Consider the following 132,658-nt stretch of genomic DNA (forward strand, 5'->3'; position numbering starts at 1 on the left):
GACTGTGGTCTGCACTATGCAGAAGGTTGAGCTACAACTTCCCACCATGCACCCATCACAGTTTTCTCCATGTTTTGGTATTTTTTGTCTTAAAGTTTCTTAAAGCTGGCCAGGGTATGCTCACTTGCATGGAGCAGCACTCCTGGGTTGTGTTTCTGTGGAGCTTGTCTCCTGGGTCAGTGGGATTAGAGGCGGTCACGAACCGGATGGCTCATGAACCAGTTCTGCAAGTGTCTGGTGGGCCTCATAATGAAGTTCTTTCTTCTCATCTTGACCAGTACATCATGAAGCTGTCGGTGTGCTGCAGCAGATGGCTTTGCAGTCCATCCTGAATCTGGTGAGAAACCCGTTTTCCTTAGAAGGTCAGGCAGGATCTCCCCCTCTTCTCAGAATAATCTCACTGAACATAATCTGGATTGCTGCAGGATTGGCTGGCTTCATCTTCATCCAACAAGATGCACTCCCGTCTGGCCAAGGGAGAGAACTGCCTCTATGGTCAGCCACTAAAGTAAAATTTCTTCCCAGAGGCATAGAAAGAATTGAGGCATCCACATTTGTTACATCACACAGTTGCAGGAGATCTAAACCAAAGTAAACAAGTCGTGATCACCATGTCGTTAAATAACTGTGTTACAGCCAAACAAGCCAAAGCAAAGCTCCAGGCAGGAGCCCCTGGAGGCTGCCCCTCCTTTTCTTCTTGTCTTTCTATCTGAAATGGCCAATTTAGGTCAAGCATGGACCAAATTTGGGAAAAGAGGGAACAGAGCAGAAGTGCTTTGGGCAGGACGCCAGGGCATGACTGCCAACGAGCCAGAGCAGGTGTCTGGTGTCTAAGGAGACGTTAGGCTCACACGAAGCACCTTCTCTGAGGGTTTTCAGCGTAACTCTGATATCTGCACCCATCTGAGCACAGGCACGGACACCCACACAGATACCACACACTTAAGAACAGGCCTTTGCAAGCAAGCGTGTCTTCTCCAGAGCGAGCAGATGGCCTTTCTATGCACACCAAATCCTTTCACCTTTCCCACTTCCTGAGCCTGCACGTGCCTTGGGGACCGTCAGCACGGCTACACCTGCAGAGTGACATCCCTGCACCCAGCTCTTCTGGTGCGACTGAGCAAAGGTTTGCTGTTAGCAGCAGAAGTGCTCGGAGATGCCAGCTGGCTGGCAGCCGGGCCTGCCCAGCCCGTCCATCTGGGATTTATGCAAAGGTGACGGCTTTTAGTCGCACTCTGCCTGGCAGATAGCCCTGGCCCAGCCAGCCTGCTCTGCTCCTCTGTTCCCCACGCAACGGCGGCTCAGATGTCTCCAGAAGAGGGAGTTTGCGCTTCATCCTGTCCTCCCAACATTTGCACAAGTTTAAACATAACGGAAAAATTCAAGAGCTGTTTCCTTTTTCTATTCACCAGAGCGGCCATTCCTTCTATCCCTGGACCCTTAGCACGTTTAAAGCAATGACCATGCTTGTGATTTGTATCAGGAGTCAAAGTGAAAATGGAGTTTTTTTTCCCTAAGCAGCACCTACGGTATTAACCCAGGCCTGAGCACTTCTTTTATGTTTATCTGGCCACCAAGAGGCTGGGACAAAGGCTAGGGGAAGCCGAGCAGAAGATTAGTGGAACTACAAACCACACAACTCAAAGTGCTGCTGACAGGAATAGGTGGTGGTGAACATCTGCATTCATACTGCTTGAGTCCAGGCCGGGATGTGTTTGAACTCATCCAAAACTCAGAGCTGGTCTTCAGAGTTCCTCAGACACATGGTAATTGTAAGAGAGCACAGTGTGCCTTTGTGGATGCTATACAATGCTTGATGAAGTCCTGAGAAGCACCTCAGCCATGCAAGTGGGCACAAAGGTGTGAGGAATTGGTATGAGATGCCTGCCTGGACCACCGAGCACAAAGAGAGTGGTTAATGGCTCAAAGTCTACCTGGAGGTTTGCTCAAACATCTGCTCCTCAGCCTTGGTGCTGAGTACGGAAACCAAGGCAGCCTCAGAGCTCATGGGGTGGCACAGAGGGAGAAGCCAGAGTTGAGCCATAAGGACTTGGTCATGATGCCCATAGGACTCACAGCACCAAGGCTGGAGAAAGCCATCATATGTCACTGAAGCATGGAATGTTGGAATTGTCCAAGGGTTCAAAGAAGCAGCCACAGCTGCACTGTGTAGGTGTGGGTCCTGTCTGGGACACTAGTGGCATCTGGGATATGGGTTTTCTGCGTCACCCTCAGCAGTGACACAATGATGATGGAGGTCCTCAGAGAAGGCAGTGAAGTCCAAATGGGCAAGCAGAAGAGTCCACAGGAGGAAAAACTGATCATGAGTTCAACAAGGGGCAACTGAGAGGAACTGAAATGGCCACAAATACAGTCCCTTCTGCATGCCACAGAGTCACAGGGGAAAAGAGACAAGAGAGAACCTCTCCCTCCTGCAGAGCATGGGAATACTCAGTGCAGGGATGTGCGAGTCGACTCGCATCCAGCCACCAGCTTCTTTCAGCAGCTTCAGCTGTGACAGCTTCCTCGAGAACCAATCTCAGGATGCAAAGGCAGGTTGCGGCGCAAGAGGAACAGAGTCCCAGACCAGCTCTGATCGTGGAGAAAGGAGCTGTAAGGTGAGGAGCTGCGTCCTCGAGTGTCTGCCCAGCAAGGAATGACTCTCTCCGGTGTGCGGTCAGATTTCGTCTTCTACCTGGAGATCATCAAATCAGGGATCTTGGATTCTGGCTGAAGAGTGAGGACAGCAGGGGATTCAAAAATGTCCAAAATATTGTGCTCTCAACAAGAACTGTCCAGAAAAAGGCTTAGTGTGGTGGAAACACTGAATTTATGCAAACTGACAGACTTCAACCACCGCTGAACTTTCACACTGTATGTCTCTATGCAGCAAGATTTCGGCTCCGTTATCCGACGGAGGATCTTGATGGAACTGTCACCCTCCATGTGAAGAGACACTGCAAGAGCCAATGCCAGGTTTCTCCACCTGTTCGTACTTCTGGTCCTGAGCTGTGGCATGACCAATGACCCCAGCCAGCATGCTCTGGCTCTCCCCTCACTGAGCTGGGTGCTCCTGGGGCAATCCCATCAAGGCGACTGGAGCACTACGGGCACTCATGGCCATCCCCTCTCCCCCACCACTGTCTTTTTTCCCAGTGAGGCTGATGGGGTTCAGTTCTGCCCACCTGCATTAACAGTCTCCAGGCCCTCCATGGCTTCCAGGCAGGAGAGACACTTGTCCCAGCATCGGGAGGCTTGGCAGTAGCAACTACTCAGGACTCAGTACTCGTAGGTCATCTGGACGTTGCAGACATTGGCTGCTCTTGCAAAGATAAAGAAGCCTGCAAGGCTGTGAGCATCAGCTGCCCTTTCCCCAGAGCGTGGGCACGGCCACCTGCCCTCCCTGTGCGGCAAACAGGGCTCACCTGAGAGGCAGCCCCTTAGCACAGAGGCCTCTTCCAGAGGAAGAAAATCTATCCAGGTCTCCCTGCACTTATTTTTTTCTTTTTTAATTTAGCATAAGCAATTTTGAAGGCCTCATTTCTCCTGCACAGCTGCTCTACCTGGAGGAAGGACCTGGAAGCCAGGTATTTCAACAGCTTTTAATGAATCTCCCCATTCATGCCTGACCTTACAAATGAACATAACAAGGTCACAGTCGCATCCTAGTTTTATTACAACTGACCTGCAGGCAAAAGGATAGAACTATTACATAAACACTCTGATCCATGTATAATATCTTAAATAGAGGAGGAAGTCAAACCAGGATACTGGATAAAATATTCTGAAGCTCTTTGAAGCAGTTATGTTCCTGAGCTCCATTTTACAGACAATAAGGCAACATCCCCGCACATCAGCTTCCTGATAGTTTTTATACATTTCTCTATGGTACAAGAAAAAGAAAATAACCAGAGTTCACAATGTACAGTTCTTACACTATTTTCACAGCTTCTGAACACTATACACCTTTTTTTTTCTTAATAAAGATACATTGTAATAAATGGTGCACCCTTAATAGTTTATAATAATCTATTAATACACTAAACCTGTCCTTCTGTACAGCCACCCACGCCACAGCACCTCAACCCTGACTTTGTCACTGGCAGCTCAAAGCTTCGTGTTTCCATTTGCCATTCGTCGAAAGCAAACTGGTCGCGCTGCTACAGACGAGCTCCGGACGGGCCGGCAGCGGAGAACGGACCCCAGCCAGGAGAATGGACCCCAGTCATGCCAACCAGCAGAGCAGGGCAGGCATTGTGCTGCGACAGGAACTGATTTTTGGGAGGATCTGTCTCAGTGTTAGCCCTCCGAAAGGCTTGTGGGCTCCCTGACACCGGGGAGATGTGAATCAGACTTAACGTCTGAAGGTGGGGGCAGAGGCAGAGCACCTCTGCGGGCATCTCTTTGTACTGATTTGCGTCTCTCTGGTCCCTCCAGCAGCATCCTGCAGGACCTGGCGTGCCCACGGTCCTGCAGCGTGTGGCTGAAGGCTGTGAGACCCATCACAGCTGGGGGGATTTGCCAAACCTGAGAAAATCCAAGTTTTCTGAGGCTGCAGGGCTGGGGGGAGAACTGCCCCTTTAGGTACGCTACGCAACGCGTTCAACTCATCCTTCCACATGATTCATCAGAGCTGCTGGGAATGACTAGTTACTTCGGAAAGCTCTGCTTTGTCCATCTTGGGAAGACTTTAGTGACCACCTCGCCTGGCGAGCAGCTCTGGAGGCACATAATCCGGGCAGGGCGGGAGAACTGCACCTCCCTGCCCGGCCGGGCACACTGCATCCCAAGGGATCACACCAGCGTCAGCCTCGGTGCCAGAGGGACCAGCTCCGACAGCCGAGCGGGAGATGTGCAGGCAAGGCTGTCACCTCTGCGGCTGGAGAAACACCAGGTATCCACACGAGCGTCCTCGGCTCTCTCCTTCCCCAACCGAGCAGCTGGGGCAGGGATGTGCTGGTCTCCAAGGCTCCCACATCACCCGGGTTGTGCTCGGTAGCACTGGTTTGATGTGGGAAGCCCTTCCTTGGGAATCCTGCCTGTCCCGCCGTGTTTTCACTCTCATTTTGTCTCTAGCCCTCTGCGTCCTGGGTCCGGTTTTGCTGCAGAGGTTTGACAGTAGGTTGCTCTAACACTGATGCAGTCCTACCAAGTGCCTACACTAGACAACTCAAAACAGAAATCAGGGACCCTGCAGTCTTTGTTTTATCCCTGGTATGCTACTAAATGCCTGAAAATGGCAATATTTTGAAAAAAGTAAATTTTCAGGAAAAAATTAATCTTTGAAAAATATGCCAGTTTAAAAAAAAAAAAAAAAAAGACTGATGCGCTTTTCTGCTCAGCAGTGGCCAGACATCTTGCCTGGCCTTGCTGGGTCAGCTAAAAGCCCACCAGGTGTTAGACGCTCCCTCATCTCCACCTCATCTCTCTCCGCACCAAACCATCTCAGTGAGGTTCGCTCTGGGATGCAGCAACAAGAGCTACAGAGGGTCACCAAAGAGGTTAAATATGCCCAGAAAGTGGTGAACAAGGTCTCCAGCAAGCTAAGCAGAGCGTGACACTTGCAGCCGCGGGGTGGCCGCACAGCCCCCGTGCGGGGGGACATCCCACCATCCCGCTTGCAGCGGCGAGAAGGAAGCGCTGAGGTTTGGTCTGGTGAGGGACACGGGGCTGGGAGGTGGCAGCGCGGCCGGGCTGGTCTCAGGGTCGGTGGAAAGGTGCTAGCATCGGGGCTGGAGATGGTGAAGAACACGAGAAACACTGGCCAGAAATCACATTAGAACAGCTGCAGACTTTGTGAACGGCACTCGTCGAAGTCAAAGCAAAGCCAGCTGGTGGTGAGCACCGTGCAGCTATAAATCAGGTCACAAGCAGGTTAAATTCAATCGAGTAGTTTAATAATTCTTCAGGTCAAAGGTCTTATCTTACCAGGTAACAATTTACAGGACACCTAGTGAAGAGTGGCTGGCTTGGTAAAAGGAGAAAGAATACATTATGTCCCATCTCTGAATAGTTTAATGTTAGCCTCTTTCAATGCAACATATTTTTGGTAAAGACATATTCACTATATTTAACATGATCTCTCTTTAACAGGAAGTTCAGCGGAGCACGCTGTCCCCAGAAAGTACACTGCGACTGTAAAGCAACAGAATTTCATAGCAGTAAATCTATTGCACTTTGTGAAGAATAAAATTCTCCTCTGCCTTTCTAGCTCCAGAAGGCAAAGTATCTCGTTGGTTAAGCAAGTTCTTCTTCCTCCAGGCAAAGTCTCTTAATGTTCAGACAGACAACGCCTAACTTTTGTTTGTTTCTTTTTATTATTACTTGAAACAACAATTGGAAGAGTTTGAGAGAAAAATCTTTCCAGTAGCTGCTGAGAAGTCTCCAAGTTTTGAGTCTAGAAATGAATTTTAGGTGCTATCCAATCACGGTCAACAAATAAATGTACTTATTTCCACATTTCATGAATATGTCCACAAAAGAGCAAGATGAGGTCTCTCTTTGACCAACACTAACACTGTGTGATCAGGTATTACAAGGATGCACTTTATATGTGACAACAGTATACAGACAGGATGGAAATAACACCAATATTATTGCACATGGTGTCTGGGCGAGCATTAAAAACACTGCAATATGTGATGAAAACTCTTTACAGCTTGTTTTCTCTCAGCCCTTTTTCTAGAGTTTGATGTAGCAGCAATATCAATCAACGTACATTGGAGAGCTGGGAGTTGCTGGCATTTGATCCAGGATTTTACAAACATAGCATGCAACATCCACTGTGCGTTCCTCATACATCAGGATGAAGGGATGTTTCTGGAAGCAGACAGAGAGACAACAAGGTTACGTTCACCCTTCTAACACATGCTGGCTACCCCAGGTAAAAGCTTAGTGTATGGAACACAGGGCTTGGTGGTGGCTGTAGGACAACAGAACATAGCCTGGTCCATGGCTTTGACATACGGGGAATCCATAACGTGCAGTAGGGAGGCGGGATGGGACTCCAGGGGCAGGAGGCAGTGAAGGTGCAGTATTAGCAGCACCTGGCTCCTTTGTAGCATGGACACGCACTGAAATATTTTCAAGAGAGGTTTCATCATCAGCTTTGTCAGCAATGGGGAGACAGGAGTGACAGGGCGATACGGCTTGCAGAGGTCAAACAGGAGATCAGGACCCAAGCCCAGTTATCCTAAATCCTGACCCTCTGCTCCGCCTAGGAGGCTGCAGGGGCTGGACCCAACTCAGAGCAGCTGGGAAGTAACGACATGGTGCCTCTCTGGGCCAGGACACCAGGCAAACTCCCTTCGTATCACACCACCACCAGGGACCCAGGACATGGTTTCACACAGCCCCCAAAAAAGGTGGCTCCCAGATGCCGAGAGCTCCTTGAAAGTGTGTGGTTGCCAAGTTTGACTTATCCAACCCGAAAGCCTCACTGCATCCCCTCCTTTAGGACCCGCCATCACAGACAGGCTCTGCTGGTGTCTTACTCCAGAGCCGTCCGCGCTCCTTCAGGTCCCACTTTTGCCCGAGCACTCCCAGCTTGTGCATTGGAGGCATCTCCACCGCGTGTCCATCAGCGACTCGACAGTGCTCCTGCACCGTACCAGCACCTCGGGCAAAGGCAGCATTTACATGACACCACCCAGCACGCTTCTCCTGAGCCTGCCCACTCGAGGGATGGCTGATCCACTGCCACGGGGCGCTTCCCTCCACGCTCATCTCCTGCATTTATGTGCGGGCACCAATCATCTCGGCCGCTGCCATGACCACGGGGCAGAGCCGGTGGCATGGAGGAGGTGCTCCTCCTCAGGCTGTGGAGCTAACGCCCTGCCTTGATGGCCTGAGAACTGAGAAGACAAGGAGCAACCTCGGATGTGCAACCCAGATCCACTGTGACCGGCACAGCGCGACGGCCGGCGTGGCAGCCATGCTTTGCACTCACCAGAAGCTCTTTATACTTTGGCCTTTTGGACTCGTCCTTTGTAAGGCTAAAGAAAGCAGAAAGAGAATTAGGAGAAGGTGGGATTGGGGAAGTTGTTACGGACATCAAATGCAAATTTTTACAGGACGCGACACTGAATCTACTGCTGTTGTGGTGGGATTCACCACCTCCCAAACCAGTCAAGTCCAGGAACTTGTTTTCTGGAAAAACCATCCTTGTCATGCCGTGAGTGACCACGGGGACTCCATCTCTCCCTCCCTACACGGCAGAACAGCAAGTGTGGCCACCAACAAATCCCGCTGGGGACGGAGCCCAGGGGAGCCGCAAGCGGAACACCACCCTGACTGCCACCGCCTTCATACGGAAACGGGTTTCACTGAGGCATAACCACAAGTTTCAGGCAGCAGCAACTGGAGTGTCCTTCATCCAGGAGCGCAGCAGGACTCAGAGGCAGAGGAGAACCAGCGCTGCCTGCCAGGACACCGACCAGGGACGCAGGCACCGTGCCATTGCCTGCACGCGTGGGCAGGAGCCGGGGCTGCAGCAGCCCGCAGACGGCTGAACCGCTCTGCAGGGCCAGGTCTGGGCTCCCGGGCCCTCCTGGCTCATCCCTGGCACTGCTGGCACACCCAGTGAGCACGACACAGCCGCTGGGAAGGGACAGGAGAGGTGACAAGGCTACCCACGGGGACAGGGGAGGCCCGCCAGAAAGTGTCCCCTCCTGAGGGCTCCTCTGGCACCTTGACTACCCACCGGCTGCCCGGTCCTGGCACAGCGCTGGGGGATGGCAGGCAGCAGCAAAGGCCACCAAAGTCCCTGCAGCAGGGGACATGGCGGGGACAGGAGAGGTGACAGGGACTGGAGGCAGAGGGACTGCGGGATGGGGCTCAGTGATGGGCAGCACCAGCAGCCCCTGCCCTGGGTGCCAGAGCTGCACCACTGGGAAGAGAAAGGGCTGATATAGCACCTTTCCCAAACGAGTTAAGTCTAATTCCCAACAGCTGCATTTCCATCCCCACGGGCTCTGGATGGACCTTTCTCAAGCTCCAGCACTACTACAGCGTGGCCTCAAACTATTCGGAGGAGCAGGGGGTAATTAACGCTCGCACCGCTGCTCTGCCCTGCGACCTGCCTGCGGGGCTGCGCTGGGGCAGAGAGGGCAGGAAATCCGACGGCTGCTGCACAAGCAGCCCCGCTGCAGGCTTTTGCTACCCAGCAGCAATTCATTTTCTGACCTCAGCAAGGCTGGGGGTTCAGAGACGCTCCCTGCCAACGCCTTTCAGGCAACTAGTCAGAACTTCAGCTCACAGACCAAGTTTCACTCCAAAATTTCCATGCACGCTTTCGTAAAGCAGTTCTAGGAAACTTTCACTTCTTTTCCAGCTCGACGTGAAGGGGCCACTGCAGCACCAGGTGTGCACAGCTCCTCGGCAGGAACACCTGGTGCCCTCCCCGGGCACGCCGGACCGCAGGAGCTGGTGGCTCTGCCGCTGCCAGCACGAGGCTCCCGCAGCCAGACACAGAGCTTGGATACTTTGCCAACTCTGGAGCAGAAAGCTGAATCACTGCAAGCAGTTCCAGGAGGAGTGTGACTTCAGATAAGCATCTACCACAGGGAGGTGGGCTGAAGGGGAAAAAATGTTCCACCCAGGAATTCACAGCGTTGTTGGAATCCAAAGCAAATTGAAAAAAAATAAATAAAAAACCAACGGAAACTTTTTAACATTATCAAAAATATCTTTTCCTCACTGATCTATCACAGCAAGAAGGCAGCAACACTGCAGGACTCCCAACGTTTCTTCCAACTCTTGAATGCACAGAAATAGAAGATGATTAGATTCACATTTTTAGGGCAAATCTCTCTTCACCCAGGAGATTTCTGCCATCACGTAAAGCAGAGCCTTTTGGAGCCTCACCTGCCCGCTCAGTAACACCCAACGTCACTGTCTGCAATTAACTAAAGGTTATTAAGGGAAGTATTTATTACAGTGTTGCCATGAAGACATCATTAATATTCCAGGTGAAGTCAGATTATTTACAAAATCAAATTAAACAAAAGCCAGAATTGGACTGAAAACTGCCCCACGCTCTGTGCATTGTGGCTGTCCCAGAGCAGCAGGTCCTGCGAGGGGTAAACGGGCTGGAAACAGGAGTTGACCCAATCAGACCCGTGGGCCAAAGCAGCTGCTGTTTAGCCAAGATGCCACCAGACAGGGTCCTGTGTTGGGTGAGCTGGAGCCCAACTCACCAGCGCACACGGGGCAGGAGAGCGAGCTCCTGGCTTTGTAACTCTGTCATGACACGGCTTCTCCACGGAGAACTACGTGGGAACTGCACACGGGGAAAGCAACTTTGACTTTCTAATGAAATACTCTGCTGCTTCTGACTGAAAAACGGAAACTTCTCTTGAGCAGCAGATTGTTTTGATGCTCTGTTTCCTGCACCCAAAGACAATAACCAGGCCGTGCTCACAGCCAGCTGGGAAGTGGAACCTGGCCTCCATAAAGGTGCAGTTCTGAAAGAGAGTAAAATCCAAACCCAACAAACATCTCCAGCAGATGCAAAACCCTGAAACAAAACCTCTTGAAAGTTAAAATTGTCTAGAGCCAAGTCTTCCTGTGTCACAGAGCCTTGAGATGGACACCTCTGTGCCAGGTTGTCCATCACCTGGGTCTGCCCAGGGCAGAAGGTCCCAGAAGACAAATGCAGGTCACGCTGACGGATCTCCTGTGTGCTTCAGTATTAGGTTAAGGAAATGATGTTGACCACCTTTCACATTTGGATAGGAAAATACTTCATCAGAAAATTCACAATCAGCCCTTAACCTAAACAGGACCGCACACACGCGGCGGGCAGACGGACTGCTCCAGGTCCATCTTGTGCAAACACCGCACACTCCCCATCCAAGACTGACCACGCTGCAGAGGCCCTGCCCTTCAGAAAACCATCTCTAATCTTGATCTTGGCATACGATTGACACAGACATGAAGCCAACAACCAAGAAAGCCACCTGCTACAGGTCCTGACAGTCACTGTGCTGAGCAGAACCGGGCCTGAAGTTCTCCCAACCTTGCCTGGCAAAAGGCAGGAGAGTACAGGTGCTCTGCCCAACCACAAGACAATACTGGCAGGTGTCTCAGGCTTCTGCCTGCAGAAGAAAGGGCAAACAGCAGGTCTGTCCCAAGGCTGTGCCATACCAAGGAACAGGATGCACAGGTCAGGCCCTCGCCTGGTCATGCAAACCTCCTGACATGGGTCTTATCGTGCCTCTCCGGAGCACAGACTCTCCGAAGTTTTCTCCTTATCCCTTCCCTGAAGAGCAGTTTCCCAAGGACTGCCCTTCAGCTCCCACCCAGGCAAGTCTCCTATCACCTCCACACCAGTGACATGGGAAAGGTCCTCACCCTCACGTTGGTGCAGGAAGGTGAGACTAAGCTAGAAGTGCTTGGCATGTGACCCTGGCCAAATACCCGGCAAGGACAAAACCAGACAACTCCACACGGTTTCAGCAGGAAATACTTACCACAAGTTGACGAAGTTGATGAAACTTGGGGAGAACTCCCTTTCCTCTGAGTTACTCAGCTGTGGTGGGTCTCCTTTTACTACTTGTGTCAACTGGTCAAACACGCTGTTCCACTTGGGGTAGGGGAATCGCCCTGTGGCCAGCTCATACTGCAGAGAGACAGCAACAGCACCAGGGAAGTTCAATCAGGGTAAGAAAACGTCTGCACGAACCCTGAACCCCCCAAAAAGAAGACTTAAGATGAGATTCTTCATCCCATTCCCTATACAAAGCTCAGCTTAGAAAAGAGGAGGGAAAGTTTTGCCCCAAAAAAAGTTCTGCTGCCTACGTAGGAGCAACTCCAGATTTAACCTGGCTATGCCACGCTTTTGTGTTGCCAGTGTCTTCTCCACTGACTGTAAATGAACCAGTGCTCTTACTAAGGTGTTCAAAAGTAGCGGAGTAAAATCCTCCATTCCCTTGCCAAGCATCCCAACAACCACTTGAGAAAACGGATGAGAATCACACAAACATAGAGTATCTCAAGTTGGAAGGGACCCGTAACGACCATCGAGTCCAACTCCCTGCTCCTTGCAGGACAATGAAAATGAGCATTTTAAAACACCAGTGGGGAAGGCAGAAGCTACTGGTTCATGCTTACTGCTTCTGCTTTCTCTTCCACTGCACCACCTCAAGAAGGAAAGATCTTTTCAGTCTATCAGTGTGCACACCCAGCAGTGCTGTGGCTAAGCCAGAGAGGAACTGGCAACCAGGATCCAGGATTAACTGAAGTCTTCTGCACAGCTGAAGTACACCAGATGCCAGGGCTGTGAGAGGCTTATTTACACAGGCTGGATGCTCTGCTCTGCACCACCACATTCACCATCCCTTCTCATCCAAGATTTTGAAGACAAAATTCATTTATGATCCAACACCTCTTCCCTGCTCCCATCTCTTTCTCTGCAAAACGTAGCTGCAGCTAAATGTGTCCTCAGGGGCTCAGGAGAGCCATCTGCCTTGAAGGGATTTATATTGGTTCTGAGCCAGGAGGTGCCCACTTCAGTCACAACATGCAAACGCTTCACGGCAGCAGCGCTGGGCTTTGCTTCGGGCACGTGTTTGAGACCGACCGACTCCACCACGCTGGCACACCGAGGCCACCCACCAGCAACGTACCGCACGGCCGAGGGTTCAAACCCCACTCACTTACCAATGTAATTCCCAAGCTCCAGACGTCTGAGCGGACATCATAGCCTTGCCTGGACGCGCTGGGATCTATCCTTTCAGGCTGAAACAGGAAGAAGGACCAGTCAAACACTGTGCCATGCAGGAAGGAATGAGAAGCATCTGTCCTAGGTTCGTCCTGCCGGGCAGAGCCCGACACAGCTCTAGAGGCAAACTTGCTGCTATGGCAGATGTTCAGCCCCAGCAGAGAAACACCTTAGGGAATCCGACACTGATTTTATAGAGGTATAATGTAAAAAGTGATCTGAAACAGCAATTCAGCACAGCTCAATCCTTTTTTTTTTTCCCCCTTTTGCACAAGCAGCTTGAATAATTGTTACTGTCTATTTATTTAGTTTTGTTTAACTTTGGGATCTCTTTAACACAAATTCTTGTTTCCTCCATTTCTACAGCAAAGTTGTCCCTAGGGAATCGTAAGAACTGGAATAAACATCATCTCATCCACCAGCCCAGGGAACTGAGGTTTAGCAGTGTCTATCAGAACTCTTCTCAACCGCCTGCTGGGTGCTGAACCTCAGGAGGTATGAGGAACAATGCATTTTAACAACAGCTTCTCTTTCCAAGGTCTTGGGCTACAAGCTGAGCAAGTGAAGGGCTGATGGCAGGTTTAAGAGAGTAGAATTTTAGTAATTTTATTATTCTGCATGCCCACCCACTAGAGTTACTGAAAAGTCCATCCAAGTCATGAGAGGAATAACTAATACTTGAGCTTAAGATGAATGGAAACCATAACCGAAGGATAAGTGATAGGACAAGGGGCAACAGCTTTAAACTGAAAGAGGGGAGATTTAGATTAGATATAAGAAAGAAATTTTTCCCTCTGAGGGTGGTGAGGCACTGGAACAGGTTGCCCAGAGAAGCTGTGGCTGCCCCATCCCTGGAAGTGTTCAAGGCCAGATTGGATGAGGCTTTGGGCAACCTGGTGTAGTGGAGGGTGTCCCTGCCCATGGCAGAGTGGTTGGAACTAGATGATCTTTGAGGTCCCTTCCAACCCAAACCATTCTGTGATTTTATGATAAGAAAGCAAAGTGAAAGGCAGACCTAGGAGGGTGGGAAGGGCAGTGTGCTCAGGGTATGGCCTTTGAAGACAGCCTGTTTCAAAGCAGATACTGTAACTGGAAGTAAGAATGATAAAACACACCAGTGGCACTGGGAAAGCAATATACCATGTGGTGAGGAGCACTGGACACAAGAAAGTTGTAGAAGCCACATGTAGAACCACTGAAGCTTGGTAGAAGCTTTTTCTCCCTTCTCTATGTGGGCAGCAGACCGAGGGAGGGGACTGTCTCCCCCTACTCTGCTCTCGTGAAACCCCACCAGGAGCACTGCATCCAGCTCTGTAGTCCCCAGGACAGGAAAGATATGGACCTGGTAGAGCATGTCCAGAGGAGGGCCACCAAAAGAATCCGAGGGCTGGAACACTTCTCCTATGAAGACAGGCTGAGAGAGTTGAGGTTGTTCAGCCTGGAGAAGAGAAGGCTCTGGAGAGACTTTGCTGCAGCCTTTCAATGTATAATGGAGTGCGGAGAAGGGATTTGGAGAAGTACTGAGACGACTCAATATGAGTTAGCTGCAGGAAGTCTCGTTTATTGCGCAGTTCTTATTGCTTATATAGACAGTATTTGCCAATAATCCTGAGACCACACCTTTTCTACACCATTATTGGATGATACATATGCTTGTCATATTTAACAGCTTATTTCAAACAGGTACCCGCCTAGCGAAGCTCTGCTCTAAGCAAACACTACTCCCTTATCATGCTGCATAGTTTTCTTATCCTTAACTTCAAGGGCATTCTGCCCCTGAGGCCTAACTTTAGAGCTCCAGTCCTTATTTACACAGGGTTTTTCTTCGTGCAGTCTCTTCAAGGATCTGCACTCCGACAAATCCCCCTTTCTTTTCTTGCACGAAGAAAACCCCGTGCATGAGACTGTCACCCCAGTTACTAGCATATTGTTTTGGTACAGCCTTGCAAAGCAGTTTCTAGCATACTACTTCCCTTTCTGAGGGCTTTACTATTTCCGCTATATCCAAGATTCCGCTGAGCAGGAGGGTGTCACTCAGCAGGGTCATCGCAGAGAAGAGAGGCAGGCACGGCACCTTCAGGGCGTCCCCTGTTTATCCACACAGTGTGCTCTGCAGCCTCTTTCCGCTCCGCTCTGAGCCATCCCTTTTACACCCTCAGCAGAGTCTATGAAATAGGCACTGACACGGCGTTGCTGCACGCGTGGCCAGTGCGTGCAACAAGGCCGCCAGGTATGTGCTCTGCTGGCCAACAGCGGATTTTTTAAGTTGTAACATATTTCTCCTAGCTTCCCTTTTCAAAGTTACGTGCTCACAACTAAGTCTAGTTAGTAATTCTTTGTCATTAATTTGGTACCAGTCAATTCTTTTCTTTCCAGTAGCTACGGGTGGAATCCATACACCTTCCGATCGGAAAAAAGACACAAAGCATATATACAAGCAACTTTCACACACGTAATATACTAAATCATAAGAAACATAAAGACAGTTTACATATCAATATACAATCCTCCACCACAATTCTCCCCAAGTGCTCTCCAAGCCATTGCAATTGTTTGTGGATGGACTCACCATGGTCACTTAGATTAAAAAAAAAACACATGTTTGTGTAACGTGGTTGTTGCTGGCACTACCTACAAATTTTGATCCTAATAAATTTAACTCTTGTGGGGAAATATACGGAAGACTGCCCTTTTTTTTTTTTTTTTTTTTTTTTTTTTTTTTTTTTTTAGCTATTTGCTTTAATGTTAAATGAATTCATTCAATAACCACTTGTCCCATAGGTGAATGAGGGATACTGGTAGTGTGCGTCACTCCCCAATCCTGTAAAAAGGCACCATACTGGATCACTGTCTGTCCCGATTTTCTTTGGTACTCCCATGGTTTTCTTCAGTGTGAGCAGTAGCAACAACAAAGGCAGAGAACATCTCAACAGTTACATGCACATATTTAGATCGATTAAACGATGGAATATAAGTAATATCAGATTGCCATAATTCATTGGCACATAAACCTGTTGGATTTACTCCTGCTGGAGTATTTGAAGGCACAATATGTTGACGGTCAGGGCAGGCACCTGCAATCTGCTGAGCTTGATCTGCTGTCTGACCTGACAGAGAGCATCATCTACCACCAATTGACAAACTGTAGGACTATTCATCATTCCTTGAAGCAGTACAATCCAATGATATTGTTGCGTGGGTCGTTCATTGTTAAGCACTGGAACGGAAAAGGCAAATCTAGGACAATCGTTAGGGTGTAAATAAATAAAAAAAGTAAAAAGGTGAAATAACCCAATCTTTTAAATCAATCACCATCAAATGCTAACATTCTAGAATCATAGTAGGATTTGGTACACCCGGTTGTAATGCACCCATTGGTGAAATGATTGCATTAATAGCTCTTAAATCTTTTAACATAAATCTCCATTTTCCTGATTTCTTTGGAATAGCAAATATCGGAGTATTCTATGGGCTAGTGGAGAGAATTTTATGTCCTAATTTGAGCTGTTCGTCGACTAATTTTTGAGCTCACTCCAGTCGCTCACCTTTAATGGCCACTGATCGACCCAGACCGGCTTGCCAGCTTGAGTCAGGGCTGGACATCAGTGACGTGTGCTAAAAATTTGAGGTTAGCCTCACATTCCAGTGATTCAACAAATCCCGACCTCATAATGTATATGGGACATCAAAAACATATGGTTTCAAAATAGCTTGTTTGTTACCTGGGCCTACTACTAACGAGGTCTGTGCACTCTGCTGTGGGATCTGTGTTCCACCTACTCCGACCACAGCTGCCAGGGCTTGTATCAGAGGCCGAGAGGGCGGCCAGTCAGGATTTTTCACTATAGATACATCAGCCCCTGTGTAAGCTAGGCCAGAAAAGCCTTCCCATTAATGATTACTGTTAAAGGAGGCTGTGCAGCTGTGACTGTCTGTGTCCAAAATTCTTTTGTGATAGCAGAGTGACCTTTATTGTTATATAGGCAGCTTTTATAGATTATTACTCTGGCCACGATGTGTCCACGCGGCCCTCACCCAGCTGTGATTGGGTACAAACAATAGTGCACGCACCTATTTTAACTTTACTATTGGCTATGCCTAAAAAGGAGCTATTTTTTACTTGCTAAACTAAACATCATTTTCTCACACACTCTATATCAACTTCCCAAACTCCCCATGTCAACTTCTCACACTCCCTGTGCCAGCTGTTCACACTCCCTTCTCTTTCTCACCCTCTTTATCGGTGTTTCCCAACTTCAGAAAGGAGCACAGGCTTAAATCATCAAGGTCAAACCCCAACTGTAGCTGTGTGTATGATGCCACAATTCCCCTTTTTTTGTTTTTCTATGACCATTACTTGATGAACCGTACTCTGTACCGTTCGCTGGGAGCGTGACAATAGGCAGGGGATGATTATTACTATGCATAAAAGAACTACTAGCAATATAATGTCTGCTTTACTAAAGATTTTAACCATCCTGTCAATTAAGAACATTGATAAAGCAAAAGCTGTAGCATTAGTTTGTTTTGTAAGCCAACAACCCAACTTACTCAGTATAGTTAACGCCTGTGCCACTCCAACTCCTGGTGCAAATATTGAAGCTGCAATGATTTTAGCTGGTTCCCAAAATTCTGCTCTGGAATCGCACTAGCTATCATAAGCGTGCGTGCTGCAGCTATTCTGGGTGTGTCTATGACTTAAGTTCATGGCGGTGTTAGGGAAATACATTCTTGAAGTCCCTATAGTACATGGATATCCCCTTATATGCGAAGGAATACCCTGCTAAGCTCTATTATAGCCCTGCAGAAGCAGTTACTAGCATTTTGGTGTTTTGTTTGTTTGTTTGCCTTTTTTTTTTTTTTTTTTTTTTTTTTTTTTTTTTTTTTTTTTTTTTTTTTCCAGAATCAATTACCCTTGGGAGTACAAACAATCCTAATTTTGTGGTGGATGATCGTCCCAGCAATAGTGCACATAATCCTTGTGATATAAGACCAAAGACACCAGTAGGAATTAAATGCACCAACGTGTCGGTGATTACTGTTGACCAAAACATTTAGCTGCCAATATCTCTGCTTTATAGTGTTCCGAGCCCACATTGTGACACGCCTTTACTAAATCTGCAATCGTTTTTTGCCCGATTTCTGATAAGATCAAGAGCTTGTTGGCAGTCTGTGTTAGCATTTTCAATGGCTAACTGGAATACCAACACATCTGCAGTAGCCGGATTTTCTGTTTATCTCTGAACTGCCATTTGTAGTTGATCAAGGAAATGCTCATAAGGTTCCTGTGCTCCCTGCCGAATGGAAGCAGAGGAAGCCTCCCCTGTCCCCAAAATCAGGGACACGTCTTAATGCTCTCTTAGCCAATTCAGTCAGTTGTTGGAAAGCTACTTGCTGTAACCCTGCCTGTGCCTGATTTTGACATGAGTGACATTTTATTCATCCCAAAATATTTAGCTCTCGATTTTAGAGATTTAACACCTATAACACTTTAGCTATTGTTTCATTGGGAGATTTCCCCATCATTCCTGTTTTAAAAGCATATTCTCCAAAGTACCATGTACGTATTCTATGATCAGTTGCCCAGTAGGATTGTAAGAAATACCAGCAACATGCTCAATACCTTATGATGACAAAAATACGTCTGATAAGAAGTGTATGCCAAAGTTCCTGCGAGCGTAAACCACGAGGATTAACACCATTCACTGGTGGCATGATCGTATTTTGACAGGTACTACACAATTGTACAATTGAGCGGGCTTACTCTCTTGTTATACCAAATTGTCACCTAATGGCGTTAGCATTCTGATGGTAGAAGTCATGCAAGATGTTTGCCTGCATGAGCGAGTTTGGTACCAGAGCTGCACTCGTGAGAGGCTCAGCTCACCTGCTCCCTTCTGCTATAGGCCCTGGAAGCGTGGTGTGCGCTCGCAGATGTACCATGGAATGTGCATGTTTACGGTTTTGCAACACTGATATTAACTGTTCAAATTGCTGGAACAGAAGAGGATTAGTTATTTCCCGCGATGCCGATCGAGACGATCCAAGTTACGATGTGCTCTCTCGGTACAACCCGGGCCGCGGGCCTCAGCCGGGCGGGGGGGTGGGGCCAATCGGCCGCTCTCCAGGCGCGGCCGACGGGTGGGGGGGGCAGCAGCGACGGGGGGGGGGGGGGGGGGGGGGGGGCGCGTCAGCCCTCCCTCGCCTCAGCCGGGCGGGGGGGCGGGGTGGCGATGACGACCCAGCGGCCCTGTGCCGGCCCCCCCTTGCTGTTGTTGTTGTTGTTGTCGCAGCTCCGGCCGCTCGCGCTCCGTAACCGCCGCCGCCCCCTCCCGCCGAGGGACCATCAGCTGCGAACGAACCGGCGCAGCGGGGCCCGCCGCGCGTCTCCGTCCCGTCCAGCCGCGGCTCGCTCCGCGCACGGGCGGCAGCGCCGAGGCAAACGCCGCCCGCGGCCCCGGCCGGCAGCAGCAGCGGCGTCCCCGGGGCGCCGCCGGGCGCAGTGGGCGGCGCGGCGCGGGGGTGCCGGTGTACCGACTTCGTTGGAAGAGGGGGAAAGCAATAAGTCTGTCTTTCGTTCGGGGCCCTGGATCAAAAGATTCGATGATGACTTTTCCAGGCCAGCAGCATCCCCACAGGTGGCTGCACGCCAAAGTTTAACATCTATAGTGTCCCAAGTCCTTGTCATGTATATATTTGAAGAGCTTGCCTCCGGTACATGGGCTGATACCCAAACCAGGAGTACCGGGAGTTTTATCAAGTCAGAACTGTTAATAGTGCTGGTTTCTCTAGCACTTTGTCAGCACTTTAACTACAGACTTATGTTCTGTTAAAGCCATGCTTCCCATTGTTCCCAGTCGCTTACCTCCTCCTGTTGAGGCAGTTGTCGCTTGTTTTTTTTTTTTCTTCAGTCGCTTACTTCTTCTTTCCTTTGGTTCCTAATTCTTCGTGTTTCACGATAATATCTTTTGCATACCCCCCTGCAATCAGGGGGGGCCAATATCTTTTTCCAAGTTTTAATCCACGCTTCTCTAAGAAGCTTCCCAACAACGACAATGCAACGTCCCGTTCCATCGTCTTACCGCGACAGTGGATCCTACAGATCTTCCGGCTTTCCCCTATAGGCCGCCTGTATGTAGATCTGCACGGCTTTCCCCGATGGGCCGCCTTAATGGATCCTGCGGATCGTCGGCTTTCCTGTATAGGCCGCCTGGGTAGATCCGCCCGGCTTTCCCCGATGGGCCGCCTGAGGTCGCCGTCCCTTCTCCGCTAAAATAACACTCGTTCAAAACAAGTAATAAATGTCCCGAGTGAAACGATGAGTCCAGCTCATTTTTTCCCGTCCCTGTTCGGGCGCCATAATGCGGAGAAGGGATTTGGAGAAGTACTGAGACGACTCAATATGAGTTAGCTGCAGGAAGTCTCGTTTATTGCGCAGTTCTTATTGCTTATATAGACAGTATTTGCCAATAATCCTGAGACCACACCTTTTCTACACCATTATTGGATGATACATATGCTTGTCATATTTAACAGCTTATTTCAAACAGGTACCCGCCTAGCGAAGCTCTGCTCTAAGCAAACACTACTCCCTTATCATGCTGCATAGTTTTCTTATCCTTAACTTCAAGGGCATTCTGCCCCTGAGGCCTAACTTTAGAGCTCCAGTCCTTATTTACACAGGGTTTTTCTTCGTGCAGTCTCTTCAAGGATCTGCACTCCGACAATGGAGGCTTATTAGAAAGAAAGAGAAAGACTTTTTAGCAGCGCCTGTAGTGACAAGAGAAGGGGTTAAGGTTTTAAACCAAAAGAGGTGAGATTTAGATTGAACATAAGGAAGATATTGTTTACAATGAGGGTGGTGAGGCAGTGGAACAGGTTGCCCAGAGAAGTTATGGATGCTCCATCCCTGGAAGTGTTCAAGGTCAGGTTGGATGAGGCTTTGAGCAACCTGATCTAATGAGTAGCAGGGTGGGCTAGACTCAATGGTCTCCAAAAGTCCCTTCCAAACAAAACCATTCTGAGGTGCTGTGGCTCTATGATTCTATCAATGCTGCCCATGCTGCAGGCCACTATGGACCACTGCCCCACAGCGAGGCAGCTCTCGGGGGGCACGGCCGCTAACCATGCCAGGCCATAACCATTTTGGCAATAGAAGACAGACTCCACAGCTGGCACGTATCTTCCCACCATGAAAATCAGAGTCACTTCGCAGGAACAAGGAGCACTCTGTGGCAAGGGACCATCTCTTTAGTCCCACGCACACCCCGGTGGGCATGCCACCCATGCGATGGACACCGATGTGTGGGAACGGTGGCGGGTGGCCTGGCCCTACGCACTGCTGGGGATACATCACGACATCTGGAGGCTGCCACCCGGGACCAGCCAGCACAGGGCCACACAGAATTACGGGAACGCCGTCCTCACCAATGCCGGGACTCCCACACTACAGATCCACAGGGATGTGCCGCAGCACAGCGGAGCAGTTCATGGACTCCAGAAGAAGGACTTGCTTTCCAGGCAGCACGGTGAATTAGGGACTGCATGGAGAGCACATGTTTTGGGCAGGGCACAGAGGACCAAAAGGCTCCGTGTTGCAGGGAGCACCAAGGCAGGTGGCACTGGCCGGATGGAGCCACTCGTCTGAAGCACCACGCAGGGGCAGTGGGCAACTGCCACCGAGCAGCACGTAGGCTGAGCACCAGGGACCTGGCCCTGGATGGCGGTGGCACAGCTAAAAGGAAAGCAGGATGGATCAAAATAAATCCCCTCTAAATACAGAGCAGAAAGAATCCTGGGAATTTTCCATGTAGACAACATGGGAGCAATTAACACCAATGAAGGAAGAGTCAGCATGTCACACTCCAGGGACCTGGAATGAGGGCTGTGGACAACGCCTGGCACGTGCCAGGTGTCCTTCTACCGCCGAGCACAAGCGAGGAAAGGGAACGGCTGAGATGGAGGCCCACCACTGGCTGTGCTGACGGTGCGAAGAGGTGGGCTATGAATGCATCACAGAAGGGTGCAGGCTGCCGTGGGGCTTCTCACAATTCCAGTGCCCACCTAAGCACCAGCACCTTGATTGAAAAACGAGCAGCAGTGGGCAGCACTGATCATCCCTCTCCTCGGAACCCCCCGCGACGCAAACACACGCCACTCGGGGTGTGACACGACTCCCTGCAGCCTTCAGCTGTTTCATGTTGCTAAAGAGCAAAGAAGCATTTCTGGGAAAATCTCAGCTCTAGGTTTTCACTGGTTATGTAACCAGGGAATTCTATCCCACATGCACTGCAAATCCAAAACTGCCTACACGGCATTAAAATGTACATAACAAACTCTTATTTGCTGCTTAGGTGAATGCAACCCTAAACGAAAAGAAAACAAAAGGTTACCAGGAGCACAGAATGACCAGAAAGAGCTAAATTTTTGCAATACGAAAAGCAGAACAAAATCTACACGATACAAACTCTCCCTCTGCTCCAACCACGGGAACAGATGGATGCAAGACGGAAGCTGCCAGCCCCCGCTGAAGACTATCTTCTTGCACCCAAAAACGTGTGAAACGAAATCCAGGGACCCCCCGGCTTTGGCTGGTGGTGGGAGCAAGGTAGGGCACCGCACATCTGGAAGCAGGGCTGGCGCAGGCTGCAGCTGCGGCGTCACCTGCGCCAAATTCGGCCGCAAACCACACGGTGAGCCACGAGCCGGGGCGGCCAGAGCTCACAGACCCTCGTTGCTCCGACACAAACTGGATCCCAGCCCTGCACGCAAGCGCCGCGGCTCCCTCGCACGCTGCTCCGCGGCTGCCTTACCCCAAACACCCCGTGTGTGTTTGTTCAGGGACGCTCAAGGCAAAACCGCTGTCTGCCCCGCGGTGGTGACCCCGTTCCCGTGGCTTTCCCGTTTGGACGGCGGTGCCCTGCGAGGGGCTCGGCAGGTGCTCGTGGAGAGAAGCGTCTGCCACTGCCCGGGCGACTCCGCGCTCGGGGCCAACTCCAAAGTGAAGCCCCAGCAAGGAGGGGAGCCATGTCTCTGAACAGCTGCCCACAGGGTTGTGCAACAGCAATGGAAACCATCCTTGGGACCATAAATAACTGGTTTGGGGAATCCTTGTGCTGTTCAGTAAAGGAAAATGTCGTCGCTCGCTTTTCCCGTTGCTGTATTTCTCAAGAACATCCCCTGGTGAAGCGCAAGTTGTTCTTCCGTCAGGGTGCTCCGCTGCACCGGCCCCTCGCAGTCCGCCGGAGCACGGCGCGGTGGCCAGCGCTGCTGACCCCGCACGGCCCCGGCTGGGACACACGTGATGGACACACAGCAGGGCAGGTGAGCAGGCGCGGACTCGCTGGACCTGCCTCCCCCGTCTCCCGCAGAGCGCGAGGATGCTGCGTTCGGCTCCCTCTCACCTGCTCGCCGAGACTCCAAACGCTTTACTCCTGCCAGCTCCTTCCCTGACTTCTCCACCGGGCTGGGCTGGCGGTTCAGACCCTGTAAGGCTGAGAAAGAGCCTGAGCGCTCACCTCCCCAGGAGATGCTCACCACCAGCCCTGGGGACATGACCACCACCTCCCAGAAAAGAGCCAGTCCTGCTTTGTAGGTGACTGCCCACAGGGGGACTCGCCGTGCCGGTTATCTCATCGCCCTCGGTGCCCTACAACAGGTGCTGGAGCTCCAAGCAGATGTGAACACCCATCCACTCCTCCTGGCCCGCATTACTGCTCTGCTCTACGGGAAGTTTTGGAGGCTCTCCCTTAGGTGACACCGATCTCCCTTAGATGACAATGATCTCCTTTTGGTGACGCTAAATTCTTCTACTGGCTGCTAAAGAGGTGAGGTGTCTAATTTCACGTGGATCTCGACTTTTATGTGCAGTGAAGTCTAATAAGCTTTCTGGATCTCCTCCTGGGCACACAGGAGCTCAGAGAAGGTGACCTCAGTGCTGCAAAAGCCTCAGTCTAAGAGCATAGATGTGAGTCATTCACACGAGCAGTCACACCATGCTGGGTGAAGTCTTAGAAGGTTACACCCTCCTCTCCAGAACTGGGTGACTGATGAAAAAGCTGTTAACGCTTTGCTTCCTCTGGGCCTGTACGGCAGTGCCAGTCGCTGCAGGGCTGGTGCAGCAGCCCACCCAGCAGCCTGCCCCGAGAGCAGGAGACACGGCCTCGGCCAGGGTGGGACGCAGCAGAGCCAAGGACAAGCAGCGTGATGGGTGGAAGAGCTGACGGGGAAGTGGAGAACAGGAGTTGTTCCCTCTCTGCTGCCGAGGTGGACCTGCTGCTCCTCAGCTGACCACCTCTGGGACAGCAGCAGTAACACTGTCTCTGTGCACCACTTCTGCGCCTACATGGGAGGCTGGACTAGTGTTGTCCAAAAATACTTCAGCCGAAATATTCATCCCTTCTTGAACTTTTGAATTCAGACATTCCTTCCAAAATCTCCTCTGTTCTTTGATTTCCTGTCCCTCCCCCTTGCCCAGGTCAGCCACGAAGCCCAGAGATTATCAGCAGAGATCCCATTTCTAGAGAATGGCCTTTCCTCCCCTCCTATTTCCTTTACATATTTACTCTGAGAGAACATTTCATTTAAAAACTTCTCCAGCAGCATTTTCCAGGTGGAGACGCTGGTTTTTGTTCCCATGGGATTACCATCCCCTCCCAGCTGGCTTTCCTAACTGCATCTGAATTCCTCCATCTCAACAGCAGGAAGATCGCAGGGAAGTGATGGACTGGTCGACAGGGGACACTTGCCAGGCACAGAAAGACTGGTAGGAACATTAACGAAGGCAACGAGGTCCCGTTGGGTTTGGCACAGTATATTCTCGATGACCTTATCCGTCTCGTTAAAAAGGTAAAGTGTGGCTGTAATAAACTTGGAGCAGTGCAGGACATTGTCTGGACTGCAACTAAATTGAGCAGCAATAATCTGCATTAATGAATGGCTTCACTGATAAGAGTTCAGTGTGTAACTCTTGTTCAAAGGGCTCCACTGGGTGGCAAAGACAGGATTTATAATGGGACCTCAAAGGTGACCTCAAAGGAAGGCCAAGGAGGCCTACCGCTAACAACAGCCAAGAAAATATAAAATCAGTGGTGCTAAATTCTGCATGTTATAAAAATACTGCTAGTGAGATAAATAAGGGTTCCTGGAGAACCAGTGTGATTTGCATGTTTGGTAAGCTGGGCTCTGGCTGGTGGCTGACTCGCTCAACCAGACACAGCACTCTGGGGTGACAGACAGGCTCCTGGAAAAGGACAGGAGAACATGAAATTTCCGAGGAGCATCACGATCAAAGGCGTGGAGCTGGGGCGACGTGCTGGGAACCGCTGCTCTTATTATATACTCTGCAGGTGAGACAAACACTGGAAGTTTGCTCCACTTCAGGGTCTATGTAAAAGGATGCTAAAAAATCAGAGGGGTTATAGCACAGCCATAAAACACAATCCAATCTGCCTTAAGGGCATAAGCTGCTCAGTCACTAATCTCTTCAAAGAACAGCTTAAGAGGTGACTACATCAGGGTCAGAAAGTACCTCCTGGGGAAAGAGGCTGTGGCAAGTAAAGGACTCCTTAAATCTGCAAACAAAGTAGAAACCAAAGCCCACAGCCATCCATTAAAACAAGACTTACTCCTATTAAAAATATGGTATTAGGACCATAATTAATGACCAGGACAACTTCATGGGCACTACAGTAGATTCTCCAGCACTGGAAGAGGCATCTTTAAAACTGGACTTTGGAGACCTTCTCTATCTAGCGTTGTTTTGGAAGACCACCCTCCAGTACCCCAGAGCTTGACATCCCTTCAACGCCAACCCCACCGCTGCTTCCAAGAGCTGTACTAGATTAACAGGGCCAAGCTCTGGAGACACAGCAGTTTGGGAGGGCTGTACGGTTATCGTTTCGGCCCCACTCAGTAACATTGCCACAGAGCCTCACTGAGGGCCTGCAAGTTTGGTGGAGATGCTCTAGAAGTCCTTGAAGTAGACAGAAAAGACTGAATTGCAGGGAGCCCAGCTATTTTTCCGCAGCCTTAACGCCAAGCCAACAGGCAAGCTCTGAAACACATGCTGAAAAGAAGAGGAGTCCAGCAGGAAGCACGGCAACGGGATGACTCCTGATCTTACAGACTCTGTGATGCAGCAGAGAAAGGGAACCACGAGAGGCTGTCTATGGATGAGGTTACACACATCCTCACCAGAAACAAAGAATGACAAAATGCAGATGGCCATCAGAAACGTGAGTCATTGCATGGCAGGGCCATGTCTCCAGCTCAGACAGGGCCATGCTGGAGTCACCAGCAGTTCCAGCCTTAAAATCTGGTTTCTCTTTCATAAAGATCTCTTCCACTCGACCTGAAGCTGTTGGTCTGGGCACAGGATCAGGAGGCTTCCCCAGCTGTGTTCCACTGGCTGTCCTCCTGGCCTCACCATCAGTGAAAGTCCGCACCTGCAAAGCACAGCCCTCACCCCCCCGTCCAGTCCTGACCCGGATCTTTCCCATATCATGGGAAAACGGAGCTTTCCCACTCCACGAACGCTTGAGTACCCAGTCCCGAAGGAGGTGGTGTGCCCTGCTCCTGCCGGGCCGTCGTGCCCTGCCCGCCCCGCTGCCGAGGGGGCGGATGGCGGAGGCCGGAGCCGGCTGCACGCAGACCACGGTGCCGGGGCCAAGCGCGTGGCAGGCATGCAGGGCGCTCCTGTGCCCGGGCGGAAAGGGCTCAGCACCGGTGGGGAGAGCCCCCTGAAGCAGATCCAGCCCGGCCCCACCTGCAGGAGCGGCGAGGAGCAGAGAGGCTCCGGGAGGACGGGAGGCTCCCGCTGCAGGCCGGGGACTGGCACAACCCTTCGCCCCCTCTCCCCATGCCTGCCCCTGCCCATCCCTCTCTGCATCTCCACCGCCCTGGTGATCCCCTCCTGCTCTTTCTGGTTTTCCATCAGCCTTCTCGTAGCTCAGCACGGCAGTGGGGTTACCCTGGGCCACCCCGGCACTGCCGGCCATGCCCCACGCAGAGCAAACACCCAGGAGGCAACTGGCTCCCAAACCTGACTTTTAGGCACTTCCCACGTCAATCCTTGTGGCCAAACGACTTTTTTCTGCCTTTTAATATTCTCCTCCACAAAACTCACACCCTGTCCACAACACTTCTAGCCAAGCAGTCCGCTTCCACGGGCGGCTGCTGACACTTTTTCCCAAGTTTTTATAAACTGCCTGTGCAGACGAGTGTCTAAAGGGGCGAGGAGGAAAATCCCTTCCCACGGCGTGCCCGGCGGGACGGGGTGGAAGTGCGGGGGCACAGCGGGAGCTCAGCCCCGCTCGGCACCAGCTCTGCGCCGCACGAGGCACGGAGCTGAGCTTGGACAGCACAAGTCTCACGCTGGGCAAACCTCACGGAGGATTTTAGCTGGTGAAGGAGGAAGCAGAGGCTACGTTCTCAGCCGAAAGCCCCGGAGCACGCGGGTGATGGCAGCGCGCGGGCGGGAGGGCTGCGCTCGGAGCCCGGGCATCTCCCACGGCATTTGCTACGCCGCGGGCGGCAGAGCCCACGTCCAGCCTGCACTGCTCGCAGAGGGATGGTGCCACACGTCTCCCGGTCTCCTCCCAAACCCATTATGGCTGGGTGCCAAGCTTCAGAGGGGAAAAAGAAAAAAAAAAAAATAAAAAAAACAGTCCAACACACAGCAATATTCAGGAGCGTCAAGAGGATTTTAGCTGCAGGAATTCAAACCAACCACCTGCCTGTTCAGGTAACCGAACAGCCGAGCCCGATGAGAACCTGGGCATCGGGTCAGGAAGGTGAAGCTGAAACAGGCTCTGGCTGCAGCTCTTCTCAGGCAAAGGTGTCAGAGAGCTCCTGCACCCCTGCAGCCCCTCGCCCTGCGCGCGGGCAGCCGGGCTCAGAGTGGTCACCGCCACCTGCCTTGGGAACCCTTCCTTCGCCGTGCGTGAACCATCGGGGCACAGGGACGCAGCCCCCGCTGCTCACCTTCGCCGGGGAGCGCGGAGGAGCAGGAACACCCCCCGCGCTGCTCTGCCGCAGCGGGGCTCCGTGCCGGCTCGCCGCTCGCACACGGGCAGGGACACAGGGTGGCATTAGCACCGAGAAGGCTGCTCTGCACCTCCTGGCACCATGCATCCCCCTTCCCACACTCTCATCTCAACAACTCTTCCTGGAGAGCGGAGCGGGCAGTCCAAGGGAGGGGGGTGAGGCAGCGCGGGGCGCTAACGCTCGGACACAGCCACAGCAGGCAGCTCCCAGATGATGTGGAAAAAGGGCCTGAGGGACCAAGGACACATGTGCCCTGGTTTTGACTAGGACAGAGTTAAGCTTTTCTTTTTAGCAGCTAGAAGAGCTCTGGGTTTTGGATTTAGTCTGGGATTTGCTAATGAGAAGAATGTTGATAGTGCACTGATGTTGATGGTGCTGAGACATCCAGGACCTTTCAGCTTCCCGTGTTCTGCCAGCGTGCAGGAGCACAACAGGCTGGGGAGGAGCATGGCTCCCTTAAGAGTTGAACTTAGATTCAGGATTGAGGGCCAAATTGTCCAACGGAATATTCCATATCCATGGAAGACTCCATATCATGCAATGTCACGCCCAGTGACAAGAGCTGGCCAGGAAGGTGGTCTCATTCTCTCTTCTGTGGGATTCTCTCTCGGTTTCTCAGAGCTCTCCCTCTCACTCATTCCCTTTTTGGGCCTCTCACTCATCCAGGATTGTGGTGTCGAGACTTACTGGTTTCAGGATCGTTTGCTGGGACAGGACAGGCATTGGTCACCAGGTGGTGAGCAATTACACTGTGTGTCACTTGTTTGTGTACAGTATTATATATACATTCATTTATCAATTATTATTTTAATCATCAGTATTTTAAATTTTATATTATTATCATTATTAAATTGTTATAATCTCAAACCATGAGTAATTGTAACTACCATTGTAATATCTCAACCCATGAGTCTCCTCCTCTTTTCTCCTTTAATTCTCTTCCCCATTCCCGGAGGTGGGAGAAGGTGAGCATGTGGCTGTGTGGTGTTTAGCTGCTGGCCAGGTTAAACCACGACAGTGTGACACCATCAAACTGCGCCTGGAGAGGTCCCAAAAGGAGCAGGGCAGGGCAAGACATCTGTCCTCACGCTGGCTGGGTCCACCCCTACCTAAATCAGGCGCTTCCAGTCTCATCCCACAGAAACTGGGTTCACTTGAGCATTAAGAAGGCAAAAAGCAGTAATCCCACAAAGATCATAGAATCATGGAATGATTTGGGTTGGAAGAGACCTCAATGATCATCTAGTTCCAACCCACCTGCCATGGGCAGGGACACCCTCCACTACACCAGGTTGCCCAAAGCCTCGTCCAACCTGGCCTTGAACGCTTCCAGGGATGGGGCAGCCACAGCTTCTCTGGGCAACCTGTGCCAGTGCCTCACCACCCTCAGAGTGAAAAATTTTTTCCTTAGATCTAATCTAAATCTCCCCTCTTTCAGTTTAAATCCATTGCCACTTGTCCTGTCACTACACGCCCTTGTAAAAAGCCCCTCTCCAGCTTTCCTGTAGCCCCTTTAGGTACTGGAAGGCTGCTATAAGATCACCCCAGAGCCTTCTCTTCTCCAGGCTGAACAGCCCCAGCTCTCTCAGCCTGTCTCCATAGCAGAGGTGCTCCAGCCCTTGGATTATCTTGGTGGCCTCCTCTGGACCCGCTCCAACAGCTCCATGACCAGCAGCTTCAGGGTGGCACACAGAGCCTCCCCTCCCACCCAGACCAGCAGCACCCGCCGCAGGGGGAGGCGGCGCAGGGACTGCCGGGAGCTGCCGGCGGGGAGCACCGGGGGGTGGCCGGGAGCAGTGTCACCCCCACTGCGGGTCTGAGGCTGCTGTGAGCACGTTGCCAAGTCTCACCTAGAGCAAGCTCGCAGCGCTGGCACGGGCACAGGTCTCCGGAGGGCTGGTTTGGGCTGGGGGAGCAGTGCAGGGGCTCTGTCTCTCCTTCCCTTCTTTCAGGCAACACAAGACACCACCGGGCACACCCTCGCCGCAACAGAACGGTCGCAGGGGAATTCAAAGCCAAAAGCAAAACAACTTCTTCAGCACCGGCAGCTCCCAGGCTGATGCGCTGCTTTCTGTGACAGCCCTGACAGTTTTGGTCACCAGTTTTGGTGGCACCAGGTCCCTTGGGTGAGCGAGCGCTCACGCTGCGAGAACCACTGCAAGTGCCACGTGCCAAGAGGGCCTCGCGGAGCAACACGCTCTCACCACCAGCAAGCATCATCCATCAGCCCTTATCAGACCCGCCCTGGCTGGACATGGTCACGTTACTGTGCATCAAAAATAGTCACTTATTTTGCACTAAAAAAACCCAAATATTTCCTTTCAAAAGGCATATGACTGGCCTGACTCCCTCCCAGGTTTATTTGGGTTTGATCACAGCATCACCATAGCCACCAGCCTCTGCTGGGCTGGAGAAAGAGCTGGTGGATGTGCCTGCACGCTGAGGACATCTCCCCATTTCCCAGGCTTCTCAGTACAGGGAAATGCTCATGTACTTGGAGAGGAGTTGCTGAGTCCAGAGAGCAGAAGGGAAGAGGCCAGGCATCTCCCACACCGCCTGCCAGCTGCTGGCTCGTCCCACAAACCGTGTGCCGTGCCAAGGCTCTTAAAATCACAAACTGAATCGAAACGCTTTTGCTCGCTTAAAAATTGACTGGAGTCTGGAGCTGGTGATGGAGATGCACAAAGAGCAGAGTGGATACGCACAGACAGGCAGGAAAGACAAGGGGTGTTGGAAGTACTCACCACCCGAGTCCCAGGGGAAATGACGCAGCGCAGCTATTTACAGAGACACCAGGAACTGTCACGCCGTAACTAAACCAACAGCCTTGCAAAGCCAACCATCTACCCACGGCTTTAAGAAAAGTGGGAACGTTAATTCCTGTAATTACAGCCCACTGAACTTGGGAGGGGGAAAGGGGTGAGCAATTTTTCAAAAGCCCTATTTACAGACCCGATACCTCAGAGAATAAGGAAAAGTCACCAACAGTCACAAGTCCCCCAGGCGATGCTACCAGGAGTACCTGTGGTCCGAGACGCAAACACTCAGCCTTGGGTCAGGCCAGCTCTGCACTGGCTCCTGCGTCCTCCTGGGCACCTCCTGCTGCTGCTGCCCTCAGCATCCCCTGCCCGGCCAGCACAACAAACCAGGCAGCTCTGACTGAGCCTGTTCCCTGCATGGAGCTCCACACACCTGCCAGAAGTGCTCGGAGCAGGGGCATGTCTCTGCCCCAGCCTCACAAGGTCTTTTACACAAACTGCCCCGTTCTGCCCCGTTTTACTACATTATGTAGGTCGGGGTCTTGCACGCACTTTGTTGCACCACAGCACTGGTCTCCCATAACAGATCTCATTCGGACTCTTCTTTCCAGGTGGCTGAGTAACTAGTTCTGCTATGAGGACGGTGAACAGAAAAGGCCAAATGCTCTGAAACTCAGAGTCTCTGCTTGCACCGATCAGGATCGGGGCAGACAGGTTTTGCCTTGGACACCACAGTCAGATAAAAGCCATGAGAGCCATGACCTGGACCAGATGGGCACTGCACCTTAAAAGAGATTTTTCTTTCTTGTTTCCTTCCTTCCTTTCATAGATAAGACAGTTCAGAAAACACTATTTTTCAGCATGTAGAGCCATAAGATAAGTAACAAGAGTTCAACACAGTCCCTGAAATTCAAGTTACAAGGCACGCTCAGCTCATTTGAAACCAAGAGACACATTTCAAAGCAGCCTGATACGCAGAAGTGTTTAAAACCCTCAGACAGCTTCGAAAATCCCCACCGCAGCTTTTCTCCCTGGAAGGAGGCGGGAGGCAAACACGCAGGACAGACTCCCAGGAGCCACGGCTCAGCCCAAGCGATTTCCACGCAGCTGCTCTGCGACCGCTGCTCTCCAGAATCACATTCTCCTGGAATTAAGTTACAGCACACTTTGGAATTAGAGTGGTTTGCAAACATCACTAGAATTCTGCTCCGCAGTAACTCCTGCGACATAATGCTACCGTAGCAAATGGATTCCTTGCAGACCGAGCAAACCCCGCGCCCGGACGGCACTGCCCCCCCGGCGCCGTTTGGTTGGCAGCGTGACGGGTGCTGCTGCAAGGCACAGAGCAGCTCTCTGCACTGGCAGCACCAGAGGAACTGAATTGGTGAATTTGGTCACTTTGCCACAGCCTGGATGTCTTTGCTGACGCTGCCAGCAGCAGCGCTTAATCCAGAGTTTGGTTCCATCTGGGAAGGGGGTGCTCATCCCATGGGAAACAGGACGACACCTCAGATGTGACAGGCAGCCCAGGCCGAGATCCTGCCCAGCCCACGGGCACACCAGCTCATCCCACTCACCGCCATGTACGGCCGGCACCCCGCGTCCCGCGTCTTGGCGATGGAGTCCACGAGCTGTCCGCTGATGCCAAAGTCACAGAGTTTAATATTTCCGTTTCTGTCCAGAAGAATATTGGAAGGTTTGATGTCTGCAAAGGAAATAAATTTAAACCGGTAAGTCACGGCTGGAGGTTTCGGTTTCAAGAAGAGCAGCTGCAGAGAACCGACACTGGCAGTGCCGCGCGATCGCCGCGGGGCGGGCGGTGACCAGAGGCACCCACTGCCGCTGAGGATCCTGACCGGGAGCAAGAGGAGATGGAGCCAGTCCCAAAGATGCCACGTGCCCAGAGGCAGGCACCCAACCACCTCGAGATCATGCTTTTATGGAAAACCACAGACCAACGGAGCGACAAAACAGCCACTGGGGATAAACTCATGCAAAATTGTACTCACGCTCGTGGTAGTACACACGTTAAGCACACTTTGACCTGAAGGAAAGGCTGCTTAAAATCCTTGCAATTATTTTTGTAGGCGAGAAGAAAAGACATGAGCTCACCTCTGTGAATGATTTTCAAGTTTTCTTTTAAGTGGTTTAGTGCTTTCACAGTCTAGGAAAGAAAACCAGATAAAAAATAAGCAAATGTCGTAAGATTCTTGTGATTATTAAACTTCTGGAGCTCCAAGAAGGGGGAAAAAACATTCAATATGTGAAGATATCAATACTGTAGTATGCCATGTAATAAAAGTGTTTTTCTCCCAACCTTTCCTGCAAACAGAAGGTGATGCAAGAGAAGACATGTGCTTAAGGAAACACACACCACTTGTTGTAACCTGGAAAGATCACGCTCTGGGAGAGGGGAGCAAGAGGTGAAGTCAAGCAATTTCTGATATTAATTATCCTGAGTAATAACTTATTCTGAGCCCCATGCTGTACTTTTTCAGTACGCAACAACTGTTCCCATTCCACTGGCTGAGCAGCAGCAGTGTGGGGAGCAGCAGAGGCTGTTCTGATTTAACCGTTTACCATTAAATGGAGGAGACACTTAAGGAGTCTGATTTCACAAGGTGATTTAAAAAAACCCTGGAAATTCACCATTTTAATTCATTTTGCTTCTGCTGAAAAGGTCATTGAAACGAATGGCTAAAAGTCTGCTCTGAAGATGATGGTACGAGGGCGTTCATGTTGTGCTACAAAGCGCTCTGAAGCCGTGCGACGGTAAGGATGAAGTCTAGCACCGAGGAACAAGTCCCAAAAGACTGGTCCTTCCTGCTGACACGACCCTGTGTTCAAGTGTTTTGGCAATTAAAAGCTCTGGGAGGCTCTGGGGCAGCTGAAGTGCTGTCCTCCCCTCGTTGCCCACCTTGTTGCTCCAGTGCAAGTTTCTGCTCCAGCAGCAGAAGCTGCTACATCTCTCTGAACAACAAAACAGCAACTGATTTTTAGGCAAGTCCCTAGTGGAATGAGACTGGATGGCCTCCTTGGACATGATCTTCAGCAAAAGAAAGCCTGCTGAACTTAGTGACTGAATGTTGGGTTAAATCCCACTGACCCTGCCAGAAGCTTCTGCCCTCACCCTCAGGCGGGTCATAGCTCTTCAACCCGGGGTAGAAGAGCTCTAACACAAAATGAAGGGTGGTTGGCAGAGCACACCAAGCTGTGAGCTGCAGCACATACCCCACCTGCACGTGATGGGGCTACCAGGGCAGTGCACATAGACCTTCTGGACCTGGAGGCTTTCAAGGTCCAAGATATTCACAGCCAGTAAGTTCATACCTGAATTATTAAACATGGTTCCTCGTTTGTTTTCCAGAAAAAGGTGGACAGAAACAAACGTCAGGCCACAAGATGCATTCAGAATCTGTCTCAGTTGCTAAAGCCACTCTGTGCAGAGGATTGACCTCAGGAGCTGCTGGGGTTGGGCTGCCCTCAGGCGCAACGTGAAGGAAGGAGAGCGGTGTCGGACAAGCAGCCCATGACCTCCAGCACAGCGCAGCTGGGCTTCGCATCCCCAGATCTGTTATGGGTCATGGATCAGCTATGGAAAATTTTAGCTTACTCAGTCCATCCTTCACTCCCAGCTCAGAAACACCCGAGGTGGTCATTTCCCTGGCTGGGAGTTAAAGCTTTGGTGTGCTTTCCCAGCGCGGTCTGCACAGGGTATGTAGAGAAACTCCCTTTGAGAGCTTCAAAACTCATCTCAAGTCTCTGTCCAAACTGTCTTCATCAGGCAAACACACTGCAAGGGCTGTCTGAGCAAAAGTGTGGGCCAGCATGTCTCTAACACCCTGCAAACCCTACAAGAAAGGATCTTTCCCCCACAGAACTACTTGTAGCTTCGAGAAGACTACTCCGCAACCTTATCCAGCCACTTCTTGTCTAGGCTCAAGCCTTGCTCTGGCCAGTAATACATTTAGTCGGTTGGTGGTAAGATGAGGCATTCCATGGGCTGCAGAACAGCCACTGGTTGCCTTTGAGAGGATTTTCAGTCCTGGGTACAAACACCTAAATATGTGACAGTACCCGAGCTGCCGAGGCAGCCTGTTAGCTGTAGGAAGCGGCAGCAGCTCCAGGGAGGCTCAACGTTTCACAACGATGCCCCTGAGAAGGGTGAAGATGGTCTTCTCCCATGATCAGGCTCTGAGCAGACTTTGCCCTCATGCTCTCAGGAGGTCATGGTTGGCGAGTTGCTGGGCAGCTGCCCACCGCTGGCAGCTCAGGACACCAGCCTTCCGTGGCACGCACGTGATGAGGCGAATGCAGAGGCAGTTTGCCCATCTGTCACCAACACAGCACGGCTCCAGCGTTCAGCCACACTTGCCCCATTACTCCTGAACAGTGCTTCCCTTCTGCAGCCTTTCATCTTCCAGCAGCCTCACTCAGCTACTTCATTTGGTTTGGCCTTGATTTTTCTATTGGGCCAGCACTTCCAGCTTAAGTCAAGAAAACATCAACCAGGTCCTCACCTGCTGAAGACCCACTTGTACTGTCGGGAGCCTTTGCATAAGGCTACTGGAGGTCTCTCTGGACTGAAGTGCCCCAGCATCCGCAGCAGAACGCCAAGGGACCTGACAGATCTTTAGGGGCAGCAGCAGGACAGAGGTTTCAGGATACCTTTCAACATCCCTTCCTCCACAGCCCAAACCCAAAAGTTTGTTTTGCAGAGTCAAAACTCACCCTTGTGTTTAGACAGCTAAGGATTCATTTTAGCACAGCCAAGGATAATTTTACAGAGCTCCTTAAAGGGAGACAGTGGGCTCTGCATAGCAGAGCTGACCTGTGCCCAGCTGCCACTGTTGCCACCACCAGTGCACATGAAGTGAACCCTGAGGAGGGGGCTGGTGCCTGTGCTGTCGGTGCTGACGTTCAAGCAGACAGAGCAGGAGGCTGGTCCTGGGGTCTCTTTATGAACTGGTAACAGACCCTAGGACCTGCTTTTCCATCACGCAATATGCTACAGGAAAGTCAGAATATACTCGAGGATCATTAAAATCGTGGTGAAATAGAACAGCAGCAGTTCTGCTACAGACAGATCAACCAGCTTTCTCACAAGTGAATGAAAGAGATCTGAATTTTTCACATTAGCTTCAAAAACACACACAAAAATGTTTAACAAAATACTCACAGCTAAAGTGATTTTGCCTAGAATTTCTTCTGGAATAACATCATCTAATACACTATATACATATTTGTAAAACTTATCAAACGAGGTAGACATGAGCTCCATACAGATCCAACAGTCACCCTAGAAAGAGAAAAGAATCTGTGTTACTGTCAAGCTAAAATACGAAACAAAAACCTAGAGAGCACAGAGAGATTCCCTGAATACAATAAAACACATGAACAGCAGCATGCATTTGACAGGAAGGATGGAACTGATGTTCATTAATTTTAGGAACGGAAGACTCGCCCCTATACACACCTCTCCTCCTCTCCATTCACCAGCAGAGGAATCTAGCTGACCAGCTCAGACCTGACATTACATTTTAGATGCCTGAACCTAGATGAATCCACACCTCAAAAACTGTTTGGCTCTCCAGAAGGCTGCAGGCACACTGAGACATAAGCATGCACAGTAAGACTAAAAAAAAAAAATCCCTTCAGTTTATGACAACCCTGCAGAGGACAGAAGACATTTCACACAACATTCAGAGATAGTGTCTAGGAAAGAGAAAATGAAAATAAACCCAAGTGCGGGGGGTTTCGTTGATTTGCATTTCACAGTTAAAACAATTTAAATGCAGAAAATTGTAAAACATACTAGTATCTGTGTTAAACCAAGTTAAGCTTAACTAGTACAGATAATAACATGTCTTCTTATCAAACTGTCTCCTGAGATCTGTAAATGGACCTGCTCACAATGGCCTTCTATGATGAGGTTACGGCATTGATGGATAGGGGAAGGGCAACTGACATCATCTACCTGGACTTATCCAAAGCATTTGATACTGTCCCACACAACATCCTTGTCTCTAAACTGGAAAGACGTGGTTTTGATAGGTGGACCACTCGGCGGATAAGGAATTGGCTGGATGGTCGCACTCAAAGAGTTGTGGTCAACGGTTCAATGTCCACGTGGAGGCCAGTGACGAGTGGTGCTCCTCAGGGGTCAGTACTGGGACCAGTGCTATTTAACATCTTTGTTGGAGACATGGACAGTGGGATCAAGTACACCCTCAGCAAGTTTGCAGATGACACCAAGTTGTGTGGTGTTGTGGACATGCTGGAGGGAAGGGATGCCATCCAGAGGGACCTTGACAGGCTGGAGAGGTGGGCCTGTGAGAACCTCATGAAGTTCAACAAGCCCAAGTGCAAGGTCCTGCACGTGGACTGGGGCAATCCCATGCACAAGTACAGGCTGGGTGAAGAATGGATTGAGAGCAGCCCTGAGGAAAAGGACTTGGGAGTGCTGGTGGATGAGAAGCTCAACATGAGCCGGCAATGTGCGCTGGCAGCCCAGAAAGCCAACCGTGTCCTGGGCTGTATCAAAAGCAAGGTGGGCAGCAGGTCGAGGGAAGTGATTCTGCCCCTCTGCTCTGCTCTCGTGAGACCCCACTTGGAATACTGTGTTCAGCTCTGGTGTCCCCAGCACAAGAAGGACATGGAGCTACTGGAAGGAGTCCAGAGGAGGGCCATGAAGATGATATGAGGGCTGGAGCACCTCTACTATGAAGACAGGCTGAGAGAGTTAAGGCTGTTCAGCCTGGAGAAGAGAAGGCTCCAGGGTGATCTTATAGCAGCTTTCCAGCACCTAAAGGGCCTACAGGAAAGCTGGAGAGGGACTTTTTACAAGGGCGTGTAGTGACAGGACAAGGGGCAATGGATTTAAACTGAAGGAGGGGAGATTTCGGTTAGATCTAAGGAAGAAATTTTTTTCATTGAGGGTGGTGAAGCACTGGCACAGGTTGCTCAGAAAAGCTGTGGCTGCCCCATCCCTGGAAGTGTTCAAGGCCAGGTTGGATGGGGCTTTGGGCAACCTGGTGTAGTGGAGCGTTTCCCTGCCCATGGCAGGGGGGTTGGAACTAGATGATCTGTAAGGTCCCTTCCAACCCAGACCATTCTATGATTCTTAAACAGCGGGGCTCAGCACTGCGCCCAGTACTCCAAGTGACGCCACACCAGCGCTGAGCAGAGCAGGAGAGTCACCTCTTCCCACCGGCTGGTTAGAACAGAGAGAGCCTCTCCCTTCTGAGCAGGGGTCTCTCCTGTCCTCGGAAGGGCTGAGCCACCAGTGGGGAGGACGACTGTGGGCTCAGAGCCACGAGTGGCCCCATTTTACGCTGCTCATTTGGCACCAGGATTTTTACATCAGCACAAGGCCGAGCAGGACCTAATGTCACCCACCCAAGGGAAATGGCTGCTGAACGCCCGAGCCCAGAAAACACACGTTTTGACCGAAACAAAGCAGAAGGGACTGACGGAAAAGGCGCTGTGCTGGACACAGCAGCAGAGACACGACGGCGACAGAGGCGATGCAGCGCAGTGGGAAGAGGACACAACTGGCATTTCAGAGGGCACAGAGGAAGGTGAGCTCGGGCTGCTAGAGAAGGAAAGATTGGCTCTGGAGGAATATGGCTGAGGACCTGCTTAGACTTAAACTGCAGAAATTAAATTAGGCAACACATGCAGAAAATATCCCTTTTCAGCACTGGCTACAAAAGCCAAGTGCAGTTGAGGCTCTTTCATATCATCGAGAGTGGCTTAGGGAAACCAACATGCGATGAGCACACATCAAGTGAAACTGGAACGACACCAGACCCTTGCAAGCCACCTGTAGTGAAGGCAAACAGGGACTTGTTCTACTGGCTGCAGGATCATTCAAAACACGGCTTCCGTTTTGAGCAGCTTTATAGAAAAACCTGGTCCTGCGCTGTATTATTGCACTGAGACCGCAGGGGAGGGGGTTTGTTCGAGGATACCAGAACATTACTGACCACCTGCAGCCTTGTATTGATGTCCAACCACACCAGTATTGTGAGTGTCTTCAGTCACCCAGGTTGCACCAGCCGGTGTTTGTACGGCAAAAGCAAACTGAAGTGAAACAACAGGCAACCTTGAGCCATCATTGCAACAAAAGCTTCACAACACACTCTGTGCATCTGCGGGGCTGAGATGTGTGTGTTGCTCAACAATCAAACAAGCACAACAAATTGTTTTCCAATGTTAAGTTGAACCCCAAAAAAGCTCTGTAATGATCAAAAGCACCAGGAAAGACTTGGTTTGAGTCAGTCTCCTGGAGTATATGCTATATAGAAATCCTGGATGTGGGCGTTTATTGATCTGGTAATATAAAAGTCTACCTGATCAACACGAATTCATGCCAGCAACATCAATGAAAAAAGGTGACAGACCTTTGCAATCATGCAGCTTCATTAAGGCTGGTGGCAAGATTCCAAACTCTACAGGTTCTTATCTCTTTCTGGGACTTGAAAGGACTTAGTTATTGGCAAAGTTGATGAATTTTACTGAGAACAAAAAGGAAGACTGGCAGGATGACTGGGTACCTGTCACCCACTCCCTTTCTGATCAAATAAAAAAAAAAGTGATGATTTGCATGGAAAGTTCTGCTTCAGTGTGAATTGTGAGGACAAAACCATCTCAATGAAAGTTTCTCTTTAATTTATGCTCTTGGGTCAAGTTGATTTCTGACTATAAAATGACAAAAGAAGCTTTTTAATTTTCTCTTCCTGTTAGAGCTATTCTTCCAAAGAATATATTTTAGTCCTTACTGGGTATTAAATTACCAGATGCTAACGCACATCTTGTAGGCATTCCAAAAATGTCCAGGAACACCCTGCACATTTCATTCAAAATATCACTGCCCATCTCTATGTCACACGCAAAGACAGCAACTAGGACACTTCAACTTCTCACTGTAGAGTCCCGAGTTCCCAGTCAACAACTGAGCACGTCACAAAGATGCCACCCAGCTGGAACGCAGTTTGGCAGAAAAAGACCTGGGGGTCCTGGTGGACACCAAGTTGAACACGAGCCAGTGATGTGTCCTTGCTGCAAAGAAAGTTAATGGCACCCTGGGCTGCGTTAGGCAAAGCGCTGCCAGCAGACTGAGGGAGGTGATCTTTTCCCTCGACTCGGCACTGGTAAGTGCTGTGTCCACCACTGGGTTCCCCAGCACAAGAGGGACATGGTCATACTGAAAAGACACCAGCAAAGGGCCACTGAGATGACTGAGGGACTGGAGCATCTTTCCTATGAGGAAAGGCTGAGAGAGTTGGGACTGTTCAGCCTGGAGAAAAGGCTCAGGGGGATCTCATCAATGCATACAAATACCTGAAGGGAGGGTGCGTAGAGGATGGAGCCAGGCTCTTTTCAGTGGTGCCCAGTGACAGGATCAGAGGCAGTGGGCACAAACTGACACACAGGAGGGTCCCTCTGAACATCAGGAAATGCTTTTTCACTATGACTGAGAGTGACTGAGCACTGGTACAGGTTGCCCAGGGAGGTGGTGGAGTCTCCATCCTTGGAGATATTCAAAAGCTATTTGGACATGGTCCTGAGCAAGTGGCCCTAGCTGGCCCTGCTTGAGCATGGAAGCTGGACAAGGTGACCTCCAAAGGTTCCTTCCAACATCCACCATTCTGTGATCCTGTGATACCAATAGTGAAAGCTTATCACATTAGGGCGCTGCAGGGAGTGGCCAACTTTTTATGCAAGTTGCATCTACGCTGGTGAGAGAGATGAAGAATGTCATCACCCTCACATATCGTTGTGACACAGAGGATACTTTTCCTATGGACCAGGGACTGATCACGGCGACAGACGTCTCAAGTAATGCCAACACAGCCAAAGATTTCCACAGAAACAGGGTGTTGTGCATCGATAGCAAACACCTTGTACCGACTGACCAAGGGCACGTCCGCAATTCACACCAGGGTCAGCACCGTGCTACTGACACGTCCGTACCCGCTCTCCTCCCACAGCAGCAGCAGCTCCCACGGGCTGATTCACCTGGCTTCCCAGGCGTGTTCTGCAACTGGCAATCAATTTTTCATTGAATAAGTTTATCAACTACTGAGCTTCTTGGTTTAAACTTGGCTCAGCGACACTCACACTGCGCAGGAGTCACTGCTGAGATCCCGAGTCAGACAAGGATTTTTTCCTCTCCCCCTCTTCAGCAGAAAAGTAGCAGGAACAGTTACTTTGAAAGAGCAATTAGTTTGGTGATCATAAGTAATCAAACATTCCCAACCTTACAGGTATGGTCTCAAACTAGATTAGCCATTATTAGATTAGCCATCAGCAGACATGCAAGAAAAGATGATTTTTTTTTTTTTTTTTTTCCTCAGACCTAAAACCCCTCCAGCCAGCAACACTCAGGGCAAAAGTCTCAGGGCTGCCCAGTGCAGTCCTACAGCTCAGCCCAATGCTCCTCTCTGCTCACTAGAAGAAAGTGACTCAAGAGAAATCTTTGCAGAAATCCTAGCAATCACCTTTTTTCCTCCCCTCCCAGCAAGGACCACTCTGAGAGGTACCAAATGGACACGAGTAACCAGAGCCTCTTCAGTACAGCATCTCCGCTGACTGACGGGGAGCTGTGTGCCTGTACAGGAGTCGGGGCTCTCAAGTGGGTTCATGGGGCCAGGGCGAACTTCACGGAGGTCAACAAGGCCAACTGCAAGACCCTGCATCTGGGCCGGGGCACTCACCAGTATAAGGACTGGGGGATGAATGGATTGAGACTAGCCCTGCGGAGGAGGATTTGGGGATACTGGTGGATGAAAAATTGGACATGAGCTGGTAACATGTATTTGCAGCCTAGAAAGCCAACCGTGTCCTGGGCTGCATAACAAGCAGTGCGGTCAGCAGCTTGAGGGAGGAGATTGTCTCCTTCTACTCCACTCTCAAGAGACTCCACCTGGAGCACTGCACCCAGCTCTGGGGTCCCCGGAACAGGAAAGAAATGGACCTGGTAGAGCATGTCCAGAGGAGGGCCATCAAAAGGATCTGAGAGCTGGAACACCTCTCCTGTGAAGACGGGCTGAAAGAGTTGGGGCCGTTCAGCCTGGAGAAGAGAAGGCTTCAGAGAGACCTTCTAGCAGCCTTCCAGTACCTAAAGGGGGCTTATAAGAAAGAGAAAGACTATTTACCAGAGCCTGCAGTGACAGGACAAGGGGCAACGGCGTTAAACTGAAACAGGGTAGGCTTAGCCTGGACATAAAAAAGACATCTTTTACAAGGAGGGTGGTGAGGCACTGGAAGAGGTTGCCCAGAGAAGTTGCAGATGTCCCATTCCTGGAAGTGTTCATGGTCAGGCTGGACGGGGCTTTGGGCAATCTGGTCTAGCTGAAGACGCCCTACCCACGGCAGGGGGTTTGACTCGATAATCTTCAAAGGTCCTTTCCAACACAAACCGTTCTACGATTCGGTGATTTTATGATGCATCAGCCACTGAATCCCTTCCATAGCCAGTGTAACCAGGAGCACAGCCCTTCTGCACTCTCCTCGAGGCCTTTCTGGTTCTCTCCATTCTCCAGCCTTTACTAGATGCAACTTTCTTCTGTTAAGTAGTCAGGCTTTGGACATGAAAACCATTTTGTGCTGGTTTTGGCTGGGATAGAGTTTATTCTCTTTGTAGCAGCCGGTGTGGGGCTGTGGTTTGGATTTGTGCTGAAAGCAGCACTGGTAGCACAGGGAGGGTTTAGTTAGTGCTGAGCAGGGCTCACACATGGCCGGGGCCTCTTCTGCTTCTCACCCCACCTGCAGCAGGCTGGGGGTGCACAAGGAGCTGGGAGGGGACACAGCTGGGACAGCTGACCCAAACTGACCAAAGGGATATTCCAGACCATATGGCAGCTTGCTGACCATATAAAGCTGGGAGAAGAAGAAGGAAAGGGGGGACATTCAGGGAGGTGGTGTTTGTCTTCCCAAGTCACCGTTACGCGTGATGGAGCCCCGCTGTCCTGGAGATGGCTGAACACCAACCTGCTTATGGGAAGCAGTGAACGAATTCCTGTTTTGCTTTGCTTGCGTGCACAGCTTGTGCTTTACCTACTGAACTGTCTGCATCCCAACCCGTGAGTTTTCTCACTTTTACCCTTCTGATTATCTCCCCCACCCCGCCGGGGATGAGTGGGGCTGAGTTCTGGCTGGGGTTAAACCACGACACGTTTCAGCTGCCACACATTACAACGGCAGTGCTCAGGGATTCTCTCCGTTACTGAAAAAAATGTTGATTTTTTTCTCCCTAGGATCGTTAGAGAATTAAGTAACAGAGCAGTCCGCCCAACAGCTGCGCTAGCAGAACGAAGGATGCTGTAACGTCACGGTGATGTGAAGTTCACAGCTTCACCAATGAGAGCAGGAGCGAGCGGAACGCTGTCCCATGGAGGACCTGACTCCAGCACGTGCACTATCCAGTGCCAGTGCAACGAAGCCCTTTACTTCATGCAAAGGCTGAAATGCTGTCTTCTACTTCTCCAGCTTTGTTCCTTTTTCACTAAACAGGCAATTAAATCTCATCTAATGGGTGCCGATAAACTCAAGCAAAGTCCCATAACCAGCAATCAGCCTGTAGTTTTCGCATTGTTGCCCACCACATTACCTACACTGACACACCCGTAGCAGAAGGATGTCCCGTACTGAAGAACGAGAAGCAAATCATACGTGTTCAGATGCTGCCTGCTGAGGGGCAAGCAGGACCCATTCCCAGAGAAGACTTTCCCTGCTATAAAATGCTTGCTGAACAAGTAAGACAGAATACAAGTAGGGGGAAATATTTGTGCAGTATTTTTTGCCTTTCTAAATCAAACTTGTCATACTCAGAGTACGCACTCATAGCGGCTGACACAGTAACTTGCACGTTTACAGGGACTTTCCTGATCGCAAGCTGGGACACCTGCCTGTCTTCAAAATAAGACCTTGGACAGGTTTTTGTTCCATTTAATTTAGCACTCTCACTCCCCAAACCGCCAGGATTCAAGAGCTTAGCTCTGCTCCTCCACAGCACCAGCTCACTCTTCTGGAAAGGCCACCCGTCTGTCAAGCAGCCCAGCTGCCCTGCTGCTGCTCCTGAAGCCGTTGTCATCTCCTTGCCAATCACCTGATTGTGAAAGCCACCTCTTCAACACTCAAGCTCCTCTACTCAACATTTAAGCTTCTCTAAAAAGGCTCAAAATGAAGCCTTTCACCTTTCAGGAGCAGGCAGAAGACGACTTCCCATCTGTGGCTCTATCCCTGAGAACCTGAATCCCGGCTCAGAGCAGGCGGTCCCAAGAGGATCTGCCTTTTGAAACTTAGGTCCTTACTTTTCACCTTGCAATGGTGGAACGAAGAGCTCTGTTTAGACAGCCTTTGCTGTAGGACCTCCTGAGAGAGGCTGAGTCTTCAGCAATGTCCCATTGCTGTCCCATTGCTCCCCCGGAGCTCTTATACTGCAGGGGACAGTGCAGCAGCGACCTGGATCGTTCACAGCTATTTGTGAACAGATCTGCCAAACTGAGTTGCAGGGTGAAGACAGGTTCAAACATACTGGTGAGATTCTTTTCGTCCCCTTTCTGTGCTTCTCTGCTGTCACAGTTTCCTAGCTTTACAAGATGTAATTAATATTAGACTATGTAATTAAGATGACAAGACAGAAAACCTTATCCAAGCACACCAGCTCACCCTGCGTATCTTTGAGGTACCTGACTTGGAACACCACCTTGGCAGGAAGGGACTGGGAAGGGAGAGGGTCCAGAGGAGGTCACGAAGATGATAAGAGGGCTGGAGCACCTTTCCTATGAGGACAGGCTGAAAGAGTTGGGGCTGTTCAGCCTGGAGAAGAGGAGGCTCCGGGGTGACCTTATAGCGGTCTTCCAGTACCTCAAGGGGGCCTACAAGAAAGATGGGGAGAGGCTGTTCAGGAGGGCCAGTTGTGATACGACAAGGGGTAACGGTTTTAAAATAGAGGGAGGTAGATTCAGATTGGATATTAGGAAAAAATTTTTTACCATGAGAGTTGTAGAACACTGGAACAGGTTGCCCAGAGAAGTGGTGGATGCTCCATCCCTGGAGACGTTCAAGGCCAGGTTGGACGAGGCCCTGAGCAACCTGATCTAGTTGGAGATATCCCTGTTCCTTGCAGGGGGGTTGGACTAGACGACCTTTGAAGGTCCCTTCCAGCCCTAACCATTCTATGATTCTATGATTCATCTCAGAAGCAAATACCACTGATGCTGAGGGTGGGGGAAAAAGGGGATTCCGGGACCAACACGAAATAACCCAGAGGGACCTTACTGAAACCTTTTCCAGACAGAGCACGCAAGGAGCCCCGCCTGGCTGCAAAGGACAGGATTTTTGGACAAGACAACGGGTACAGCAGAAACCAGACTGACATTTGGGTGCTGATTAATGCAGGGTTTTATACTACTTATATTTTTATACTTACATCCTGGGATGTGCCTAGAGCTGCAGAGAGGTGACAGGCTTGTGCAGCTCTGAACATGTGGCTCATCAGCATCTGGCAAGACACTGCCTTGCCCAGAGACTTCTCTTCACACCAGCTGACAGCCTTATCGTTTGCACTTCAGCAAAGCTGGAAATCTCCAGCCAAGGCTGAGGCTCCACACTTGGTAGGAGCTTCTAGTGGGAGAACACGGACAACACCTCCTGGCCTCAAATGGGTTCATGTTTAAGCAGATAAGAAAACGCAGAGCATGGGAAAAGGAAAGATTGTTATCCTTATTTTAGAGACTGAGATTTAAAGCCACAGGAGTGACCTGGTGAAATTACAGAGGCAGATGCTCTAGAAGTAGGAATTGAGTATTCAGTCCCAGTTTTGGGCTTTAACTACAACATTGACCTTCCTTCTCTAACAGTTTCCCAGTAAAGCCCTGCAAGACTCTGCACAGGCTGCTATGCCTGATAATACACAAAGATGACTAGCAGCCAGGACGTCTGTATTTTCCTTCTTCCCTTGAATAGAGGTACTGGATTTGTGCTGAAGTAGTGGAAAACAGGCAAGACTACACGTGTATCGCCCTACACTGTGCCAGCTTCAACACCAGAGCAATCACAGGAGGAGGAATAATCCACACCTGCAGAAGAGCTGCTGCTCTCTGGAGGAAGGGGATGCAGTAGTCGGGTTCTGACATTCATCCCACCCAAAACTCTTGTTCTTGCGATGGACAAACGCTTGCAAACCCGTGCTGCTCACCTGTGCTATATTCCTCTTCTTGTGCCTGTGCTGAACAGACTCAGCTCAGCCTGATGACTGGCCTCCAACCATGGCATAAGGCTGTCTGGGCTGCATGGAGCAGACCAGCTTCCCAACTCTTTTTATGGGTCATTCAAAGCTGGATAGCAATGGGAGTGCCTGGGCAAAGTACAAGGAGACAGAAGGACACCTTCTGCGGCCCTGCAGCATAATGCCTACCTTAAATTACAACAATTAGATGCTGAAACAGTCACAAACATGCAGTGATTAACATCATAATCCTGGCCATGACCAGCTAAAGTATGTCAGGATTAACTGTGGTCAGCTGACGTAGCTTTCAATGTTCTAGTTCAGTTCTTCACTTGGAAGCAGTCATGGAAGCATCATGTTGAATAACCCACTACACAGCACACAGTATCTATGTGCATAAAGGGCAAAGCAAAATTACAGCCCCTAGGTTAGATATTGCAGATGTTGCTGCTTTCAAGAACAGTCATACAACTTTGGTCTCTGTCCCAAAAGGACAGAGTAGAACTAGAAAAGATGCAGAGAACAGCAATAAAGATGATGAAAGGTTTGGAAGGGGTTCTGTGTATGACACAGGCTGATGCTTATCAGGGTAGGTAAGACACAGCAGAAGAGGAATATGGCAACTGTCCATAAAATCCTCAGAGGCCTGGAGAAGATGGATGAAGATCAACTGTTTATCACCTCTTCCAATACAAAAACTAGGGGAACCACTAGGGACATCTCTCAAACAGCAGGATGGAAATTCAAAATGAATCAAGTTTATGGGTGGATAACCAAGGGAAGTGCCTCTCAGGGAGCAGCATGGATGCAAAAAACATACATGTATTCAAGGGGGAGCTGAACACTTTCATGGGAAAGAAATCCAGTAAGAATCACTCAGCACAAAGACAGCACACCTAGCTCAGAAGACACTCAGCTGCGTACCCCTGAAGGCTACAGCAAAGTATCACACACACTTCTGCAAGCAGATCCTGTGGGCCATGGCCAGAGACAGAATATCCCGCCAGCAGTTTTGGACCGACCCAGCATGGTTGTCCTTGTTTTCTTATGTCCCTGCAGGTACAAACCACTCCAAGGCAGATGCGTGTCAATCGGGCTCAGACACAGCCCAGCCACGTACATCCGTACATCAGACAACCTTCCGGGGAGCTGTGACTGCTATCACAGCAGTCACCTTCATGACAGGATACAGGTCCTCATGGTCACACCTCACAACCACGGATGTAAACCGCATCTGCATCCGAGCACCGTGCCGCGGCGCTGCGCCCAGCTCGGCAGCACCCGCTCTGCCTGAGGAGCCACGGACCCGGAGCTCATCAAGAGAGAAGAAAAGCAGGAAAGCAGGAGAGACTGAAACACGCAGAGAGACATAACAACCCATGGGAATAGCATGTATGTGCTCAGCAGCACCCAGACATCTGGGTCTTCTGGTTAAATACCCTTGGTTAAAAGCGGAGAGCTAAGAAACCTAACATCAGTTAACTTTCTCCTCCTTATTGCAAGCTGGAAACTGCAACGGAAAAAAAAAAAGTAAAACCCAAACTGTGCTACAAATGAAGCAAGTTTGGAGTGCCCACCTCTCTGAAGAGCGCGCCATAAAACTGAACAATATACGGGCAGTCACTGCTTCGCATTACTACATCAAGGTCCATCAGAAGTTGCTTCTGTTCTTTTTCATCCACTGTCGACCGAATTCTCTGAAAGAGGAAGAGTGGCAGAGACTTTATCACTTACATGCCATTACTGTATCCTCAGACCCGCTTCTGGAGAAACATGCCAGGGACCCCAAACCCAAGGCTGAGCAGGCAATCCCCAAGGCATGCTCAAACACTCTAGAGAATTAAGCTGTGTTCTCAAGTAAGAAATGTACCTGAAAACCTGAAGCTATTTAACTCAGAATACAAAATCCCCAGTCTTCTCATGAGCATCAACGTTTTCAGATGAAATGTCAGAATGAAATTAAAGAGCAGAGATTTCATTGAAAACTACAGCAAACCAACATATTCAGGCTTTCATTTCAAAATGAATTCCCACACCGTTCTTAGCCATGTTGGATGGGGCTTGAAGGCCGCTTTGAAATTTAACCAAGGAGCATAACGTTTAAAATTTCTAAGACAAGCACAGAAGACAAAAAGGCTCCTTCCACCATGGCTCCACCACGGCTGGCACAGTGAAAAGGGACCATCACATAACCAAGGGAACACATTGCTCTGGCAATGCCAGTGGTGGGTAACAGTTCCCTGAGCTCATCTCATAAAACTAACAATTCTTTACTTAGTGCTGGCCTGGGGAACATTAACACTATATAAAAGATGATCTATATATACACACACACACTATGTGTATATAAAGATACACACGTGTACACACACTGTATTTTATATATACACTATAGTCTCATTTGGACTTGAAAGAACAATTCAAGTTTGAAAATAGAAAACTGTACGTGTTCAAACACAAAGCTTGTTAAATGAAGGATGGAGAAGACCATCCACAGTTTTTCACGTGATTTTACAGACATATTTAACATCTTGCACTAATTAGTGCAATGCATTCCCTGAATCACAGGTGAGGAAAACTGTGATCCTGAAGGTGTGACTCATGTTGAAAAAAATCACTTAAACAAGAAAAAAAAAATATTTGGCAAGAAGTCCAAAGCAATAGAGGTAGCCTGGACCCTCCTTGAGGAGAAAAACTACTTGGCTATCCAAGAAAGAAAAATTATTCAAGGTTGTGGGAAAAATCTGCATGATATCAGCACCCACTCCCACTGACACTACAGCCCTGTGAGCAACTGCTGGTGGCATCGAGTCCACACACGTTAGCAAGCACAAGGCTGAGAAGATGAAGGTACTTTAAAGGTTGGCCATTCATACAGCACCATTTGAGAACAGTGCATGATGATGTATCTTAAGGCTATTTTGTGATGACCCACACAGAATGAGGACAGTATCGACACTATAATTTTCCTTACCTTTGGTGTATCCTGATATTTTGGTATTTCACCACTCGTTCTTAATGTTCTAGTAGCTCTAGTTTGGCCTAGATCAGTAATTGTCACGTTCATATTGCCCTTTTCCCTCCCAGTGAATTCTGCAGTACTTGGGAAAACTGGCAAGAGACTTGCCCAGCACCCACACAATCTGTTACATCCACCCCCTGTGATGCCACGGAGCGGGTGGGATTCCGTAGTCACAAACAGAGCAAGAAGATGGCTCAACGGACTAGTAATGGAACTAAAGAGCTTCACCTCTAGGTCACTGGTTCAAGTATGCTTCACAGAAGTTCAGGCAAGTCACTGAAGAAAGCCTGATGAGTCTGATTATTTCTTCGTCTTGTGTCTACACCGTATAAAGCTCTACAACCCACAACTGAGATATCAAAGGTTGAGCAGATGGAATGTCTCTTTCTAGGTGGCAAACCATCAGCACTGTGTGACATGATGGTGCCATTGCTCTGACCTCGATAAAAGATGATGGATGCCAAAGCCACCATGGTGGGATCTAGAAGGAATAGTTTAGTCTCTCACTGAGATGCTACTCATTCCTCTGAAAAGTTCACCTCTTTGGTGAGGAGCAATACCAAAAGCAGCTTTTCTCCGTATTGTACCTCACATCTGCCTTCCACGACAACTCTGTATCTGTCTCCAAAAAGCCTCTTTCCTGGTCATCCAGGAGCCTCCCCGGCCCCCTCTGCATTCCTCTTGCATCCACATGATCCTGTCACAGCCATCCCCGCAGTGTGCTCCTCAAACTCCACAACTTCCCCTGGAAGCATCTCTTCCTACCTGTGGCATTTCCTTCTCCGCTGTTACTTCTCCAGCTCTGGAAAGCATATCAAATACATGCTGTATGGAGGAGGCAATTTTAACAGCAGCCCAGAACAACACTGAACCCAAAGATTCCTCCTTTTCCCAAACACAATCTCCCCAGGGAGAAAGAGAAAGGGCAGGCAGAGGACCCAGAGGATGGACGGTGGGTCAGCTATAGGGCAGGGCGTCCAGGCAGACAGCAGAGCCAAAGGACACCTTGAGAAGCCAGCATGGGCTCCCAGCAAACACTGCTTCAGGGAGCGAAGGTAATGACATGGTGCAAGACTGAGAGGTCTCGTACGAGAGTGCTGGAAACCAGAGACTGGGAAACTCAAGAGAAGGGATAAACTATCAGGAGGAGCATGTAGCACAGCACTGAGCTAACGTCAGCCCAGGCTGGAAAAGATGGCTTCGTTCAGCTGAGGCACACCAGGGATCCTGCTGCAGGCAGCTGCCCCAATCCACCAGCTACGGAACGAGCATTCGCCAGCGAAACAAGGAAGAAAGAGCAAAAGGTGACTGAAGTCAACAGCAGCCACTGCCCAAACAGCACAAGCCATGACTGTCTGCTGCCCAACTCCAAGGCAAGAGACCACAGCAGCTGCCAGCGACACGCCGAGAGCGCGGGCAATGGCAGGGAAGGAAGACACAAGGTGAGGCAACAGCCTGAAGTCACCAGTTAAGACAGGGATGGACAGGTCTGACAGCTTCAGGTCTTACAGCTCTCAGCCCGGTCACTCTGCTGCGTGTAGTCACTGAAAAGCCACAGAAAAAGTGGTTTTTGTAGTAGGGCCTTGTGGAAAATCTTTTTAACAATTCCCTGTTGGCCCCACACTTAAACTGCATCAATTCCTCCAGGAGAAAATTCTCCAGCCCTTTTCATACAAACAGAGGTTAGGACAAAGTCTTCTGATACCAGGAGCAAGAGCTCTGAAAGCCGTGCCCCGGGCAGCATCAACAGCCAAAGGATAAGCTACGCTGTGGATCAGACCACTCTCAAACCTAAAACCAGACAGATCCCACAAATTGGACCCAAAACAGAAGAGACATCACCCAGCCCCAGTATGAACATGGAAGGATCCAGGTGCAGTGGGTAGCAACCAGTCCAAAAAACAAAAGGAAAAAAACGAAAAGAAAAAGGAAAAAAAAAACCCCACAACTATAAACACCAAACTGAAAACCAGCTCCTTGAGCTGTGAGACACCACAGTGCTGTCCTGTGCAGGGGGCTCACACGTGTCCTCAGCAGAAAGCACAGCATGGCAGTGTTGATGGGGTCACTGGGTGCTCCCCAGGGGTGGCACGGACTGAGGACACCAAACCCACAGGAAGAAGGGGGTTTGTCCACTTGCTGCTGAGGACGAGAACATTTATCTACCCACCCAAAACACGTTTCCTGCTGACAGAAGTATGTCAGGTCTTCCACTGACCACAACTAGTTTCCCACCTCCTATGACAAGGTGCTCGCTCCCTCTCGCCGTCACTCCGTCGCTCCTTTCCCACTGGACTACCTGCAGGGCTCGGAGCACGGCTCTCCCTCTCAGCCAGCTACCCAAATGGACGAGTGAAACAGAAAATTCTGCTCAATAAACCATAAGGAGTCAACTTGGGAGAAGGTACCTGATGGCGCCAAGAATGGAAGTGACGGTTTGCGATAAAGCCTGCTTGCAAAAAGTCTCTTCAGGAGTCGTACGGGACATCGGAAGGACAGAGAAATTCACCCCTTGACGGAGCTTAATACACTGATGTGTTGTTTGGGTGGGCTTGTACGGGCCTTCAGGCGCCCAGGTAAGGACGAGGAGATTACAGAGGAGTAAACAAACGTTCCATTTCTGCTCTCGGGGACACCTGATCCTTAGCGACCTCTCTCAGCTGTGAGACTGACAAACGAAGCGAAAGAGGCACTGAGCTCTAAACGAGAAACGGCTCCTGGCTCCTCCAGGAGAACGGGGATCTCTTATGGACACCTCGACATCCTGCTGAATTCCATGTACCTCTCAACAGTGCCCTGGCCAGCTTCACCAGTTACCCAATTGATCTTGAAATTGCTTCTGATTTTCTTAGGACAAGTTTAGAGCAGAAGAAGTGGAAGATCACCTGTAGTCTGGCCAAAAATACTGATAGACTAAAACGAAAACCAGAAACCAGCAACAGTATCTGAGGACACTGGCTGGAACTGGAGACTGGACTGGGGAATATTGCAGAGTGGGACTAATCAGTTAGGCTGATTTATACAACAGATATTGGAAGATACAAGAAATTGTGGTATAGGGCTGAAAATCACTAGATCTTTTGGGGTGTGGGGAAAACTGAACACAAGGACTGTGGACAAAGATGCCCTGTCCCCAGCTGGCTTACTCTCCTAGGTGTAACTATTTGACTGAAAAATAATTCCATTAAAACGAGGTGCAAGACGTTTCCATGGGGCCACAACAAGAAGCCTGAAGGTTGACCAAAGCACAAACCACTCTACCCATCTCTTGGTGTATTTTTCAGCTGGTTCAACTGGCTGAAGAGACACTGGCAGAAGCTGCGAATACTGAACCCCCGTTGGAGGCACTCCGTGGTGTGGGGCACAGGGTCTGCCTGCCCCCAAGGCCGGGGGCTGACGGGAGAGGAGTGGGAGGTAGAGGGCTCCTGCCGGACTCCTGCGAGCCTGGGACATCGCTGCCATGCTCCTGACCCGCACCGGTACCACCCAACGGATTAAAAGTTGGCTATTTTAAATATTCACTTATTTATCTTGTGAACTCTTCAAATAAGAAGCTTTGTCCCAGCCTTCAAGAGGCATTTTTAAGTACCCTGGCTAATAAAACCCACAGCAGGGATTACACGTAGTATTTAAGTAAAAAGCAGAGTGTCCTGCTCCAACAGGGAGAACGCTCTTTCATTCCAGCTTTCGTTCCAGTTTGGGCTTTTTTTTAATTTATGTTTTATACCAAATATGCCAAAGATCTTTTAAAGCCCTTTTTTTTTTTTTTTTTTTTGAACTATTACCAGTGTCAGAGAGAAACCCCAGGACAGAAGGAAACCCCCCAGCTGCTGGGTGAGCTTCCCAAGAAAATCATCTCACCCAAACAAAATGGGGCTTCTCTACGGTTTCTCAGATGTGCCAAAGGCAGCCCTGTTACTCGAATTTGTGGCACCCTCATGAAAGAAGAAACACAACCCCCCAGAGCAGCTGGGACAACACCACATGGGGATGCTGGAGGGCAAACACAAAAGGAGGCTGGAGAACAGCACGTACTGTGAAGCCTCTGGGATAAACCCATGAGTGACGGCAGCGGAGCAGATCCTCAGAAGGGACCAGGACCCTCCGCAGAGCGAAGAAGTCGGGGAGATTATTCACAGGTCACTCATGAACTGCCACACACTGGGCAAAAACAGACTAAAGAGAAAATAAGAAAACAGAAGCAAAGTCAAAGGACACTGGGTAGAACTGGAAGCCGGACCAGGCAATATCGCAGGGAGCTCATGCTGGTGCTGCAGGCAAATGCCAGCCAGGGCAGGGAATTCTTCAAGGAAAATAAGGAGCCCAGAAGAGAAACGTGCCAAGGAGGTGAGGAGTTAACATACAGAGCGGCCTTGCAATTGTGAATTTGCAGAGATAGAGCTGGCACTGGACAAAACTGGGCTGTTCTCTTTCCCACCTGGAAGAGTCTTGACTTCATACGCCAATTAATCCTCAAGAAAACGAATTGGGATTTTTTTCAGTGAGAGGAAGACTGCAATGCCAGCTGACCCAGAGCAAACGGGCAATTTGCATCTCTAGGAAGATCTGAAAGAGGAAGGGATCTAACGAATAAGAGCATTGCCTTCTATTAAGGTTTGGAAAACATAATACAAGGTTTTCCCAGGGAAAATGAGAAAGGTTTGAACACAGCTCCTCTGAGTTGGAATCCTCTTTCCTTTATCCTCTCCCCCTTCTCCTGATGACACCAGGAAGAGGTTCACTATGGGATACAGCAAAGACTGCAACTGTCTGCCTCCAAACCCAACCTGCTGCAGCCAGCAGCCTCACAGGGTAGAGTCCCTGCTCCTGCAGCCACTCCAGCCTGGTCCTGAAGAGGCATCTGATGTTATTTAGATGGGTATTCATAGAGGCACAGAATGACAAAGGAAGAAGGAGAGAGAGGAGCGGGACTGTGGGCAAAAGCTCCTCATCAGAGCATCTCCCCAGCAATGCTCCACCAGCTGACACTTTGCTGCAGTGGTTTCACGCCAGAGACACAATGAGGCCCCTTCTTCTCCTTTGCTGCTGATGCTCGAGCAGAGATGAAAGCTTTCCGACTCATCCAGGGGCCTGGCAGCCCTGCCCGTGCGAGCAGCTAGGCACTCTCATTAAATGTGCCAGGATCGCGCCTGCCAGGAACCATATGCTGGCTGATGAGGCCAAAATGCATAGAAGGGAAAAATGAAAGAAAACGGTGCCTCCACCTGCAGATCTCAAGTTACTTTGGTGATATTTCAGCTCTCAGGAATCATATTCCTGCAGTGGTAAGAACTGTAGGCAGCAAGTGCAGCAAAAAAGCTGTGCTGGCGGAGCTCGGGGAGCCGGTGGGCTTTGTGGCACCACTGCCACATGCATCACGCGGGGAGAAGGAGGACGGCTAAGCTGAACAACGCTTCGAGGAACCAAAGACTGCTCCCCGTGCAAAGAGGTAACAGGCTAGAAAAGGCCAGAGGAAGGAGCTGGAAACAGGATTTGAGGGTACACTCCAGCAGCCACATCTGCGTAGGCTGAGAGGTGGGCAGGGTGAGTGCCCAGAGGCACCAGCTGCCCGGGCGCAGCAGGAGCTGGGATCGGCCAGAGAAAGACTCCGGCACAGGGGAAACGTTTCACTTGCACTTCACAACTGCAGCAGGCTCGTACAACACGGAGGATCCGAATCTGTCTGCGGCAGAAGAGGCTGACAAGCCACAAGGGATGCAGCCGGGTCATGGCAGCTGCAAAAAGGACTTGGCCCCTCCAGAAGTGAGGGAGGAAGATACCTGACTGCGCTGGAAATCTGCAGCAGAGGTAGCAGAAATCTGGGCAGCAGTGGAGAAGGATGGAGAAGCAGCTGGTGCAGGCCTCCACACCAATTTTCTCTGCATGTAATTAGCAGCTTCCAAAGCCACCTCTGTGTTTCACTCATCAGTACAGAACGGCCAACAACTTTTGGCTTGCAGCCTCCATAAAGCTGCTTCCTGCTGCTGAACGTCCTTCCAAGGATGATTTGCCTGCTGCCCTGATGTTGCTCTCGGGGAAGCACAGCAGAGGGACAGCAGCACCACTCAACAACCAGGACGCTGGCGTTGCGATTCAGCTAGTTGCAGGGCAGCGCTCCTGATGCTCTGCGCGCAGCATGGTGCCACACCGTGGAGTTGCAAGCAGGTGTCATTGGGATCATAGCCAAGACCTCAAATCCCTAGACTGACATGTTTTCTTCTCAAATCACCACTCTCCTTCTAAGCCTTCTTTTACAGAAGGGCATTTTGCTGAAAGAGAAGAAAACCTCACCTGCAGAGCAAGGGGAGACAGTGGAGGGCAGATGGTTTCCCTGAACGCAGGTGGGGAGCTGGGGCTTCACAAGGCAACAGCTCTGCAAGCTGCCAGGACACCAGAGGCTTGAGTGAGACAGAGAGAGCAGGAGGTGGACCCCAAAAACGGATGGCCTACAGGGTGGATTTAGATAGAGCAGGAGCAGGGAGATAATGCACAACCTTGGCTGCCCCAAAAGCAACAGCAATCAGAGAAAGAAAAGGTTAAATAGTTTGGGATGAAACAGTTGGCAGTGCAAGCTCAGCCCTCTCCTGAAACCTCATCTCAAATAACTGCCCCATCCAAGCCGTGGAGCTGCTGCTGCCTTGGAGACCTCGCTTACTGTTTCATGCACCGGTCTGCCTTTGCTCAATTTCACGTTTTATCCCCACGAGGACAACCAGGACAGCCCCTTGCCACTAACATTTTAGAAATGATGCGTTGACCAGACCCTCCAACCTTCCTTCTCCTGCAGGCCTGGCCATGTCTGCCCAAGGGGAGTGGCTCCAGAGAAAAGAAGGTGTCACCATCCCAGCGAACAGCTTTGACATTTCAAAGTTTAGACACTGTAAACTTTTCAGGCTTTCTTTGTTTAAAAGTGAGCTCCCAAACCCAGCACACCCCTGGGGCTTGGACCACCCCTCTTCCCTTGGGAAACCCAGCTCAACCTGCTGTGCAACGTCATCCCCAAGTGTGCACGAGAGCACAGCACTGGTGCCTCCTGCCTCCCAGATGGGAGCTGGACCTGCCCCACAGACCCTCGACGCTGACAAGATTACCCTACGATGCTGAACACCCCTTGTGCAAACCCAGTCTGGGACAACAGAGTGCCTGTGCCAGCAGACGCGTCACCTTCTCGATGACGTTACCTAATGCAACAGAGCGCTCTTCTCAGCACAGCTGTACCCGCTGCAGAGCTCTGGGCAGCAGAGCCACTCAGCCATAGGTATGCCTTCGCCTTACCCATGGCTATCGTGACGACAGCAGCAAAACTATAGTTACCCAGGTCACCCATCCAGGGTTTGAGAAGCTGGGGTGCCCAGCTATTTCACTACATCAGCAGTTTTCAACCCGTTACCTGCAAACTCCATCTGCAAGGTCCACCAAAGGCAACTAGGAGAAACAAGCCTTTAGCTACAGGCAGACTGTAGCTCCACTGGAGACTTTCAGGGATTCAAAACCAGGTTGAAACACCACTGTACAGTGATCCAAAACACTCAGAGACCTGGCCAGTGATCCCACCGCTGTGCGGAAGTCAATAGTTACTGGAAAAAAAAAAAATAAAAAATCAAAGGCTGGTGGTTACTCCAGTAACCTGACACACTAGAGGCAAGCATGAATTGTATTCACAGCAGCTAGCGCTGGGGCTGAGCCATGTCCACCTGACACGTGAGACCAGCAGGAGTGAACGTTTCCAGATGAGATCAAGTAACATCCCAGAGATAGAGCTGGGAAACAGAGCAACACAGACCCCAACATAGCTCTCTTCCACCCTTTCATGGGAGCGCTTACAGTTGATATCATCAACAGAGCTAAAAGACTGATGTCACTAGCTACCAGCCAGCAGCAAGCCAAGAAAAGGACAAGAGAGAAAGAGTGGCTGCTGCCCACCTCCCCCAGCTCGACGGACAAGCAGCTCCTCAAAGATGTGGAGTGAGCAGCACTGCTGCGGCAGGACAAAGATTACTCTGTCTCCCCCAGCTGGGAAATGAGGTTGCATATTGTTTCTGGTTTTAAGGTGAGTTTTTGGGCAGCGTAAGGTAGAAAATGGACAGTCCAGAAAACTGCTACGCTTTCCATCTCCAGAGCAGACCCGGCATGGCAAGCACAAAGCAAAGACACTCCATCGTACATCAGCGAGAGCAAAACACTACCTAGATGATGTCCACTCTGTTCCAGCTCCTCCTGGTGAGGCCACCCCAGGGCACGTGCTTACATAGAAAGTAAATTTTAAGTCACTACCTCACTTCACAAAAGACACCAAGAAAAGCTGTTAGATGTCAACTTGTGCCTACCACCAACCTAGGCTGTATCTGAACCAGTGACCCAGAGGTGAAAGGCCCATGCCCCATTATCAGTCTCCAGCAACATGTGATCCCCTCAAAACAGTAGGTTCCCGACAGGCATTTTCAAAAGGGCACAAGCAGTTAGGAGAGCTTCACAAATCACTTGACAATATGCCCGTTACACAACGCATTTTCAGCAAACAGCAGCCTTTACACTGGAAATTAATAGAAAAGAGCAGTAGATGGGTGGTAGATGGAAGAACATTAATTCTCCATCACATTTCATCCCTAATGGACTGAAGTACAAATGTAAGTATGGGCATCACCTACTTTAACTGCCATAATTTGCCCACTTGGTTTGTGGACCATTTTGTTGACAGAACCATAAGCGCCTCGTCCAATTTCTCCAAGGTCTTTCAAGTCCTCTGCTGTAAAATCCCAATGTTGTTCAGGGGAAATCTTCAATTTTCCTGATGATTCAATGCTGTGTGTTCTCAGTCTCTCTCTGTCAAAAATATTGGGAAGCAATTTTTCCACATTTTAAATAGTCTGTAAATGTCTCTTTTCAGCACTTGATTAAACATTAGAAGAGAGGGGTTCACAAAGGCTACAGCAACAATCTGACTCCACGAAGGATTTTGGTTGGGGTGGGAGGGTGCAGGGGTGAGGGAAAATATTAAATCAAAAATGACATACACTTGCCCACAGCTTCAATTAAGGATAAGTTTCTCCAGCTGCGGCGTAAAACTCAAAGTGTCTCATATAGTAGAGTCATTCTAATCACTCATTTACACAATTCTTTCTAATTTGCATAAAATACATCAGGCTTCAAGCAGGATCTGGTAACATGCAGAACCAAGAACCCGAAGAGCACTCCCCAGCCCCATCTCCCCAAAGCTTCTGCTGCTCTACACCACCACACTCCCAGCAACCTTCTCCCTTCTAGGTGGGTTTCTATGCAACACAGGCAAGACCTTCTGTGTGAATCAAGGGGATTTTCAAAAGAGTTTGCTCTTAATGGAAAACTGCAATTAATTTGAAAAAAAAACCCAAAAATAAAGAACATTTTAGGTAATCATTTAATTTATTCAAAAACAAATAGAGAGCCAATAATTTCTTTTCATAAAAACCAATACAAGTTGTTTGTGAAATATGAAAACAAAAACTGACTGTTCAAGTGCGTTTTTACCAAACACCTAAATTAACGTTCTCGGGCAAACACTGCTCCGACCAAAGACATCAGGATTTGTCCCGGTAAGGAGCAGATCAATGCCCAAAATTTGCAGGAGAGGACAGTTCAACGGCTGTTTTCAGGTGTCCCCAGTGACTCGTTCAAACGCAGCAATGCTATCACTGAATTAGTAGGAAACACACAAGTATCTTCAACAATTTTTGCCTTAAAAAGCCATGCAAATTTTCAGTTTTTCATTAATTAATTAGCTAATTTGCACTTCTTGGGTCATAAAGTAAGCCAAAAGCCCGAGTCTCCCACTATCAAGTAGCATTAACAGCATTAAAGACAGTTCCCACCGCAGGGCACACCAATCTCACGCCGATATTGAAGCACACAGGTACTTCTGACCACCTCGTGTTCAAGTGAGATTCTGTCAAACTCATCCCTTGGACTCTGATCGCTTCTCTTGGGCATCTGATGAAGCCACCAGTCGCTTGTCCAGGGTCTGGCCAAACGAGCAGAACATCCATGAGGTGTCTGACCAAATGCATAAAGCTCATGGAGTTTATCAGCCAAAGGAATAAACGCGTTACGGCCGATTCCACGCTGATAAACGCAACCGCTTGTCAACCAGCAGCTGGAAACACTGCCCAGTTGGACGCAATGGTAGACCCAACCATGACCTCCAGTCGGGTTTTATTTGGAACCCAGGTTTTGCGAGGGCAGCTCCAAAGGCCAATTGAGTGGAGCGGCTACAGCTCAAACGGCTCCATCTGCTTCTCTGCGACGCTTTGGTTTGGCATTTTCTGGGCTTTGAGCAGCTGCATGTCCTGAACCCTCAACTTGTTCCATGAAGAGCCTTGCTGAACAGCTCCTCTCACCCCTTGTGCTGTGCCTGTCCTGGTCTTTCCTGCTCCGTCACCTGCCTGACTTGAGATTTTTAATGTGCCGCTCCCTACAGTGTCCCTCCCCTGCCTTTAGGAATAATTTAGGGAACCTACTGATAGTGCTGCAACATGGCACAGATGTGGCAGACACAGCAGCCCATGGAGACAGGTGGCACCCCTTTGTTAGTGCTATTTACAGATCTTTGAGTTTCTGTTGACAATAAAACACTGCACTGAGTGGGGTTCATGGAATTTGCTTAGTAAAAAGCAAGGAATGAAAATAAGCCAGTAAAATGACAAAAAAAAAGGAAAAGAACAGATTAAAAAAAAAAAAAAAACACGGAAAGAAAAGAAACATGACCTCCAGACTGTCTTTGCAGGCAGCTTATGGTGGAAGCTGCATGAATCAGTTACTATCTAACTGCTCAACCATCCTATTTTGTCAGTACCATAAAAATAGTTCTTCTTTTGAAGGAAGAGGTAGGTGACAAGCATCATGCCAAGCAGGCACCGGCGAACGGGCGTTTCCTGCCTGCCTCCTGCCAGCTGACAAGCAGGAAGAAGCACGACCATTGAGAGCTCCATCTTGTTCCAAAAGGCAGGGGAAAAAAGGCAGAGAGGTGTTACCAGGAGGGTGAAATGTGAGATTTGATTTTCTGAGCAAACCCTTTCCATCTCTCGTTTCAAAACAATATTTCATATTGAAGTTGTCACAGAGTTAAAAAAATCTCAATGTTGACATGGCTTATCCAATTAACGCAATCAAACCCATGTCCGCTCTTCCCTCTGTCTGTTTTTCTGCCCAGGAAACTTTGCTTTTCTTACCCTACACCAGAGGAGAAGGCAAACTGGAACTCATTATCTCCCTGTTACACAAGCAGCCTGTTTCTCCCCAGCTGCAGCGTGACAGCAGATCGGTGCCATTGTTCCCGCAGCTGCAGGACGGGCGGCTCGAGCAGCCAGGAAGACGACGTGAGCTGGGAAAGAGCCGCCGCGGCCCGCGCCGAGCACCCACCGCACAGCTATCCGGGGGGGGAGGCAGCCGAGCTCCAGGGGTTTGGACCCAGATGTGCCATCACCGCCCACCCACAAAAGCCCACGTGCTGGGGCTTGGCTTCATTTCCAGCACGCGCTTCCGATGCCGTCTGCCTGGCGCTGCGATGGTGGCTCCTGCTCATCTCTTTTCAAATACCCAGGGAAACGATCAAATAACCAAAGGACAAGTTTGACAGAGTGACAGACATTCATACAGACTTTGCTCGTCGAGTTAATTTGTCACGTGTTAACAATGCAGTTTTCCTTTAAGCAGCATGGCCTATCTTAAGGGTCAGTAACTGGCACACAATGATTACTTTTATAGCAGCAAAAAAATACACTTTATATCAGGAATTCTTCAGTGTAAATCAAAATCCCAAGGGATTTCCGTGCCAAGAAGGCAGCTCGAAAAATGCAAATCTAGAACACAGACTCTCTGCATTGACATTAAATGGGAGTTTTTTGATCCAAAACTGAGTGAGCAGTAAGAACAAATAAATCCTCAATGCAGTACATGTATTACTAGATTGGCACTGCTGCAAATATATGAGGACAGAAATCCACAGGGCAGACGTGCCCTCAAAATACAAAAAGCCTGTCTAAGCCCTGCACTACATCCTCGTGCACCGGGTGCTAAACGGCTTGTTTCAGGAAACAGCAGGGTAACCACACGGAACAGCATCTAGTGAAGGGGAGAAGTCATTAACACCCAGTCCCTGCTCCTGCAGCCCATCAGACTTCAGCCCCTGTGTTTAGTGCTCATCAGAGTTTGCACCGACGTGGTCAGACACAGGCCTCCTCCTTCCATTTGTCTTTGAAGTTGCGCAATCCAAATCTCTCTAAGGTTGGGAATGTTGGGCAAAACTGGATGCATATTCTCCAAATGATCAGGATGCCTAAAATCAAATTGTGGGGCTTAATGTATGAAGTAAAAAAGATAAAATAAATAGCTAGAGAGGGCTACACACTTCTCAAACAGTTAAAAGTAGCATTTTCAAATGCCCCTTGGGGAGTATAGCTCCTGTTGACTTGCCAGGACTTAAGCTTCCAACTCCCTATCCTGCTTTTGAAATGTTTTAAAAGTTAAAAAAAAAATAAAAATAAAAAAATAGGCTGAGGAGGTCATCATGATTACTGCACTTGAAAGGCACCAGTGCATGGCTCTCACTGCAGATGGTTACTATGCTTGTCACAGCAGTTATTCCAGGGATTAGGAGAACCGAGCAAGACAACAACTCCTCCAAACAGTTGCCCTTTGTCAGAAATGGGTCCGGCTTGGCAGGAGGCAGGCGGGCAGCTGGCGCCAGGCACCGCGGCCGCGCCAGGGACAGGGTCACCGCCCGCGGGACGGCAGGCTGCTCTCCGCAGGCTTGGCGAGCTGGACCTGCGCGGGATGGTCTGCCACGGCTGGAGGTCCACAGAACCTCCTGGGAAGAACCACGGAGACATTGGGAAGCTCTCGGACAGGCTGTGTTAGTTCCCCAAGCCCTGCTGTTAGCACTGAACTGCAGGGAGGCCAAAACTTTTTAAAACAAGCATTTCCTTGGCATGAAAAAGAAGGACCATGGGGAGAAGCAGAGAAAAGTTGGTGGATTTTTAAAGCAAAATTGGAAGTTACCAGACATGAAGAAAGGCCAGAAAGATGCTGTAGGTAGCTACCTATCTCCTCTTTGCTTTACCTCATTAAGAGTTCTGCAGGACTCAAAGAAGCCCAAGAGTTGAGGTATTTGACAGTACAGTTGGCACGAATAAAGCAAATGTGCAGAGTCAAAAAGATCCAAGCAAACCAGCTCTGCTTCACAAGCCCGCCTAGTGCTGGATTCTTCTAGGAAGGCTCTCATCAAGGCTCCTGTTTACACTACAGCTAATGAGAATATATTCTACTTCTGCATGAGTTGGGTAAAAAAGCTGCTTGACACAATGGGATTTTACAAACTGATTCGTGGTCAATCAGCCAAAGGAATGCTAAAACGTAAATCCCAACGAAAGAGCCTCCATGCAAACTGCAGGGTTATAACAACTCTGTGCACTGTTCGTAACTTTGGAGCAAAAACACAACTTCTGAGTCTGGCTAACACATTTCTACCACCTCTTTCAAACAGCCTGGAGAGGTTGTAACGCTTCTATCTCAAAGCCTGTGTTACTCACAAAACCGTGTCCAGCCCCTGCAGGCTAACTCCAGTAAAACAGCAACCCTAGCTTAAACCTCACTGCAGAAGGTCTCCAGAAGAAACGTTCTATTTTTTTTCTAGAGGGCTGAAAACTTTGGTGCTCTCGCAAATCTTTCGGATTCTTGAGAGAAGAAATTTCTGCTTCCAATAATCTGATGGGCAACAGTGTCCTTGCAAGAGGGGCAACTAAACTGGTTTTGCTCTGACCCATGTGAGCTGTCCTGAGGCTTGGTTATACTTAATAACGGATTCCTAGCTGTGAAGAAGAGATATAGAAAATATGCCAAAGGAAGGAAATGACTTAGTTTTGCATCTCTTACCTACTCAGACTAAAAGAAAAAGCACACTTGCTCCCTTTCATCATGACCAAGCAGAAGAAATTCTCCCTAGCGTTGCTCTGGCTCTCGATGCTCCTCCCAAACTATAAAATAAAAGATATCAACCAAGCCTGGAAGATTGCACAGCCTCTTCCTCGGCCCTCATGACTCAGTCCAGTACACGTTCAAGTCTGCAAACAGTCTCCCTGACTTCAGTGGGGTTTGGCTGAGGCTTTTAAAATGTCAATATTTTGTATTAAGCTGCCCTGGTAAACTACTGAGTTACAGTGGATTTTGATTAACCCTGCCCTTGACACGGAGTAAGGTTCTCAATTCATCACGGTGAAGCCTGTCTTGAATTTAACTGAGCACATGAATCTCAAACTCATTTAGGTTTGGACCTGAGCCAGACTGCAGCACACTCGCTGAACCCACCATGGCTGCGTATTCACAGTCTACACTGGACTCAAGTATTTCAGAATAATACCGGAAAAACCTGAGCTAATTAATCTCAACAACCCTTCTGAGAATGCTGACTCTTTTCTGAAACATCACATTTCCTGAGCCATGGTCAGCTACACAAAAAGGAACAGGAAACACACACAAGCACATCCATAAGAATCAACAACAACAAAAAAAGAATATATATACTTTAAATAGTTTGCAAAATGATACCGAGATGCAATATCATTATCATTACACAAAGAAAAAAAAAAAAAATCACTCAACGGAATGACACTATTTCTGAGACAAATTCCATTACTTTAACAGATGCCATTTTTGCGGATATGGAAAATATTTGACAATGGCTAACAGACAGTTCAGCTTACTGTAGCCTGCTGGAAAGTTTCTGGATGAGGTCCGCTTCTCTCCTTTTGAAACTGAACGGGACAATGTGATTACTACCCAGGGTTGCTTGTGCAGCACTTCAGCCAGGGAAAGTTGTGAAAATGACAGGAAAACACGGTGCTGTTATCACACCAGACAATCACGAATCGCACAGCACTCAGCTAGTCCCCCCCCAGGGAGCACTCGGAAACCCGTGGGCTGCGCGTTTCCCGTACAAATCACACCGGTGCAGCCTCCCCTCACCGGCAGCAACGCAGCGTCTGATGATTTGAACTGTGTCTTAACACACTAAACCATACCCAATTTGTTTTCTCACAGCAATGGCGATGATTGTTTCCAATTGGATCATTACTAGGACTAGAAACCGGGATAATCGCATTCCGCTGCCTAAACAAATATCCGTGTGCTAGCGACGTGTCGTTGCCTCGAGGCACGTTGACCATCACTGCTCTGTTCCTCTTGCCGTCTCTAAAGCGGAACTTACTAAAATTTATTTTTATTTTTTAAAAAAAAAATCTAGCTTCCATCCTGAATCCACCAATCTAGGACTGGTGGCCTCTCCCTGGTGGGCTTGTCATTGAGCTTATCCCCTCTCTTCCTGACCAAGTTTGCGTGATTTGAACAACTCTGTCCTTTCTTATGACCTCCAGAGCCACAAAGCTGACGGATAAACGAAGGCTAATCACCACTATTATGAAACTTCTCCAAGAACAAAAGTCAGATGCTGGATCTCTGAATCCCTCAAGCTGTCCAGCTTTGGAAATCTCCTTTCCCAACACAAGGACCTATCTCGGAACGGTTCGAGTAGCTCAGGCGAGACGGGCTCCTGCTAAGCACTTTGCAGAGGGCACACGGAAAACGAGCACACCAGCACTTGCACGAGTGACCAACGCACCCATCTACAAACAATCAACAGAGCAAACCTACGCTGTTGCTCAGCTCCTTGCTGGAAACACTTGGGAGAGGCAGAAAACAAGCACTGTTATTTCAACTACACGAAATATTTCTGTTGCAACTACTCTAACAAGTGATTTTTCTAATTTAAATTTCTGTATGTAATAAAATTCCAACCCTAGTCCGGGAAACCTGAAAGCTCTCCAACTTCTCCTTTGGGATTTACTTTCTATTTGGGATCCATAAAAAAAACCAACAACAAACCTTTGGGCTGCATCACAGCCTGAAATAACCTGAAATTCAATGCCAAGAATGTACCTGGCAGTATTTTTCTTTCTGTGGCAGACAGGGACAGATGGGAAACAAAGAAATCACCTAACTGCAAGACAGACATTGCTTTTTCAGAGAACTGCAGCTACCATAAGTGTGGTAACCAGAAGAGAGCTCATAACAAGACCAAGTAGACCACACGTGAGTTGTGTTTTAGAAGCGCCCCTCCTCTAAGGCGTAAGACTCCTACAGACTAGTGAAAACAATTGCCTGTTGATGGTCTTCATGCTCCACGGTCTAGCAGTACGGTGAGATTTTAAATGCTGGTCTCCTCCGAGACGGCTGCGTGGGGCACAGTTTTTGCCACTGACTCTCAGGAGCCAAGAGGTAATTTTCTGTAAGCTCTGAAAGGATGCTTACAGGAAATTCAGGATGCTGTAAGGACTTAGGCCAATGGTCCCAGAGAATCACCTTTCCCATCTTTTACCAGTATGAGATACCCACCTAGAACATCAGAGACACAAAACAAACCCAGCTGGATTACAGAGAAGCCCCCGCGCTCCTCAGAGAGGACGAGCACCTCCACGCTGCTGTCGCAAGAGATATTTGGAACAATCACTTTCATCTGATCTGCACTTCTCTCTGGAAAGGCAGCAGTGACGTTGGGCATGAAGGACCAACTGCTCATGCAGATTTACTCCTTTACGAAGGAGGGAATTAAGACAGAGAAGACTGTTTAGGGTCGCCATAATCCACCGCAGACTGGCTTGGCTATTTGCTCTCTCTTCTCTGATGTTTCCCAAAATGGAGGGATCTTCATGATGGCAGGCAAGAACATCCACCTGAATCTCAAAGATGATGTCCATAGTTTTCACCAACATAACATACCATGAACCCAGTTAATTTAAGGCCTTTTCAGAAGTCAAGCAAGCAAGTCTCAAACAAGCAGAATGGCAAAACCAATTCAATCCTGCAGGCCAACCCCAACCTCCATCACGTCCATCCAGTCCATCACAATGTTCCTTCCATGAGCTCTTTGTACAACAGCTGTTTTTCTTGGGTGCATCCTGTTCATTCAGTCCAGATGTCCCCCGTGGTACATGCTGAATGAAAGTCACTCTTTTATGCATAGGACAGAAACAGAAGTTGTTGATGATGACAGGTGAGGTTGAAGCAGTCTCCGAATCTGCAGACTCTCCTCTCTTTATTCTCCGTTTCTTGATGTGTACAGAAGACAAAAGGGATGATGAATTCCTTCAGTTTGAACCCAAAAAGCAGAAAAGTTGGCTCACTTTTCTGTAGCCAGGGTAAAATACAAGATATTTTACTACGAGGTGGTGATTAATGTCTGAAGAGATAAAGGATGTACTCTTGCTCTGACAAAATGTGGTGTGATCCTGAGCATACAGAATAGCAAGGAGCAAAGTTTATTCCTACAGCCAGCAATGGCAGTTGTTTATTGGGGTTTCCTGCAGGAATGTGGTTTGCAGGGTCCGAATCTGGAAATGCAGGGTTCAAGTCCAACTTAAATCACAGATACGAATAGTGGTGGTCCATATATAAAATCCTTTCTGACATTTCTGTATGCCACACAACCAGAAGAAAAAGGTATGTGCCTGACCATCTCAGATTAACTGAAGTCCAACAGTGAAAGACACGTAGGGGCAGAAACCAGATACACCCACCAGTACAACACAGTGGAGACCACTCCTCTACACAGGCACCAAGCTCAGAATAACATCTAAGTGATGTCCTACTTCGTTACTTGTAAATAATTATTGAGCAATATGTTTATCCAAAAAATGGGCAGAGACCAAACCTGTGTACCTGCATATATATATATTTTTTTTTTCAGAGACGTTACATATAATAATCTGCTTCGTCCCATTTTCCTCTCCAAACACCAGCAGGTTTTGCGTATGAAGCCAGCAGTTACTGTATTTGCTCAAGAAGGAGGGAACGTGGGGATAAAGGCTCTCTTCAGCCTCAGGATTTCATCCATGTTCTAGGACACCGGTCCCTAAAACATACAGGATGGGACACCTATGGCCCTTGTTGATTTTGGATCAATCCCCAGCTCAGAACGCCAGATTCATGGGTCCAGAAGAACAGAAGCTGAAGGAGAAAGGTCAAGAGGGCAGCCCACGCTCTCAGATGTTATATGAAGACAAGCAACAGCATCTCCCGCTCCCTGAATAAATTTTAACTGAAATCAGTACTCTGGTATGTTTTCAGAGCATGCCTTACAAACTGGTGAGTTCTGCTACAGGGATGCTCTATTTCCCCTCTTAGGCAGGGCAGCAGCAACGTGCACAGCTCAACAGATCCCTGGGGCACCTTGGGACACAGATAACACACAGGTGCCACAGGATATTTTTGTATCAAAAAGCTCAAGTCCCAAAGACTGCTCATGGCTGGAGAGAGGAAGGGAGAAATTTTGGCAACTCCCAGTTCCCAAATGGAATTCTGGATCTCACCTGTACCACTTCATCATAAAAAGTTACTGTTGAATGTAGATAATCAGACCATTTGAAGGCTCAGAGATAGCAGTGCATCCATCACACCTTCTCTGCAAAGTATGAAATATGAGTTTTAGAATGGCTTGCTAAATATTTACCAGATAAAACGCTAAGGTACAGACAAAATACTCTGAAAAATACACCGAAAGATTCAAATGGTATTGAAAAGTCCAGCACGAATGGGGCTGCGGTCTCCCATTTTCTCTCTAACCCTCCCGAGAAGATCAGGGTATTCTGGTGTCCTGAATGCTTTTAAAAATCTCCACGCACCAAGATTTACAGTTTGCACACAAGCATATACCCTGCTGTCCTTGCTAGGGGATGCAGCACCTAGAAATAAGGAAAAGAAAAAAAGGAAAGAAAAACGTGCTTCTGTTGTCACACCAGCATGAAGGGAACAGAAGAGCTGATACTGACTCTGAAACTACTTGACCTACTTTCATCTCTCAAATCAGCGTTGCAGTATTTACATCTTCTTGTGAATTATGCAGCTGTGCCAGAACCAGATGTGTCCCTCCTGATGTGCGAAGAGGGCTGGAGCTCAGGAGCCCCCAGGCTCTGCTGAACACTAATGTGACAGCTCTGCTCCTGCCAGACCCAGCACCGCCTCTGAACTAAATGAAACCGAAATTCTTAACCCACACCAAACCCTCAGTAGCCCGAAACCTTGAACTGCTTTCAAACAAATGCAGCACCGTCCCCCACCTCAAACACAGCAAGGAGACTGAGGGGAATCTCCAACTCTCCAATGGTCACGACAACAGACATTTCTCAAACCGTCTTCCTCATTAGACCACGCAAATTGTTAGTAAAGTGTTGACCTTGTACCCAGGTTTATAAACCTGGGGTTTTTAAACCAAGCTAAGCAAGACATGCTGTCACTCTCTGGCTCTTCTCCAGGCTCTGGAGCATGACAGGTACCTCCAAAGCAGGAGCTTGGTCCTGAGCAGGCTTGTAGGCACCTGGCTTTTGCCATGAGCACGGATGGAGTCAAGGGTGATGACTCCCAACTTCAGTGTCTCAGGGAAGGATCTGGTGGGCCACAGGTCACCCATGGAGCCATGTTACTAGATAAAGGGTAGGCAGCACATCTCACTAAAAGCCAGGCACTAGAAGGAAAGTCTACAGGATACTTCTGTCCAAGGCAGACATCACCCAGCTTTGCTCTTCTGTACAGTCTCTGCATGGACCAACATCTAGCCACACCAATGCAGGTTTGATGGCAAATGAAGTTGGGTTCGGTTTGAAAATGAACATTTCCACCTCATCCCTCTGATAATTTTCCAATTTCCATCAAACCAGAATGCTTCACCTCCCTCCACACACCATTCGACTCAGCAGAAAGAATACTCAAAACTGCTGGTCTTCAGAGACGGTCCTCAGACACCACCTTGGTGTCCCTGGAGTGGGACAGCATCCCTAAAAACACCTTCCCAGGCAACGCAGGACGGCAGCTCTGCCTCCCTCCCTCCCCACCTTCCCTTGCCCAACGTGCCGGTGAAAACGGCGATGGGATGGGTGACACAGAGCCCACCTGGGGACCACAGGTGATCAGGAGATCCCTGTTGAGCTCTCTAACCCATCACGAGCTTCTGGCCTAACCTTCACCCCTTCCAGATTACAGCATGCCCCATCTTCCCATCTACAAAATGGGGAACACAGGTTTTTGCAACCATTTAGGTCTGCAAAGCTAAATCACTCGGCACATGTGAAGCACTCAGAACCCACGGGAGCCAGATCAGTATAAAACACAGGGTTGTATTTGATTTAGACACCCAAGTGTAGGTGATTAGGTTTCCAGAAGTTCTGAGGAGCCCATGTCCCAACAGCGTGGCAGTAAGCTAGATGCTCAGCACCTTTGAAAAAATCAATGTGAATTAGCTTAATGGAGATATATGAGCTCCAAACTTTGGTTCCAGACATGCAAGGCCTAAATTCAGAAGCAGAGTGCTGAGATACTAAACCCCTTGCAGAAAGAAGAGAACAGTTCTACAAGGGCACCGATGCTCCAAGGAACATGCAAGTTGCTAGAGAAATTTATTTTAGAAGTAGCAGACAACAAAAACCTATTTTGCAGAGCAAAATTAGCACCTTAAATACCAAAACTTAGAAGAAAAAAAAAAAAAAAAGACGTTAAGGCAGCATGTTCAGTCAAAACCTAACACTGACTTTGGTAGCACCATCTCTGAAGAGATGATCTACCTGACGCCCAGACACTGAGCATCGTGTTCTACACCACATCACCTCTGCGGCATCTCGGCCACAGACATCACCGGCCGAATGAACGTGTAAACTTCTGGAAGAAACAAGAAGGTGAAATACAAGACAAAACTCATCCATGTGTCAAGAAATGAAAAAAAAAAGATGTTTAAGAAACACTGCTCTAGCACTACGGTGATGTTTGTATTAAAAATGAAAGCTTGTTTTCCACAGACTCACCCAAACATTTAAATGTAGCTCCTGAGTCCTTGGAGATAGCCATTTTACTTGTGCTTACTTGAAAAGACAAGCAAGTTTCCCAGTGATTATGTTCAGATACTGCAACTTCCAGGAAATGTTGCAGAACAGTCACAGAAAAAAAAAAAAATCCAGTTCTTAACTGGTACCTTTTACACTGCAATCTATCTCTGAGGCTGCCGGATCCCACCCTGCCGTGGGAAGGTACCAGAAACCAGTAACAAAGATGTGAAACAACTGTGACAGAGAAACATGGACAGGAAAATTCACACAAGCAATTGAGAACATGTCAATTCAGACTATTCCACGTTGGGTTTTAATATTTTTTTAGACAAATGGCAGTAACTCTCACAGGTTATTTCCTAAATGAACTCAGCCAGCTGTAGGCTGTGCAGCCAGAGAGCCTGAGACCACAGGCCAGAAAGGTTTGGAAAAGTCTAAGAGGAGATTGAAAGAGAATAGATACCTGAGACAGACTTTGAGACAGCCAGAAAGCTCCTTTCCAGGAATAACGACAGTCCCTGAACTGTACAGGAAAAGGAAGCAGCAGAGTCTGACGTGCAACTGGACATTCATTTGCTTTTGAGGAATCCAGCCCCAAAGGTCTATTAAACATCTGCTAACACACTTGGGGCATCTATCTGGAAAGCGTGTGACTCTCCCAAGGGTCACACAGAGGAGAAGGCCTACATGGGGCGTTTCTGGAAGCTTAAGCCACAATGAAGCCATGAAGACACCCACACGCTACAGGGAGGCTACAGAGTCCAACAGGCCACCAGACAGCTCAGCAACTGGGTTTGTGAGCATTAAAAGGGGCCATTTCATCACCTTTCCAGGTGAGACTGCAATGCTCTGGTGTTCAAGTTCTAGAGAGGTGGCACCTCTGACAGTCAAGAGACTTCCCAGCTAGCAGGCAGGATACTCAAGCAGCTGTGAACCAGATGCCAAGCAAAACCCTTTGTGCACGCTCGTTTCTTAGCAAGGGGATCTAAACTCTGCAGTCTGAAGTCGAGATCAAGGCATTGCTGCATCAGAAGGGTACAATGCTTTCCAGAAAACCGAAACACTCAACTACAGCCAACTGAACAACTTGGTACACCAGATGCCAGCGATGGCCAGCAAAACACAGACAGTGGCCGGGCAAACCTGCCATGCACAGCTATAGTCACATCTCACCGCATCATTGCCGTGTTAGAGTTATCCAAACCTCCTCTCAGCAAAGGCCACCAGCTGCAAGCAGCTCTGCAGAGCTTACACACAGATAACTGAGTAATCTAATTTTGTTTGTGACCTAAATCCTACTTGGACACAGAACAGATGAGGTAAAAGGTGGGATGTTTTTCAGTCAGTTGGAAGTAGCAACAGAAAAACAAGGGGTCGGAAGCTTAAGAGTCCACCCTAACCATGGCTTCTGTCCTCCAGCCTCCGCAACGTCTGCTGCAGGGGAAACAAAGTCAGCATGTGTTCATCTGGTCTAAACCAGAAACACAGTCTGAACTACGAGAACCGTGGTCTCAACTGACAGTTCCCCACAGCCGCCGCTGGTGCCCAGCCTGCAGCTGAGCGACCGGGCGCACGCAGGAGCGTACGCTTCCCTGGACTGGGGCATCAGCTGTCAGTAGAACACATCTTCTCTAGACTGCACCCTTCCAAGTAAGAATTGTACTCCTGCCCCAGTTTCAGCTGGAATAGAGCTAATTTTGTTCTTAGTAGCTGGCACAGTGCTATGTTTTCGGATTTAGTATGGGAACAATACTGATGCCACACCGATGTCTTTAGTTGTTGCTAAGCAGTCAAGGACTTCCAGCTTCCCATGCTCTGCCAAGCGCACAGGAAGATGGGAGGGGGCACAGCCAGAACAGCTGACCCAACCTGACCAAAGGGATATTCCATATCACGTAACGTCATGCCCAGTACATAAACTGGGGAAGTTGGCTGGGGGCAGCAAGATCGCTGCTCAGGAACAGGTTGGGCATCGGTCAGTGGGTAGTGAGCAACTGTATTGTGTATATTCTTTCATTATCGTTGTTGTAGTTATTAAACTGTTTCTATCTCAACCAATGAGGTTTTTCCCCAATTCTCCTCCTCATCCCATTGCAGGCCGGGGAGCGAGCGAGCGGCTGCGTGGTGTTGAGTTTCGGCTGCAGTTAAATACAACAACTCCCCAACTACCCTCTGTAGTTCAAGCTCTGTTCTGCCTTCAGCCCATGCAGGTGACATGTGAAACGATGCACCTCGCTGGGTCAGACACCCTACGGACCGGCTGGGCAGCGTGGCACAACCAGGCAAACTTTCTCTGCCCTTCCGAAGCAGATCTGGCGGAAGCAGCTGGACTGAACACGACGCACAACCCTCCGCAGCGCCATCGATCCCACAGTCACAGAACCAGAACAGACCATCCAGCGTTCCAACCCCTGCATCCCTCCCTGCTTCTCAAAACACCATCCCGGGGCTCTGCCCACCTGCCCCACAGGACCTGGGCAGGAAAGACATTCATGGCACCTTTTAGTTGCGATAAGGGATCTCTCAGCCCTCAGCACCAGCAGGAGGGCAGATTCCAGGGAGCCATAGCCCAAATTCTAGCAACTAGGAAAGCACCTCCAGCCCCTAATCTCACTCAAAGCCACCCTGAGTCAGTCTCCTATTTAAAGGCTGTTTCAAAGCCCCCTGATTTTAACCCGTTCTAATTCAGACAATACCCGGGGCAAAGCCCGGGCAGCACTGGAGACATAAGGGGTTTTGCCACCGGCAAAGCCTCTGCTCTGCTTGTCTCCTCCTCGCTTGTTTCCTGGTCATCTCTGACAAAGGTGACCTCCTTCAAGACATCCCAACACAGCTGGTAGATGTACTGGGAAGGGTGAAGAAGGGAGGTGTCCTGAGCAGGGGCTCAGGGTGCCGTGGGGTGGGCAGGGACAGGGCAGGAGCAGCAGGGCCATGCCACCCGCTGCCACTCGGCCACTGCAGTCGTCACCAGCTCTCGGCTCCAAGGCCACCACGGAGATGGCACAGCGAAGCTCAGAGGTTCCGACCACTCACCAGCTCCTCCTGCTCCCACGTGTGTTTTCACATTCCTACATGCTGCTCTGTATCCTGCTCTGGCACCCACCTTCTCCACTCCCTGTGCTTCCCCAACAGCAGACTCCGACATCCTGGAGGGATGCAGCCCCAACCTGAGACCCAAACCATAACACATGGCTCAAACCACCACAGATGGGAAAGAAAACACAAGGAGGGACAGGAAAAAGATTTGAGAATCCATGTCCTGACTTTCTATATTCATTCAGTAGTGTTGATAGTATTCCAGGGAGCAGCGAAGCTCTGGGAACAGCCTCCAGGCAGGGGCACAGAAGGCACGGTGCTCACCAGGCTAGAGGGTATTCTGTGCCATGGGATGGAAGGCAACTGGGAAGCACTGGCCAGAACCTTAATAATGCCATGTTTTGCAACTGGAATTCCTTTGAATCCCAGTTGGGATGCCTTTGAAATCGTTCCTCCAGGTAACATGCCGTTACAACCAAGGAAATAGCAGGAATGAACGGAGTTAGAAACGGTGCACGGATCCCCTGGGAGAACCCCCTGCAGAAACCAGAGTCCCCCCCAGCCCCCGTGTGCATCACCGCTGCTCGCAGGAGCTGCACTCCACCCCGGCTTACAGCCATTCCCAAAGTGGTTTCTTCCACACTCCCCAACTTCTTTTCCAACAATTCCAAGACCTCTCAGGCTGAGAATCAAATCCTAAAAAGCAAGCCGCATTGCACCTTCACAGGGTACATGGGCTCCATACCCATCTTCCCAGAGTACAGACCTCGGCACTGAGGAGGAGCACGGCTACACTCAATATCCTGAAATTTCCAAGGCCACCTCTGGCACGATGTGCCTCCCCCTCCTCGGCAGCGGTGTCTTTGCTCCGATGATGCAGTTTACCCAGAGGTTTCCTCCCTCCTAACACATGCATAGGCACAAGGAGCTCCATTTGCTTCTCTGCTTTCTATCTACATAACAAGAAATCACACTCTTACCTGAACATTCACCAATCCAGCCTGATCAGTTCCTCGACCAAAACCTGTTAATCAAGTAAAATACAGCTAATAGGCAATTTACATCTTGTAGCAGCTGCAGGACACTGCTGGTTGTCTCCTCTCGCACCCCGGCCAGAGCTCAGCACAGGCAACAGGCATTTGATGACAGGACCCTCTGCCCTCCTGGAGGCAGGAGCAACAAGACGCCTCCGGATCGGTGGATCCAAGTCACAGAAACCCAAATTTCATGTGAGAAATTGACCTCTCTGTATCTTCAGATCCACCCATCTGGACCAACAAGGGCTGCACAGGGAAATCCCCAGCAGCGTCGAGCCAGCGCTCATCTCAGGAGGGTGCCGAGGCCACTCTGCTCCACCAGGCTGGGGAAAAGAAGCAATTCCATGAGGAGAAACACATCTTGCACTGGGAGCTCATCTGGGCCATATCTGGAATATCCAATTCATATCTTTAGTCTAGAAAGGTTTCTAGACAACAGAGGAAAAAACATTCCGGCCTCTCCGGGAAGCAGGCGGGAGGTGCGGAGACATCACCGTGATGCACCAGCTGCAAGACAAACACTTGAGAGAAGCGTGCAACCAGAAGATGTGAACATTGCTTTTGAGGAACAGCATCCACGACAGACAACACAAACGACGTGAGGATGAGTTAGCTGTATCCAAGCTTAGCCAGCCTCAACACAGAGAAAGCAATCCAATCAACCAACCAACAACCCAACCAACAGCGTGTCCACCTCTTCCCAACACAAATAGCTATTATGGCTTGTAGCCTCTCAAGAAAGTTTTAGCGCACATGTATCACCATCGTTTTTGACATCTGAACAACTATCACATCCAACCCAAAACACTTCCAAGCCCTCAGAACCACTTAAACCATTAACCAGCCCAGGATCCAACCCCTGCCAACAACTGCAACTCCCATGGAGGCAGCGCGGCACCTTCTTAATGGATGACGTTGACAGTCACTGGCACAAACATGAAACTTAAGATGTCACTGACTAATGACGAAAGCTCTTCTGTGCTAGACAGGAACCACTGTGAGCTTCAGTGAATCCGAGACAGGAATCCTTGTAAACACAAAGAAGTCAAACCCCTGCAAGATAGCTGATGGTGGGAACTCGGTAGTTGAGACGAAGTCCTTTATTGAATGTGCATGGGGAGGTCAGAGAGCAAAGAGTCCCAGACGGGGTTCTACAGAAAATTGTTACAAAGGTTTGATGACGTTGAGGGAGAGATACAAAAAGCGAATATCTAAATGCTAGCTCTACAACCAACGAGAATACTCTATTTCAGAGAGGAAAAGAGAGAGAAGGAGAGAGGACTTGATGGCAAGGTCACTTGGGACGGTAAGAAGAATCATCTGAAGTACTCTCTAAAATTTCTAGATATTGTAATTACTGTTGATAACTCATCAGAAACATGTTTCTAACTTGATAAAGGCCTGCTTGAAAACCCCCAGCATGAAGAAGCTACCAGAAATAGGAACAGAGCCCGGAGGGGTTGTCCTGGGGAAGCAGAAGGCGCTGAGCTCCAGGAGAGAGGAAGCGACATGCAGAGCCGAGCAGCAGCAGCAGCCTGTAACCAGGGCCACCCCGGGAGCCCGGGCAGCGGGGCAAGCTGCAGGGGCACCTTCTGAGACTGCCACCGACAAAACTCTTCCGACCTGCCAGGGAACTTGAGAGAGGAAAAGCTGGGGACGTTTTTGCGTGCCAGCTGCATTCTGCACACTGCGGGTGCGTCACCCATCGCTCTAGATTGGTGGATCTGAGGATACAAAGCTAATATTTTCTGTGACGATGCACTACTTTGATTTACTAGCATCAGGAACAGCTCTGTGCCACACCTGCATTCCAACTTTGATAGGGACATCCTGTAACTAGCTATCTAGAAAACCCAGTGAGAGCTAATCGCTGCGTAACTCCCTGACATCTCCACGTTGGTATAATCACAATCCTCAAATCTTTGTTTATTTTAGTGCTGAAAAAATATCACAGTTACGTCTTTCACAAGTAACACAGAAACAAGAACTTCTCTCTAATGAAAAGTAATAAGCTCTGAATAAAGAGACATAAAAATGACAATAAATAGGTTTGGAACTTCATTGTAGGCATATCTTGCATTAGCAGCTACAATTCATCTCAATTTAATCAATTCTGCAGGGCAGTAGCTCCAGTGTAAAACAGGAAGATCCCAAATTTAACTCTTTTTTTAATTCTGGGGGAGAAAAAAAAAAAAAAAAACCAGAAAATTATCCTACGGTGACTCAAACTGACAGATTGGAGCAACCTACAAATAACTGAAGTAATCAAACTGCATTAAAATAACACTGCATGTTGGCTAAATAAATAATTTCGAAGTTGCTCCACTAGTTGTGCCTTTGGCTTTATACTCACATGTGTGGATTTTGGAAAGGAACTCCAGAAGTGTTTAGAGTAAATCTTGCTGTGGACTTGAAAGGTGGATTTGCAAAATTTAACTTCAGCGCTTTGCGTTTACCTGGGAGACAAGGAACAAAGAGTAAACTTTTTGTCAGCAACAAAATATTAAGAGCATCCGGAAATAAACAGGAAAGGACAAACATACGGTATGAAAAGGAAAACACATTTCATAACAACTTTAGCAAATCGTAGCTTGTGTTAGGGACACAGGGATGGAGAAACGGGAGTCAACTCTCGCTCCAAGATCTTCCCCCGTCTCATTCCAAGCCAGTCGCCAAAGCGAGGTGCCCCAAGCCCCTCCTGTGCCAGCTGAGAACCAGCATCCGCTGGCGGGGCTAGGGGGCACCTCCACATCAGGGCTCTGAGCATCCATCGTGCACAACCGCCCCTTTGAACGGGTCCACGCTGGCAGGATCAACCTCAGCCGCGGTGGCAAAGGGGCCCGACCTGCTGGGCACGGCCTGGGCATGCCACCGGCCCCAGGGTGGCCAGCGCTGAGGAGGGGAAAGGGCACCTTGGGATGTCTTTTATGTATCACCCCAACTGCAGGAGGGCTGGCAGGGTTCCTGACCCTCCTCAGCCTAACAGCAAATGGAGACAATCAGCTTAGGTGAGGACGGAGGGGAGGAGATCTGCTGCACACTCCTTTGCCAAGTGGGTCGCCAAGTAGAGAGCAAAATTCAGCCCCCTGGAGCGGTGACCAGGTGTTTGAAAGCTCCGCTCTGCAGCCAATGAGAAAGCATGGGGAAAAAGAAAATAAATAAATAGTAGGGTGGAAGTGGTCCTCACCACTGCTCCAGCCACTGGCTAGAGATTTTTCATTGAAGTTGAGATGACCTGCTCAAGCAACAGCCGGATCAGGGACTACAAAGGGAGATGTCCCTTCCCAGCCCTCCCACTGGGCTGCAGGAGACCGTGTCTTATTCCCATTCAGCCACAGGAAACCTGGGCTCCTCCTCACAAAAACACACTGAGATGGGGGCCTCTTCCACCCCTCCCTCCCAGGAGCCTGTGACTGAACCCCCCCAGGCTTCCCACTGCCTGGGCAATGTCTTAACGGCTCACTGCTGCTCGTCCCAGGAGGCAACAGCCACCAGAAGCTGGCACAATATCTGGATTCCTCCAACAACCTTCCTTTGCCTGTACCCTAGAGCAGCTGTCATATTCCCAACCATCTCACAGCCCTCCTAGGAAGAGCCAGAAGGCACCATTCCTGCTCTGCAGCATTCTTCTACTTCGCACAAAGGGGTGTTTTAGGTAACTCCAAGACCAAAAAAAACCCAGGAAAAATAGTTACAGGTCAAAGCACTTTACAGTAACTTCAGGGCATGAAACATTACAAGGATCATCGAATCATTTAGGTTGGAAACGATCTTTAAGAACACTGAGTTCAACCATTAACCTAACACTGCCCAGTCCACCACCAAACCATGTCCCTAAGCGCCACATCTACACGTCTTCTGAACATCCCCAGGGATGGTGACTCAATCACTTCCCCAAGCAGCCTCTTCCAATGCTTGACAACACTTTTGGTGAAGAAATTTTTCCTAACAGGAAACCTCCTATTAGGAAATAATAATAAACCTCCCCCGGTGCACGCAACTTCACGCTGTTTCCTCTTGTCCTATCGCTTGTTACTTGAGAGAAGAGACTGACCTCCACCCGGCTAACAGAATCACAGAATCATTGAGTTTGGAAAGGACCTTTAAGATCATCGTGGCAACATACACCTAAAACCAGCTTGATAAACCCAACAAACCTCAGATTTAAGGATGCCCTCAAAAGAAATACAGACACTCCGCAGTCTGGAAGGTGCAGGAAAGCTTGTGGCCAGCCAACACCCACCCACACGCGGCTGAGGCTCCTCGACGCCTGCCACCCAGATGAGCTCAGCTGGGTGCAGAGGGGCAGGTTCAGACAGGGTTAAGCCCTGCTGCCAGCTCTCGCTGCGGGACATTGGCACTACCCGACCCACAGCACCTGGAGCGCCGCGGCACAGCTCCGATCGCTGTTCGTGGTGCCCACCTACAGATGACCACCTATTTCCTCCGTCATGCCTTCTACTTTTAAATTGCCTAGACATCTTTCAGTTCTGATCCCACCGCAATACAATAACCTGGAAATATCTGCACACACGTTGCATTTTGTAAAAAAATCACCTCATCTGTTACACATAAACGCCACACAAGAAACTCGTACAAAATCCAACAGCTTGAAATCGATTCTCCAAAGCTTTGCATCAAGCACCTAAAACAAACAACACATCGCCATTTTTTGGTGACAATTTACTAGCAGACTTCTGTAAGGTCCCAGTCAGTGATACTGGGCCTTTCATCACTAATAGTGGTGGAGAAGAGGGAAAACGAGGACGCCCAGCCGGGGTACAACTGGTTGGGGTGAGGACTGCTGCAGCACAGAGCTCCACGCTCCCAGTGGGTCTTTCCTGGGTGAGTTACACAAACATAGATGGCACAGCTGGGTCCAGGCTGCAGCATGACAAGGAGACAAACAAAATACTTCTTTCAAAAAATTCTGAGCACACTGCAACAAGGTGGGCAATGAATGGCTTGCTCTTTCCAAGAGCAGAAGTACAGATCTGTTCATCAGAATACGGAGAAATGCCACTGCTGGTGCTGAAAGCTGGTTTGCTTTGGGGTACTTTCCCTTAGTAGCATCCTCTTATTTTGCCTTGCCTTGGGGAGGGGGGGTGAGGGGGGAAGAAATAATGTAGTTTAACAAATGAAAGAATGTCCAAACCATTGTCTTGTTTGACAAACTGACTTCTTGGCACGAGGTTCCACCTTTGAACAATGCTTGCGCTTTCAAAACTTTCTTTAGTCTTTTTCCTATAAGGACAATTTTTTCCACATCTTTATTATATGTCACTTATTCTCCTGAAAAGCATCTAATGGGAGCCATAGGGTCCCTCTCCAAGCTCAGAGGAATGACCTAGTATCCCTAAACTCCATCCTCCCCTTCACGGTGGCTGTCCAGTGCTCTGCAGCACGAGGAACAGTCACTGCTTTACGTCACTTGGGTGTACACAAAAAATTACTCACTTGGCACAAGATGACACAAAGGTGTGCATCTATACACTTAGTGTCACCAGGACAAGCAAGCTTCCTGTCCCGGTTGGACTCTGCTGCTCCAGAATCTTCCAGAGTCAGCAGCGCGATGGGAACCTACACAGATAGCAAGAGGCAGGCACTGACACAGCAACATGATGCTTCAAGAGTGCCAGGTGACAGCAACGTTTTATTCTCATTCAAACTCTTGTCCACCCACCCACACCACGTCCTGACGTCCCGTTCCCTCTTCCCTGAATCATGGCACCTCCCTGCTGAGCAGTACCAGTGTTACAAACTGTGCAGAGGAGGAAGAGTCAGCTGTTGGGTAGGTAACAGATAGAAGAAACATAGAAACATTTAGGTTGGAAAAGATCCTTTACGATCAAGTCCAACTGTAAACCTAAAACTGCCCAGTCCACCACTATGTCCCAAAGTGCCACATCTACACGTCTTTTAAATACCTCCAGGGACAGTGACTCCACCACCTCCCCGGGCAGCCTCTTCCAAGAACTGACAGCCCTTTCAGTGAAGAAATCTTTCATAATATCCAATTTAAACCTCCTCTAGCACAATCTGAGGTCATTTCCTCTCGTTCTATAGCTTGTTACTTCGGAAAAGAGACAGACCCTCACCTCACTACAACCTTCCAGGCAGTTGTAGAGAGTAACAACGTCTCCCCTCAGCCTCCTTTTCTCCAGGTTGAACAATCCCAGTTCCCTCAGCTGCTCCTCGCAAGACTTGTGCTCCAGACCCTTCACCAGCTTTGTTGCCTTTCTTTGGGCACACGCCAGCACCTCAATGTCTTCCTTGTACCGAGAGTTTCTAAACTCAGGCTCTTGTAGCACATGTGCTCAATGAACTGCAGAAGAATCACTTAAAAGAAGCCAAAGAGCTCAATTCGCCCTTATACATGACCCAGAAACAAAGGAGCAATTGAACAAAACCAAAAAGATGGCAAAAACAAAAGGAGAGTCTATCCTTTCCTGCAGAACTCATCACCTCTCCACATCTTTTATGTCAGTCATTCACAATTGATCAGACATGATCTGTCTTCTGAAAGATCAGACATTTGCATGACCAACAGGAACATTCATAGAATCACAGTACGGTTTGAGCTGGAAGGGACCTTCAAAGATCTTCTACTCCAACCCCCCTGGCATGGGCAGGGACACCTTCCACTAGATCAGGTTGCTCAAAGCCCCATCCAACCTGGCCTTGAACACTGCCAATGATGAGGCATCCTCAGCTTCCCTGGGCAACCTGTTCCAGTGTCTCACCACCTTCATCGTAAAAATCCATTCAAAGCTAACACAATTGCTATCGCTAGCCCCCAGAGACACAGAGCAATCTGTATCCTATGGCTGTCTCTAGAGAAGTCCTGCAAGGCTTCTCCAAAGCTGACATCTGTGGGCAGGTCTGCCACCACCAAGGAACCACGGGTTTCCCAGCAGGACACTCAGAGTGCATCACCTATCACACAGCAACACCATGCCATCGCCCGCCCAACCTCCGAGGCCTTGTCCGACCACATCCCTGATGGCATCTCCCTTCTTACACAGAGCAAAATCATAGAATCATAGAATGGTTTGGGTTGGAAGGGACCTTAAAGATCATCTAGTTCCAACCCCCCTGCCATGGCCAGGGACACCCTCCACTACACCAGGTTGCCCAAAGCCTCATCCAACCTGGCCTTGAACACTTCCAGGGATGGGGCAGCCACAGCTTCTCTGGGCAACCTGGTCCAGTGCCTCACCACCCTCAATGAAAAAAATTTCTTCCTTAGATCTAATCTAAAACTCCCCTCTTCCAGTTTAAATCCATTGCCCCTTGTCCTGTCACTACACACCCTTGTAAAAAGTCCCTCTCCAGCTTTCCTGTAGCCCCTTTAAGTACTGGAAGGCTGTGATAAGATCACCCTGGAGCCTTCTCTTCTCCAGGCTGAGCAGCCCCAACTCTCTCAGCCTGTCTCCATAGCAGAGGTGCTCCAGCCCTCGGATCATCTTCGTGGCCTCCTCTGGACCCGCTCCAGTAGCTCCATGTCCTTCTTATGTTGGGGACTCCAGAGCTGAACACAGTATTCCGGGGAGCTCTCACAGAGCAGAGGGGCAGAATCCTGTCCCTCGACCTGCTGCCCACCTTGCTTTGGAAGCAGCGCAGGACACGTTTGGCTTTCTGGGCTGCCAGCGCACAGTGCCGGCTCATGTTGAGCTTCTCATCAACCAGCACCTCCAAGCCCTTTTCCTCAGGGCTGCTCTCAATTCGTTCTCCACCCAGCCTGTATTTGTGTTTGGGATTGCCCCAACCCTCGTGCAGGACCTTGCACTTGGCCTTGTTGAACTTCATGAGGTTCTCACAGGCCCACCTCTCCAGCCTGTCAAGGTCCCTCTGGATGGCATCCCTTCCCTCCAGCATGTCCACAACATCACACAACTTGGTGTCATCTGCAAACTTGCTGAGGGTGCACTCGATCCCACTGTCCATTTCACCAACAAAGATGCTATATAGCACTGGTCCCAGTACTGACCCCTGAGGAACACCACTCGCCACTGGCCTCCACCTGGACATTGAACCGTTGACCACAACTCTTTGAGTGCGACCATCCATCCAATTCCTTATCCACCAAGCGGGACAGTATCAAATGCTTTGGATAAGTCCAGGCAGACGATGTCAGCTGCTTAAAAAGAAAAATCAGGCTGAGTTCATGACTGCCAAGGATGTGGGGGAGCAGACACTTACCAGCCACATGTGTATGCCCGAAACCTGCCCTGGCTCATCTGCTCTCCCCACCTCCTCCCTTACAGTGCTGTAAGATTTTCCAACAGCAACCTTTACACAACTTAGAAGAGTGTTTGTCTTTGAAGTGGCCCAACAGTGAAAATGATGCAATTAACTACAAACTCCTAACAGAAAATCTCCCCTTCTCAAAATCTGCTCCTATTCTTACCACTTGCAAACTTCATACACCAAGTTTCCTCCTGTTTTCGCACTGTGACAGAACATTTACCATCACTGTTAAATGTCAGTCTATTGATTTCAATCTCAGCAGGTTTCTAAGAATAGTTCCAACGATGTCGACCCACCACCTAGAGCTGGATTTCCTACAAATCTAACAAGCACAGAAGCATAACCTGTCCCTGGGAAGCAAACAGGATGGTTTGCTTTTGCTCAGGCCACAAACGGGGACATGACCAGGGAGAAACAGCCATCCTGACAAACGTTGGGAATTTCCATTCAGTGCAAGTCACATGGAAAGACATACTGGAAATGAAACACCACACTAAAATGAACTAGAAGTCTGACAAGAGTCAAAGCAAGCTGTCTTCTCCAGTAGCCTTTCAAAAATCGAGTACTTCAGCTATGTACTCTGAGTCTTGAGTTTCACCCAAAAAAGACTTTTGACAGCTCCACGCCCCTGTTCCTTGCAGAAACAAGCAAAAACTGGAAGCAAAAGAGCTTCTCTGGATGTAAGACTTTTGCTGGTGGTTTTGCTACGCGCAGATTTAAGTCAGACCACCCTGTTCCGCTCTGATAAAGAGATCCGGGGCTAATGGTGCTTCTGAAATTCACTAATGCCCCTACCACCACCGAGGTTGTGTGTTCAAAATTGTCTTAAAACGTGCTGCAGAAATAGCCACCTTAATAAATTAAACATCCTTTAAAGGTTTTCTAACAATACATAATTCTGATCATCAATCTCTATAACAAGTACTTCTCCAAGAACTATAAAAGTAAAGATTACCGGAGAAGGAATAATTTGGAACTCTATGATTTCTTCAAGCCTCTGAGTCACTTCCTGTTGCAGAAGGCAATCCTAATTTCTTCCTAGAATTTCCTCACCCCCCTCCCTGCACGTCACACCTCAACCTCACTGCTAACGATGCTCAGGTTACACATGAGAAAACGCTCGCTTTCCAAGCTGTAAGATTTTAATACCAGCAGTGGTTTAACGGACTTTTTCAAGGTTTCTGTCTTGCAGGGACACAAACTGCTCCCTGCCGAAATGCTTTCCACTTGGTTCAAACCTGGGGCATCAACCTCTTGCTGCCGCAGTGTGAGCGTGACGGTCACAGCGCAACGGTGAATATTCCCTCTGGTCGGACGCTGAAGTCTCTCTGCTGTTTGCGGAGCAGCAATACGCCAGGAACTAAGTCTGTGCTCTACTGCCTTACTCTAGTACAGCCAGAAAAATAGAAATACAACCACAAGAAATCAGCTGTGGCAGCAACCCGCAGGAAGGATGACCAAAGGATCTGCAATGAACTGTGCAACCTTGTTACCTCTGCCTTGTAAAATTAAACATGTCAACAAAAACAGACAAAGGGGAGGAAGGGATGGTAGGGGGGCAGATGGGTTGGGTGATTTGCTTCCATTTGGAAAGGGAGTTAAACGTTTGAGGTTACCTTCTTAAGGGAAAACTATCTGATCTCTTCCAGGGCATTTCAAAGCACAGCCAGTGCCAACTCTCACCTAACACCACAGGTATCTGCTCTTCCAATAGCTTTTACCATCCGAATTGTTAGATCTTGTCTGCTAACAAAACTCCTGCTTTGATGTAGAGACAGCAGAGGAACATTTACCGTGTTCAGAGCTGCAGCCCCGCAGCTGCTGTCGTCCTGAACGCTTTTCCCAGCTCGTTATCTCCATCGCGGCTAGCACAGCGCTGCCTCCCCAGACCCTTCCAACGCGCAACCTTTCAGTCCTATTTCCTTCCTTTCCAGGCTTGCTTATGGATGTACTCCAACACCAGCACAGCTAATTTGGGAGTAAAGCAGGCTTCCCGTCTTGCCCTCAAGACAAATCATTTTTCCAAGAAAAAAATAGTCAAATTTGAAATGAAAGATGAAGAACTTCAGCATGTAGCACAGCTTATTTCGGGAGTCTCAACGAGAGAAGAGGCCTGGGGTTTGAGTTATTAGTTTTAAGAGCTGTAACGACAGAAACTCACTTTCACGGGTAACCTGTCTGTTACCGACATTTACTGCCCCTCAGTGAAACCTTCAGTTCAGTACAATCCAGGAGTCAGCATTCAAATCGAAGATGATGATTTTGCACTGCAGGAATGTGCTAACTATGCTCATTTTTCGAAGTCACCTCATTAGAAAGAGTATTTATCCATAATTCACCTACAGCTCCAAGTGTGCTTCCACTTCGCGAGCACAAAAGACGCAAGCCCAGATGAGCCAGGACCCTGGCAGGGTTACTGACCGTCACCTTCACGAAAGCTCTACGTGGTAAAACATGTGTGTTAAACAAAACATTACCAAGATATCCTGGTGATATCCCAGTGACTTAAGGCTGGGAGGTGGCTCACAGCGGCGCAGACGCTCCCTGCACCAGCAGACACGCACCTCCGCAGCTTGCAACACATCGTTTATGCTACATCCAACAGCCCTTGCGATACCTTCTATAAATACCTCCACTGCAAAGCCTGGCTGAAGTAGGGTAGGCGTTGAGTGCAAGACATTGCAATCAGATTAAGATTAGTCCCCTCAGCCTGGAAACTCCCAGCAGTAAAGATCTGAGAATGAAGTCTCTGAAACCTCTAAAATTCCCGACTAACCTTTAGCGTTTATTATCCCCGACGCTGCCCTGCACGGAAACACCGTTCATGCGAACCACCATGAACAGAGGCAAAGCTGCCCGAGTCTTGGGAGCAGACTGGCTGTGGTGCAAGAGCTCAAACCTGCGCCCGGGCGAGCGCTGCACGCTGGTGTACCAGCACGTGGCTGCCCGCGCACTGGTGTACCAGCACGTGGCTGCCCGCGCGCCGCGGGATGCATGGCCATGCTCGTGCCAGGCTGCGACGCGCAGCTCTGCCCAGAGAGGAGAGCACACCACCGGGGCTGGGCGGCAGCTTTCCTCCCAGACGGCAGCTCGGGCAGTTTCTGGCTGGAGAACGTTGTTCAGCACATCGCACACAGTCACAGTCAAACACTAAGCCTGGCCAACACTGACAAAGAGAACCCGGAGGGTCCCGTTGTCCCGGGCACCTGCGGCGGGCCAGCACGCAGGAGGTGCCGCCGGACCGGACGTCTGTGCAAACGGGGCTGCTCTCCAAGCTCCGCTTTGTTTCATCAGCAAATATTGCCAAATGTTCAAGCTACCCGTGTCGGAGGCACACACGGTATAATCCCACGGAGACCGTATCGGAGCAGCTGGCAGAAGGAAACGGTGACGCTGCCCTGCGAAATTTATTGCGAGGCACCTGGAGCCCTTCCTGATGTAAAACAACAACAAACTATGCGAAGGGCCGTGCCAGGTACTTTTTCCATCATAAACCAGCAGAGTAAAAATTATAAAATCTGCTGTAGGGAGAAGAACTAGGAACGAGTTTGGTTGATTTTTTTTTTTCTTTTTGATTTTAGGAGCCCATACTTAGACTAAAAGTAAAGAAAAAAATCCGCCCTTGAAGCCTTTGCTTGAGGTCAACGGAAGGGATTTAGTTTCTTTGGATAAAGCAACAAGTATGTTTCCATCATCCCTCCAGCTACCTTATGCCAGAAAAGTGGCAATGTCAATCACAGCCTGCATCCCACCAGCTCCGATAAACACCTCGGACACAGGCGTCAAGAGCCCTACAGCCACGGATCAGGAGGGAGAGCAGGAACCAGAGGACTGGGGAGGCTTTTTCCACTTTAAGGCACAATTATTTTGGGGGAGCAACCAATTCCATCCACCTTAGTGTTAGTATTCCAGGCCTGTAATTCTGAAGACAAAGGAGACCCCAAGTGGATCCTGCTGAAAGCAACGAACAGCACTGGGAGTTGGGAATCACTGCCCTCGTGCTCACGGGCAGGGATGAGGAGAGCCCTGGGCCACCACGCCAGAGGGCATCTCCTGACACAGCAGTTCTGGATTTCCTAAACGTAACTGCTGACAACTCTCCAACGGAAAAGAGGTCCATGGGGTGGTAACTCACTGATGCCTCAGGCGAGATCAGTAGAACAAATTCGGGCTCATTTAAGCAAAATGTTCCCTGAGACGCCAACAGAAACAAGGGAAGTGTCCGACTCCTGCTCCCGCACACATCCCCCGCTCTTGCCTCTTGCTTCTCTCCCAAGGGCCGTCACACAGGAGGCTTCCAGCCCTTTTATCAGGTTGTCATTTGCCACCTGCCAGGAAGAAGCAAGCTCTGGAAGGGATGTCAGCAGCCCGGTCCCTGCCTTCCCCACCCCAGCTCCCTCCCTGTCCCGCTGCTGCTCTCCCCACCGGAGAACGTTTGCTCCACACCCCCACGGCACAGGAGGCTTCAGCTTTGCCTCTCAGATAAGCCTGTTAAACCAAGTGGGCATTTTTTGAGCCTCATGTCATCTACGTGGAGGATGCTGCCGGACAAAGCGCTGCTTTTCTACGAGTGGTTTTGGCACAGCACCAGTCAGACAACACCAACCCTGAGCGATACCGGCCCAGTGCCACGCTACATTCACACCTCCCCTTAGCAGGCGCCCTCGGCAGCCTCTGTGCCACACCAACGCACTGCCAGGGAACAAAGACAGCCCGTCTGCTTGGCAGGAGCTCGGACAGCACTAATGCAGCTGGACACAACCTCCTCCCTGAGCAGAGGTCAGGTAACCCGAGAGGCAGCTCAGCAGCACAGGATGAGCCAACAAGGCAGGAAGCAAAGACGCGGGGGATGTTGGCACCTCAGCCTAAGGACCACCTAAGGATGCCACCGTTGCAATGCCACGTCCTTGTTTACCTTTAAGACATGAGAACAGTGCATGGGTGCATACACACATGGATGCCACCACTGCACGGGCACATACACACATGGATGCCACCACTGCACGGGCACATACACACATGGATGCCACCACTGCAACGCTGTCACCTTGTGTTACCGTTCAGCCATGAGAGGTACATGAAGCACACACACATAGAGCATATTGAAGAAAATGGATTAGGTTGTTTTGAAATAACAACCAGTCAAACTGGGCAAGGGAAGGCTGAGAGGAACATCTCAGAGCCGGGGGAAAAAGAACAGTTAGCAGCAGTGTCACATGTCACCGACTGGTCGAACGACTAGAAAGGTAAAGCAGAGAGAGCGCGTGTGCGTGAAAACGTTACAGCGGCACCAACACGCACAAACGTAACGCTGGAAACAATTTGTGCCTAGGTGAGGAGACTCGTGCTGGAGCAAGGTTTTAACATGCTCCAGACTCGGTCAGGCAGGGGGAACGCTTTGATCCCAGCGCCGGGCCGCTTCTCCACTTGCCCACTGCTTCCCCAAGAAACAATGCTGTGCAACGCACGGGCAGCAGATCGCCACGGCTGCACCCAAAACTCTGCAATATATGCTTATTTCTGCAAACACCAGCACCTGATATCTGTGCACAGCTAAAAACACGCCCAGCCAAATTTTCAAGTTGGCATCTGCTTCCACGTAAGCTGGTTTCCTTATTTGTGAGTTCCCAGGTGTCCTGTTCTCTCGAACATCTAACAATTGCTTTTACAGACTTACAGAGGAGCTGAGCTTTTCTGGAAGCCCGGTCCCAGCTGCAAGCTGCTTTATATTTATCTACCTGCCTTGTTGCATCAGGAAAGGTTTTGGTCTGGATGTTAGAAAGGAATACATGGTCCCAGAAAGCATTTTTGCTTAGTCCTGAATTATAATGGAGTTATGTACAACTGCTAAGCAAGAAATCAAAAACACAAGTCTACAGAACATATAAAAGCTTTGAATTGTCTTTGAAAGTACTTTTTTTTTAAAAAAAGTTATTTTTAACACCTCCTTCCGAATTTCACACACTAAAATTTACTGGTTTTAAGCTTCAAAACCAGTACCTGTAGATAGGCAATGATTTATTTTTATACTTCTATTTGGAATTTCAGAAAAAAAAAAAGCTTTAATTTAAGAGGTAAGGGGCTAGAGTCAAAGACACAGTGTAAGAACATCTAGCACAGTGTCCTGCACTCCACCATGTCTCTGAGAAGATGACAGTGAAAAGAGCAATACCCAACCCTATGACATCCTTCCTTCAGATATTCTCTTAGCCTCCAGCCACTTTCAGCTCAAGGATCTCCTCAGCCAACCATGGTATCCCTGTATCTAATAACCATCACTGAGTTTCACTTCCCTGATCGTATCCCATCCCCTTGTCTCCTTGTGAGCTTCCAGACCCCATCACACCAGGCCAGCAGTTCACACAGCTCAACCCAACACTTGGCTCTCCAGCTCTTGGACACGAAGGCAGCTTGCACAACACGAGCCTAACCCAGCAGCTCAGCTATGTGCAGGCCATCACAAGAGACAGGAACTGCTGCCCATCCACGCCCAACGCCCTGTCACCATCTGCCCTCTCCCTTGGTCAGGCAAGTCCTTCCCTGGCACTTGCATTTGAGACACAACTCAAGTTGGCTGAACTTCCACAGCCCCGTCCAGCGCAGCAGCAGCACTGACCTCACCCTGGCCACGCAACAGGTCCGGTCACCCCCACTGGCTCTGCATGTGCTCCCACCCTGTCTCGTGGGACAGCAGATCCTCGATGCTGCCACAGACACACACAACCCAGCGCCAGGGTCCGCCCGCACGCCTTCGCCACGGCCCCACTAGCACGTCATAGCTCATCTCTGAGGTGGCCCTGCCCATGGCAGGGGGGTTGGAACTAGATGGTCCTTAAGGTCCCTTCCAACCCAAGCCGTTCTGTGATTCTGTGATACAATAACATAATATCGCATTATAATATAACGTAAGAACACATTGTAATATAACGTAATCTGCATTATAATACAGCATTGTAATATAATACGACACTATAACATGACAAAATATAAAATATTTATTATATTATAACTACTGATCTTAATATAGCCATTCCTAATGAGAGTAAAGACTGTGCAGAAAGTAAGAGTACAAAGAAATGAACTGCATCACGTTAACCTGCAAAGCAGGAAGCTTTTGGATGGTTTTGTGGTTTCCCTTTTCTGTGCGGTTCCAGCTGAGCAAAATCCCCGTGTTTCTAGCTAGGATGAAACCGAGCCGCTGAAGAGCTTGGCTCCAGCATATGAATCAGGACATGCAACTTTTCTCAAGAGCTCTGGTCTTCTCCTACCACCCAGCTCAAAGCATTCTGCTCCTTGACACGCACTTGCCTGAAGGACACAAACCCAGTCCTTCCGCAGTGCAGGAACTCCAATGACAAGTTGGTTTTTTATTACTACACCTTTTTATCACTGTAAAAAAGTGCTTTTTAACACTACATACTTATCCTGCAACATTATTTGCAGGCCCTGACCCCAGGCCCTGGCTCTCACTGTGCTCAGCACTGTACCGTCGCACCAAAGGAAGATCTGCCATCGTGAAGAACGAGCACAGCAGGATCTCCAGGCATTTCACAGCCGGGTCGCCCCAGGAGCAGCAGCCCTGCCTTTTCCCACAGGTGCTCCATCCTGACTTTTTCTCCCTGGGGGTTAATTTTAACCCAGACTGCTTCCCTGCCCACCTCCCTGCCAGCCACGAAAGGGCAGGAACGGCAACGCTGCTGCCTCCAACACCACCGCTGTTTTCCAGCTACCCCGGAGCCAGGGCGTTAAATCCGACACACGGAACAGATGGCTGTAACCCACCAAACCAGCAACCTCTGCAAGAACCTTCACTTTGCCATCCCTCTAACATTGCCGTTTCTTAATTTTTTCTCCTTTGCATTTCCCTCGTGCTGGACTGCTCTGGGCACAGGGGCACATGGGGACCACGCGCTCCATGGCCTGGAAAGCTCATCGCTATGCCAACTGCTCAGCATGAACATGGGAACACACTCTGTGTAGCTCATCAAAGCCTCACCGACGTAGCCACCATTTCCCAGACTGTCCCGAAATGGGCAGGAGGCCACTTTGACCCTCAAGACCCTCGAGAGCGCGCAGGGCAGCAGGTATTGCAAGGGGCACACTGGTGGAGCTGCTCAGGACCCGTAACTCCCAGGTGCTTAGGAGATGCAAGGGTTCAGCATCCCTGGAGAAACAAAACAGTCTGGAGCTCTTGGCCGATGAGTTACAGCTCCCTTTGGCTGGTAATTTAGGAATACTCCACGTGGCATCCCTCTCCCATAAAGAGACACTTTCCAGCTGTTTTATAAATCCAGCCCAGGGGATGTGAGCCACGGCCACACTGGTTTGAATTTGCATGTACCTAAAAGCCCCACGTCTGTGAACAACGCCAGGCAGGATCAAACTGCCACTCTTCCCAGAATAATTAGGATTTTACACTCCTGGGAGCAGCAGATCAACTCTGATTTTCATTACTTTCTTTTGAACACTCTCATGAGAAGCAGCCAGTACCTGTGAGAAGTAACATTTACTTGTGCAAGTCATGGCCACTTCTGGCCATCCCTCTCGCTACCGAAACTTTAGTCTTCGAATGCTCAAGAATGAGGAAACAGCCTGAAGAAGTAGGGCTATAAATTACAGAAAATAATTCAAATTCCGAATTTATAGACAAAAGTTGGTAAGAATCATGTCAGCTTTATTCTGCTGCTACTTGAGAAACCCCAAGAGACTTGAACAACGAACTGTTTCTAACTTTCAAGTGGTCCTCTTGCCATGAGACATCCAGCAGATATTTTTCATGTTTTCTCTCTAACTTTCGGCTGTAATTCCTGTCACATCGATAAATGAGCCATGTTATATCACAAAATGTTAGTTACCCTCCAAAATACATATTCCTAGTTACTGTAAACACTTTTGAACATCAAGTGAGAGAACCTATTTAACTAGAAGATCTCAATACAATCTCATATATGAACTACAACAAACAGCAAATTTCATCTCGCTTGAGGAATATAACAATTGCACCAGAGTTCCCCATAAAACTAAAAACCATAGACTCCACCATTTTGTGTTTAGGTCAAAAATATTAAAATCAATTAAGAACTGAAATGAAAGTTTACGTTCACCAACAGAAAGCAGAATTTAAAATGCCATCCAGCACTCGAGCTTTTCAGTGTCAGTGTCATCGTTCTACTAATACAGCCATCAGATAGATTTTGATGAGATCTAAGGAAGAGATTCTTCCCTCTGAGGGTGCTGAGGCACTGGCACAGGTATCACAGAGAAGCTGTGGCTGCCCCATCCCTGGAAGTGTTCAAGGCCAGGTTGGATGAGGCTTTGAGCAACCTGGTGTAGTGGAGGGTGTCCCTGCCCATGGCAGGGGGGTTGGAACTAGGTGATCTTTGAGGTCCCTTCCAACCCAAATCATTCTGTGGTTCCATGATTAGGAACTGTCTAATAAGTCTAGCAACCATTGAAGGACTCACATCAACCCATAAGCAGCATCCCAGCTAACATTCCCAAGCCAGGCACACGCTAATGAACATCAGGATTCTATCCCATCCCACCCGATCCCATCAGATGACGGGACCACATTTGTGGTGTGCCTTTTTACTTGGCTCGATGCCAAGGGGCAGGTGGCTTATACCAAACTCTGCACGCATGTCTATCCCTTTCCTTCCCGAAATGAGGTGGGTGGGGAGTGCTTTCTTCACCCATCACAGGATCGACCACACCTCGTCAGAGCAAACGTCCCACCTCACTCTTGAGTCTCCCCATGTCCTACGTGAGGGTTTAGGGCACCATACACAACCAGGCAAAGCACACATCCTGCTTCTCAGCACCCTCTGGCTGTGCACCCGCTGATCTCCTTGCCCAGAGGTGCTCCTTGCATGCAGCAGTACTGGACCGTTCCCTCCAAGAACTTGTCCATGCTCTTCTTCATCACCTCTACATTTTTAACACCCACAACACTGTGTACCACAGTTTCCACAACTGAACTACGCAGTGCACAAAGCACCACTTCCCTTTGGGATGGCTGAGGATTTTTTTTAACCTACTTCCTTGCTAGTTTAACCTCATGAGTATCAATTCTTCCATCAGCAGATACTGTGACCACCACCACCAAACTGTTCCACGTGTTCAAGCATTTGCATATTCTTATATCCAAGTGTTCCACATGTTCTCATATTCAAACGTCCAAAGCACTTTGAAACTTCACCAGGTCTCAATTGATCTGTTTTGTTCTTTTTTCTGGGCTATAGCAGACAACACCGTAATCCCAATTCCTTACTTTAAAACAAACAAACAAACAACTGGTTTTTAAAATAAATTAAATGTTTAAAAACAGAGTAACACATTTTTTGAAGCGGTCTCAAAAAATAATAAGGTCAGTTTAGCAAATTTAGCAAAACCAGTCTTGCTAAAGCAGGCAACTTTCCCTTAAAGTGTAAAAGGCATGTCTGAAACTGAAAGGATACTGGATTCAAATAAGCCAGTTTTAACACCGTTTATGAAGCTCATTAGATAAGACTCTCCTTCAGTTGTTCTTGGTTAATTTTTTTTATATTTTTACTTCCTCATATCTGATAGTTGCACTGCTCCCATTTCTTATTTTGCCCAAATTTATTCGATCAGAAAGAAATAATACAGCAATTTCACCAGTAATTAAAAGCATAAAGCCAACTTTTTTTGGAACATCACAGCATTAACTTTACATATTGGTTGCAAAAGCAGAAAAATCATATACACGCTAATTTCTGGTGTCCTATACATTAAGAATCATGGTGTAAGAGAAACTTATTGATATAAAAAAAGCCAAATTCAGTAACCTGAAAAGTCTGTTCCGATACATACTAGTACAGAAATACACTCTAACCAATCTGCTCACCAACCCTGCGCCAGGGTCCTCTCCCTTACCCTTCCCCATTTTCTGGGGAGCACACTACCCTCCTCTTTTATTCAGAATGCTCTTGAATAACACGTACCACCCATTAAACCCCCTAAATATTATCTGTCAAGTACAGGACAGGCAGCAAACTAACGTGCATTCTTCCGTTGCTTTTGCACAACGTGACGTTTCATTCCACGTTTAAGTCTCACCTGTCCCTTGAAGGGCACTTTGCACCAAACGCACGATGTGGTAAGCGCCGTTTCGGAAAGACGAGCAAACTGGTGCTCAAGAGCACAAAAAGTTACACAAAGTTGATTCATACCAAAATAAAACCAGAGAAAGTAGCTGAAGCGAAGCCTAATAAAAGCACAACTCTTGCTGCCATGGAAATACAACGGCTGTCACTCCAAAAAGTGTCATTGCACACATGCACGGTATTTTTTTTAAAAAAAGAGAAATTTGGCAGAGTAGACAAAGCACTGAAGCAGCTAGCCTACAAAAACACACTTGTTCATAGCATTCCTTTAATGCTACATTGCTTCTTAGGACGAGAAATAAAAATACATTGGGAAGCAACTGTAACATCAGAGTTTGGGAAATGCACTTCAAACAGTTTTGACATTTGCAGCCCCAAAACAGAGAGAGAAAAAATATGCAAAAGAGCGAACAAGCCCTGAGCATTTCCTTTTTGCCATACGGACTCGTCAGCAAAAAGCGAAGGGGACAGACGCGCCCCGGGAACAGAGCTCCCTGGCACAGGGCAGACGGGCACAGGCAGGAGCCCAGACGTGGAGAATCCCTTGGGCTGTACCTGGGCAAACAGTGCCACGGGACGGGCGAGGGACCCGGCCCCGGGAGGCTCAGCGCTGCGCCCAGCGCCCGCAGCAGAGAGTTGCTCTTTTCAGGACAGTGGGGCATCGGCCGCAGCGCAACCCCCCGCCTCGTTTCACAGTTCATTAACGAACCGACCGCTGTGCCCTCCCCAGTACAGCTCCAACAGAAAAACCAGCAGAGCTCGTGCCTCACCTGGCAGCACAGTTTGTCAAACCGTTCAGTGAGGCAAAGCTCCCGTCCTGGACAGAGAGACTCGCTGCTGTTTGTCCATGGAAGAGCTGTGGAGAGCTGGGATGGAACCCTGCTGCTTCTCAATGGCTTACCAGAAGGAATTCAGACATCTCTGTCACGTTCCTGTCCTTCCTGGCAAACAGAGGCTCTGCAAAGCAGCCCCCTGCGCTGCACACCTCCGATCCTCCTGCACAGAGAACAGCAGTGGCCTTTGTCCTCCTCAGCACAAAAATCCCACCTTCAGGTTGAAGGCTGGAGGGTGTTCCTCTGGCAAAAAAAGCAGATGCACAGCAGAAACCATCAGATACTGGGAGAGGGTAATGGGTATGTGCATCCGGTGGCAGATCCAGTGAGAACCCTCCTGCTCACTGCAAGTGCCACCAGTTTCACTACCAACACTTACCAAGCACTGGCTGCAGACTTGAAAAAATACAATCTTAGAATGGTTTGGGTTGGAAGAGACCTCAAAGATCATCTCGTTCCAACCCACCTGTCATAGGCAGGGACACTTTCCACTAGATCAGGTTGCTCAAAGCCTTATCCAACCTGGCCTTGAACACTTCCAGGGATGGGGCAGCCACAGCTTCTCTGGGCAACCTGTGCCAGGGCCTCACCACCCTCACAAAGAAGAATTCCTTCCCTATAGAATCATAGAATGGTTTGGGTTGGAACGGACCTCAAAGATCATGTCGTTCCAACCCCTCTGCCATGGGCAGGGACACCCTCCACTACACCAGGTTGCCCAAAGCCTCATCCAACCCGGCCTTGAACACTCCCAGGGATGGGGCAGCCACAACTTCTCTGGGCAACCTGTTCCACTGCCTCATCACCCTCAGAGTGAAAAATTTCTTTCTTATATCTAACCGAAATCTCCCCTCTTTCAGTTTAAAGCCATTGCCCCTTGTCCTATCACTACACACCCCTGTAAAAAGTCCCTCCCCAGCTTTCCTGTAGGCCCTTTAAGTACTGGAAGGCTGCTATAAGATCACCCTGGAGCCTTCTCTTCTCCAGGCTGAGCAGCCCCAACTCTCTCAGCCTGTCTCCATAGCAGAGGTGCTCCAGCCCTCGGATCATCTTCGTGGCCTCCTCTGGACTCGCTCCAACAGCTCCATGTCCTTCTTGTGTTGGGGACTCCAGAGCTGAATGCAGTATTCTAGGTGGGTATCTCACGAGAGCAGAGCAGAGGGGCAGAATCACTTCCCTCGACCTGCTGCCCACGCTGCTTTTGATACAGCCCAGGATACGATTTGCTTTCTGGGCTGCCAGCGCACGTTGCCGGCTCATGTTGAGCTTCTCATCCACCAGCACTCCCAAGTCCTTCTCCTCAGGGCTGTTCTCAATCCGTTCTCCACCCAGCCTGTACTTGTGCTTGGGATTGCCCCGATCCACATGCAGGACCTTGCACTTGGCCTTCTTGAACTTCATGAGGTTCTCACAGGCCCACCTCTCCAGCCTGTCAAGGTCCCTCTGGATGGCATCCCTTCCCTCCAGTGTGTCCACAACATCACACAACTTGGTGTCATCTGCAAACTTGCTGAGGGTGCACTCAATCCCACTGTCCATGTCTCCAACAAAGATGTTAAATAGCACTGGTCCTAGTACCGACCCCTGAGGAACAGCACTCGTCACAGGCCTCCACGTGGACATCGAGCCGTTGACCACAACTCTCTGAGTGCGACCATCCAGCCAATTCCTTATCCACCGAGTGGTCCCTCCATCAAAACCACGTCTTTCCAGTTTAGAGACAAGGATGTTGTGTGGGACAGTATCAAATGCTTTGGATAAGTCCAGGTAGATGATGTCAGTTGCTCTTCCCCTGTCCATCAATGCTGTGATCTCATCATAGAAGGCCACCAAATTAGTCAAGCAGGATTTGCCCTTAGTGAAGCCATGTTGGCTGTCACCAATCACCTCCTTGTTTTCTATGTGCCTTAGCATAGAAAACAATATATATATTGTTTATATACAAATTGAAATCGATATATACCCAATCGAAATCTCCCCTTTTTCAGTTTAAAGCCATTGTCCCTTGTCCTATCACTACACACCCTTGTAAAAATAAATAAAAAACAGTAGCTCCTGTCATTCTCATGAATAGCTGGTAAACATAACCTATAAAATTTGCTTGCAAAACAGAAAGCCTTTAAGTGGGTAAGGGAATTTACAAACACATTAATGCTTCCATCATCCTTTCCTTCAAAATAAACGTGACATCTGCGTTTAACATGCATAAAGTCAGCTAATACACTCCCAACACTTTAAAACGTGGTTTAAAGAGAAAACTACGATTAAATATACTCTAGAGGATAATTCAAGCAAACACACCGTCACTATGTAATAGTCAACAGTATCTTTAATGGAAAATATTCAACATCTGTCTTTGCTGTAAACAATTATTGCTAGGCAGAAATCAGGTATTTTCTCTGTTAAAAATTCTTGAGTACTTCCCTAATAGTTCACTACTTAATTCAACTGGTTACAATCTATGGGGAAAAAAGCCACTGCCACCTCTCTCGGCAGCTCTCCAGGCTGACAGCCACTGCCCATCCCGTGGCCCCGGCGGCTGCTCCGGCCGCGGCTGTGCCAGTAGGAGGGTCCCCGGACGCGGCCCCCGCTGCTCGTCGTGAGCTCCCCCCAGTCCCACCCAGCAGGCTGGACAAGACCCCCCTCTCAGAGGCATGCTCGCTCTCCCAGCACCTTACCACATTAGGTTAAACTTCCTGCCAACGAAATTTAGACCCTTCATCTACACCTTCAGTGGTTTTAAACTGAAGGTGGGCAGGTTCAGGTTGGACATAAGCAATAAATGTTTCATGATGAGGGACTGGCACAGGTTGCCCAGAGAGGTGGCAGATGCCCCATCCCTGGAAACATTCCAGGTCAGGTCAGATCAGATGGGGCTTTGAGCAGCCTCATCGAGCGAAAGGTGTCCTTGCCCATGGCAGGGGCATTGGACTCAACCATCCTTGAAGGCCCCTTCCAACCCAAACCATTCTGTGATTCATGGACTGGCTTTGGGGAGCAGCTGGCTGACGATGTTTTACACAGATTCCCAAAGCAGCGAGGAAACCCCGCAGCACACAAGGATTCACTCGCTCTTCTCCCTTAGCAGCATGTGAAACCTTCCCTGGAGTAAAACTCAGGCCACGAACAACTTCAGGTGTTCAAACCAAGATGACCCACACTCAGACACACAACAGGGGCTGCTCCTACAGAAACACGTGTCGTTTCCATCACAACACCTCTTGGGGATGAAGGTCTCCACTACATAACACTCCGTGAGCTCCCCGGCAGTGAAAGCACCCCGGGCACAACCCCATTTTCTCAACCACTCCTACGCATTTTCCCCATTTTCAAGGTAAACCGCAGTGCTCCAGGTGCTAAAGCACTGAAGTGCTTCAGGGGTTTTTTAACGTCTTCCAGCCTCCCGGAACGCTTCCAAAATACCAACGGCAGAAGTGCTCGGCGATGCGGGAGGGGTTTTTGGCATCTGCTCTCCCGGAGCCCTTCCGGCAGCGGCCTGGCGCCGTGCTGCTGGCAGCCACGCGGCACAGCCTCCTGCCCCAGCGAAGCAGTGCGCGCGTTTTCCGATGCTTTCGGATAATCAACACAGCCAACTGACCCGCTCGGAGGGACTCACTGGGTATCTGAAGCTCGGCTTACAGAAGCCTCAGAGTCCACTACGGTCCACTCCTGCAACGGGAAAACAACAAATTCCCTTCCCTGAGACCCCATTCATTACCAGTTTGCTTGAGAGGTTACCTACCAGCAGACGCAGCTGCCAAGCTCTGGAAAACCTTATCTTGCAAAACCCTCTGATGACAAAGCCTTCCCCCCACCCCTCGCCCCGAAATATCATTTATTGAGGATTTTTTGTTTTGTAGCAGATTTCAACCCCTCCAATGCATAGGGACTGTCTATGCCTGACAAGATCCCAGCTCCAGATGAAAAGCAGTGCTCAGGGAGTAACTAAAACCCTGCAGAAGCATTTACAGTCTTACCATGCCAGACAACTGGGAATTGCCAAAAAGACTACCACAAAAGCAAGCCATTGTCCTCAATAAATATTAATCAACCTTCTTAAGCTGCCACGGTTCACACGAAACATCGCAGGGCAGTGGTTCCCAGCAGCAAGTCCTGTCTCTAGCTCGGTCTCACCTGCAGAGCTCCGAACACAGCTCCATCATCCAGACCCCAGCACACCACCGCTCCGCCGGGGCGGCTGCTTTGCTGCCATCTCTTCTCATGTCTCAGTCACTGTCGTCTCAGAGAGTCACCAGAAAGGTCTGCAAGTCCAACTCCAATCCTGCCACACAGCTCTAGCTTGCAAAACAGATTTGAAATTCCTGCTTCAAACACCAAGTTTCCTAAAGATTTGTACATCCTGTGCTAATAGAAAATTATTAAAGAACAAACACACCTTTTCCAACCCTGTCCTAGGGGAGCAATTCTGACACGCAGGCTGCTTCTGTGCTGCAACACTGGAGCATACATCCTTTTCAGCTCTTCCAAGAAAAGCAGTCTGTGAAAAGCTATGGCCAACAAAAGATTTTCAGTACATGGTATCTCAGAACAAATGTGTCTGAACAGAGGTCACAAAATATACTGAGATAAAACCCAAAGACACCAATTGTTTAAAAACCATAAACCATTATCTCTCTAGATATTAATAGCACTGTAACAAATATGCACATTGAGTGCAAACAAAAAAAAAAAATCTAAACGCAAATTGAAAGAAATACAGAGTCACAAGATTTCTACAATTCAGATTTTTTTAAAAAAAAAGGGAAAAAAAAGTAGAGACTTGGATTCTCATAAAGCTCCCACCTTACCACAGAGAGGACTCTCACCGGGTGCCCAAGCGATGCCCAGCCTAAGCCAGCGCCAGCCAACACAGAGGAACCCCGCAGAGCTGTCGGCAGCGCCGGGCACCCTCGGCCCGCGGGAACGGCGCCCCAGAGCTCTGCCCGCTCCCGCCGCTCGGGAAGCAGCGGCACCACCCCGGTGCCCGTGAGCCCGCGCTCCAGACAGAAACGTGAGGCTTTCACCTGAAAGCTGACGCCAGGCACCCTTCCCCGCCATGGTAAAGCGCCCGAAAGGTCAGGTCTGCGCTCAGCAGAAGTTGTCACAAACGGAAGGGCCGAACCCCATCCAGCTGGCACTCCGGAGCCGTTCAGCAGGCGGCAAATCCCCAGTGCCCCACGCGCTCCATCGACAACCAGTGCAACTGCGCGTTGGCGGAGCGCTGCCCTTTTGTTACGGGCGAAGCAGAAGGCATGAAGCCACCTCGGCAATGAGTGACCTTTTAAAAAGTCTTAATTGAGCTCGCGCTTCACTAGCACTGTGAGAAACGGAGGCTCTCTTAGGAGCAGGAAAGGCACAGCTGGTTAGTTGGAAGCAAAAGCAAATTCCCAGTAGCAAGACTGGTAAAAAAAGCAGGATAATACTAAAAACATGCGTAGCTCACTTGGTGCCTTTTCACAGAAGTTTATCTGAAGGCCTAAAGCAAAACAGACCAGTTCCCATTCACTCACTGCAAATCAAAGCAGCACAACACTGTTAAGAATCATCTTTTATGTTTCAGCATTAACTCTAAAATCATAAATAAACCAAATTGGTTTAGATTAAACTATAGACTGCATTGCTTTGAACACAGAGCATCCCGTCATGTCAGGAGCTGTCATTTTACAAACCGATCTCCAGAGATGGCGCGGCTCAACGGGTCAGGGTACCGTAAGGAGCACGAGCTTCCTCCAGCTGTGAATAAACTACACCAGTAACTATTTGGGCATTTCTGGCCAATTGGTACAAGAAGCCTACTTGACCAGAACAGCCCTCCCACGGGAGTTTGGTGGTAACAAGTAACACACTTTAAGACTGAAGAGGTTGTTGCCACCCACGGTCACACCAGGAGTAACTACACTTCAGATGTGGGTACAGATCCATTGTTTGACATAAGGGACAGACCATGGCAAAGCTCCAACTCCTTAAGCAGCAAAGACAACCCACCAACACTCCCAAGAGACACGCGTGACCCAGCAGCCTACGGCGATGCAGGCACTAAAGCAACGTGCACGGAGGATTTAGCACCATCGCACTCTCAGGAAGGTGCAGGCTTGCTGTTTCTGACTGCTTTACCTTTCAAGTTGCTCCCATGGGACATAACACCACGCCAGCCACGGGTAGCACCAGGCTCCCTGCAACGATGCACCGAGCACCTGGAGCAGAGCCCGCAAACGGCATCTCCCTCAGGCACAGCGGCCGTCCAGGGATGGGCAGCAGGTGTCCAGCCAGCAGCAGAGCTGAGACCAGCCCTGTCCCTCTCCACCACTGCTGACCAAGCCCATGGAGATGGGTGTTACCTCTGACTTCTTCTAGGACGTTTCCATCTGAACCAGTACTGTCACCCCAGAACCAGCATGCGTCGCATTAAGTCTGCACAACACATTATGGCCATACGGGATGGCAGCTCCAGTTCACACCAGAGCAAACACCATCTTCTCTGCTGTCTCCACAGCCTCACCTTATCATATGGCAAGGAAAGCTTTAAAGGCACCCGGAGAGAGAGGACCTGGCTGGAGCTTGCTCACTTTCCCACAGCCGCTCGAATCCACAGCGACAGATTTCTGGGAAGCATCTGGCACGCCGAAGGTGGGCGCATCACGGCACAGCACGCGCACACATGCCAGGCATGCAGCAAAAGGAGCACGAGCATGTCACCACACACCAGCCACCAGAATAAGAACCATTATCCAGCAGACAGGAAACTCTGGGTGCTCACTGTCCACCCAGGCAACGATTCTAGCTCTCAAAAGCCACCCTGTGTGCTACGGGCACCTTTTGATTTAATGTAACCTTGAATACAAAAAATGTGGGACGTTTTCGACACTGACTAAGGAGTGAGAAGGGCACAAAAACCATGTAACCCAACACCATGAAGACAAAAAAAGAGAAACAAAAAAATCCAGCCTCGTTCTCTTCCACCGTGGTTCTGGCCAGCAGCACTGTGTGTTCCCCTCAGGCACACTGCTGCCAGCTCCAGACTTCACCACGAATCTCTCAGACCTGGTGTCCCCTCACACCAGCAGCCACAACCTACACAATTCTCCTGAACAAGACTTAATTTTTTTTAAAAATTGGTTTTCTCTCTACATACAAAAACTGAAAAATAACCAAAAAGCCATGGCAGCAGGCTGGCAATACGTTCAGAGGGCAAGAATCAAGGACTGTAACTGAAATTATCCACAGAAGTCTACTAACATCAATTTTAAGGCTCTGAAATCTTATTAATACTGCTGACTAATTGAAATAAGAAACATATCAGCTTAACCACCTGACTGGTAGGAAAACATGAAAATCCAAATGAAAGACAAAAAAATCCTTATGTCATTCTGCAAGCAAAGTTCCTTTTACCCCTTCAAAACTAACTCAGCCTTCTTGATGAGCTTGAAAGTTCCCTGTCTTGCCTTAAAACCTCTTCCCATTCCTCTGTCCCAGATCTGCATCTGTCACCTCTGCTCCCCCCATGAAGTCTCTCTCTAAGCTCCAGGTTGAGGGACACACGTGCACGCCGCCGCGCTGCTCAGCTACACCGCAGCTCTTAAAACAGGTTTTGAAGTCCAAACAGATACTCTGAATACGTTTAGATTTTCAGAGATGGTGAACGCTATTTTTATCTACTCTTAGTTTGCTTTCTGATCATCTCCTTACCTTCCTTTTCAGTCATGTTACTATAAGCTGCTACACCAGACATCATTCTTTCAGCGGTTATACAAGTTTTTTCATTCTTTCAAAGTCACAGAACTAGGGGCAAACACAGAGTTTCTCTGCCGGAGAAACAAGAACCATAGAGTCTCTCAACAAAAATTCCCCAAATCCACTAGATTTTGAAAGTCCTTGGAAAAAAGCTCTACTGCTGTGCAGAGGGCAGGCGGGTCTTCAGTACGGAAGGAGCCTGAGAGTCTGCCCAGCTAATCCCCACGGTCTCACACTGGGTAACAGAAGACTGTTGCAAAAATACCAGCCAGTAGCCCCAACACAGATCCAGCTGCCTTCTCCCCTTGCCCTCGTCCCCATTAACTCCTTCTCCCTCGGAGCTCCCAGAAAAAGGAACTCACGCGCCAGTTCTGCATGCAAAATCTGACTGTCCCCCACGAAAACACCAAAGGGTCCTCCTGGCTCTTGCAAGGTGTCAGAGCACCACAAATAAATTTCTTCTACCTTCACAGCCATCTGTGCACAGCCTGTGGCCAGAGCCAATCCTGCTCACTGCCTGCCTTAAACCTCCCCCCAGAGAAAACCGACCTGCAACACCCTGGTTTAAGGCGCCACAAATTCTCCCCTACAGTAGGACTCACGATTTTTTGCTGAGAAGGTGGGAGCTGCTTAATGCCACCCTTATGATGCAATTTTCACCTCTGTTCGTGGCTGTCATGGTTTAACCCCAGCCAGAACTCAGCCCCACGCTGCCACTCGCGCACTCATCCCCGGCGGGGTGGGGGAGAGAATTAGAAGGGTAGAAGTGAGAAAACTCACGGGTTGGGATGCAGACAGTTCAGTAGGTAAAGCACAAGCTGTGCACGCAAGCAAAGCAAAACAGGAATTCGTTCACTGCTTCCCATAAGCAGGTTGGTGTTCAGCCATCTCCAGGACAGCGGGGCTCCATCACGCATAACGGTGACTTGGGAAGACGAACACCATCACTCCGAACATCCTCCCCTTCCTTCTTTGTCCCCTGGCTTTATATGCTCAGCATGCTGCCATATGGTCTGGAATATCCCTTTGGTCAGTTGGGGTCAGCTGTCCCAGCTGTGTCCCCTCCCAGCTCCTTGTGCACCCCCAGCCTGCTGCAGGTGGGGTGAGAAGCAGAAGAGGCCCCGGCCGTGTGTGAGCCCTGCTCACCACTAACTAAACCCTCCCTGTGCTACCAGTGCTGCTTTCAGCACAAATCCAAACCACAGCCCCACACCGGCTGCCACAAAGAAAATAAACTCTGTCCCAGCCAAAACCAGCACAGCGGCTGATCAAACGCTGCACCAGCGCAGTTTGGCTCTGCTTCTGGTGCTGCTGCCCTGGGAGGCACCTCAAGGGAAGGGGAAGATGCAAGTAATCCGCCTGGTCCTGCTGCCAACGTCTTCTGCCCCATGCGAGGCCATCACCAAACTCGGAGACAAGTGAACTCCAAAGTCACCACAAATAACTTCCCATCAGCGGGAACAGAGCACCCATTTCCTGCGAAGGGTGGCAGAGGCCGGTTCCGTGCCTAGCCCAAGACACGCCAGAGCAGGAATACCATCGCACCCCGAAACACCTCCAAGAAACAGGCGTTATGGAGGGAGCAGCAGCATGCATGTCAAAGATGAGAGATCAACAGCGACACAGCTCTCACCAAATCACCAGGGTCTGGCAACTGAAAGACCATCTCCACCTAATGACTGAAATTGTCCTCTGGAAAGCAAAGAGTCCAAACTGTTTTTAAAAAGGAGCTCGATATGCTTACATATGAGGTAGAACGGGGTAACTACTGGGGACAAAATATTAAATTTGTGGTAGGATTTCTTGGGCATCCAGCTTGCTGGTATCTCTGACGGGGGAGCAAAGGGCTTACTGCACTAGCTGGGCTCTGGCTGACGTGGGCAGAGCATGAGCGTGCATCCACAGCAGGGAGTGCCAGGCAGAACTCTCTCATTGCGTTTCTAGTCTGTGATTATTTTTATTTATTTTTAAAGACATCGCCAATGGTCTTTGCCTTTCTTCGAGTCCTAACATGGACCAGAGCATACTGAACTCACTCATTTAAAACAACTGCCATACTTGGGACTGAGGGAACTTTTCTTCTAGCATATACTGGTTACCTTGTTCCTCTGAAGCACTGGGCAAAATTACTCCACAGGATCACGTGCAAGTTCTGTTCACAGTTACCATTTCTGTAACATTCGAAGTACCAGGAACAGCCTCTTCCTCCAGCACATCACAGTGGCAGCTTATGGACTTTAACTATGGGTAGAAATTTGGAAGAAACTATTGCTGTGAGACAGCTCCAAATGCAGAGTAACCCACTATAACCCACTTGGCTTGGTCATCCCATGGACCTCTCTGGAAGTAACACTGACTGAGCAGTCACTTGTTCTCCTGGCACATAAGCCAATGCTCCTGACGGGCTGTAAAGCAGCAGCAGCTCCTGCCAGCTTGGATGAAGACAACCTATAATGGTCATGGAGCAACCAATATTGTTTGCTAACCCCACACCTCTTGAATGCAGTGCCCAAAAGGACAGCAAGACTTCAACTCCAGTATCCGCAGTTTGGTGCATTGCTCCATAGTGTGGACAATCAACCAGTCAAAGAACATTACCACAGAACGTTTGTTGTGTTTGGTCTGGGTCTCAAAGACTCAGGACACACCAGCACAGGACTGCTCTGAGGACATGAACACTGGGTAGTCAGAGCTTCACTGCCAAAGAAAGTATTAATCAGATGTGAGAGGGAAACCCAACACAAACCTTCCCAGAAAGCTCCTATTTACTAAATGGAAATAGCACCGTGGACAAGCAGCTCCTGGACTCCATCCCAGGTGCTGTGAGAGCAGCACAGTGCCCTGGCACAAGGCAGGGTGCAGCTCAGACCTTTGGCAGCTCAGCGATTAAGCAGGTTCCCTGCTGCCAGGTCAGTTACGGGCTCCCGTTCAAGTCAGTCGTGACTAAGGCCCGTCTATATTAAAGCAAATGACCAGCCCCAGAAACATTTCGTGTCTTCAATGAAATAAACCCTGCTTTCACACATTCTTCATCTACCATTTATTTCTGTAGGGCAGGATAAAAAAGAAAAAATAAAAATCAGCCGTACTGATGAATCAGACTTGGATTTCCAGTTCAAGTCACAGAAGATCTCAAATCACATCCCTGATGGGGAAACCAGCCGAGGCCTCCCGTGCGAGCACACGGGCACACACGGGCCACAGACACCAGCTCCCACCACCCCTGTCCCAACCTTTGGCACTTTCACGCTTGCTGAGAAGACCCTTCTCCCGTTCGCTCGGCTGCAGTCCTCACCAGCGAGACCAGCAGGGATCAGCCACAGGAACAGGCCAGAGTAAACTCTCGTTCTCGGCCCTGAGGATGTCTAGCACTGATGCACAGTGGCAAAGCTTAACCTGTAGGAAGCGTATTTGGCCATGACTCTGGCATAACCAGCTGGGCAGATAGGCTCCAGGATGTTCCTCCAACTCTTCTCAAAAAAAAAAAAATTAATTAGAAACATATTTTTAAATAGATTTCGCATTTCCAGGAGAACGCTGGCAAGCTTGTTCAGATTTTCAACACGTGCCCCCAGCGCAGCAAGAATTCAACTGCCAAGCTGCTGCCTAAAGCAACCTGTCTCGGAACCTTTACATCAAACCCCTTCTTCTCCCAGTGGAAGTTCACGCTGATTCGCAACTCCTCTGCGTAAACTTGCACACATACTTACACCACACAGTAACACCTTCTGGGTAAAACTTCAGGGCTGCTTCAGATCAGAAAGGAGAGAGCCGACCTCTACTTTTCCTCACATCAGTAAGGAAACCAGCTTTGAAAGCAGACATTCAAACATCCCAGTTTCCACACGCTGACTCCTCCTGCTACCCCATGGCAAAAAGTACCTTGAAGAGAGGCCAAAACTCCCGTGTCTGTCCTCGGCTCTGAGCCGCCACGCTTGTCCAGCCCTACATGAAGCGGTTCTCATCATTCTTCCCCTTCCTACCCTCTGCCCATCCGCATTCCCGAGTGGGACAGGAGGAAAGAAGAGGACATCAAAGGTAGGGTGAGGTTTCCAGTGTTGGCATAAGACCACCAGGTCCTGAACTGACACTGTTCAGGAGGGAAACTGGTCTTTACGGGAAAACTCAAACATGGTCCCATCACTCCCAGAAGGGATTTCCAAATGCAATGCTTTTATCTTAGTCCATAACCCCTCCCAGGTCAAAGCAACACAGCCATGTGTTTTTAAAGGAAACTGTTTATCTCTGTCCACCAACCTCTTCAAAGTACAAACACTTCTCTCTCCGGTCCAAAAGCAAAGCAATGGTTGAGAGAAGCGCTTCCAGAGAATTAGGTCCAAAGCAAACCATAAAACCCTTTTGGTCCACAGAAAAAAAATAAGCCTAGACAAAAACTGATAAAAGGACCGACTCCCTTTCAGCTCAGCTCTGTCTGCTCCCAACAGCTGTCCTCCTCACACCACAGGGCATCTCCTGAAGCACCTCGGAAAGATCAGATAATTATTCAAAACACAGACTAATTCCTGGCGCTTGGACTCTTTGTTCGCTCCAGGATCAGTTCAGCCGTCTGCTTCCTGGAGGGTTCGCTCTGCCTCCAGTAAAGGGCAAACACAAAGGCTTCGATTTGCAGAACAGGAAATCAATTTAGCAGCTAATAAATACGCAATTTGTGCAATATCCGTACTCTCCTCTCCCTTGATGCCCATACAGAAGTTAATGGGACGTACTCTGCTAAGCACAAAGTTATCGCACGCGCTCACGTGAACGGCTCCTTTGAGAGCAGAACCAGGAGGGAGATGGGGAGCAGAGCTTGGCAGCACCATGTTGTATTTCCTCATGAACAGCAATAGCAGGAGTCAAGGTCATACGTTTTGGAAGATGCTCTGCAGCATCACATGATGGTCCTGATGCAAATCCCGGCCAACGATACCTCACACGCCCTGCGCAGGGTCCGTGCAGGCATCCAACGGGCAGTGCCGACATCTCCACAAGGACCTTTGCTTACTGACAGTCCGGTCTCCTCTCAAAAATTCACAGACTTGGTGCACTTAAATAAACCCATGACATCTGGTAAAAGTCATGCCTGCACCTTTCCACCTGACCGTGGGGACGCACAAACACACTGCAGCTGCAAGAACTGCAGAACTTACCTTGAAGCAACAGCCACCTAAGCAGGCCAAGAAACACACATCATGGGTATCTTCAAGATCTAAAGCCTCTCCTCAGACAAAAAGAGATCCCAGTAAGATCGCAGATGCCCGTAAGAGACAGCTTACCCTAATTCACAATAAAGCAGAGTGAAAAGTTTAAAACAGAAGTCAGCAATGCAGCCTGTCCAGAACACCGTCTCCCGAACGCAGATGCCAACACGAAGCTTTGCTGCCAGGGCCAAGGCACAGCCACGCACTGAGGCAGAGCAAGGTTTTGATTCTCACTTCCCCCCTTACTGCCATTTCCAGATGTATTTGTCTGCCAAAGTCTATCAGCCTCCTTTCACATCCTTTGGTTTACAATTAATCCCTCCCGTCCTCTGGGTGCTCCAAGTTTACCGTATTAAATCGCGTGAATGGGTACAAGTCTGCCCACCGCTGATCTCCCTGCAGTCTATCATTTCCTTCAACTTCGGGAAGTCTCTTGGAAAAAAAGACCAATCCAGTCAGGCACAGTTACTAAGAGGTAAAAACACTGGGATTAAAGGCAGACAGGATGCTAATCAGCTCATACAGTGCTCTTCTAACTCCTAAGTTACTGTGCACCACAGCACTGACTTCTTACAGCTTGCCAGCGCAACGCAACGGTGGGCGTCTGCTTGATCCCTGACAAGCAAAAACACACACACACACAAAAAAAACCCTGAAAAATAGGAGCCAGATGAACTAATCGAGCCCACTGCCCACATTGCCCACTCCAGCGACGCACCCAGGAAAGACGGCAGCTGGGGAGGCCACACGGATCACCTTGGCAGCGGGGCAGCCTGGCAGCAGAAAGGCTCCTGGGTGAGTCAGAAGCACCAGGCTGTCCCGCGGGCAGCACAGCCCTCTGCCCCGCTGGCGACGTGACCTATGAGGGCTGTCTGGCCTCCGATGCCCACCCAGTGTCAGCACCCAACAGGAGCTCGCGGGGCGACCTGCTTCCAGATACGAGCAACTGACTTCAGCTCAGATTATTCCAGTGGGCATGGGACTCAGGATGAACGTGCACCCGGCGTGCCGTACGGGCACGGTTTGACAAGCGACGGAGCTGAGCCACTGTGCTCTCTGCCTGTGCCCGGGAAGATGGGTCTCCTCCCTCCTGCCACCCCAGCAGCATCGTCCTCCCCCCACACCAGCACTGCAGATCAGGGAGCTCCGACCTTCCGCGGGGAAGGCAGCTCCGGCGCTGTGCCCACGGCCGCGACAAGGAGATGCGTACGAGGTGAGCAGATAGAGGGGCTGCGTGTGTTAAAGGTGTACCCGGACCAGCGCTTGTGCTCGACACAAAGCTCCTAACGCAGGAATACCCCTTTGAGAGGCTCCACACGCCGTGCCACCTGCATCTTACGTACAGCTCATACGAGCCCACCCAGCAAACCTCAGCAAGAGATTTGTAACACAGACAACTTGTCCAACAACCCAGCAATGGTACAAGGAGGTGGGGACAGAAAACGGGGTACAGGGTCACAGCAAAAATGACTTTGTCTTGTTCAGACAGCCAGAAGAACCCCGAGTAAAAACCAAAGACAGCTTCAAGGCTGCACAAATCCTTCCTGCAACCCCTTCCCAGGAGAACGAGATGAAACACACCCTCCCCGCAATTTCATGGACAACGACTTAAGCCGTGGGCACCTTCAGAATAACTTAGAGCACACACTTTCTCATTGATTTTGATAATCAAATATTTTGATACTTAACAGCCACCCTAAGCCTTGAAGTCAGTTGCATACTGGGAGGGGTGAGCTTCGCACCAGTTCTTTCAGATACCCTCCAAACAGAAGTGCCACCAGCACCAAAGAGCGGCAGGCGCGCGCGGAGGGAGGACTAAGGTGCATCAGCTGTTCCACGGTCAAAGCTTAGCAGAGACACAGCATGCAAGTTACCTACAAGCTGAACTAAGAAACGCAGGTGAAGTGTCCCTCTCCAGGGATTTACCATGAGTTAACTACCACACATTAATTAATCCAGCTACAGCAACACACCTTTTTAAAAGGACGAAATTTTTCAGAGCTCAACAGGCACGACACTGTCATTTATCCGCCGCTCACACATTTCTTCTGCAATCAAACAAGCCTGCAACATAAAAAGGAATCCGAGGAGCTAGAAGACAACCAAAAGCCCTTTGCAGGGAACAACAGCAGACTTGAAAGACACGGTGCAGGATTCCCATTACTGAAGACACCAGCCAAGTGAGCAGCACAGTCACTGCACAAGGAGACTGCTAGAGGTGGGCTCCTCCGCCAGCAACCAGAAACCAACCAAACTGACATTAAAATAGCACCTTAAAAGTGCAATAACTGCTGGACCAATTGACTTAAAGACACGGATTCTCCTGAACTGGTGTCTTTACAAGGACCAGGTTTCTCATTGTAGAAGAGATGTTACAGCCCAACTGTAAATGACCAGGATCAGCACAGAAATCCCCAGAACATTTGTTCATCTCTCCAAAGTAGGAGGCCAGACTGTAGAATAACAACAATAATCCATACTGGAAGAGCCCACACCTCGAGGTAACAAGCCCTGAACCACGATGAAAAGGTTCAACTGTCAAAATCAGCCAGGTTTCCACCACCCTGCTGCTGCGGCACAGCAATTCCCACCCCCGGCACAGGATGCTGTCCTCTCAGCACGCAGCAGAAGGGCAACAAAAACATACACATCTAAGGAGGCATTTATAGCTTTTGTGAATACAATGCAGCTCATTTTAAAAAAGGTACATGAGGTCTGGGAACACAACCAGCACCTTTTGAAAGCTGGTCCAGATCAGCATGCAGCCTTTGATAGGACGCCAGAAGCATCACATCCAGAGATTCTTGTACCTTCTTCATAAACATCACTTCAGTGAAACCTGCATGGACATCTGCTGCCGGTCCCTGCCCTACAGGGCTGAGCACGACACAAACACTCCACACGGCTTCTTTCTCTCACGCCGTTTTTCTTTCCAGCCTCCACGGGCTAGAGCAGCCATTCCTCCCATCAGGAAGCAGACTTCCATTTTTCCTTTCAACTCACATAAAATCTTATCAAACCTAAATCCAACAGAAGATATCTGACTTCAAAGGCAGCAATCACGTCTCAGCTGTACGATGCTAACACAGTGTTTAGGTTTGTCTGATACACACAGAGCTTGATGTGGTTAGACAAGACTCCTGTAAGTACTGCTTCACTGCACACCCCCGGTACCATCAATAAATTTAATCTGGAGGACTCTTCAACAAAATCAAGTTTGGGAAGTACAAATAGTGTGATTTCCACTCCTGTCAGCTCCATCAAATCAGCATAAAATAACTGAAAAGCCTCCCAGTACCTGGTGAGACTAACTAGCATTTTTCTGGGTTGCCCCTTTATGAGGGAAACAGGCACATTAAGAACACCAGTTGACTACAAGTGAACCAAAATGGAAAGCTGAAATGCAGAAACATTTGCTCACAGATAAATATTGTCCCACACGTGCAGGTGTACACTAGGAGCCAAACACAAAGCAGATACCGTCAGCCACATCCCGGCAGAGATACCGTACAGGAATAACCGCACTGAAATACACCGCTTTGCTCACCGCGCGGCTATCCTCACCTTTCATAACAAACGCAAACGTGTCCGAGCAGACACACGCCCCTCGGTCTGACAAATCCCCCAGTGTCAGTTTGCACCAGCGGCGTACGCTGGCACACACCAGCTTTATACCCCCACCAAGGGCAGGAGCAGGTGCAGTCGCCTTCTGATTCTACTCAGTCAGTTCCCACCCGCGGAAGATGCGGCTCACCTTGCTGCATCCGAACAAGAACAGGTAATTAACACACAGCGACAGGTCATGCTCATTGTACCACCAACTGAGGACAAGGATCAACCCTCCCCTCTAGTCCCCTCTCTTTTCTTATCTTGTTCTTTCCTGTCTCCCTTGTTTCCTTATGTACATCAAAAGGTTTCATTTACCTGGCCATTCACACACTGCTTCACACCTAACCTGCTGCTCCCTTTGCTTCACAACTCCTCTACCTCCCCACTGCTTTCTTGTTCCCCAAAAGTCCCTCTCTGAGGTTCTCTAAGCAAACTGCCATGTTTACTGGGGCTCCTCTTACTGTCTCCATCCATTATGTTCCTCTGCTCAGAGGGTAAGTGCACCCACCAGCCTTCTGACAGTGCCCAGGTCGTGCCCCAACAGATCCAACACGTCAGCTTCGCAGCATCAACCTCTTGTTTCTCTCCTCCTGCCAGCCCTGGGTCCAAGAGCATGTTCAGCAGTGGGGAGGAGAGCTGCCCCAGTCACTCCTTGCGCTCACAAAGGCAGCAGCACAAAGAGGAGGACATGGAGTCATGGCATCTCTTACCAAATGTCGGTACCAAGGACTGTACTGGTCACAGCGATGCTCACAAATGGTTCCAAGTAATATTCTGCTTTTGACAGCGCTGCCTGGAGTAACTGATTATTACCACAAAGACACAGCATAATTACACATTGACACCAAATTCATCGGACCGCAGTGACTGACAAAGTCCATTACAGTGCTCACCACTTCTGTCATCTGCCAAACACAAATGACTCCTGACCCCTCACAAAGCCTCCCAGAAGCCCTTTTCCACCAGGCAGAGAAACGTACGGAACGGAGCTGCCTTGTACATGGGCAGAAGCCTATCTCGGAACTCCGATATGTCCCTGATGTCCTGGATGGCACCCAGGGGTGGGAGCAGGACTCCGGTCCGTCTCCTGATGCACTCGGACAGATGCCTCTCGGCAGCCTCCCTGCCCGAGCTCCTCACCTCACATCCACAGAGGGCTCTCTGATCACATACAGACCTGCTCTGATCTTTGCTAAAAACAGAAAGGTTATGGCTGGAGTAGGGTAGAGAGGGCAAAGTCCTCAACAGGGGAGCAGACAGGCCCACATGTGTGAAAGGAGCTGAGAATCCCAAACGCCGGCTGAACAGGTCAGGAATTCCCATCCGACACATCTGAACCATCATGCACACTCTGAAGAGACACACACAGTACACGTGCTTTGCTCGGCAAGCCGGCACGGCACACCACGCAGCACGTCCTTGGAGGAGTCCCTGTTGCCTCCAGTCCTCCCAAACGCCGGAGCTGAACCCGTAACTGCCAGTCAAAAGCAGCTCCAGCTCCTGCGTGACACTGGAGTGGGACAAGTGACTCCACAGGTTGCAATTACAATCCAAATTCTGCCCATGCCTTGGAATTAATTCCATTTCTAGATTTCACCCCACCACTCTTCAAATGATAATCTGCTACGCAATTTCAGCAGTAAAGACGATTACTAATTTTGGCAATGAGAGAAAGGCAAAATTGCTCCAGTTACAGTTTGGGTGTTGCTTTTCCTTAAATCACTGTCCAAGTGGGATACCCAGGACACTAGATATGCAGGACCGCTCCTGGACTTTTAACTTGACACATAACAACAATTCTTCACACCAGCAGTCACTGGCATCCAGACTTCAGTCTGCATGCAACAAACAAAAATTACCATTCACAAATTATGAAACAGGATCTATTTTCAATACTTAGAACTCCAGCTCTCCTTTGTCTCTGAGCTGGCAAACAGGCCTTGAACACGGCACCATCAACCACGCTGGCCAAGAGGACCCTTTGGGATGAGATGAAGCTCCCAGGTTTGTGGGCATAACCAGCTGACGCAATTAGCCAGGAGAAGACACGAGCGTGAAGCTGCAACATGCAGAACACTACGGGTGGTAAGACCTGAAGCAGCCCCTTCCTTGATCGCAAGGCTTGAGGGCCATGGCTCCACATGTCCAGGATGAGGACAGCAAGGTGTCCCTTTGTCTCAGTGTTGTCACCTGCAGGGACTTTGGCCTGTGCAGATCAGAAACGCTGAAGGGTATCAAATTAAAAACAAAACAGCATGGCCTGTAGAGACCTTCTGGATCTGCTGCCCCAGCTCCAGACACCACTTTCCACGAAGACTTCTCCCCTGCATCACAAACCCCCGTGTCTTCTCCCTACCCCCAGACCCTACCGAGCTCCACGGCAGCGGAAATCTCTTACAAAACCATCAGCCCTTGTACTGAAACAGAAATCCCCTGCTCTCACCTCAGGCCACCCTGCCCAAGTACGTGTCCTCTGGGCACAGCCTCCAAAAGCAATGGATCGCTGTTCAGAGGCGCACGGCCATGGCCCCCAGCACGGGCCAAAGCCACAAAAACCATCCCACCCTCCCCACTCCCACCACCTCCCTTGCAGCAGCAGTTGCACAAGCTGGGTCAGAGAGTGTTTCTGGCTGAAAATTAACTGAGCAAACCTTTTTTTTAAACTATAATTACTTGTTTCCACCTTAATGACTTCCCTGCTCCACCTCACTGTACCATTTATGACAATTAAATCAGCACTGACACAGTCCTACCTACTCTTCTCCCCATCCAACAATGCATTCCCACACCTCCCTTGTGCCAGTGCTCGCCCGCCCTCACCACGAGCAAACGCTGGGCATTCAAACTAGAGAAAACTCCCCACTTTTTGGTGGGCTTGCTTGGCGACAGCTCAGCTTGCCTTGGCCTCAGCAGAGAGCCAGTACCAGCGGGACACATGCTGGGGGCAAGGCCACGGAGCACCTCCGAGGGCAGATGGACCTGCCCTGGCAGACTGCAGACACATCCAACCACTCCCCATCCCACCAACAGACTCCATCGGCTTTGCAGAGGCAATCGGACGGCAGCAAAGGGACTCCAGTGAAGGGCTGTCCTCCTGGGATGGAGTTTCTTGCTTGCTAGCTCCAGGAACTACCTTCACCACCACTGCCACAGCAACCTGCTCCTCCAGAGCCCACCCAAGACCCTACTCTCAGTTCCTCCCAGGGCACCTAAACACCCATCTGTTACCTTAAACAGAAAAAATCCACCCAACAACAAGCTTTCACCACAGGCACTTGCACACCATCAAACTGGCCCTGTTGTCCTGAATTCATGTTTATATTTAAACAGCCACTTTAAACCTACTACAGAAGAAACAACTGCTCTTCTTCCACCTGGAGAAAGGACACAGATTGTCACAAGCCTACAGGGCATCACAGGTTCTGGAGCCAGGGTGCAAAACCAACTCAGCCCTGAAGATACACGGGATTCAGGGGAACGATTCATAAACACGAAAAACACAGCTCAGGTGGAGTACAGGGGGCAACAAGGAGAGCTGTAACTGCACTGCAACGAGGCTGTTTCTTATTTTACCACAACCACTTCGCCACGTCACAGCCAAGTTTTGAATCCATGCATTTAGTTTACAGGGTTTGGGATTCTGGTTTTTGAAAGGTGTTGTAAACACGGACAATACCACCATCCCAGGGCACACAGGGACCCACTCATTCATCTAGTGAGCACGAGAAAGCTGCAAACAGCTAAAACTCACCTTTTTATTCCAAGTACACCAAACTCTTCTCTTAATGGCATGGGCCATAAAGGTCCCCATGGGTCTGAGTGCAGCCTGTCCCAGCAGGACAGAACAGAGACTGTAGCAAACAACTGTGACAAACGTTATTTGCTGAGACTGCCTGCACCTCTGTCAGAGAGGGAGCGACCTTTCCTTCTGCTATTAAAAACAAAAAGTTCCCAAAACAGGGCAAACAGCTTCTTTAGTATTACCATCCCTGTATTAAATTTTAAAAAATGAACCATCACTGCGTCATCTCAGTCTAACGCAGACTAAAACATCGTTCAAGCACAGAGTATTTTTCAGTGGTCTAACTTTAAAGGAAAAACTCCAAAGGTGTTTGCGGTGGCTCTTCTGAAAAACAAATATCCACCGTTTTTGCAAGAGTGCTCAACCATCAACAAGTGCAGGCAGAACCCTGGCAACACAACCCTCCCGCAACACTGTAAATTTCCACCGGAACGAAACGAAACTGAAGCACGAGCCCACCGGGGAGCTGCTTCTACTGACACATCTGCCTTCGAGAAACACACGGCGGGAGGGAGGGAGGCACAGGGCGCGCCGAGGCTGGCGGGCACAGAGCGGGGGGCACCGGGCCGGCCGCTGCCCTCCGCCCCCGGCGGCCCGGGCAGCACGGCGGCGGGACAGCCCGCTCTCGGCTTCGCTCCGCCCGGGCGCCCTCGGAGCCGCCTCCGGGACGACGCCGCTGCCGCCCGCGGCCCGCGCGGGTCACCCCGGGGGGACCGACAATCGCCTCCGGATAAACGAAGCCGCAGCCGCGTCCCGGCGGCCTTTGTCCCGCCCCGCGGCTCCTGCCGGCGGCCCCCGCCGCGAGCGGGGCTCCGGGGCGGGCTCCGCGCCCCTCGGCAGCCCGGGGCGCTGCGGCGGGCAGAGCCGCCCTTCCTCCCGGGGCGCGCCACGGGCGCGGCCGGGCCGCCGAGCGCGGCGGGAGGCGGCAGCGGCGGGGCAGGCCGGGAGCGGGGCCCGCCGGGCCGGGCCGGGCGGCTCCGCCGGCGCTCCGCGACCCGGGGCCGCGCCGCTCCGGACGGCGGGCACGGCCGCGCCCCGGCGGGGTCCCGACAGCGCGGGCCCGCCCGGGCCAGGGCCCAGCGCGGGGGGCCCGGGGCGGCCGGCGCCGCCAGCCACCCCCGCCTCGGCGGTTCGCCCCCGGCAGCGGCCGCCCGGCGGCGCCGCGCTCGGCCCGGGGCAGGGCGAGACCGGCGGCGGGCAGCGCGCTCCCGGGGCCCGGCCCGGCCCTCCGCGGCCTAGAGCGCGGCGCGCCGCCCGGCCCGGAAGCGGCGGCGGCGGCCGGGCCGCGGCCCAGCGCGGGGCTGCTTACCCTGCATGCTGCTGGCGGCGGCGTGCGCCTGCGGGCCGCCCGCGCCCGGCCCGCTCCCGCCGCCGGCGCCGGAGCCGCTGCTGGGGCTGGGAGTCGCCATTGTGTGCGCGGAGAGGGAGCAGCGCGGCGGCTGCAATGCAGCAGGGACCCTCCCAGGCAGGACACCTAGAGCCCCGCCGCCGTATAGCAGCCGCCGCCGCAGCCGCCCCGTCCGCCCCCGGGCTGGGGCCGCCGCTTAACCCCTCCCAGGCGGGGCGCCCGCAGCCCCGGCGCCCTGCGGCAGCCGCTGCGGCGGGGCCGGAGAGGGAACTGCCTCCCCCGCCGAGGGGGGGAAGCCGCCGCCGCCCCTCGGGGCCGCCCCCCGGCCGGGCTCGCCGCCGGACCGCTGCCCGCCCGCCTGCGCTCCGGTCGCCGGGAGCCGCGTGTCCCCGGTGTCGCCGGCCCCGCTCCTGCTTCCTCGGGCATCGCCCCCTCCCGTCGCCCTCAGCCCCCCTGGGCCGCGGCTTCCCCCCGGCGCCCCGTGCTGGGCCCCTCCCCGGTGTGTCCCACGCGTTTTGCCCCGGCAGCCCCTTGACCGGGCGCACCGACTCTCTGCTCTCCCGTCTCCCACCTTCGTGTCGGAGAGGCCCCTCGAGGGTCAGCAGTTGGTCCAAGCGGTTTTACCACGTTTCTCATCTTCACCCGTGACTCTTCCTCCCGCACAAGCAGCTACTTGCAAACTTCTCATGTCTTCCCTGAGACCTCTTCACTGGCCACCGCAGGGCACCACTTCCTCCTGTGTTTTCCATCATACCCAGGACACCATCTCCTTTCTGCCACACTTTTCTTCCTCCCTTAGCCACTGCTGTTCGTTCTAGCACATTGTTTCGGATCCTACCTCTCACTCCAGCAAACTCACAGCCTTAGTGGTAGGGACACCCCATGCCAGGAATTAGAGCAGTGAAACGGGTCCTCCAGAGATGTGGGCTCTCTCCAGCCCACAGCACGACTTGGGCAAGGCCCTTCACCTACAGGAGTCCTTGTTTCTGCATCTGTGCCATCGAAATAACACCGGCCTCCTTTATGAACTGGGATCTGCTGATGAAAAGAGCTGGACACCCAAGCGCTAGAGAGCAGCATGCAGACTTTCCCTGCTCTCTCTGGGGACATTGCTGGCTCTTTCAAAGCTGCATACAGTCTGTCCTCTCCACCACTTTGGTTGGAGAGGAAGCACTCAAAACCAGAGCTTCCCATGAGAACAGCCCTTCCTGAATGTGGTTTGTATGGCACCATGGGTGGCAACCATCAGTGCCAGTGCCTGGCAGAGCCTGTAACAAAGACCACAGACCCCACAGCATACAGCAGCACAAGTACACGTGTCCAGGTGAAGGTGTGCCCGTATCCTCTCCTCCCATATGAGACATCTCACTGCCTAGCACAATGTCCCAAACCCATATCTTCACCTACCTGCTGCCAGGGAGCACCAAGGACGGCTGCTCTGCAAGGAAGGAGACTCAGGAGTGAAGCACAACACAGTGGACGGGAGGTGACCTCAGCAACAAGAGCCCAGACCAGAGCAAGGCGAGCGGGGCAGGTTCCACGGCAGTAACCAGTTTCAGCCTGGACTCCAGACAAGGCTACTGCAATGAGACAGGTCTGAGGTTAAGTCAAGGCCCCAGGTCAGGGTCTGGCTCCTGGCCCCAGGACATGACCAGACACAGCAGCAACACAACAGTAATATAGCTTAGGTGGGAACCAAAGTAAAAGCTTTGGCTAAAAACAGCTCCTAAAGGAAAGAGTGGAAAGTGGTTATGCCACACAACCCCCAACTTCTTCCAGCTTTTTTTCAAAGTGCTCCAAAGCCACCTGATTCTTATAAAATTATGAGCAAACTGGCCTTCAAAGTTGAGAGTTTTACTCCTGGGGAGGGGGGTACAGTCCAGGTCCTGACATGCAAGACATTCCTCCTCTAGTTCCGCAACTTTCCTTTTTCTTCCCTCATCTCGCTTAAGCCCTCTCTGCTGCCTTAACCAAGGGTGCAGGTCCAAAGTTGGCATGTCACAGGCTGTGCTACAGAAGCCCAGTGCCTGCTGGCAAACGCTGGCAGAAGCTGACAGCTGGCTTCCACCTCTACTTTGTGTCATCTGTGTGTGGTTTTCTTACAATTAAGTAAAATCATATTGTTTAGCTTCTCCGTCCTGCCAATCTGGGAGGATCAACAATACCTGTCCCGACAGATGTTTGTGAAACCTGTTCTTAAAGATCTCCAGTGAGGGAGATTGTGCCATCCCCTAGCAATCTGGTCTGGCACACTTCTATCCCGACACTGTCTGAAAGCCTGACTTAAGCTTTTCTGTCTGAGCTGAAATCCTTTATATCCTGTTCTGTTCACTACGGCGATGGCCTTCTTTAGGCACTTGATGACTGGAACGTTTCCCTTCCCCTCCTCCTCAGGCTTTCTCTTCTACAGACTACATTTTGCTCTCCATCATACCTTGAAATCTTTTTGGAAAAACTGCATCCGCCCAGTTGTTCCTTCACTTGTATTTGTGTTTCTCACTGTTCATGAAGGTAATGCCCGAAGTTGCACCTGTTGAATTTTGCCCTGTAGGCTTCAGCTCGTTTCTCCCAGTTGTCAGCCTAGTGCTGAACTCTGTTGTCTTTGCTGTCCTTCACAGCCTGGAGCAATTTGCAGGTTTAATAAGGCACTCATGGGTGTTAATCATCCGGGCTGGTAACTGAAGTAATTAAAAAGATCTGACATCAGAATGGACTCCTGAAAAAATCCCTTTAATATGTCCTTCCATTTTGACAACCACTGATAATTAGCACTTGAGATACAATTATCTCACCGGTTTTGCACTCACTGTGTGGTCGTATCTTTTTCAGAGAGGGCCAGGACAGCCAGTGTTAAAAACCTTACTAAAGCCAACATATATGATATCTGCTACTTTTCATTTTATGCCAAAAAAATTGTGCCATACCAGGACACCAGACTGCTTTGTCAGCATTTGTTCCTGAGGAGTTCATGGTGGCTGTTGTCCATCTCGTTGTTGTACTCTAGGCGCGTGCAAGTGCTTTGTTTAACAAGTTGTTCCAGAACTTTCCTGGGAATTGAGGACTTTAAATTAGGATTAAAGAAAGCAGCTGACAAAGCATAAACGAGTTCAATTTGGGTGAGCTCTATAAAACTAATGAGGTAGGAAGAAGGTTGTTAATATGGGATTGCAATAAGGACGAGAAGGAGGTCAATCTATTGAACACTTCAGACATGTATCCCCTGAAGTTAGTAAATCAGTGAACATGGGGCTGCTCCCCTTTTCAGTAAGGTGGGCTCCATCCTTCCTGCTTGTGGCACCTGACCCACCAGTCAAGGCAACTGAGCCCAAAGCCCTGTTGGCGACATCAAGTGTATAACTGTGCATTTATCTCCAGATAATTGCAGTCAGGCTCCAGGGGCCAGCAGCACACCAAAGCCCCTGAGCCCTTCACCAGTCCACCCGGAGCCCCTTAACCAGTTCTGATCCGATCGAGACCAACCTACGGACAACTCATGGCAGTCTGATCGTTGTCCACAAGGATGAGCACCATTATGGAGTGGGTCACTGGGATGGGTGACTATGGCGATGTTTCAGTTCTCATCTCTTGGGAAACAGCCTGGCTTTCTCTGGCTCTCCTGACACCACAGCTTGGCTGCTGGGTCCATCCCTGCAGTGCTCTCATTTGAAAGCCTCTGCCCGTGGAGTTGCCGAAGTGAACATAAGTTTGGGCTTCTACAGGCAGACTCCAGAGAGACATAAGAAAGGAAATTGTTTTATCTAATATTGAGGAACTAATTTTCAAGTAGATCAGATGATACTCAGGGGTACTAAATGTTCTTGGCCTCCCTCTTACGGGAGAACGCAGTATTGCTGGAGACTGTCGAGGAGTCCCCTCCGTCCACGCAGGGAGGTGGTTATAGAAGTGCTCCGGAGAGTTGGAAAAGCTTTAAAGTGAACAGCCTCGACCTTTTCTCCTCAGTAACCACACCAAACATTAAAAATCCTTTACATTTCTAAAACACAGCCCAGTCGCTTTTGAAGTAGAGTAGCAAAGAACGAGACAGATTCAGCCGCCACGGTTGGTAAACCCACCCCCACCTTCCCACCCTGTCCTCCCAAGAAACAGACATTTTTCCCTCGCTTTCACTGGACTTTGCTTGCTTATCGGGTTGTCAAACCCTCCACTCCATCCCTCCCAAGTACCCAGGAGAAGCTGCTCTCTGCCGGCCCAGCAGCCCCTTCCCTCGGCCGAAGTCTTGTCCCACCCCACGCAGGGCCCTGGGTGCGCCTGTCCAGCTGTTTCTCTGCCTCTCTCCCAGTCTCCACCAGTTTCTCCCAGCTGCTCTCCAGAAGCTGCAGTCTCCCCTCCGGACCTGCAGCCTCGCACCCGTGATGTGGCAAACAGTAGCCCAGCTGTGGCACAGAAGCCGAGTGGGCTGTGTAGGTTTGCGCAAGAGCTTGTGACTGGACAAATGAAAGAGTCAGATAGTTCGTCACAGCTTAATTTTCTTCTTGCAAGATCAGCTAAGACGGTTGAAAAAAACAGACAGTAATTCATAACGTTGTTTCCCACACAAAGAGGAGTTGGTGTGCCTGAGAAGATTCTCTGCTTTTATTTTCCTATCATTTAAATTACTTTACTGAAAGACACACTATCTCTGAAGAATCTTCTCTCTTATTAACACCAGCGTTACTTTTTAATCCTTGACATTTCTGTTTTCAAGCCCGAGATACCTCCCTTCCCTTGGGAAACACATTCAAAAGCCAATCCTGGACCTGGAAGCAAAGCACGAAAGCGATTCATTACTAGAGCACATTATTAGGGTCATTACTAGAGCACTGCTCCTTCCAAGGTGAGGGGAAAGGGCCGAAAATCTGGGAACAGAGGTTAGACCGCAAAGGCCAACATTGCTGAGCGCTCTCCAGTGAGGTCCTGCCTCCTTAAAAAACCCGGATCAGGAGTATGATGCAGTTCACGGTGCCTCAGTGAGGGAGCGCAGCTCCATGGGGACACACCGAGAAACTCTTCCTAACCCATGTGTCAAGCTGGGTTTGGTGGGAGTAGGACAAAACGTGGCGTGCAGTTCCCCAGCTTTCCTTTAAGCACTTGTGGTCCCTTCCCGGAGTGCTTGTGAATGGGAAAGTCACACTCCTAAGGGTGCCTGCAGAGAGTGGTTTCATTTTCCTGGGCTTCGGGATGGGAATGTGAATCAATTTAAAAGTCGGGGGGGATTTAGTTGTAGTGAACACGGCCTGCTGTTCTGCCTGCAGCTGCCAGCAGTTGTTCCATGTGCAGAATAACACAACCATTATGAACCATAAAGCCGGCTCAGTGGAGCTGTAACAATGGCAGCCATTTACAAAGATGGCTCTCACTTCTCTGTAACTTTCTCTGCAGCAATTTCACCTCTCACAACCTGCTAAAGGAAAGACTCAGTTAAAAATAACAGGAAAGGCGAGCATTAATCCTCTCCACAAACGTGGACACATTCACATCCTCCGCACAACGGTTCAGCAAGACCTAATTCTGTTGGGGGCTGAGGAGGCTGTGTTACGCTGTTACTGAATCCAGTGGGAGAAATGATCTGACAGAGATGCAGGTTTGGTGGATGGATATGGGAGACATAACATTTCTAAAGGGCTCACGTTCATTTCATCACTAATTCTCACTTTTGGTCATAAATGATCAGCTAATGATGAGGCAGTACTGTTCTTCTGAGCAATATCCTTTTTGTTCTCCAGACAACACAAAAAGACTGAATCTCTTCTTAAATACAAAACTAATCCTAGAACATTGAGTCATTACAAAAATTTCCATTTAAATCCCAATCTGTTGGCAAGGAAAAGAAAGAAGTCTTCTCTTATGCCAGACTCACTATCCCTCCGCTACACCCATGGTTCTTCAACGTCACCAAATTTCAACGCCCTGGCATATCTGTGGCACCAGTGCCACATCTGCTCATGGCCCTTGGCAGACAGAAGACACTTGTGTCAAGCTCACTGGGGATCCTTGGAGCTGGTGCTCACTCTTGTCATGTAACAGGAGGCCTTTCTGGAGACAGTTCCTTTTCTTCTGCCATGCCAGCTCTCAGTCAGCGTAGTTATTCTACAGTAGAGAAAAAAAAATCAGCTACCTACTGACAAAGTTAACTGTAACAAACACAAATCTCTCTGACATGCAGGCTGGATGTAGAGGTGGGCTTACAACGTCCTTTGCAACTAAATGGGATGGTCCTTTACTATGAGGACAGACTAGAGAGGAACTCAGTAGAAACCTCGCTGTTCATAATTTTGACACATAATTTTGCCTTGCCTATGCTGAAAAATGAATATCGAGTGTTGCACAGTCCTGCCTGAGCTCAGAGGTATCCCTCAAAACAGCAGTCATAGTTGGTCCCTGCCCAGCAGTGCCACCACCAGTGGTTTGGTCTGCACCTGCACTGCCAGCCGTGCTGTTCCCAAGCCCTCGCTGGGAACTCGGTGAGCTTGGTCATGCCCCAGCACCCGTCAGCCCGCAGTGGTGACTGATCGTGCAGCTCCACAGCTGTCTCAACCTCAAGTGGTCTGCACCAGGTCTCTGCATTCCAGCCCTCCCTTGCTACCCTGACAGCACCTGCCTGCCCTCTCTGGCCACCGGCACACACATACAGAACTGGGTCAAGGAGGTCGTCAGGGAGCAGTGAGGGTCGGCTGCTCCCTAAGGGACAGGTGCCAGGAGGGACACTGTGGCCAACAGGGCATGGGCAATGCCCATACCACCGCCCTGGCACAGGGCAAGCAGGGCAGACCCAGGGACTGCAGCCAGATCCAGCTGAGAGCCCAGATCACCAGCCAAATTCATGGAGACAGGGCAAGCCTCAGGTCAAGCTGGGAAGCCAACCTATGGGTCAGGGTCAGGATCAAGCCCAGTGGGGATAAGCAGCATCAGCCACTGCCCAGTGATGGCTGGTGAGATCCTTGGTGATGGGGCAGGTCTGGGGTCGAGCTGGGAAGCCAGCCCATGGGTCAGAGACTGGATCAACAGGCTTCACGGGCAAACCCAGACAGGGCTGTGGCTGAGCTGGAGCTGGGTGCTCCTACAGCATCCAGGCAGGGACTGCAGGGCCGCTCTGGAAGGGTTTATGCCTTTGCACAGCCACCTGCTGGTTTCACTGGACGGGCTGTTCATGTGTGTTCATGGGACAAAGTCCGAATTCTCTTTCAGGTACAGGAGTTATCACGGAAACATGGAAGTGTTGCTATGAAGCCGTGGCTGGAGGTTTTCAGTACAGCAGCCCAACTGAAGCAAGATTGTCACCACACCGGGTCAGGTGAGGCATGGCTTTGTCTAGGCAAGCCTTGGAAATCTCCAAGGATGGAGATCACACAGCCTGCCTGCATCACCCACTGCAGGCTGCACAACCTGGAGAGGACGTTTCCCTAATGTCCAGTCAAAACCTTCCAAGCCACCATTTGCGGCCACGGCCCCTTGGTATATCATCTGATGCCAGCAAGGAGAATACGGCTCTGCCATCTCTGCAGCCGCCCACAGGCAGTTTCACGTCATTACTGGATTTCGCTTCCTCTTTGCCCACTTCTGCCTGAAGGCCACGTTCTCTGGCCTCCTGACCATCCCGGCTGCAGGACCCCGATCCAGGCCTCCCACATCCTTTGTCACCAGGGTCCCTGAGCAGGACGGAAAGTGGCGGGCACAGCTTCGCCAGCGTCGCGCCGCAGCGGGAACCGCGGCTGCCTGCGGTGCGCCGGTCACATTGTCCTCGCGGAACCAGCACGAGCGGGGAGCGACGCGCGGCCGGGGCTCGCGGCCGGGCGATCCCCGCCCCGTGCGCGCACCGGGACAGCGCGCGGCACGCGGCAGCACGCTCGCTTCCCGCCGCTACCGGCACGTGAACACCGTCACCAGCGCCGCGCGCACCGGGCTGAGACCCGGTGGTTACAAGCAGGCGTTTTCCAGTCCTCTTCACAAAAACCAGTAACCGCGGCCGAGCCGCGCTGCCCGGCCGCGGCAGCCCACGTGACCCCGCGGGACCCGCGCGCGGGGGGCGGGGCCAGCGCTGCCGCCGCGCTGGGGGCGGGCACCGGGCGGCCCCGCCCCGCGGCCCCGCCCCGCGGCCCCGCCCCGCGGCCCCGCCCCGCGGCCCCGCCCCGCCCCCGTGGCCGCCTCCCGGCCCGGCAGAGGCGCCGGCGGTGCCGGCCATGGCGGGGCGGCTGTGGCGGCTCTGCAACCTCCTCATGGCCGCCTTCTTCGGGCTGGCGGCCGCCGTGCAGGTGAGGCCGGGGCCGGCGGGCGGTCCCGCTCCGCTCCGCACCGTCCCCCCCCCCCGCGGAGCGTGGCCCCGGGCGGGGCGGCGGCTGCAGGGTCTCAGTGCCCGCCTCCCCGCTGCAGGTGAACGACCCCGACGCCGCGCTGTGGACCGTGAGTACGGGCCGCCCTTCCCACCGGGCAGCCGGAGCGGGGCGGGCGCCGGGGGCGGCCCTTCTGCTGCGGCTCCGCCTGCCGGCGCCGCCCCGGGGCTCGCCGGTGGCCCCGGCCCCGCTGCGCTGAGCCCATCCGCCCGGGGCCGCCGGAGGAAGCCCGCTCCCTGCTTTTAGCTGAGGAGCAAGCAGCCGCCGGGAAAACACTCTCTCCGCTGCAGCGACGGCTGAAATCCCACCGTGCTTCCAGGATCTTCCTTCTTGCACCCCGGATTTGCGCCTGCCCCTGCGAAGCGTTGTTTCCCGGTGTAGAACACGTCGAACGGCTCTCGTTCCCCCTGCCCTGCGCCCGACACCCCCGGCCGGGCGGTCTGCCTCCATTGCCACCTCCGCTTGCCCTGAGCCACCGGCTTGCCGGCCGCGTGCCACCGCTCAGCTCGGCGGGGCTTCCGCCGGGTCGAGGGGAAGTACGGGGAAAAGCCCTCTGCCCGCTTCGCCTGCCCTCTCCCGGGCACATGAAGAGCCCGGTGGCCCCGGCCCGTGGTGCACAGGGCTCGGAGCTGAAGGGCACGGGGAAGACATGCCCGTAGGTGGCGGGAGCTGCAGGGTGGGCACGGTCTGTGCCCCGCACGATGTGCAGGGATGTGCGGGGGGACACCCCGCTTGCGGGTGAGCTCAGGTGGCAGCGGCAGGGCCGGGCTGCGGCTGCAAAGGTGCTCCTGCTACCCGGGGAGACACCCCGCGCAGGCGGAGGGTGCGGGGGTCCGAGCGAGGTTCCCGTCGGGGCTCCCGCTGGGGGATAAACGCAGCGCAGGGGCGCTGCAGCGGGCTGGCTGGGCAGCGAGGGCTCCAGTGACCCAGCAGCTGCGGAACGAGGGCTGGCACTCAGTTGATGGTCCAGGATTTTGGGCGGTGATGGTGAAGATGTGCACCAGCAGTGCCATGGCATGCCTGGGGGGGAGGGATTGGCAGCTGTTCTGCACATCTGGCAAACTGCCGGGAAGGCAGGAAGCGCTGATGTGGGTGGTGCTTCTGCTTCCTTTACCTTGCTACGTTTTGCTACAGAGTAGATGTGTGTTTCATTAACAGGTTGTCTACCTAGTGCCAGCTGCCTTGACGCTGCTTGTGGGCATTAACCCTTCAGTAACAGGTATGATAGTGGAATGCAAAACAGATTCTCTGCTCAAATTTCGCCTCCGAAAGGTCTGTAAAGATCAGGCTGCGTGGAAACACGTCCTACTACCTTTTGAGGGCAAAAAGCTGTGGGACCTGCTTTCACAAAAGGTGGCCATTGGTTTGGTGCTTGTGGTTGGATGTGCTGCAGGTGAGCGCAGGAGCCCTGCGTAAAGGTCTCCTGCTGGGTTGGTCTTACCTTTGCACCTCAATTCCAGCACTTCAAGGCTGAGTGGAGCACAAGCCTGGGAGCATGCTCTGAGCCTGGCTCTGATGTTGACGTTGGCACATTAATTCACCTTGTTTCCTTGTTGTAAATCTGCCTTTTGCTTATCTACCTCAAAGAAGAGCAGTTGAGCTCTACACAGTCCTTTGAAAGAGCTAAAAGTCTTGTTCAGTATCAAGCGTTCCAGCTGCCCCACAGAGAGCATGGGCAGTGATGGGCATGCGTAGAGCAGCGGCCGAGTTTCTGGGGGCATACACAAAGGGGACTAATGCCACACAACAGGTTGAGAGAATCACTCAGATCAGATTTGGTCCAGGACTCCAGAAAATAGTTCATTTTTTGTATGTTCATCCAGCAGAAATAATTTTAAAATAACGATTTTATATACACCAAGTGACTGTATCTTTTCTGAAAGAATACTTACTCTGAATAAACTAAAACCACACTTAGGCCAAAAAAGAACATCTCCAAGAGTGTGTGCTGTTGTCCCAAATCACACCATTGCAGTCTCTCGGCATTCTGGCTACCTGAAGCATATAAAGCAGCAGCATGCATGAAGGCAAAGCCTGTGGGGGTTGTTTGGCTGGGGTTTTGAACGTGCCAGGCGAGGGGTTTTTGTGTGACAGGTGTAGCTTCAACATAATGGCATCCGGCTGGTCAGGAGGATCTGTGTGCTAAAGTAGGCTTTTGTTAATGGTGCCAAGATCTGTGGAAAATAAAAACTGAAATAGCACAAGTGTTGTATAACTGGACATGTCTGTAAATCCACCGAGGGATATTTGCCACTCACGTCCGTGGCAGACCCAGGTTCTGCCTCTGCTGAGGTGCAGTAAGTTCAGCCCAATGGGGAGTCGATTACAACTCTGGGTCACGCTGAGCTCTTTAATTTTGGCAGCCCAGCATCTTTAATGCTTGCCTGGAGGGGTCAGTGCCCAGAAAAGACTGCTTTTGATTTTATGGCTTTTGCTGTTAACATTGCTGAGATTGGTGAGAACTGCCCGTGTCGTTTGCTCATCTCTCCCCCACGAGACCTTGGGAACGGACATGGAAAACCACAAGAATCTATGGGCCCATTCAGGTATTTCACATCATCCGTGTTTCTCTGTTTGAAAAAAACAGTCCCCAGGCAGACATGTCCTCAGCGTGGCTCATCATCACGGCCAAATCTCAGGCTCACGGGGGAGTGTGAGGGCAGGTCCCTGCCACACGGTGGTTGCTCCATGGTGACGGCTGGCTGGGAGCTGGGGCACGCACCCCCAGGCCCCGCTGGTCTGGGGTCATGCTGAGCGCCTGGTTATGGCCGTGAGCTCCAGAAAGGCTCTTCTCCTGCTGAAGAGAACTTCCATTTGTAATCCGCCTTATGATATTTTTTTTCCACGCACGTTGAATGCTGGAGCCCGGTTTGTTTGCTGGAGAGAACAGGAAACTTTTCATGGAGGTGCTGCTGCCAAGAAGTTGCATTCCTAGGAAAGCAACTCCCAAGGCCACTAGTGTTTATTTTCAACAGCACTTTTTAGCAGCTTTCCGTGGTCATAAAGATGCTGGTATTAATTCCATCTTCCTGCCTAAGGTGCGTGTGATTGCTGGAGGCATCTTTTGTAGTGGCTCAGTCACTTTTTGATTTATAGGGTGTACCTCATGCTGCATTGCAGTTGCTGGCAATCTACTTTTTTCCTCAGATTATGGTGTTTGGAGGAGCCTCTGTGACCTTCATGCTGCTGGTTGTATGGTTGGGACCATTGCTTTGGCTTGCTCTTTGTTTGCCTACGCTCAAGGAAACATTTTGCACGAAGAGGAAGGCAGGTAAGCTGTGATTTTTTTTTTTTTTTTTTTTTTTTTTTTTCCCCTGCACGAATTCAGCACACCAGGCCATCTCCTTCTGATGGTCACCTTGCTAAACTTTCTTTGCTGAGCTGCTGCAGTGAGTGCTATTGGTCCAGGGAAGTCAAACCAAGGAGGGACCATAGTGCTCCAAACCAGCAATTTGTTGGACAAGAAGAGGGAACAGTTGTGATTGCTTGCCTGATGTGGCAGTTCGATTTAAATGGGGACAGTTCTGGCTTCCCAAGACCAGGGCACAAGCTTTGTGTTCTATTGCTGGAGATGTAGGCATTAATGTTTAAAAAACTCTTGAGGTGATGCCATACGCCTGTTTATTTGGCACAGGCAGCCGAGTGCTCGGAACTGCTGGGGACTGAGGGGGAAGGAGGATTCCTCGCCTGGACATTTAGCTCTTGCTTGAACTAGGTGCTTGCTGGGAATTGAGGGGAAGCTCTGGCAGCTACTGCGGCTGGTTATGGTCTGGAACATGGGGATGCTGCTTTGCTCTGTGCTAAGGAGGGAAACAAGCTGTGGAATGTAAGTTGAGCAGTGGAACAAAAAGTGGAAGCAGGAGTTTCTGCAGCTGTATAGCTGGATCCCGTGTGTGTGTGTGGATTTGTGGTGGGAGGCAAAGCTACTCCATGTAAATACGTTTAGAATTATAATCCTAGCAAAATACATTGAACTTCTCCAAAAGGAGGCAGTGCATACTTACACTGATGTTCTGGAGGGAAAACTTGCCATTTTTAAAGGTAAATATCTGTTTGTATTATTTTCTGATCTGTTTTTTTGTTTGGCTTTTTACTTTTTAGAGAGTTGTCTGGTCTGGTGATTATTATAATATGGATGAGTCTTTGTCGCAGTTCAGCAAAGTAAGTATTGTTTCTTTTTTTTTTTTTTTTAATCCATTCATGTGTTCACATTTAGCAACTAGCTTCCTGAAAACACAACTTGATTTTGGCTGCTTGTTTTTCTGCTTCACGTCACTCTCTGAACCTTTTCAGGTACCTAAGCACCAGTAGCTGGTGCAACAGCCTGTAAGATCTTGCACAGGTGAAGGTCTGTGGGGGGACAGTAAAGCTACATGGAACATTTTCTCTGCTCATCCTGCCGTAACAGGCAGGCAGTGTTCTCCCTTTGCACAAGGACAGGGTGCTCCTTCTGTGGAACAGGATACGGAACGTTGGCCACAACTCTTAATGAACTGCAAAGCCATTTCTGCCATTGCTCCCAACTTACAGAACTTTCCAGGGAAGGTCTCTGCACTGGTGTCCGCTGCTTCCACCGGAGCAGGCAGGAGAGGCAGGCAGAGCTGGCAGAAGGCTCTGGGTGGGTGCCTGGCTGCAGAGGCTCCACACTTTAGAGGAGCCACACTCCAGCCTCTTCAGAGGACCGTGCTATGGCCATTTTGCTAAATTGCTGTTAGCTGGGAGCATAAAGAATCCCAATCTGTCAAAGAGTACCCTTGTGCTGGGAAAACATGTCACAGATGCTCTGGGCAAGCAGGGTGCTTTTTAGGTAGCCTGAGGTTGCGGAACAACTTTTTCTGATAGCACGTGGTGCCTCTCCAGTAAAGGATTCTGCTGATACATCCACAGGAGCTACATCAAAGTAGCCAAAAGCTCTCTGCTGTGTTTGCAACTGCAGACAGGTATGAATGTTTCGTAGCAGTCTGATTTGAAGTAGCTCTGTTGCGTTTGCTTCTTTATAGGAGTCCCCTGGGTGGAGTTCGCTTGATTGTTGCAATCGTGGTCGCCCTCTTCCCGTTTATTTCGTGGCTGTACATTTATGTGAACAAAGAGATGAGAGCATCGTGGCCAACCCACTGTAAAACGGTGATTTAATTGGGTGGGAGAAAGTAGAGAATAAATATTCTGACCTTACTTGCCTTTGCTTTTGGTTCTTAATGAAAGGTTACTACCAATTTGGTAAGACCCAGGAATGCCTGGCTGCTTCCAGCAGTGCGGTTTGAGATTTGTTAAAAACTTGAGGAACACTGTCAAATATGAGTCTGTTGTTCAGCTGGCTTCTTCAGACATTTTCCAAGCACTGTTCATCTACTGTGTGTTCTAATGGTATAGTCAAGATATCCTGGCATCCCTGGATCACTCTCCAACCACCTCGCACTTTTGGAAAATCTACTGTTCTGTAACATAAGGGAAAAGTAAAGCAAACACTTTGTTTCAATAAACGACTATTTACACTCATAAAAATTCCAGATATCTGCCTGGATAGTCCATTGAGATACTGAAAAATTGAGCAGTCTGTGTTTCTGTTCCTATGCTAAAATCATATGTAGAATATAACTGAAGAAACATTTTTGCTATTATCTTTAACTGAAAATTACTGGTTTTACAGAGTAATAAATACTATTTTTCTAAAGACAATTCACTGAAAGCTTCCGTATCTTTATTTTCTGTGAGGTGTGTACTCAGGACTGCCACCAGCAAACGTGGTCGCTGCTACAACTCTCCTTCTCGTAATTTCTGTTCCTGGAAAGCAGAACCCACACGGCAGCCCAGCAACAGTAAGCATGTTCCACTGCTGCTAATTCTGGAGAAGGAAGCAGGTGAATACACTGGACACACAAGCCTGCTGGGAGAGAGCCAGAACAGGTCCAGAAGCAGCACAGCAAAGTGTGTGCTTTAGATCCTTCTCCACCAGGGCTCCTTCACTCAGTACTGCGGCAGGGTAACACAGCTGTGCATCCATAGATCTCAGCAGGTGTTATCTGCACCGTTACCTGATGTAGCATAGATGGGCTTCATTTACCTTCATTTAGCTTTTTCTGAAGATTGTTTTAGTCTTTTAAAGAAACATTAAGAAGACTGCATTAGGCTACAGGGTAGACTAATTCTGCCAGACATGAGATACTACAGACTATGAGGTTTAAAAAAAAATAAACTGAAATGCAGCTGGGCAGGTACAATTCTGCATGCTTTAATTCTGACTGATATGCAAAAAGTCCCTTTTTTTTTTTGACAATATTCATAATATGGTTTGCATTTTTTCACAGTAAGTAACAATCCGGTCAGGATTGTGTGTTCCAAATCACAGATGGCCCTCCAGTGTCTGACGAGAGGAGCGTAGGCAGGTACCGTCGGCCTGCTGCCTCAGGGATAGTAGGGGGTGGTATGTGTAGTCAGGGGCAATACACCAGTTGCATTGAGGTAAAAGAAAATCCCATAAATAACGGCTCAGGAATTAAAGCTACCCCCCTAGGGGTGCAGTGGGGTCGAGAGCCCAACTTACGTGCTTCTATACGAACGCCCGCAGTATGGGCAATAAACAAGAGGAACTGGAAGCTCTTGTTATCCGGGGAAACTATGTTATAGTTGCCATCACAGAAACATGGTGGGATGACTCGTATGATTGGAGCGCTACCATGGATGGCTACAAGCTCTTCAGGAGGGATAGGAGAGGTAGAAGGGGTGGTGGGGTTGCCCTGTATGTAAGGGAAGGTCTAGAATGCTTAAGAGTTTAATGTTGGGGATGACTTGGTGGAGTGTCTGGGTGAAAATCAAAGGGGGGCCTATGAAGGCGGATATTGTAGTGGGAATCTGCTACAGGCCACCCTATCAGGACGGGGAGGCTGATGAACTATTTTTTAAACAACTAGGGGGAGCCTCGCGCTCACCAGCCCGTGTCCTTGTGGGTGACTTTAACCTACCTGATGTCTGTTGGAAGTATAACACGGCAGTCAGGAAACAGTCTAGGCAATTCCTGCAGAGTGTGGAGGACAACTTCCTATCACAACTGGTCAGTGAACCGACTGGAGAAGGTGCTCCCCTAGACCTGCTGTTTGTGAACAGAGAAGGTCTCGTGGGAGATGTGATGGTTGGAGGACGCCTGGGGCATAGTGACCACGAGATAATAGAATTCTCAATTCTAGGGGAAGTTAGGAGGGGGAGCACTAAAACGGCCAAGCTGGACTTTGGGAGAGCTGACTTTGGGCTGTTTAGAAGTCTGGTTAATAAAGTCCAGTGGGAGACAGCTCTCATGAGTAAGGGGGCGCAGGAGGGATGGTTACTACTCAAAAAGGAAATTCTGGAGGCACAGGAGTGAGCTGTCCTTGTGTGCCGGAAATCGAGCCGCTGGGGTAGAAAACCAGCTTGGATGACAAAGGAGATTTGGGAACATCTCAAAAGAAAAAGAGAAGTCTATAAGTCTTGGAAGAATGGGCAGGCATCCAGGGAGGAATACAGGGAGGAAGTCAGGGCATGTAGGGAGATAATCAGGGGGGCAAAAGCCCAAATGGAACTTAGACTAGCCTGCTCCTTAAAGGACAACAAAAAGTCCTTCTATAAATACATTAATAACAAAAGGAGGGCTAAAGATCACCTCCAACCCCTACTGGACACAGGGGGTACGTTAGTCACTAGGGATGAGGACAAGGCTGAGGTCCTTAATGCCTTCTTTGCCTCAGTCTTTAATAATAAGGTTAGTAGTTCCCAGGTGAGCTGGCCTTCGGTGTCTGAGAGCAGGGAGGGAGAGCAAATCGAAGCTCCTGTGATCCAAGGGGTCAAGGATCTGCTTCGTCCGCTGGATGCCCACAAGTCTATGGGGCCTGATGGTATCCACCCGAGAGTCCTGAGAGAGCTGGCGGATGTCATTGCCAAACCCCTGTCCATTATCTTTGGGCAGTCTTGGCTCACTGGGGAAGTTCCGCTGGACTGGAGGCTGGCGGGTGTTACCCCCATTTACAAAAAAGGGCGGAAGGAGGATCCGGGGAACTACAGGCCTGTCAGTCTGACCTCGGTGATGGGCAAAGTCATGGAACAGGTTATCCTGAGTGCTATTAATGAGCACATACAGGTTAACTGGGTGATCATGCCCAGTCAACATGGGTTTATGAAAGGCAGGTCTTGCCAATCAAACCTGATCACCTTCTATGACAGGGTGACCCGCCTGGTTGACGAGGGAAGGGCTGTGGATGTAGTTTTCCTTGACCTCAGTAAAGCCTTTGATACAGTTTCTCATAGTGTTCTGGTTTCAAAACTGGTAACTGCTGGCCTGGATAGGCACACCCTCCTTTGGGTTAAAAACTGGCTGGATGGCCAGGCCCAAAGAGTGGTGGTAAATGGGGCTAAATCCGGCTGGAGGCCGGTCACCAGTGGGGTTCCCCAGGGCTCAGTGCTGGGTCCAGTTCTGTTTAACATCTTTATCAATGACCTGGATGAGGGGATTGAATGCACCCTCAGTAAATTTGCGGACGACACCAAGCTGGGAGGCTGTGTCGATCTGCTCGAGGGTAGGGAGGCCCTTCAGAGGGATTTGAACAGACTGGATTGTTGGGCTGAGGCCAATGGCATGAGCTTTAATAAGGCCAAGTGCGGAGTCCTTCACTTGGGGTATAAAAACCCCAAGCATTGCTATAGGCTCGGGGAGGA

At 50.0% G+C, this 132,658-nt stretch overlaps 2 protein-coding genes across 2 annotated transcripts; one reads left to right on the top strand and one right to left on the bottom strand.

Annotated features, from left to right (window-relative positions):
* Nucleotides 1-5,961: 5,961 nt before the first annotated feature.
* Nucleotides 5,962-57,489, bottom strand: MAP2K4 (mitogen-activated protein kinase kinase 4). The gene is made up of 9 exons (XM_086623859.1): nucleotides 57,434-57,489; nucleotides 47,341-47,460; nucleotides 35,705-35,824; nucleotides 32,638-32,689; nucleotides 32,103-32,230; nucleotides 12,661-12,738; nucleotides 11,472-11,620; nucleotides 7,949-7,994; nucleotides 5,962-6,819 (listed from the first exon to the last, which is right to left on the bottom strand). Exons 1-9 carry the CDS (start codon nucleotides 57,470-57,472, stop codon nucleotides 6,706-6,708), a joined length of 846 nt encoding a protein of 281 aa, XP_086479985.1. The 5' UTR covers nucleotides 57,473-57,489; the 3' UTR covers nucleotides 5,962-6,705.
* A 66,340-nt stretch (nucleotides 57,490-123,829) lies between these two features.
* TMEM220 (transmembrane protein 220) lies at nucleotides 123,830-129,574 on the top strand. Its single transcript, XM_086623976.1, has 6 exons — nucleotides 123,830-123,901; nucleotides 124,020-124,049; nucleotides 125,138-125,198; nucleotides 127,127-127,250; nucleotides 128,081-128,140; nucleotides 128,980-129,574. The coding sequence occupies exons 1-6, from the start codon at nucleotides 123,830-123,832 to the stop codon at nucleotides 129,110-129,112; spliced, it is 480 nt and encodes a 159-aa protein (XP_086480102.1). The 3' UTR covers nucleotides 129,113-129,574.
* Nucleotides 129,575-132,658: the final 3,084 nt, after the last annotated feature.

The sequence above is a fragment of the Tauraco erythrolophus genome, chromosome 20, assembly GCF_009769465.1.
Source record: "Tauraco erythrolophus isolate bTauEry1 chromosome 20, bTauEry1.pri, whole genome shotgun sequence".
Classification (NCBI taxonomy): Eukaryota; Metazoa; Chordata; class Aves; order Musophagiformes; family Musophagidae; genus Tauraco; species Tauraco erythrolophus.

Excerpts from the sequence above, each read along its gene's own strand:
- MAP2K4 (XM_086623859.1), bottom strand. The coding sequence starts at position 57,472 with ATGGTCCACAAACCAAGTGGGCAAATTATGGCAGTTAAA. Across the intron at positions 47,461-57,433 it reads GGCAAATTATGGCAGTTAAA|AGAATTCGGTCGACAGTGGA; the intron begins GTAGGTGATGCC and ends TTCCTCTTTCAG. Across the intron at positions 7,995-11,471 it reads ATCAACTTCGTCAACTTGTG|CCTTACAAAGGACGAGTCCA; the intron begins GTAAGTATTTCC and ends TGCTTTCTTTAG.
- TMEM220 (XM_086623976.1), top strand. The coding sequence starts at position 123,830 with ATGGCGGGGCGGCTGTGGCGGCTCTGCAACCTCCTCATGGCCGCCTTC. Across the intron at positions 123,902-124,019 it reads GGCTGGCGGCCGCCGTGCAG|GTGAACGACCCCGACGCCGC; the intron begins GTGAGGCCGGGG and ends TCCCCGCTGCAG. Across the intron at positions 128,141-128,979 it reads CTTTGTCGCAGTTCAGCAAA|GAGTCCCCTGGGTGGAGTTC; the intron begins GTAAGTATTGTT and ends GCTTCTTTATAG.